At 38.7% G+C, this 136,729-nt stretch overlaps 2 protein-coding genes and 1 long non-coding RNA gene across 4 annotated transcripts; 1 reads left to right on the top strand and 2 right to left on the bottom strand.

Annotated features, from left to right (window-relative positions):
- Positions 1 to 15,254: 15,254 nt before the first annotated feature.
- Positions 15,255 to 28,664, bottom strand: inka2 (inka box actin regulator 2). 2 transcript variants are annotated; one of them, XM_058630530.1, is made up of 2 exons: positions 28,197 to 28,664; positions 15,255 to 18,601 (listed from the first exon to the last, which is right to left on the bottom strand). In XM_058630530.1, exons 1-2 carry the CDS (start codon positions 28,263 to 28,265, stop codon positions 17,354 to 17,356), a joined length of 1,317 nt encoding a protein of 438 aa, XP_058486513.1. In that variant the 5' UTR covers positions 28,266 to 28,664; the 3' UTR covers positions 15,255 to 17,353. The 2 variants fall into 2 exon arrangements, with proteins under 2 accessions (XP_058486513.1, XP_058486515.1); XM_058630532.1 differs by lacking the exon at positions 28,197 to 28,664 and adding an exon at positions 20,014 to 20,493.
- Positions 28,665 to 33,846: 5,182 nt separating this feature from the next.
- On the bottom strand, positions 33,847 to 119,940 carry LOC131461410 (potassium voltage-gated channel subfamily D member 3-like). Its single transcript, XM_058632654.1, has 7 exons — positions 119,700 to 119,940; positions 117,854 to 119,030; positions 52,759 to 52,921; positions 45,682 to 45,783; positions 38,184 to 38,276; positions 36,229 to 36,482; positions 33,847 to 36,082 (listed from the first exon to the last, which is right to left on the bottom strand). The coding sequence occupies exons 2-7, from the start codon at positions 118,954 to 118,956 to the stop codon at positions 35,839 to 35,841; spliced, it is 1,959 nt and encodes a 652-aa protein (XP_058488637.1). The 5' UTR covers positions 118,957 to 119,030; positions 119,700 to 119,940; the 3' UTR covers positions 33,847 to 35,838.
- On the top strand, positions 42,590 to 48,122 carry LOC131461411 (uncharacterized). The gene is made up of 3 exons (XR_009240474.1): positions 42,590 to 42,725; positions 42,988 to 43,043; positions 43,199 to 48,122. It is a non-coding gene; the product is annotated as an uncharacterized LOC131461411 (long non-coding RNA).
- Positions 119,941 to 136,729: the final 16,789 nt, after the last annotated feature.

Here is a 136,729-nt window from a genome sequence, read left to right as displayed (position 1 = left end):
ATTACACATGAAATGTGATTCTGTTTGCAAATATTAGCTCTACTCTTCACACCAGACTGAGTAATGATGTGTTTTTATGATTTCAGGTTTATATTTGGCGAGTGAGTTGTTCTCCACAACCTGGCAACCTCAACATGCATGAATTATAAGTGATTTATGAAGCTGTATTTAGCATTAGCAAAGGGAATAGTCTGCTCTAAATGTTGCCTCATGTGAGTATCTCCCTCTCCTTTGTGTTCAGTGAAAGAAGCTTCATCCACGATGGTTTCTCAATTCATGGCCTGTGCAGTTTGTGATGACAAGGGAACAGTGAAAAATCAATGGTAATGTGTTGAAGAAGCAAAGTGGCAGCCGCTCTTCAGAGACCTTCTTACGTCTGTTGGCTCGAGCTCCAGTCAATTACTCTTCACGGAGACTCTGTGTGTGTGTGTGTGTGTGTGTGTGTGTGTGTGTCTGACTGAAACAACTGATGCAGCACAGCCTCTGAGTGACTGAGTGAAAAATGGCTCATGCCGTTTGCCAGCATGGTCCTCCCTTAACAGGTGGAATTTATAGGATTGCCATTGAGAATGTGACGAGGTATGTTAGAATACAAACAGCAAAGTAAAGCCAAGTCAAAGCCTCTATCTATCTATCTATCTATCTATCTATCTATCTATCTATCTATCTATCTATCTATCTATCTATCTATCTATCTATCTATCTATCTATCTATCTATCTATCTATCTATCTATCTATCTATCTATCTATCTATCTATCTATCTATCTATCTATCTATTACTCCATGGCATTTAACACAGGTTGAGTTGGAGTCCCATTGATTTGCTTCTTATGTGTTTTAAGTATATGCTCTGTATCGTTTTTTAAATGTTTTATGTTTTTAGGCTCTCTATTTTTACTGATTTTATTTTGTTATTTGACGTAACTCTGTATAGCACTTCAGTCAGCTTTGGTTGTTTTTTTAAATGTGCTCTATAAATAAATTTCAGTTGAGGATCCATCCATCCATCCATCCATGCATACCTCCATCCATCCATCCATCCATGCATGCATGCATGCTCCAGAAGATTGTATGGCCATTGCATGATTTCATTTCATTCTTGATGAATCCATAATTGGATTTTTGTTACCTGATCCTCTGCCTTCGTCTTCCACTGGGATCTTTCTTTTTTTTTAAATCTCATCTTCATTGCTCATCTATAATGTCCTGCCTGCTACTATCAGGCAAACCCTTCATTATTTTCACGTCACAGTTTGAGCATTCTTTTTTTTTTTTTTTTTATCCATTTTTAATGCAAACATCTTTTTTCTTCCTTTCCCAGGCCAAAGAGAGACTGATGTTTTTCAATCAGGCAGCGCAGCCTTGTGACTTGTACTGGAAAATGTCAATAGCTTATTTAAGGAGGTTCTCTCTCTGTCTCTCTCTCTCTCTCTCTGTCATGGGCTCTTCATCAATACCTCATCTCCCTCCTGGTCTCCAACTCCCACATGTCTGCAGCTCAATAAATACGTGTGTGTGTGTGTGTGTGAGTGGTCATTAGATAGAAAGTGATGGTGTTAGTATAATGTTTCTATATCATTTCTCTCCTCGGCCGCCTCTCTTTGCTAATCTAAACCGACCCTGTGATGTAGTAGCAGGTCACTGGCCTTCACAGTTATTCCTGGAGGTGGAGCTCGTGGCTCTGTCGTCACCTTCAGCCAGCGATTTAATCAGACATGTTTTCATTTTTATTGTTTTTTCTTAAATTAGTCAGTGGGAGGATATTTCACACAGGCCTGTCTAAAAGAGGGTTATTTATTTACTTACTTACTTATATATCTCATATGTGCCTTTTTTTAACCCTATAACCCAGTGCTGTGAAAAAAAGAAGAAAAGAAATGCCGTATATATTTATACACTCAAGCTAAAGACGTGACAACTATCAACTTAAACTAAGATTTATTTTGATGAAATGCATTAGCACAGACAGAGAGTAAAAGGAAATAGAAATAAAGTAAAGCTGCAAGCAGCAATTTTTTAGTAGGAGGTCATTGTTATGTTAATAAAACAACAACACACAGATTGCTTGTCATAAAACATGGGAGCTATTGGAAAAAAGACTGGAAAAAAATGTACATTTTTTTTTTTAAATATTCTTGTAAAATAATATAAAACTTCATAACTAACACTTAAACCCCATTAAGTAAGTGTGTCCTGTTTGTCTAGAGCAGTACGTGTCTAGTTTTGTGAAAACCTTTGTAATCTTCTGAATAGAAATGTACAAACACACGTCTTATGCAGAAGATGCAACATCAATAAACATCTTGAGAGCAGCTGAAGTGACCCATGCTTTAATGACAGCCGAACAAAGGAGATCACAGTGACATGTGGCTGACAGACAGTGAGTCTCTGTCCAATCTCGGTGTCATTATCCACCTTGAACCAGAGTCAGGGCTGCAGAGCTCATCCCCATTGATTTTTAAACCCAAACCGTGGAGCAGAGGGGAGCTCAAATTATCTCACGACTTAATGTCGTTTTTTTCATTCTGAATGTGCACAAGAGCGAGCGCTTGTGTGGAGGTAAAAGCCGTTCCCCATCTTCTCTCCTCAGTTCAAGAGCTTCACCCTTCTGAGCGTGATGGCCACTTTCTGCCTGCAGTGCATTTTGTGGTTCAACGTCGAGGGTGAGGAGAGGCTGGGACAATGAGAAAACAAAGGGTGGGGGATGGGAGAAACAGGTTTTCTGAATTGTGTGGAGATGTGGCTCGCAGCATGAAACTGGAGCCACTGGTGATGGCTGCTCGCTCATTGAACGCTGCTCTCATGTTCTGCTGACTTGGGTGTTTGCGGCTGTAATGAATATGTTCCCTGGGATTGTGGAGGCTTTCCTGTGTTATTCTGTGTTCATCTGCAGGTCAACACAACACACACTCTATGACTCTGGATGGATGGTTAGATCTCTTTTTTTTTTTCTTTAATGAAATTCATTGCTTCCATAAAAAAGATTTCCATGTGCACTTGCTGGGGTTTCTTAATTTGCTCTCAGTGCACAGTGCAGATAAATCAGCCCCCAGAAAACCATTCTGAGGAACACATTCAATCCTCACCTGGGAATTGTTGTTCACTCACAAAGTGCCTTTGGAGAAATGAGAGGAAACACCGGAAAAAATTAGTAAGAGAGGTTTGCTTTTCACATTGGTGAGGTTTCTTTCAACATTGCACATTTTTGTTTTAGTGTTCTTCAATGAGGAGCGCTATTTGTTCTCAGTGTTAACAATTAACACTTCCACGTCATAATCACCTTTCAGCATCATGCAGGAAAAAGTGATCTGATATAGAACGACAGCTCTTCTTCTTGTGTTTACAGCCTCACAACTAAACTACCAACTCTGCATACAGTTTCCTTCTGATTCACCTATTCTGCAGAGAGACTCCCCCATAAAAAAGTACAAAAGACAATCCAATAAACTCAATAAAAGGAGAGTTTCAGAGACTAAGAGGTACCTCGGATCATCTGGTGATCTGGTGTCTTCTCATGCTCGTTTGATGAGAGGAGCTCAGGTCAGAGAAACACAATAATAAAGTGTCTATATTTGTCTATAGCATTAAGCAGGAAACATCACCGACAGCAGTCCTCAGCTGTAGAAATCAATGCCACCTTTGATGCATGAGAACCACACATGCTTGTACAGTGTCCAGTTGCTCCAAGAAAGCATGGACTGTTGCAACTTCATGTCGTGTGTACTTGACAATGTCAGAAGCTCTTGTGACAAAACAACCACGTTTGAAGGCAAACAAAACTTACAAAACACATATACGTATTCCGATTGTTACTTGTCAATATTTTGTTTAGCTTTTTCATTATTGTGTTCAATATTTTGCAAAGACTAAAGAAATTGAAATAGAATAATAATGGTTCCCGTGCATTTTCTACCAGTTAAAATTGCTATCATGAGACTGCTGTCATGAAGAAATGAAAAGCGCGTAAATACTGAATAAAATGAAACAGGTATCTTTGGAATGTAATATTTTCCTAGGCCTAAAAATCTTAATCATAGAACATTATCCAATCAAACTCTCTGACTTGCAAAAATACATTGTATACTACCCAGAAATGAGTTGTTGCAGGGCTGCTGCAGTGCATTGCATAACACTGGAGCTGTTGTTATTATGTCCCGCGTTAACTCTCATTTACTTAATGTGGGTTAAGCTTTCATATCAGACTCAGCAGGAGGTCTGAATTTTTGGAAATATGGCATGAAGGTGCAGCGAGTCTGCTTAAATGCAATCATCCTGTCAACACCAGGCTCACTCTGAGTGTGTAATAATGCTGGAAATCCCTGCTGTGTAGTGTGTGTGTGTGTGTGTGTGTGTGTGTCAGGACAGTGTCTGCATGTGAGAGACTCTGAGACACTAAGCAGCACTGCAAATTACAGCTTTACATATATGTGTGTAGCTCTATATAAAAGCACTCTGCTCTCATGCATACTGATAATGTGTGTGTGTGTGTGTGTGTGTTTACAATCTCAGCCAATGTGGAATAAATTGGAATATATATAGATCTATAGATGATAGGTGAGCTCACTGCTCGTCCTCAATGACCTTCTCTTCTCTGCTCCCATCACATCTTTGTCTTAATAATGATGATGATAGAGCCAATGAGCTGTGATGCTTCTGACTTCTGTCACTTGTTCAGGAATGACAGACACACACGAAAATACTCTTCTACGCCATTGTGCACTTGAGAAATATTATGACTTTATTCTCATAATATTAAAACGTAATTCTTGTAATATTATGGCTTTATTCTTGTAATATTATGGCTTTATTCTTGTAATATTATGGCTTTATTCTTGTAATATTATGACTTTATTCTTGTAATATTATGACTTTATTCTTGAAAGATTGATTTTTTTTATTTCTCTTCAGTTTGGCCCTAAAACTCCATCGTACTTATAATATCACCTTTCTCACTAATACTGAGGACACACTTATAATTTGAGATTCACCAAATCAGACTTACTATAAAGCAGATGAATGCACTTACATGTAAAGCATGTAAATGCAGAGGCTGAGTAAATATATCATCCAGTCGTTCTCAAACTTTTAATACCATGTCCCACCTATGATGGATAAATATGCTTTCCTGCAGAAAGCATGCGGTGAGAGCTGAGTCTGTAACCTAATGCATTAGTGTTCCACTGGTGTGCAGATGTGATGTAAAGGCTACACAACAGCCAGCAGTGTCATTGCACCCATGCAGGGATAAGAGTCTCCTTGCATAATTATGTGCTGACGGAAAAAGGATTTTGTTGTTCTGAGAAACTAGTGAGGTTCAGCTGTTAAATGTTTAATGACCGCCGCTTTGCTGAACTTTTCGGATGAAGGGTGACGGTAGAGGAAGAGACACAGTGGGGGATTCTTTACTGGAAAAGAGAGGAAATCTTCACTGTCCAGAGTGTCCGGGGTATTTTTTACTACATGTGCAATCTTTAAACCCTCTTAGTGTGGCCTTTCTTACATGATTTCTGCCCAAAAAAGTCTAGTGAGTCTGTGGTAAATTTCCAACTGATGTGATTTTTTAAATCAAAAGGTCTAAGGAGAAAGCAAAACATCAGGTAATTCAGATTCTGGCCTGTATAAACTCAAATCTAAAGCATGGGTGTGGCTTCTATAGAGTCCTGCTCTCTACACACCTGATTCAAAAGAATGGGTCGTTATCAGGCTTCTGCTGACGAGCTGACTGTTTGAATCAGGTGTGTGTGAGCAGGGACACATCTAAAACATGCAGGGTGGTGTTTTGGGATTGGGATTGGGATTGGGAAACACTGGTCCAAGGACTGATTATTTGCAAAGGAAAAGACTGACAGATGATCACCTTTGTGGAAGAAAATGTTCAACCAACTGCTCAGCCATTGTGAGTTTAAAAGAACTGTTAGCTTGCCTGTCTGCCCTAATATCACAGCCTTCATTGCTGCACATGTGTGTGTGTGTGTGCCTGTCAATTATTTAGTTTAAATGTATCTGTAAAGTGAACATTTTGCAAAATTTCCCCTTCTGTCACTTTGCATTAATATTTTGTTCCTGTGCGCTCACTTAAGTCCAACTGCTGTAATGTTAATTGATCCAACAGTGAGGATATATACACACTCGCTTATATAATGATCAAAAATATGACTTTCCGCAAGTAGTACTTCATAAAAAATAAAAAAATAAAAACCTTGATGTACTTTATATTTTCCACTGCAGTTAAAATAAAAACATGTCATCATCAGACAATTTGAAAAATAATAAAATATTACATTTTACTTAATGGCCAAATGTTAGTAATGCCCCAAACCTTATAGACCCTTATAAAGTCATGAAATACCCACATGCAGGGATTAAAATGAAAACCTTAAAGCTGATTTAAATTAAATGATTGACTGATTAGAAATTCTGTAGTTACATGTTGTTATGTGCCTATTTCACACCAGACACCAGTGGTTTGTAAATGGCCTTTTGACCCCAGCTCTGCTCAAAGCAGCACAAACAAGCATCAGTGTGAGAAGAGGCAGCTCCTCTCCGCGGGCAGAGCCACCAGTAATATTATAAAGCTCCTTTCCAGCTGTATCCATCTCTCAGTTTAGTCTCAGCTTCACCACACGGGGTTTGTTCTGAATGGAATGGGGAATGCCCTCTAATCACCGGGCCACAGCAGCTGCACGCCTCTGGGCAGGGCCGTACCATGCCGAGCTGCTCCACACGGGGTAAAGTGGAAGCTCACGTCTTTAATTTTGGGATAAATCTGGGGGAAGTTAATCACAGAGCGGAGAAAAACTGAGGTAAACTGAGGATCATTCATTACTACACATACACACAACATACAGCTCACTGTGTATATATACATGTACATGAGTGCAGGTAAAAAAAATGAGATTGATTTCACAAGCTTTATATGGACTTGTTAGTTTCATTAGTGTTTTGTAATATTTGCTCACAATCTGAGGAATTTTAATGAACTGTTGTGTCTCAAGTTGGAAAATAAAAAACATATTGCAAAGGATTTCACCTGCTCAACTGATGCAACATAGAGGCTGCTTTATGCAACAACACAGCTTTCCTCTGCAGCTGTCCCACTGCATGCACATTTTCATTTGAACTTAGAACAATGTTAGTGTGCGCTCTTTTCTCCTCCTGCAAGAAACTGATTTAGCATTTCAAGTCAACATTTGAACCATAACCATAACCATAGCATAGGATTTAATATGTTAAATATGTTTATTCTACACAATTTCTGTGCACTGCACACAGGAGATTATTATCATTTTTTTTATTTGAAGGCAGATGGAGACAACAGCAACATTGGCCCAGTGAAGCAAAAATACTTGCAAACAGGTTGGAGTTGGACGGAAAACACAAAGAAACGCCCATGAAAAGTTCCAGAAGTTAATCCAAAAAAAAGGTTATTCAGAAATTTGACATGACAAAGGGTTCTTGACCTAACCTGCCCCCCGTATGTACAGTATACACATACATACCTCTTCAGTCATGAAGTCATGATGACTAATACAAATAAATAATACACATTATTAGTGATCATAATGATAAAGAAAAATATATACATAACAATAATCTGTTTCAGCCTTAAACATGTGGAATTTAACCTTTCTTTGGGACTTTTTTTTCCCCACTAAACTGCTCTATTTTGGTGCTTCATCATTTGTATGAACATACTTGGATGTAATAGACACTTGACCCTGCAGTGCTTCCACTGTGTGCAGCAGAGTGTTAAAAGAGCTGAGCCCAGTTTTATTTATATATATATATATATATATATATATATATATATATATATATATATATACATATATATATATATATGTATGTTGTTTACTCACTCACTCTCAGAGTGAATGTGCTCAGAGTGAACAGCAGGCGACCGGTGACATTTCAGCTGTGACTCTCAGAGTTCATCAGACTGCAGCTAAGACAATATGTGCAGCGTTGTTACCGAGCACAATGGAGACGCAGAACAGAGGACACGGCGAGTATGGGAAGGGGAAACAGAAAGGACAAATGGAGACAGGTGGGAGGACATTGGAGGCTGGGGAGATAAAGGATAAGAGCAGAAATTAAAGGTGGGTGTTGATGAGAATGAGGTGAGGGAAGGTGAATAAATGAATAAAACAGAAGAACAGATGCGTTGGTTTTAAATCGAGTCAGATTCATATTCATTTTTCTACCTATACAAATTATTATATCCGTGTATTTGACTCAGTGAGAGACAGAGGAAACAGAAAGAAAGAGAATAAGGCAAAGGGTTGGGATCTGGGTTTGTGAGACACTGCTTCACACTGAGTTTGACCTTAAACGTTCGCTGTGTGACAATTGGTGACATCTAAGGGTGAGACAGCAAATTGTAACAAACAGAGGACTCCCCTGCTCATCTCTCCCCTTTTCCCAAGTACGTCAAGGCCCCGGTATACGTCCGCGCATAGCGACAGACCTTTCAGCCGATGGGCCGCTCGAACCAGACGTGTCCGGGGGAGCTGTAGCATTGTTCTCTTCTTCTTTGGAAGGAATGCTTCCTATTCCCTGCGTTCAGACTGTACCGCCACCCGATGGTAAAGTCAGATACAAGGACCCTGACGCACGATATGCGCTGTGCAATGCAACGGGCAGTTCAGTGTGCAGTTCAGTGTGCGTTGCATGTGCGCAGAAGTATACCAGGGCCTTTAGGGAACTACTGGGGTCGTGGTAACATCCCTGCTTCATAATGCAAAATACAAGCTGTGGATGGTTTGTCTGTTGGTGCTTCTGCAGAAACATGGGGCCAAAAATGAGCTCTCACTATAAAGCAAGGCCCTTACCTAAAGTACATGTAAAAAGATTGTTTTATTCTGAGCCACGAAAACCTTTTTTTGATTATTAACCTTGAAGTGATTATACACTTGGCCACATGGCGGAGTAGTGGCTAGCACTGTTGTCTTAAAGCAAAAAGGTCACTTAAAGAGAATAAATGTTGAGATAAAGATTAGGAAGCACAAGTCAGTCAGAGTCTGACCTCTACAGCAAAAAGAAGCTTTGCTGTGAGACTCAATCACAACGTTTCACACTGTTGACACCCACTGTAGGATAATAAAGAATCTCTCTGCTGTAAAATGGCCCCAGTGATAAACAATCTACAATGACATTTAAGCTAACGCACTTACCGTGCTTATCCCATTTACTCATATATTAATTTGAAGCACTTCACTGAAGAGCCGACATGCGTTATCAAATTTCCCTTTTTTCCCGGTGAAAAGTAACGTCCACCCTTACAACCTCATAAAGAATTAATCTAGCAGATGTTGTAATTATACACCTTAACACAGCTTCCTCCCCATCCCTGTGCTTCACTGGGCTTCGGGCTGGAAATGCATTAAGTGGAGCAGCAGTATCAGACTCACTCCTACACGATACAGTCTTTTTCTGAAAAATGTCATCTGGCATTACTGAGACAGACACAGAGGACAATTTGGTAAGACAGGAGAGACAGTCTGGTTTGTCACTTTTGGGCAGTTGTGAATGTTGGATAGCAGAGTGAGAACAGGCTTTAAAACATGTAAATATAAATGTGTATATATATATTTTTTTATTGAGTATCCACAAGGCTGTAGACGATGATTTGTGTTGGGATACAGTGTTAAATAACTCTGTGTAGTTGTGATTCAGAACTGGAGATTTATGTTTAATCTGGATTAATGATGGTAAAGAGCTCTGATTGGCTGTCCATTTATGATTTAATGAAAGCAGGGAAGAGGCAGACACCCTGGAGCGATGTGTGTGTGTGTGCAGGAATGACAGAATGATAGAAGAGGAGAAGTTAATAGAGCAAAGGTTGGAGGTTGTGGATCTGCACTGTGTGTGTGTGTGTGTGTGTGTGTGTGTGACTGTTCCCTAGGTGTTAAAGAGAGTGTGAGTGCAAACAGCCACTTAATGAGAGCAACACCCTGCAGAGAAAAGAGCGGCTAATACAAGGTTCAATTATTTACTGTCTGAAGGGCTTTCAGAAAAGTGAAGAGGATTAGTGCTTTTGTTGTTAAGCGGGTGGTGGAGGTTAAGCGGTGCACGCTGAGCCATTAGCACAGGCCACCTCTAATCTGAGTGTAGTCGTCGGCCATGGTGGCGCAGGTTCATGTTTAATGGCGATAGACAATCACACACACTCTTGAAGGAAACTGGTGCTGTGCAGACACAGAGTCTGGATCTGAAGCTGCTGAGAAGCAGAGTGGAGACGACATGTACTCATATGCTGTGAATTTGTCAGCGTGGGAGGCAAAAGGGCTTCATACTGTTTGTGATGACAGACGTAACAGTCGTCGTCTTTCCCCCACACTGTTACTGTGACTAATGTGAAATTAGATGGTAGCATGCAGCTGAACTTCATTTTCATTATTGGGCCTCCTGCTGTTTTATTTCACTGGCAATTCTTTGAGTTTCATTTTCTTTTGACTTTGATTTGAATTCGAATGACTTCTTTCACCCAAAGACATTAGAAATATTATCACAAACGTCAAAGAAAATCCACAAATCCTCATATTAGAGTCAAAATTTAAACGATTCAAATTATATGCAATTATTTCAGACTGATCTTATGTCATTCCAGTTGTATTCTTTTATTGCTCAAGAGCCGTGCAATCATTATTTATTGGAAAACTCTTATTGGCAGAAAAAAGTCAAGTCCATTTTATTTATATAGTCCAACATCACAAACACAATTTGCCTCAAAGGGCTTTATAGTCTGTACAGGAAGTGACACCCTCTATCCTTAGACCCTCAGAGAGAGTGAGGAAAAGCTAACATATTTATTTTTGTGATTTTATGGATTCCACACCAGAATAAATCTTAACTGCACGTTTATCACCAGCATAAAACCCTCGGTGCTTCAGACGTCACCCCCACAGTAAGATTATGTGCAGAGCACAGCAGGAGCCAGCGGCCCCTGAAACAACAGCACTGCTGACTCCATGTCTGTGGTGGAGTAAGACTGTGTCCAGCTACATCACACCACGTTTGTACAAATACATGCTGGATTCCTCGGATTCACAGATGACAGACAGACAGACAGACAGACAGACAGACAGGCAGAGAGGAGATCAAAGTGTGGAAACATTCCTGTGTATTAGGTTCAACTGTTAGAGCACGTAAAGACATCCATCATGGTTTCTGAGGAGGGTGGTCTACAGGGAGAGTCATGTTGCTGAGCAGCTAAAAGATGCTGTTTTGCTTTAACATGAGTTCCTTGTTAAAAACTGGAGGGTTGTTTGTCTCTATGTGTGTCCTACATTTCGCCCAATATCAGCTGGGATTGTCACCAAACCCCCGTGACCCTCATGTGGAGGACAAAGCGGTAAAAGATGGATGGATGGAAAACTAGAGAACAGTCCTGATGCTGTTCATCAGTGACAGGCACACTGTAGGTCTACTGTATCAACGCAGTCCACCAAAAAGGACAACCCTACACAGCTGAACTGTTTTGTCATTTGAATTCATAAGAAAAGTGTTTATTGCAAGTGACATATCTTTTTGCCACAGTGAGGACGGAACAAAGGTCAGGACGTAACAAAACAAGATCCGCCAAGCTGCAGACCTGAGATTTGAGACCGATTTGACACAAAACATCTGAAGAGTTGTTGTGTCATGACATTTTGGTATTTCCATTTATCACAACAATACAGTCTTTATATCACCAAATTGCTTTGCGTGCATCGCTAATGACATTAACTAATGGCAAACTGGTCGTGAACGAACAATTTGCTGCTTGCCAGGATTAATCAGAAACAAACATAATCTGGGCAAACATCCATTCATTATGAAACACAGTTTGAGAATTAAGCTTATTTGCGTGTGTGAAGATAATTAGAGGGCTTCAAGGGGATGTTTAATTTGACCCAGAGTAAAAACATAAGTATCTGATTTTAGTTTTCTAAAAAAAAAAGGAACAAAAGAAGAGAAATAAGAAAAATGAGCAGAAACACAGTGAGCACAGAACACTGTCAAGTGTTTTTGTGTGAATAATGTCAAAAGCAGCACAGTTTGGTGTTTGTGCATTTCTACTTTACATGCATTAGCAGAGGAAGACATACTGTATCTTGTGTGATAACCGTTGCAGCGCAAAGCGGCCAGATGTTAAATCCAACATAATTCGTCCTCGATTTAACTCTTGCATTTGCCAAATCTGGCTCTGCTTTGTGGCTTTGAGATGTAGTCTTTAATTTCCCAAAGTGGGGGTGTTTATGTGCTTTAGTACAAATGACCGATGCTATTGCAAGCTTTAGCATGTGTGCGAGTGTGTGTGTGTGTATGAAGACGTCTCGTGTTTCTTGTGGGAACTCCTCGCACAAAAGCCACACTGAGTGACAACTCTGGAATTTCATTCGCTGACGATTATAAAAAGTGAAACGTGAGCGCATTCCTGAGGGCCAAGGTGGTGCTGTGCCGCTCCACAGCTGAGGACTCGCTGAAAGACGAGCGCTTCACAGGAAATTAGCAGGAAAGTATTCAGAGAGGTCACAGAATCAGACATGCATCAACACATTCTTCATATACACCCGGTTTTCCCATGTGCACCTTCACTGAGTCTTACAATTGTCCCATTTTTAGCCTCATCACTGTGTCCCAGTCAATGAGTCAATGATTTGAAGTTGCTGAATCCTAACAGGCTCTGGTCCTTGTCCTCCGTCTCTAAATGTGATGTTTTTTTTGAGCCGTGAACACTCGACATGTTAAGTTGTACAACTCAGCTGCACTCGGTCATCGCGTGCCCCAGATTTGGGGCGGGAGTGGTGTTGTGAGGCTGTGGGAGAGCGACAGCTGACTAGCAGGGACTAGGAAGGAGGAGGAGGAGGAGGAGGAGGAGGAGGAGGAGGCGGGAGGGGGTAGAAGAGGACGTGGTGGTCAGACAGTCAGTGTCAACTGTTTGGATCCCGGGGGAAACTGAGCAAGAGGAGAAGGGGCTACAGTTGCAGCTGTTGTTGTTCTCTCCCTCTCTCTCTCCTTCTTTTGCACGTGCACTTTTAAGTTAAAGGACACTCATTGTAATTCCCTTAACTAAGTTAACTTAACAACATTATTGTTTGCACTGTTGTATAAAGTTATTATTGTTTAAAATTAGGGCTGTCAAAGTTAACACGTTAATCGGTGTTAACTTTAGATTAAGATTAACACGTTTAAAAAGAAATACACAACTGTGCACACTGTGTTATTAGTCTGATGAATTTAGTCATTAGAAGAAAAGCAAACTTTTAATCGTCATTAATGAATGAATTTCAAAATGTGAGATTAATTCGTTCATTTCTTTTTAATCCGTTTGAAGCCCTATTTAAAATACATTTTGCAGAACATCGTCATGTATTTCACTCTCTCACTCTTTCGTTATTGTGAGAAGTGATGATATTTTGACTGAATTAGTGTTGGATTTATTTTGACTGAATAAATATTATTTTAGTAAATAAAATAAAAGAAATATGAAAGTGCCATCATAATTTACCTGAGCTTTGTTTCCCTGCTCCAACACACCTGATTCAAATGAATGGCTCGTTATCAGGCTTCTGCAGAGCTTGATGACTATTTGAATCAGGTGTGTTGGAGCAGGGGTATTTTTAAATGACATACAACAGTGCTTTACATTAGGGAAGTTGGTTTTGTGTGAATATGGTTCATGTTCAAGTTTTGGTTTTATTCTTTTTTTTAATTTATTATGTTACACAAATGCTTCTTTTGTAAAACAAGCTTGAACTCATCGTCACATCTTTCTTATTTTATCTGACCGAGCAGAGTAAATCAACATTTACTGATCTATCACAAAATGGTTTCGACTTTCATCTTCAAGAATGTGCCAGAGTGTTAGTTCTGAGTGGCGTGAACCTCTGCAGTAGATATTTATTGCTAAGCTTAGAGGTACAGAGAGAAAGTGATGCACACGGCCTGCGATCTGGTAAAACATAATCTCAGTACGGGATTGAGTAAACAGAGATGAGTCCATGCTGCTTTTGTTTATATACTTCAGACACTGATGGAGTTACGGTGCAGATTTAGAATCAATCCAGTGCACAGTTTGTGCACAGGGAGGGAGCCACTCGCCGTTTTTTATCCTCAGTGAACCCGTTAGTCACGCAGCAGCACTTTACTGTCGGAAGGATGCAGAGCAGAAACAAATCACACTAAGAGCCACAAGCCGAATGCTGAGCCTTGATACTATATGCTCTGAATATTTAACTTTATATACTGCGTAACAAATCAACTGAGGTGTTGAAGAATCATTGTGGAGGTGGGCGGGGTTAGCAGTCAGCTGCATGAGGAATTGAGAGGTGTGGAGATGACTCATGAAAGCAGGAAACTGTCACAGGTGCTGCTGCTTTGTAATCATGCTCCTCTCTTTATATGCTGCAGTGTGTTGGAGCTCTCGAGAAGATGTGACTGTTGGGGCTTAGGAGCACTGGCTGTGTGCAGTGCATGGGATACATAGGTTTCGACAACATGCTGCTGTGATATCATCAAAAAGTGGATTTTATCATCATCAATTCTGTTCTTGAGAGGCAGAAAATATTTTTTACTCACTCTGACTGTGTGTGAGCATTGGTGAAGAGAGGCTTTTAACCATAAGAAAAAGAAATGTGTTGATCAACATGGTCAGTTGAAGCGGTCCTTAATAGGGATGGGAATCAGTATCGGTCAGTATCGGTACTGGTCAAAATCATTGGATCAGATATTGGACATATAAAGATATAAAATCTGATCCAATCCAAAAATCACATGCTTTACTGTCCACAGACTATAAAAATGTAAACAACAATCAGCAAAACCATTTTAGCCGAGTCATGTTTGGGACATTTATTTCTTCTTTTTTGGGAGAACATTATTTGTTTCACATTTTGAAAAATGATCTGTCTTTGAAATGACTCAGCACAAATGAATTAACAGCTTTATAGTGCATGAATGGTATAAAATTACTGTATCAGACTAATATCGGTATCAGTAGATCCTCGAGTTTGTGATATCGGTAAAAAAGTGGTATCGTCCCATCCCTAGTCCTTAATGCCAGGGGCAAATTGTGTTCACGCAAATAAAATGTTGTGGCCACATGCATCGCAAACCCCCCTATGAATGTGTATTTTTGTGATCAGACCTGAAGACGCATATCAGAACACATCGTTTGCATTTAGACGTGCACTTACTTACAGCTGTCCTCTGGTGATCAGATCACTCGAGGGTGCACAGAACAAGTGAGGACAGAGAGCGACATTTCTTTCTTGAAAACATTTAATTTACAAAGTGTCAGTCTGACAGTTTTTACAGTGCACATGAAACAGAATCAATTACTGGAGGTTCGCAGAACCCTGATGAAAAATACCAACGACAGTGTTAGAAATGACACTTATTACACAACCGTAAAAAGAAAGAAAATCAATGTTACATCTACATACACATACTATGTATTGTGACGTCTCACACTGTGCTTTTAAGCACAACCATCTCAGCAGAAACCATATGTGTGTGTGTGTGTGTGTGTGTTTTGGACCCTCTGAATGTGTCATATGTATTGACCTGAATACTGAGACACCATATGGATCAACTGGCCAAGACACTCAGAAGACCTGAGGTCTAATCCCTGCTGGATAATTGGTGTAGCATCATATTTAAAACTTGTGTTTTGTTTTTTTCCTACTATCAGATTGTCTTTGCATACAGTGACCCTAAATATAAACAGAAGAAGCATATTTTGGGAGAGAGTGGGACGTGTCATCTGTAATCCTGAGGAAATCCGTATATGTATATGAAATGACGTAAAAAAACAGCAAAAACGATTTATTACGATACAGCAGAATAAATATTATTGTAGCTTAATGCAGCGGTTTGTGGTTTAAGTGTGGTGGCTTGGTTTACACAAGAACTGACATGTTGCTCGTCATGTACACATTTATCTGTGCAGAATAATGAAAATCATGCAGTCAGATATTACAGAAGAACGCCTGTTAATGCTACAGGCTGCCTGATGGCAAATATGTACACTGATTTGTACATGCATTCTTTTAACTTGATCCTGTCTGATGGAGATAGTGGATTTTTTATGTCCACTTTCAACTATCCCGTCATTACTAAAGCCCTGAAATGTGTTCACCTTTGTAACACAATCATAGTTCAGAGTTTCAATGCTTCAAAATCAACTGAGCCGTTTGCATTTGTGTTGAGTTGAGCTTGTAGTGAACAAGCTTTACGTAACTGAGTATCAGATGGCTGTCAGTCAGTACTCTTATCTTTTTCCTTTTCCTCTCACTCTGTATAACAACAACCCAGTTTAGACTGACACTTGAGTTCAAATGTGCTCTGTCTACATGGCAGAGAGAAAAACCAGCATTTCTAAAAAGCACAACATTTCTGATCACAGCAGAGCAATCTCAAAATGTACTGTGCAATCTTTGGACTTGGCGTCAACTGTGTTGCAAGACTTCTCCAAACTGTATATAAATGTGGCAGTGTCACATTATTTTTCCTCCTGTGTTGCATTTAGTCCCTGAGCAAAAGTGAATAAGACCAGCTCAACCGCAGTTACCAAGGCATCAGAACCTAGAAACAAAAGGGAGCTTCTGTTCAGTGGCAGTGTGTTTGTTAACAGCTGTTTGTAGCATCCGTTATAAAAAACAGTAACCGTGCAATCCAACAGTTGGTGCTTCTATTCATAGAAGCAAAGATTTGAGATGACGACGTACAGTATGTCCTGTAGCATAGACTTTCTATGCAGGAGTAATGATGGTGACATTTTGAGAAAGACAGAGAACCCAGTCATACAAGCACACAGACATAACACTAATTAAATAATACAAAACCGGATATCTAAAAAAAAAAAAAACTCACTCTACAGCTCAAACAAACGCATACAAACTCGTTTTTATATCTTAGTGAGGACACGTCATAAGACATAATGCATTCCCTAGCCCCTTATCTAAACCTAACCATCAAAAATAAGAGCCTAAAGCTTACCATAACCTAAACTCAAATGAAATCCTAAACCTAAAACCAGGTCTTAACCCAGAAAAAGCCCTTTAAACTTGTGGGGGCCAGACAAAAGGGTAATCTTGTCCTCCTTGTACAATTTCTGGACCTCACAAAGATATAAATACAAGTACACAAACACACACACACACACATACAGGAAGCGAGGTTAAAGTTTTAGGATTGTCAGAGAAATTTGGTGACCTGATAATATCTCCATCCCAGGAGAATAATGTTTTCATTCATTCATTCATTCAGCTCAGCCATCATTCTTAAACACCTGCTGGGAAATAACACCCAGCAGTCACTCACTCTGTCTGGCATCACAGGGTGCTCAGTTGGCCTCAGACTCACAGTCAGACCCACACAGCTGTGTTGTAGTCAAACAAGGGCTGCATTTTCTCCACACCAGTCTCTGGCTGTCTCCCGTCTACATAAAGCTCTGCAAATGGGTGCTGGTAAAAGAGGGGGAAGTGATGTGGACGGTGCTGGTGGCTCTTTTCTGGTTCACCTAGACATGGACCTGGCCTGCCTTTGCTCTGCTGTCCGTTTGACCAGAATGGCAGGTAGAAACTGCCTTTTGAACTTTTAGGTACCATTTTTTTCGGCCTTTTGTAGAGGTCACCCTCTGGCAGGTCAGGAGCTATCCAGCCAGGCCTCTCCTTCAGCAGCTTGTCTCTGTCAGGCCGTACAGTGCGCAGGAACTTTTTGAAGATGTTTGTGGTTAGCGAGAACCTCTTACAGATCTCCTGCGAACGGCTGAGGCGGAGAGGGTGAGCAGGGGTGTCCGGCCTATCCCCTCCTCCGTCCACTGTCCTCTCCTCTCCCTTCCTTGCCTCTTCTTCCACCTCCTCCCGCTCCACCTCAGGCAGGTCCAACCAGTTACCCACCAGGTCTGCAAAGACATTGTCGCCCAACACTAAGGGCTGGCGGTTGCGGCTGCGGCTCATTAATGAAGAGGTCCAGTCGCTGGCATCGTCTGTGCTCTCCGGGGAGTAGTCGCTGTCTAGTGAAGGTCCCTCCCTGGAGAGACTGTACAGGATGCCAGGCAGGTCCACTGCTTGACCATGAGTATGAGGTTGTGGGTGAGGACAGAGCTCTGGTGGAGGGTTTCCCACCATTGGGCCATAGAAGTCCACTTGAGGGGCTGTGTACCCTGACCATCTTTTGGGCACTGACTCAAGGTCATTCTCATCTTCTGCCGTTCTGGAGGTTCCTTCAACCTCACTCTGCAGACTGGATGCGGAGAACGAAGACGTTCCCAGGCTGCTTCTGTTTCGAGATGAGCTGTTGCTTTCTAGCGTGAAGGTGTTTCTGCTCCCCAAAGATGACCTTGGACTTGGCATCAGACTTGGGCTGCTGTCCTCTGGCAGAGTTTGCCTAAAGTGTAGCCCATGATCCTTTTCTGACTCTAACGCTTCTTCAGTTGTAGTTGATGTAATAGCTGGCGGAGCAGGATGTGACATCCCTCGGTTAATGGGGCGACCTGAAATGTCCAGGTTTTCTAGAGCCGTCTGGACCTGGAGGACTTTGAGTTCCTGAAGGGCTCCCATCATTGAATTCATCTGAGCGTGGAGGCCATCCCCGGCTTCTTTCATAGACGTCTGCAGGGAGAAAATTGAAACAAATTAGAGAAGTTTAGAGACAGATTTCAACAAATGCCCAGTTTGACTAAAGGGCAAATTCCTTGTAGAGCTCATTATTTCAGTTTTTGGACTCAAGTTCATCATTTATCATGACACCAACACAAATGTAAATCAAACACAATCACAAGAGGGCCACACAACGGTGTAGTGATTAGTGCTGTTGCCTTGCAGCAAAAAGACCCGGGTTCATGACACGGTTGGAACAAGGGCCTTTTGCATGCATGTTCTCCCCATGTGTGCGTGGGTTTTTTCCTCCCACTGACCAAACTCATGCAGAGGTTAATTGGACGCTCTGAATTGCCTGTAGGTGTGAATGTGAGAGTGGACGGTTCTTCGTCTCCGTGTGTTGGCCCAGCGATGGACTGGCAACCTGTCCAGGACGTACCCTGCCTTTGGCCCTCGTCCAGCTACCCGCGACCCTCATGTGGAGGATAAGGCGGGAGACAATGGACAGATGGACCCTCAACTGACATGATCAGAAGGATTAAATGTTCAGTATACTGTATGTTGCTGAATGTAAATAACAAAAAATAGACCTGTTTTTATATTGGTTAGAGTCTGTGTTCTTCTCTAGTGTTCCAGGCCTCACACCTTTTTTATCTATAGGTCATGTGACCTAGTTTTGGATGACAGGCTGGGTCCGATATGGCTGGCGTATGAGAGAGGATCCAGACCATGACAGCTGTAAAACAGACTTGCTGGTTGGTTTTTTTCCCCTCACACTTTTTTTTATTACATTTTTATCCTTCCATCTGTATCCTCTTTTCTCCTCCAATCTTTTTGTCTTCACTCTTACTTAGTCTGTGCAGCAGTGATCATACAAGCTGCTTTTATCTTCCTCCTCTTCCTCCTCCACCTCCACTCTTTCCGCTCTCATCTGTGTAACAGCCTGTGTCATGTGACCTGACTAACTGTCTTCTCCCGAAGGCGGTCAGAAAGCCCACAGGCAACATACTGACCTATAACTCACAGGCCTGAATCATTGCACACCGTGACCCAGTCTTGGTCTCATCATTTAAAAACATGCACATTATTATTGAATGAACCTGTCAGGAATCCTACAACCGTTTTTAAAGATTTAAACATCTGAGGAAAGATGAGAGAAGACAAACGTGTCTGGGGAAAAAGCTCCCCTTCTAGCACATTACAAAGTATTTCCCTTATAAATCAAGTAGTATCATTCAGCAAATATCTGAACATTCAAAACCAAACATGAATGCAATCTAATGCAAATATAACTGGCTGCATCTTTGGAAATAAACCACTGATTGATTCTTCAAAAACAAACACCCTGTAAGGAAATGTCTTTGACCTGCTCTGATCACCAAGACGACTTGCAGCGATATTACATTACTAAAAATAAACCTTACCTTCTGTAAACTGTCAAAAAGCAGGAGGTAACATGTCCCTGTCAATCTCACTGTTGCACCACCGCCAGCCCTGGCACTGTCTCTCACCTTTCAAACAGTTCAGTCTAACTGCCCATATATGTATCTCTGTCCAATGAGGGGACACCGCTGGGTGTGACAGCCAATCAGCATGGCACGTCTAGACGATAATCCCCAAATGGCGGTGAGAGGATGGGGGCGAAGGGTGGGGGGGTATTTACTGAGGCGGAAAGCTACTGAACAATGAAAAGGAAGATAGTGAGAGGAGCGGTGAGAGTCAGCCGGATGAGCAGGGATGGAGGGAGGGGAGGAGGAGAGTTCACAAAGGGGGATCCCTCGCCATATGTTTAGATGTCGAAGAGAAAACTGTTGATGGTTTCAATTATGGATGACACCATAAGAACACATGAGGGAGAGAGAGAGAGAGGTAGGTGTAACCCCAGGCTGTGATACTTAATCTTGGGGGACCAGTGATTGTGTGACTGGGTGGGTGGGAAAAGTGGCCACGTAGGACAACTGGCAGCACAAGCACAGCATCATTTATTAACAAATGAGACCGTTTAAGCTCTGTGGGAGAAGTTTGTACAAAGAAATGTGTGTTTTCTGGGAAAAATACAACAGATAAACTGTCTAGGCTTCATTTTGATCTTAAAATCAAACTCTAACACAAGATTACATGACTTTTTAGTTAAAAAAAACAGGCGCACAGAGCAATTTGCAATGCTCAACCTTAGGTTTTGATGCTGTGATGCAAATAAAATAATATCTCTTTCAGTTTCAATAGGGTCATCTTGCACCATTTCTTTCTCCTAAACAGACAGTCTTAAACAGACCTCTAATCTCAAATTACAATGTTATGAAACATAAAACAGCTGGCTGGCTGGCCTTCACCTACTTTCTTGATCATTATCATGTTGATTCATTCTATTTTTATTTTATTCAGAGTTATATACTGCTACATACTGTTTATACAGTACCTTGACACTTTTCCAATACACTGCATTTAAAGTAAGCCTCTGGGTTGAAACACTTGGCTCATCACTAACATATAGCTGAGGTGCATGGTTTTTGATGAGTTCAGAGAATAGACCTGACTAAATCAATGCACATGCTCAGGACCAGAGCCTCGGAGCTTGTTAAATTAGGCAAAGAGGGTAGGTGTAATTAGCACTATCAGGGTATCACTTGTCTACGTGCCTTTCACATACGGTTGTCCTCACTTGCTGTAATTGCAGTTGCCCTGGGAAAGAGAGGATAATTATGGTTTACTTTCCTGCGCATCAACAGTCAACAAGTGAAGACGTGAGGGTTTGTGCATTGTTGCCGCTTCAGAGACAGACATGTGGCCTCAGTGAAGTTTTGCCGGGATCAACGGAGGGATTTACCACAGTCTGCTCAAATCTGCACCATTTATGTGCATTAGATTTGCTTTTGAAATGTCATCTCCTAAGCCCACCATGTTCATGCAGAAAGGCCGCACCTGTTTGCACATGCTTACAAAAAAACATCCTAATTTAGCGCTCACACGCAGCCTTTCATTTATCCCGAAAAATGTAAGCCCCCCCCACACACACACGATTATTTAAAGCACACGTAGTTGTTCACTGACTTTTCTATTCTAAGGCAACATTATTAATGCATACTGTGACCTGGAGAACAGAGGAACAGCAGTAAAACAAAACCCCATTATCACATATTATCAGGTCAACTAACTGCAGGTGTTGCCATTTTCAAGGCTGAACTTTGTGGCCCGAATGTGTCGGCCTTTACAACCTTCATTCTGCCTCCTGCTCAGACAGATGCTGACTTTAAATTAAAGTCCTGCAGCAGTTTCTCGTCCGGACGCAGATGTTGTGAATCCTGAGATGTCTCACATTTACAAGGTGTGAATGGTGAGGGCCTCATTAGGACAAAGACAGAGATCTGACAGGACACAGTCATCTAAAGGCCCTGATATATGTCCGCGCACAGTGCGCGTGGACCCTAATAAGAAAGGAGATTAATCGGGGGAATGCTGTACCACCCAGACACACGGGCATCATTACGCCAATCGTAAAGTTCAGCAAAATTCCTTTTTGAAGCGAAGCATCAACCTTTTAAATCCATCAACCAAGTCTTTCCATAAAAAACTAATCTTTAAAAAGCAAAGTAAATAGGAAATACTAACAGGGACTATCCAGATTCTCTCCATCACTTCTTTCTTTTCTTCTTCTGTCTCCAATGATGCCAGCCAACCATTATACAATTACCACTTGTTAAAAGGTTCTGGCTTTTTTGAATTTTATATCCTCGTGTCAAGATCCATCAGTTGTAGTGATGCACCCACAATCCATTCAATATGAATTATGTCTCTCTGCATAAACATCACCTCAGTCGTTCTGTATTTGATGGGAAAAATAAACTAATCCCACAGATCCTCACATGCCCTGACTTGACTCACTTCACTAAGTGTTTTTCCTTTTTTTTTTGAATGCAGCATTGTGAGCGCATGCATGTTGTGCGCCCTCCATTGTGTTGTACTCATTTACTGGATTATTAGGTGGAAAATTAAATGCAAACACAAACCTAAAACAAACCCTGCTCTATTCTGAGCAATAAAGTGCAGGTTATTCACCGATGTGTGTTATTTGCTGAAGGGGGGGTTGGAAACAGAGAGACCAAGGTTATCAGGACAAAAAGGTCTTCCTGTTTGGAGTGAACTGGCCGGCAGCAACAACTATGGTGTGCTCCACCCTCCCTCCACCTCTACCCCTAATTAAAAATGAATAGTGGGCTGTGTGGGTCAAGGATAGGAATGGCTTCTGTGTCTGGGGGATACAGAGAGAGTCACTGTGACTTAACTGCTGGACACGGCACAGACCACAGTGGACAACCCTGAGGTTATGATCAAGGGGGCAATAAAGCTGTACAGCCTTCACGGAAATAAATTAATTACTGTTCACAGAGCAATGAAAGCCATTCTTTTTATTTTTATGAACGGGCTCATATGGCGACCGTGTTGGGACTGAATGTCCTCAGGGTCATGTTCGAGAGTGAGTTATGATCAATGATAGAAAACAGGTCGTAAACACTTCTTTTATTTGGTCATGGCAAAGTGACCTTTTCTTATAGATGTCCACATTTATTTTTACAGATTGTTCGATATGTTGCTTGCACGGACTGTGGTGTGTTTATATGACTGTGCCCACACCTAATGGATAGATTTACTGTTGTTGTTGTTGTCGTCAATGAATAGTTATGGTTAGGTTACATCATGCTACAGTTAATTAAAATGATTAACAAAACAAAAGTACTGTTCATTCATTCATCTTCTACCATATTATTCTCCACATGAGTGTCACGGGGGGGGGGCGCTGGTGCCAACCCCAGCTGAAAGGGGAAAGGCGGGGTACCAGTCCATCACAGGGCCGACTGTATTTATGGTATTAATTAATTTTTGGACCAAAGGTTCACAGCTCTTCATGCCCAATGTTCCAGTTTGTTTCATAAAACAAGCTCACACTATGAGCGGCGACTGACATAAATCTTAAAATTCTATACTTTTTTAGAAATGTTGCAGAGGAAAAAATCTTTTTTTAATCTGTGACTCTACCTCGAGTAATGAACATGTCACCGTAAAGAGGTGATAAACGAGAGAAACTGTCCCTTTTCAAAACCAGCCCTATTTGAAACAAATCTATCACTGTTCTCAGACCCGCTGCCCAGTAAAAGACTCCCCGATGACCTTTTCCGAGAGATGGGAGGTGGTTTAATGGCTTGTTTCCTGCTGAATCTCATTTACGCCGCTGCGAAAACGTGGGAGACACAGGCTGATTAGAAACCATATCATCATCATCTTTGCTAGATGATATTTGGAGACAGGCTGGAGCCCAATCTGTTGCTTTCTCTGCCACAAATCTTCACCGGAAGCAATCACTGTGAGATAGCGTCTCGATTACGCAGCAAGTTGACGTCAGCGCCTTGTGTGAGTGGGCAGTGAAAGTGTTTGGCCGTTTCTCCCGGCTCTAACATCAAATGTGACGCTGACTTTGCACAAACCTCTCCCTGTAAAATCCCAGACACATTTTGCTGAACAAAATCTGCTTGATTTTTGTGCAGCTTCAAAGAACCATATTAGCATATGAGAAGAAGACGTTGTAATTAATTTATTAGGTTTATTTTTAAACTCCTGGGGGTCGAGTACAAAAGATTTTGGACTTCAATATTTGTCACTTATTCAAGCAATTGTGTATAAAAGTATAATTGACTCTAAATATATTTGTATTATCAGCGGATATCAAATGATAGTTATGCAACACAGGTTGTTTGTTGTAAAACAACTGTATATAACTGTTTATTGTGCTGTTTCATTATTTGGAATCTATGTTGTTTTACAGGCCGCTGTTTTCAGTGAACATCTGTCAACAAATAGACTTGTTAAGCTGTGTTCCTGGATCAGGTTTGCCTTTAGACTGAGAGCAATACCTTTCCTTGGTAGGAGGTGTGTGTGCGCTATGTGCTCGATGGCCGCATCAGCAAGATACAGTACGTAGCGCGACGTTGTACCGATGCACCGACATTGAACGACATGGAATGCCACACAAGAGACAACAACGGTGTTGCTTGTTTTTTTTCTGCTCGGTTTATGGCTCTTTGTACAAGAATAGACTGTGGGTGTTGAAGAAACACAAGGGAGAGATGCTTTTTTTGTCGCCCAATCAGCTGACTGTCATGGGTCTAGTTCCACCCGTACCATACCGTAACCCAAGGGAACAGTACCAAAAAATGGATGGAACACTTGTAGTCAGTTATTTTGGTACTATTCCTAATGGAAGCGCAAAAAAAAAACCAACAGTGCTAAAAGGAGGGTGAAAACAACTCCAAATGAAGGAAAATGTTTGGTTTATTGCTGGTTTTTAGCCTGCAAGTTGTCACTCAATTTGTGAACCTTTCTGAGGTGTAATGTCAAACATTACCAGAGACTTTTAGGGCATGGATCAAACAAATAAACTTAAAATAAAAGGCTGTAGAGAGAGGGACAATATTGCTCTAAACCTCAGTGTTTGCCCATGAGAAATAATTCATATATTCTTTCCTTGCAGTGAAGGCGAATAGAGACGAGCAGAAACAGGACTTTCCTCCATTGCTGTAACCACTCAGTTGTTTTACAAACAAAACAAATCTGCACTTTGTTCAAGGCAGTGATTTTCTCTAATTCTCCATTCTCTGAACCATGATGCATGCCATGATGAAAAGTAGCTTTGTGTAAAGGTCTGTGGTTCCATCTCAAACATGGTCATCAGCCACACTAAAGACCACAGCTGCCACTAAGAGTTAGGCCAATTTTAGCCGAGGGGAAGGAAGGGCAGGTTTGAGAACAGGAGCCGTGAGGGAGGCACAAAACTAATGAGCCTGAATGAAAACCACTGTGCTCCTTTGTTTAGTGAACACTTTTATGATCCAATGTCTTAAAGTGCAGCACTGGTGTTTTCTTAGGTACTGTAACCTCATGTTTGGCAGCCTTGGTGTTGAATTCCAAGGTGACAGACAAACTTGCCTCAGGTGTAAAAAGGGATGAAGGAGCGTGTGATGAATGTGAGATCAGCTTTCAGCTTCAGCGGTGATGATATATCAAAAGCTCTGATTTATGCTTCGGTGTCTGAAATGACGCTGTTAAGCAGGTGTGAAACCTCCATTTACAGAAGATGAGTCAAATGCATGTCGGTGTTTGGATCTGCGACAACAAGCAGGCAGGAAGACTTTGTCTGTTTGAATAATGAGTCATTGGTGAGTTTAAAAATATTTCACTGCGGTGGATTTCTGTTGTCGTGCTCTTTAAAGGAGCAGATAGAAGCAGACAGCAGGTTGACAAGCTGTGTTTTCAGCTGCAGGAACACACGTAGAAAGATGGAAAATGACGATACATTCCTGACTTGAAATCCAATCTGTCAGATCTACGTTTTAGTGACACTGGTGTCTCGGTTGTGGTCAGCAGACACAAGAAATAGCCCGCAGACCTGTCAGGTCACAGGTCAAATGTTCAAGCGTGACCTAACACAGTCCACCCACCCCCCGGCACAGTCAGCAGCACACCACACACACACTTCTGACACCTTTCACATTCTCATATTGCGTTCTTTCACATTAGCAGCTGACCTAAATGGCATCTACATGCTTGCATGTGTTTTGCGCCACATTGCACATTTTGCTTTTAAAGAGACTACAACACATTAAAGGATTTTTCTCAGTTTCTGTTCCTTCCTTTTGTACACGTGACAATTTTAATTCACATTTTCGTAATACTAAATGAGAATAGACATCTAGCCTGGATTCACTAAACTCTGCCCATTGATGCGATGGATGTGACTCAGAACAAGGGCCACTGTACATGGAGTTTGCATGTTCTCCCTGTGTGTGTGTGTGTGTGTGTGTGTGTGGGGGGGGTTTCTCTCCGGTTTCGTCCCACTGTCCAAAAACATGCAGAATTGGGAAAACTCTAAATTGACCGTGAGTGTGAGAGTGGATGGCTGTTTGTCGATATGTGGCCCTGTGATGGACTGGCAATCTGTCCTGGGTGTACCTCGCCTTTCGCCCTATGTCAGCTGGGATTGGCACCAGCGCGCCCCAGGAAACCTCATGTGGAGGATGAAGTGGTAAAGATGGATGGATGAATGGTTAGAAGAAACTAACTAACACTACGAACAGTATTAATACAAGCATGACGTCCAGCTGAATAATAAAGAGGTCAATTGAAATACTTGAACTTGAGCATGAAGTCTGAATACATGTTTGTCAAAGTTACCGCATGGTAAAAGTACAGTCTCATCCGTCTGAGACATTATATGGCGAGTCTTTTTAATTATTGATTTTTACACTGTTCAGAAATGAATGTGAAACAATGCATTAAAATGCAACTCCAAAATGTGAAACTGGACTGTTATGGTCCTTTTTAAAAGCCCCATCTCAGTCTTTGGAGCATAGTTAGTAGAGATATTGAAGAACCACTTGACTCAGCCTTGTAGCTGTAAGTCGCTTGTTAGATGTTTGTGATCTCTGTGGTGCAGATGGAGCCAGTTAACCACTCTCCAGTGAGCACTGGATGAGAGTCAGTCGCAGTAGAAAGAAAACTGACAACATTGGCATCGATGTCTGTAGTCTTCTGAATAACAGATTGTAGCCCACATGGTCCTGGACAGGAGGAGGCTGCCTGGCCCTTTTTAAACTGGCATCTGCTCACTGATCTCATCTATTAAATCCCTGGAGTGGCACAGCAATTTTTCTATTATGTTACCAAACTGCGATATGGCAGCTGTAGTTTTGCAACATGTCCTCCTGGCATTATTGTCTACTCTGCTGAAATCTCAAGTACCACTTCGCTGATGTGTAGCTAATGTGGAGCAGAGAATAAAGCAGATTATGTTGCAACACACACACACACACACACAGCCATGTGATGCTTCTCTGTGTCTGTGTTTGCTTTGAAGATGATTCCAAATGAAGACTGTGCCATTTGAAAAATGTGTCACTGCCAAATGTGTCTGTGAGGCTGCAGCTCAAACATTTAGTTTTTGTCAAAGTCAAAGGAATGACAGCGTAAGGAAGACACCATCAAATGAATGAGCTGATAGGGAGGATAAATGAACACGTTAAATTACGGAGTCTTAAAATTCCATTTGGAGCAAAATAATGAGACAAATCCCTTTTACTGTGTCACTTTCTCACATTACTCTCTACTGCAACATTACATTGTATGTGAATCTTTAAGAGGAAGTGTCATCAGACTAAAAAGACTTAGGTTTACTGTTTTGAGTTATGAGGCTGAAAACATCTTTCCCAGATGTGTGGACAGAGAGGAGGAGGAGGAGGATACTGTGAGCACACACATGGTCCGTTCAAAGCTTTAAAACGAAAAATCCACCTGAAACTAAAAGCTGAAATACAATGAGCAGGACTGAGTCTTCCAGGACACAGAAAATGCAAAAACAGCAACAAAAAAAAGTGATATTATTTATGAGAAAAGGCACATTTGAATACATCATTTAGAATTCCGTTTCTGTCTGCGCGCAAAATACGCGTGCCAGATATGCCGATTACAGATGGTGCCCGTTTAAAGCACAGACTGATAAAGTCTCCTTACAGTATTAGTCGCAGTAATATAATTGTGAATATAAGGGTGGGAAACGTACCAGTTCTTGCTTCAGTCGCCTCAGACACGCGTCCATGTTTTTGCATTCTGGTTTGGAGAACTGTTCCATATCTTCCTCTTCACAAACAACGATTTCAGACGAAACGCGTCGCCAGTCGCCGCTCGAGCATGACTGACCCGAGGAAGCTTCCTTCTGGGTAGACAATTTAAAAAAAAAAAATGTAGAGCAGAAAGAAGAAGCAGAAGAAGAAGAAGACGAAGAAGAAGAAGAAGAAGAAGAAGAACAAAAAAGCCTCAACAGAAGAAGCACAGATCTTGTTGAGGAATGCGCGCGCGGGTCCTAATGACGTGGATGCTGTACTTAAAATAAAAACAGCTCCTGATGACGAAAACGTGTTTACTCCAAAAAATGACTGAGAGATCCTCTCGTGTCTGCATCAACAGACTCACTCACTCACTGTGTATGTGTGTGTGTCACTCAATGACTGTCAGACTCTCTCTCTCTCTCCCTCCCTCTCTGTGTGTGTGTGTGTGTGTGTTCAGTATGTTTTTGCCCTTTGCTTTTTTCTCATTCAAGAGGAGCTTATTTTGCCTCTTGTCTATTTTCGTCCCATGATGGAGCCTCTCATGACAAATCTCATTCAAACCAGGATGCATCATAAATGTTGGAGCAGCAGATTTGGTCTCATAAGCTTCTGTGTCATCATCATAAAGTCTGTGACAAGATCTACAAGATTATTGAGCCAATAATAATAATAATAAAAAGCATACATGAGAAATGTGCTTCTACCATAAGCAGCAGCAGCAGCAGCAGCAGACTGCAGGCTTCAACAGCCACACTCAGACTGCAGGAGGATGTTTTAGGAGGATGTGTTGAAACGAGCCATATGTGTCATGAAAGGAGACCTATAGAGACAGTTTCCTGACCACCATCACAGAGGTCACAGAGGAAGCACCTGAGCCACAGGCTTTTGTTGTGTGACCTGGATATAAAATTTCATGAGCGAGGACAGGAAGCATTTGAAAATACAAGGCAGCCAATCTGGAGCGCGTTTACTGCTGCTTCCCTCTGAACATACACAGCTGACATATTTCTTGAAGGTTTTCTGAAGCAGCCAGAGAAACTTAGTGAGGTCTGCTTCATATCATGTTAGTTAAATATACTCTTATTAGTTGTTTGGTCCATAAAAATGTCAGAAAATCATGTTTCCAAAATGTCTAGTTTCACCCGAAACCAAAGACATTCCATATTTCTGGTTTCGTTTGGGTCAGTCAAGTAAATAGTTTCAGTAATAGTAATAGTTTAGTAATTGATTAACAAACTATTAAATGGTGCAGCTCTACTTGCTAAACCAACCATAATATCCATGGCCATATTAATAGCTGACATTAACTGTTAAATGATTGTCTGCCTACAGTTTTGTAGAAGAGTTAGCAACAGTGTGTTTAAAAATTGGGATATTAAGACGTGTTATTTGGTGAATAAACTGGATTGATATATCAAAGATTATACAGAATAAATTCAGCCTTAATGCAGAGAACATTATCAGTGATGCACTGCAGTTACAGTCAGACCAGAAAAAATCTCAAAGTTGAGACATTTGATTTCCTCTGACTTCTTCTGGCTACTTTCCTCTAGACGTTTATCACCAGGCTGATGTTGGTTGATTTTTCTCAGATGGATGAACTGATGCTCAGAGAGAGGAAGAGGCAAACGTGTCCATTTCCCGTTCCAAAAGCAATGAAACAGGACACATTAATAAATCATCTGAGCCCAAGTTAACTTCAGAGAAGTCAGCTCTAACTGACTTTTCTCTTTCTTTTATCCTCCCGTAACTATTCATCGTCTAGATGTGACAGTGGTTTTCTGTTGTGTTCAGCACATTTATTATATAACTGTGTCTGTTCAGTGTCATCTGGGCTGCACTTAATGAAAACTTTATGCCAGTAATAATAAAAAAAGAGCATAGTTTCCCAGACAGAGAGCTATTCTTTAAACATTTATGTCATTTGAGTAACAAAATAAAGGAAACTGTATCCATGTGATATATAGCAGCTGATTATTGGCAAAAGGCTTTGCTGTAAAACCCCTGAAATAATTTCCGTTATAATTTATCATCTTACAACAAGCGATGAGTTCTTTCACATGTTCGGAGTTTTCAAATGAACAGCAGCCTTGTGCCCCGCTTTGTCCCCACTCCTCTCCCTGGAATTCATTTGAATGCACTAATCAGATTTATAGCAACATTTGAACATCTGCTGCTTCTCATATGAGGCTGTCAGTCAAAGTTGGACGAAGCCACACCCACATGAGCAGATTTAACTGTCAGACTCTGAAGCAACACAATCTATCATCTGCACTTTAAAGTAACACGATGCAACTTTTAAACTTTTATTTGTAACCTTAAAGTTACTCCACGTAGCTTCAATCAGCTTCAGAATCATTTGGATTTCTGATAGTTTGAAAAAGGGAAACGCTGTTCTTGCGTATGTAGGTTATGTGCATTGAGCCTGAGAGCTGAGATTGGCGCAGCACCTCGTGCGACCCCCATGTGGAGGATAAAGCAGTCAAAGATGGATGGATGAACATCAGAAAGCAGAGAAATAGAGCTTTGTACCCATATACTTGTCATCACGGTAGCCCCTCAGGACCTCCGCCGAACGACCGTCCAATCACAGACAAGATTCACCAGCATGTCACGCGTTTGTGACGTCAGCTTCTCAGCACCGTAACTCCTAAACGGTTGAATAACTGCCAGATATCGAAAGTGAACGTTATCAGAGGCACTCACTCAATGAACAATTTTTGACATTTCTACAGCCATAAAATCAAAGTAAACGGAGGCGGCCTTATTATCATGATGGCCATAAGAGGGTTAATGAGTGAGTAGGACCTCTGTAAAGGCCCATTTACAAGACAGAGGCAAAGTATAGAGTCAATAGTCAGTCAGGAAAACGATGAAGAAGCAACTTACAGTTGCAATGAAAGAAGGGAAAAACAAGCAGCCAGAGCTCGCTGGTTTAAATCAGGGTGTCAAACGTATGGCCCACGGGCCAGAACTGGCCCACCTGAGGGTCAAGTCCGGCCCACAAGATAGATCATAATGTGAATGTGAAATACTATATTTTTCAGTTCCAGATACCTGTGACTAAACATGTTATGCATCTGCAGATCCAGTGTGATCTGTAAGTTGTAATGCACATGTGTGAATGGTAAACTTAGGCATAACTGTGTTGACATTGCACTTATTTTTCTCAAGAAATTTCAGGTTTTGTTCATAATATGTAAAAAGATACTTCATTAAATGGAAAACAAAGGGAGACAATTTGGAGTATGCGTTGTAAAGTGCATCAAAGATGAGTTGAGTTTGTGAGTGTGTGTGTCGGCCGGCTGCCTCATCAGTGTCATCTAATAACCCCGACCTGCAGCTGCTTGTTATGTGTGTGTGTGTGTGTGTGTGCGTGTGTGTCCACTTCCTCACAGCTGTCTGGATAAAGAAATGTCTCCTGACATCACTGCGCTGAAACTGAGGTGGCACATGCACCAACAGAAACCATCGAATCACCGCAGACAGAAAGAATTATAATCCCTTCACTGACTCACTCACTGTTTTCACTTGATTAGTTTTTATCCTGAAGTTTTTGATTTCAGGCCAGGAATGAATCGAAACGCCAAGCAACGACAAAACACAGTCGTCCCTGCAATGAATCCAGGAGCTGTGTTTTTCTATATACAGTATATTCATCACAGACGTCATAAAAGTCAGTGCTTTGGTTGAAACAGAAACTGAATTTTAAACGATTAAACCCAGAATCTGATGCTAAATTGTGTTGCAGATTGGATTTTGATGTTTCCGCTTTTATGAACCAGAGGTTTATGGAGCAGATAATATTATCTGCTATCCATTCAGATGCTTTGTCACCAGTGGATCTTTCCAAAGAAGAAATAAAGAATGAGAAAAGAGTTGTCAGTAAAAAAAGTCATTGTGATGATGTTGTATAATAACTGTAATAAAATAAAACCTCATCAGTGAACTGAACTTACATCATAAATCATGTGTCACTTCATAAAGGCAGGCTTGGGACAATGTGAGGAGTTAATTTATTGCTTGTTCAGTCAAACACATTAAATCCCCTTTAAAGTGGCAGTTTTGTATTATAGTCGTTATTAAAGACATGCAATAGATTAGTTGAATGGCAGAAAATCATTTCATGTCAAGTCATTTTTAAACCACTGATTTCACTTCTGCTCATAATAATTCCTGCTTTCCTTATTGTCATTTATATCTTATAAAGTTTGTCTGTTATCCCTGTTTAACTTCCAGGATAACGCTGTGTTGAATTTGCAGTTATTTGATTATTATAATATTGTGTATCATACTTGATATAAGGGACAGAAGGTGTGTGTGTGTCGATGACTGACCAACAGGCTTCACAGTTCTATCAGAAATGTCAGTGCACTGCCATCTACTGTCCAAAATACACCAATGCACTCTCATTTTAATCTGAACAAAACTACATGTATTTATTTATCAGTGTGACACATTATTAGGGCTACAGTATTTCCTGCAGTTTCACTGGCTGATGGATTCATTTTAAACAATGTTTATTTTGTCACCAATCATTCATTTTTCATTAAACTCTGAGGATAATTTCCATATGTAAACTATTTTATCCAAAAACATAAAACAATCAAGTATGTTTTTTCAAAAATCGTATACTTATTTAACTTATTAAACTATTTTTGAATGATATTTGTTCTAGGTTGATTTCAAACCTACTGGTCTTGATTTGTTTGTTGCGTTCTAGATTATGTGTTTTTGCTCAAAACACTCACATCATTTCATTATTTTAAGCTCTTCGGCCTGGACATTGTTCATCAGTAGATGTTTAGATAAGACAAGTAAAAGCTGCTCTCTTACAACCAACAGTAATCTGGTGAAGTGAGCCTGATGAAAACTGCATTCCCTGCATAATAAACTGCAATTGTGTGAGTTAGTAGCTGTAGAGTTCAGACATAAATCACATTAAGCATTTAAACATCGCGAGAGAGTAGAAAGTAAAAAACAGAAAACCATCAAACAGATTGACTGTGCTGCGTGTCGTCAACAATAATTCTCATTTTTAGTGGCTTTTGTCTGTCGGAAAATAAAGTGCTTCAGTGTGATTTATGTTCGCATGTCGTGAGTAAGCAACATTTTAAATCATTATCTCCCATCAACTGCAGTCACTGTGTGATTTATTTTATTTAGTGTAAAAAAAAAGCACATTTAATAAAATATGATAAGAATTATGTCAGCTATAATGACACATTGTATAACTATAACTATGTCAACATGTACAAATATGTTGTGCCTTATTCTATTCAGTCTTATAATAGGACCTACACTGCCATCTAGTGAGACAGGCACACATGTGCAGGTAAGATTGTACAATAAAAACTGTCATGGTGTGAAGAATGTCACACTGTAGTTATTATTTATTTATAATATTGGTCATTTTCATAATAACCAAGCATTTTTGAAATAATGTAATTTGTTCAGTTTTCCTCTGGACGAAAAGTTGAAAATGAAAGTATTTCAAGAAAATACTGTCAAGTTTTAAATCTCACAAGGGCAAGCAAATTAAAACCAAATATTTCACTGAGATATTTCTCAGGAGCGACAACAACCACACTTGTTTTTCTGCAGCAGGTTTTAATTTTCATCTCACGAGTCATAGTTGTAACAAACAAACTGACATTGTACTGTAAACACAGCAAACAAACAAAAAAACACAAACGCTTTTTTAAAAGGATAAAAATATGCCAACAACAACTCTTTTTTTTTCTCAAAGAAAGAGAGCCAAACAGCGCCATCTGAAGTCCATTTCATCACAAGAAGCCATCGTACAGTAAGTCATACAGACGTAAGAAAAGAGTTTTCTCTGAAAAAACAGCTGAAGCGTGACAATGATGAACAATCTGAGCATGAACATGAACACACGCCGTCATTCTCAGCACAAACAGTGAGAAGAAAAAATATCTTAAAGGCTTGTACTTTTTTTTGAAAAAAACAATAGCAGCAAAGAAAGTACGAGAACTTCTCACAGAGGATACTTTCACCTTGGTTTTCAAAACATAACAGAATACAGAAAGGTTCACCGATACAGCAACAAACAACTGTTTTTTTCTTCCTCTTTTTAAGCAAAGGAAACATAAACACACTCTTTATTTGACGATGAGCACATAGCACACGAGAAAAAAAATAACATCTTCACACAGGAGTAAGGCCATAAACCAGACCAGGGCTCTGTGCTGCCATCATGTGACCATCGCTGAGATCAATCGATGACAAAAAAATCATCCCATATCACGAGCCACTTATCAGCTGTTTTCATCACATCTGGCGATTGTGCAGTTTATGTAAATGAAGCTCAGTAACCTCAATATTAATGAATCTATCTATTACGCATTTACCCATTTGGGCGCCCTTTTTTAAAATTCATTACAAATATCACATAAATCTCATGTAGCTGTTTGAAACTGTACAAAAAGATTTTTATTTTTTTTTAAAGAAAAGTATACATTTGGTTTAAAATGCCACCTCATGCAGCCACTGTACACTCAGTTGTTTCTGTCACAATCATGGTGGAACAGAAAGCATCAAAGTGTAAGGATTTTATTTTAAAATAATAAAATAATTTTAAATAATAACAACTTTGATTTCTAAAGCGCCTTTCACAAAATACCAAGGTCACGGTACCAGGAACAATAGATAGAAAAAAAAGACAAAAACAAATGTCAACATTGAATTTAAACGACTCCAGAGTTGGTTCCTGGTGAAACAGGAACCGCTGAAAGCTCTGTTGCCGACGTTTTGCCTGCAGGTGTGGAGGATGGAGAGGAGGCAGAGGTCAGCAGACTTAAATCTTATCATGTGATTTGTTGACGGCAGGAACACAATGTCAAACCTTATCCTCTCCTGTGTTTGTTTCAGGATAAGAACAATTCTTCTTTTTTCATATCAGTTTGAAAACCTGTAAACCCTCCCTGTAATTAATCTCCAGTCAGAAATCAAGCATGATGAGAAACATGACGGGAATAAATATAACAGGATTGTTTTCTGTCTTTGTGATGTGTGATTTTCCAACAAAATAAACTGAACACTTTTCATTCTTGGAAAAATCCACTGATGTGGTTTCAAGTTCTTTTTTTTCCCTTGAAATGCTTAAGACGGAAAACACAGAACACAAACAGGACCCAGTCAAATTCAAGTAAACACCGTCTATTATTCTTCGTCTCATTAAAGCACAGTTAAAGTCAACAAAAACACCCCTTTTCACTATTTCATGATGAATTCACTTGACATTCCCGGTGATGTTGTGGTTTATCGACATGAATGGACATGCTGACCGAGCGATGTCTCCCAGTCTTTCTCACAGGACTCCCTGTGAATCATCTGTTTATTAGAAATGCAGCGGTTTCCGCCTGTATCTACAGTACACACACACACACACACGACAGGACGAGTGCGCGATGCTCGGTGCACGTATTTACAATCCTGTGCCGTCAGACCCCGTCTGTCATCTCTTAAACATCAACGAATGACTCACAGTGCCATTCCTGCTTGACCCGTGAGATCGGACATGATACGTCCAACGCTGTAGTGACACTTTCCTCCTCTTTTTTTCCTTCCTTACAGTCACAGAGCAGAGATTTTCACGATGTTGGCGCCAGCTGAGCTGGTTGCTGTCTGGATGGTGTGGATGCGCGGGGCCACATGGTGACCTGGTGGGGGCAGCCTCCTCTGTGGGGGCCCGTGGAGTCCGTCACCGTCAGGGGTCAGAGCTGGGGGTGTCGGGAGGCTAATGATCGCCGTGGTGATCCGGCCGCTTTTGCAGTTGATCCTGCCACTGTTGTCGGTTTTCAGGTTGAGGTTCGAACGACTGGAGGAGAAGAAAGAGACTGATCAACAATAAAAAAGGCCTCAGAGGGAATTGTGGACTGAGATATCACCACTTGAACCACATTAACATCAGTGAATTCACAACCCTCCTTTTGATATGTGTGTGTTCCTGCTGCTGACACTCACCTGGCAGTGTGCGACGACGGGTCACCACATTGTATGTGCATAGCACTGAGCTCCTGGAGGGGCCCCTGCTGTGTCGTTATAGGATGGCTGGTGCCGACGCTGGGCAGAGGAGTGTTTTTCTTGGCCCTGCAGCCGCAGCAGGAAGCCACTGAGCTGTCGTGGCTGGATGTGGACGGGCTGCGTGGTGAATACGTCTGCAGTGCTGACTCTAAAAAGTTCTGCTCGTACATGAGCTCATCGACAAACTCGTGAGCCTGGGAGGAAGAAACGGTTTGGTGGATTCATAGAAAGGAAGAGCGGAAGGGAGAAGACAAACAAATTAAATACAAATTGCCTGCTAATATATTAATGTAATTTCATACACTGCACTAAAGTAGTCAAGTGTTTTCTTCTATGACAGATGCATATGTGTAGTCACCTCACTTCACTGTTTGCAGGGTGACATGATATCTAAACCAAGGTTATAATAGTTTGGGATTTTCCATTAGTTTTAGTTTTTATTTAGTTTTGACTTTTTAAAATGACTGGGTTAAAATAGAGCGGGTTTGATTAATAGTATTTAGTATAGTATGCAAGATGCAAAAAGGTCATAATAAGTATTGTGTGTCATGAAAAACCCAACAAAAGATGCCATTTATCTCTGAATCAAATATAACAGTCTACAATAAATCAGCCTGAAGTGCAAAATGTGCATCATAGTGCTGAGGTCAGAGGCAGTTTGTGTGTCAGGTAAAAATCAAACAGCCAACAGACTAAAGACGAGATGAGAGGTTTGATTCTCTGAGATAAACCAACTCGACCCAATTGACTACATAACAAATGTTATGTTTATCTTGCAGAGCCTTATGTCCAACATTGTAAACAAAATTTATTATGAATGAAGATACAAACTTTCAAAATTGCCAACAGAGAAAAAATAAATACACTTCACATGAACCCAAAAGGATTTGAGTTGGTTTTATAAAAACACAATTCAGTCTTTTTTCAAACACTAGTTTTTAATTTTTATTTCAGTAAGTAATTTTTTTTTTTCAATCTTAGTTTATACCTTGTTAGTTTTCATTAACTTTAATAACCTTGAGCTAAACACGGTTATACTGAGAAACACAGAGTGAGTCTTGTGGACCGAATCGGTCTGAACGTAACATACATTTGTTAAAATTTAAAGTTACTAAAGTTTACCAATTGCCATTTTGAAATCAAATAATCATAAAGTAATGTAAAAAAAGTATTAGATACACGAAAACAGTAATTATTAAATGTGAATATATGAAGTACGTGATAGGGAAATAATCATTTAGTACATTTACATATTATGTTTTAAACAAACCCCAAATCTTTTGTATAACATCAACAATAATATCTCCAAGATGATGCACGAAACTGAAAACCCTAATCCTCTGTGTGAAATGGGATTCACTGCGACATGATCAACATCTTTGAGCGCAGTTAAACTTTCCACATAGTCCATTTAGATTTAGTTCTGTGGAGGATTTTTGAAAGTCACAGGGAAAATTAGTTTGGAGCGGTTTGACTTGTTTAGCGTCAGTGAGGAGATCTTTGAAATCATGACTGGCTTAAATTATTCATTTTTACATTTACATTTAGCACTCTTGCCTTTGCAGAAAGAACAAGAGCCTTTTCTGCATGGAGTTTGCATGTTCTCCTTGTGTGTGCGTGGGTTTTCTGCAGGTTCTCCAGTTTCATCCCGCAGTGCAAATACATGGGGATTAGGCAAATTGGTCACTCTAAATTGACCAATTGAGGTGTGAGATTGAATAGTTGTTTGTCTCTGTATGTGTCCCTGTGATGGATTGGCGATCTGTCCAGAGCGTACCCCGCCTTTCGCCCTATGTCAGCTGAGATTGGCACAGCCTTGACCCTCATGTGGAGGATAAAGTGGTAGAAAATGGATGGATGTCTCCGTGTATAAACTGTAAAAGAGGTTTACTCACAGTGGTCTTCTCCAGACAGTGCAGTAGGTGGTGGTGTTGACTCTCTAACAGAGACATGGACTTGATCAGCTTCTGCTCATCTTCCTCTGTACCCTGACACACACACACACACACACACACATTAGACATTGATGACTCTGTGCATAATAAACATGCTGCTGAAATGACTATGGTATTTACAGAAGAATCTGAATATGAACTTTGTCATCAGTAATGGAAAGTCAGCGATGCGATGCTTTCGTTTCACTCCATAAGCCTCATTTTTCTACTGAACTGTCTTTCTTCGTGGTTGTCGCTTTCACTCTCATTTCCATTACGAGCAGGTACCAGGGACTCCTGCTGTTGGCTCTCAAGTCATTTACCGGCCAATTAGTCACATTACAAAGCACATATCTGCTTTGTGTGAACTGATCTCTCTCAGCCTTGGATCTGCTTTTGGCAAAAAGGTGTGTTTGTAATTTCCCCCCGATGGTGCAACGCTTGTGTCATTAGCACTGTTATTGCTTTAGCTTGAGTAAGCATACCTCTAAATAACTTCCTCCTGGAGATTATGTTAACCAACATAAATTTCTAAAACTGCACTGTTGCTAGCTTTTACTTTATTCTCCATGTAGGTACCGTGGAGTCATATTGGATGCCCCAGGAGGCTGAACAGTTATTGATTTCTGACGCTTTCAGACGAGAGAAAAACAACATGGTTGAAAAACAACAAAATCAGAAAGTTTTTTTTGTTGTTTCTCCAAACAGGACTTTGTTTCAAAGCGGAGAGTCTATTGAAGCTTCGTCTCAAACTAATCACAATAACCAAATAACATGAAAACCGAAAAAAAACTAATTAATTATCTCCCCGCAGTGAGCATTGTCCCTCAAAGGATTTGGGTGGGAGGCAATCCAGCCCAAGGAGCCTTCATTCAGATTCCACACATGAACAGTACAGTGATGGAAAGAGGAGAACAATAAACCCTCTGATGTCTCTGTGTGGATTTACCCTTTGGCAGAAACACTATCAAAGACATTTTGTATAGTTTAGAGAGAGAGAGAGAGACGTACTGTCAAGGCAAGACAAGAGACAAGCTGATCTGTAACGTCACCACATTAACATATTTGAATACTTTCTCATTTCAGTAGTAAACCTTCTCAGCGGCCACTTATGATTCAGCTGATGTAAACACAGACCAAAGCATTTTATTCTAATGTTGGGATTAAATTAAGGTTGTAAATGCAGGCGGAACTTGAAACTGCTAACTTTAGATTACTAACTCATGTGTTACTTACTAACTCATGTGTTAATGCCTTGTTTTACTATACTATCCTAGATAAACTATGTATCATAATACTGCATTTTAGATCATATTAAACAATGAATATTTTACAGTTTGTATTAATGTTCCCATGTTTCTGTCCTCCTGACCTTGAGCACTTCAGTTACAAATCAACCACCTTTTAATGTCATTTCCCCCACTCTATCATCTCTCTGCAATGAATTCACTGAAGGACGCCTTTCTTTGTTGTAATAAATTATGTTTCTTTTAGACTTTATAGCTGCCTGACAGCTTTAACAAGATTCCCAAATGTGGCCATTTTTTTTTCATTTCAAAACAAATTTTCTGATTTAAATGAAACAATTGAAATTAGACTCCCAGGAGTAATTAACACTGTGATTCTTGGTATTCAGTAGTCCTGGATCAACACTGTTTTAAATGTCAGTCCTTTGATGTGCAGAATTAATTGCAACGACAAAGGTGCCTGGGGAAATCACAAATTTCTATTGTCTCCTAAAATCTAAAAAACAGTACCATCATCAGTAATGGACTGTGTCACATACAGTAATGGGATGGCACATTTTAGGAATGAGCTCTGAAAGGGACCACATTTAAAATTGAACGATTACATCAAGGTTACTTTTCCCACTAAACCCCCTTTTCCACTAGTGTGGTACGCCTTGCCTCGCCTCGGCACAGCACAGTTATTTTGTGTTTCCACTAGCGATGGTACCTGGTACTTTTTTTAGTACCTGCTCTGATGAGGTTCCAAGCGAGCTGAGGCGATACTATGCGTGACGTCGTCAGACTGCCGTCCACTGATTGGTCAGAGTGTCTTAAAAAGACAATTACCAAGGAAATGTCTAAAATCTCACCATTTAACAGAGGAGTCTGGTGTATTTAGCGATAGCGCTGCTGAAAGTCTGCGATAGTGAGATCCCGGCCTCTGTATTTCAGTTCAGCGACTGTGTCAGACGGAGTCTGTGATCCGGTCATGGACATTTTTAATTAACTGATTCTAATGATTCAGTTACACTGAAAACAACTGCTTTACAAGTCACGAGTCACTAGTTTGTCGTGTGTAAAACAAAGTCACGGCACTTTCATGCAGCCGTGCAGTACTGACTCCGCCCACGTTGAGGAGGAACTATATTGTAATGGAAAACTAACTAAACTGTGCAGAGTCGAGGCGAGCTAGGACCATATAGTTGAAACACGACATGACACTCCATTACTTTGAGATCTGTTCTTCTGTTTACTCACTCTTATCTGCAGTTTATTTTCACACTGGTCAAGTAATGTGCCACAGATTTGCACAGAGGCTGGACTTTCCTGTGAGGCTGATACTAGAGCTGCACACTTTACATATTTTACTTTATGTTTGAGCAGTAAAACACAGACATTCTGCAAAGTCGGCATGTACGAGAATCACTTTGCCAATATACAGTAGTTTTAGGTTACAACTGCAATGACCCTGGTACTGAAAAGGAGAAGAGGTGATTGATAGACAGTAAAAAAATATATAATAATAAATATAATAAATCATTATATACATTTATGGCATAGCAGAGACAATAAAAGTTTGTGTGGCAGGGTATAATAATGGTGACTACACATTATGAAGTACATCAGTAAAACATTTATATTCTCTTTTATACTGCAGGGTTGTACTGTGGTACTAAAGGTATCACAAAAACATCTCTGGCTCAGTTTTTTGTTTAGTTTTTGTATGATTTATGTGTCAATGCACTGAAGCTTTGTTTAGTCAATCATTTTATTGCCTGTATTGATTTAAAAATTATCAATACAGCAGTTTTTGACTGCATGGTTTTCCAGGAAATTAATTACACCATGATTAACTGTTTCATCTCTAGATTGCTCATTGTTCATTCTTACAGCTGTGCTCATCTAATCCCATCCACATTTGCTGCCATATTCCTGGAATGGCTTAGCAGTGTGATGAGATTGTTGCCAGCGAGCACCACAAATCTGTGATGCTGGCAGTGTTTCCTTCAGAGGTCTGAAACTAAACTTAAAGTGAAGAAATCCAGTCAAATTTAAGGGAACAGCTAAAATGAAGTGAACAGCACCCAAGAAAATGTTGACGTGATTATCAACAAATCAGCCGGTATGATAACAAGGCTCTGATCTGTGTAACACATGAGGAGCTGTCGGGGGAGGGAGGCTCTGCAGGGAAACTGAAAAAGATCAGCTGTAAACTTCTAATCTAACTATAGTTTATGAGCGAACCAGTCATTTTGTCAAACGTCCACACTCACTCCCACACCAGACCCACGCACCATGACTGACTGACAGCAGTGGCACCACCATAATTTGATGTGCCAGGACGCTGGCAGCCTCATCACAGAGACACAGAGGGATGGGGGTCTCTCAGCACTCACAGATGGCATTTATATGATAATTCTAACCACTTCCAGACACCCATGAGCTTTCACACTGGACTCGATTACATCCAAATGGATTTTAGTAACCATCTGCAAGGGGAGTGTATGACTGAAAGCAAGAATGATGGACTGAATGGGAAACATATAGGTAATTTGCTCATGCATTACCAGGCAAATTTGTCCATGGTTGTAATATGTAAAAAAAAAAACAGTAGGGAGGAGTCAATTTGAAAAAGAACAAAGGGAACACAGTGGCGGATCTTTGTTGTCTGTAAGTGGATGAACTGTAAAAAGATCAGCAAATCATTTAAAGTTAGACATCTTAGAAAAATAAGCTTTTTCTCTTGGAGAGTCGGACGTATGGAGCCATGGCACACAAAAGCTAAAGGACAAGCTAAGGACAACGTTGTCTCAATGTCAACACCACAAGAGAGCTAACCTTGAAATTTCACTCAGTTCGCTGATGTGTTATAAATTGTTTGTTTAACCCACTAACCTAACGTTTTATGGAGATGTAACCCTAGAGAGTTACTGAGGGTGTCTGTGTATTCAGAATGTTGTCGAAAAGTCTGTCTGTTTGTTATTAAGTTCTGTAGAAAAATATGTTTATTATTAAGAGTGAATGGGCGCAATGTATCTGCTGCTGATTGAAATAAGAGCAGGAAACTGGTATTTCCGATAGTCCGTGGAGTAAACAGAGTTTGGGCTCCGCCCCCTTGTGCTTACGGCAAGGCAGGTAGGAAGATCAGAGAGAGGGAGGAAGAACCTCCGGTCCTTCATGTTGGGAACCGTGGATGCATTACTTTAGGAAGGTCTTTGTCAAACGAACGTTGTTCTGTTCGAGTACTTTTCTGGATTTATTGGGACTCTTCCTGGTGAGTTAATTCGGTTTTGAATGAGAAAATATTAAGCTAAACTCACGATGATGACATGCTAATGGCTACCACAGTTAGCCGGGCGTTTGTTGCATGTGTATTTGTAAAAGTTGTATTTTGTACAGGCTAGCTGCCTGTAAAGTTGTATGTGAAGACAATAGTTTGTATGTATGATATAAAGTGTGTGTGTGTTAGTGCACCGAGCATAGTTGTGTTTACTGTGCAATGAATGCACTTTAAAAAAGGGTTTTATTTTCTGTAGTTTCTCCGACTCCTCGTTTTGACGCTTCAGAAGAGCCCTGTTTCTTATTGACTTTGGTAAGAAATGATCTTTAACAATGATTTTGAGTTGTTTTGTGATTTTTGGTCTATACTGTGAAATTGAATTAATAATTAATTTGTTAGTATGCATTAAGATAAAATAAGAAAGTTGAAAGTAGATCTTTGAATTTTACTCTGACTGTGTTATACAGGTCAGGTTTTTTTAATGATGAATGATTCAACACCAATCCGGTCCAAAGATGGCAAGCTACCCCACCAGGATCCACTGTGATGTCAACTGATATCAGAGGAAATTCTTTGGACCGACTGTGAACTTTACTGAATCTGCTTGAGTGGTAGGACAGATTTGCACTTAATTGCTCCTTTGCACATCCGGTAAGGAGAGAGACATTATCACTGGACCCACACAATTTAAAAGTGTGGGCTCACGCTAGGGGTGTGTTTTGTTTATTATTTTTCGTTTTGGGCCCATTGTATTTTGTATATAATGTCATCTATGTTCATTTATTAAATATATGTGATTTACCAGGTTGAAAGTGACAGGTTGTGCTGCACTTGTGGTAATCCAAATATATATATATATGTTCAACCAAACCTTTTGAGTATGTGTCATTAGTCATCCACCTTGCTCTAGTAGTCAGACCTTAGTGATTGGCTTAGCATTAAATTAAAGATTAAAACCTGTATTCCGATCGTTGAGATAGGTGTTACAGAGAACCACTTTTTTGGAGTTAACGTATCAATCATAGATGGACGTAGTCGTCCATTTCGAAAAAATAATTTTAGAGCTGTGACGGCTTGCTGCAAAAAGAACACGGTATGAGTGGAAGTCTATGGAAAGATGTGCACACTTCTTGGTAAGTTTCACATCTTCCTCAAATGCACATGATGTCAATTTTGAAAAATAAATTCCCATTTAGAGGAAAATAGACAATAAAGCATAACACATATTAGTGGATACCAGCGTGACTGCTGCTATTGTCTAATCGATGCCTGGTTGACATCTGTGATTTGTGTCATGCGTCAGTCCAACTGTGAATCTCGATGTTTCAGAACAGGTCTGTTTTGCAAAAGGTCATGGTATGATTTAAATAAATTAGTCTTTATTTGTAATTGTAGAGGTTCTGGTACACGAGTATGTTGTGACTTTTTGTTTGGACAAACCTTTGTTAACTGTTTCTCCATTTTTACAGTCGTCAAATGAAATGCTGCCCATTCACATTGAATGTGGTGCCATCAAGTGCTGCCAAATTGCATTGTTGCTTTGCAAGTGCTGCATGTGGCAGAAGTTGAGAAGACAGGCACTAGACAATCAAATCACATTCATGCATTTAAGCTCACAGTACATCATCAACAGAGCTCTCAGACTATACCCTGTTCCCCTGTGCTGATGGTTTTTCAAAGTCTGCCATGTCAGGCACTGATTTGCGCCACTGTCAAACATTAGAGTGATGTGTAGGTGAGAATGCAGCTTTATAGTTTTTTTGTGCTAAGATAAAATGGTCTGTATTTATGTCGCACTTTTCTAGTCTTGATGACCATCATACAGTATATACAGAATGTGCAATTTAGAGTTTCTTATATCCTTTTAGACAATGTGATGAGAAGAAAATCACCAACTATATAAACACACCTGAGCAAAAAGTACTCAAAATGTTTAAAATCAGATTGAATTTGGAAAATTACCTACAGTAATACCTACAGTATCAACACACCCCCATTACCGGCAAATTACCATGGGTGCACCTGCGGAACAGATCCGTGCTGCGTGAGCACTGAGGGTTAAGTGTCTTGCCCAAGGACACATCAGCATGTAGACTTGCTTTACTTTAAACGCATTATTCCATAAATAGAAATGAACACTTTCTATAAGCCATATCACCGTTCTATTGATGAGTTTGTGTTATGTATACAAAACTGTCCATGAAAAGCCCCGTTGGGATGAGTCAGGTTCTGCCAAACAGTTTGAAATGATATTTCCGTTTAAGTCAGGTATGGTCAAGTTGGCTGACCTTGTTAATTTTCTTATCTGTGCACATGTTTAAACTCAGATTAAATGCATCAGGCTTGTGTCAGGTTGAGATAGAATTCCTCATGTTCTGGTTGGGCTCGGTCTTATTTCTACAGAAATTATCTATCAGCTATGCAGAGAGGGGAACATCACAGTTTATTATCTTAAAGAAGATGTAAAAGACTTTTATTTTTTGTCCCGTGTGAAGAGTGTGTGAGGACAGATAACGTTTGTGTCCAGCCTCTTTGAACAAACGTGAGAATAAGTAAAAAAAAAAAATAACCTCTGATATCAATGATTTCTGCTTTCATTGACGCTTTCATTGCTCCTCTGCATCCCTGTGTGGTAAATCAACACAGATGTTATGACGTCAAACGTCAGCTGCACTCATAAGTGATTTTTAAATGACCCTCTGCTTAATTACGGCTGAGATTGTTTGAGCAGATGCGTGCGTTTGTCGACTACTGTATATGAATTTGCTGCCTCCGAGTTCTTGAGCTGCAGTGAACTGAAATAATTAGTAGATTGCTTTTTGACAAGGAGCAGCATAACGATCTCTCATACGAATTACATTTGTTGTCATTTCTAATGAACGCATTTAAAATGACTTCCTAGTAATCATGTCGCCTACTGGTGTCTCAGAGGGTCAGAGGTCTTTCTCACCGTCAGCTCCAGCAGTTCGTTGAGCATTCCGTTGCGTTTCCTCTGGATGAAGGCGTTGGCACTGCTGGACTTGGCTATTCTTATCCTGGTCAGTCTGGTTTTCTGAGTATGGGAAGAAGAAGAAGAAGGAGAACATGGTCACAGCGTCAGACTGCGTGCGCAGAAGCTCATAGAGGATGACAAATGTCTTATTTAATAGTGAAAATCTGCAAAGTCATCATTCAAACTCTGTACAAATCTTCACAGCTACTGCTATACTGCCGTCATGACATTGCAGTTTTGCTGCGTTGGTCTTTGTTACTCCATTCCCCTGTTTTATTTGTTTTATATTATACTCCGGCACAATGCCATTGTTTTTTTGTTTTTTTTTAACGAGGGCCAGATTTGATAATGTGAAGATTTCCAGGGGCCAATGTTATTATAATTTTCGTTGTCACAACTATCATTTTTAAATGGCAATGTAACCAAACCTAAGCCACACAGGAGTGAAAAAAAGACTAACAGACCAAATTAACCCCTGCCCAGAATAAACCTGGGTATAGATCGGCCCAGGCTAGAATAATCAATATTTTAGTCGAAGATAAAACATGTTCTCGAAATTAGCTTTTGTCATCAGTAACCTAACACAATGTAGGATATAGAAGTCACCAGCTATTTTAGTAAGTTTCATACATTTTTCCAAAACAAGTCTCAAACATTTGACATTTCACATTTTCTCAGGGTGATATTGATGTGGTAGATTGTCGCCTTGTATTTTGAAATGAAGTTTTGTCTCGTTCAGGGTTGTGGTCTTAGTTCGAGATTTAACTAACATGGCACAGCTGAAACCGCAATAAAATGTTGAACAATTAAGTCATTCTTGTGTAAATACATTCAAAACCTCTTTACACAAAACGGGTATAGTCTGGCCTAGGCCAATTTATACTCCAGGGTTAAAGCGGCCTAGGCCATAATATACCCGGGGTATAATCTAGTATAGGCCGCTTTAATCCTGGGTTTATTCTGGACTGGGGGCCTTCTACACTATGGCCTGTTACATGCCAATGTCCCAGTCACTCCCGGACAAAAATAATGCATTGTAAAAGTGAAGCTGCGGGCCATACAAAATCTGATCGAGGGCCATGATTGGCCCACGGCCCGGACTTTGGACATGATTAGTATAGAGCCATGGTTCTCAAACTGTGGAATGTGAGCTTCCTCTAATTGTACTTGGAGGAAAATCGGAAATATTTCTCTAATGTATAATCGGAGTGGAGCTGAGTGCAGAGAAAATGAAACAAAATAACAAAAAAAAAAAGTGCCTTGACCTCCAAGCACCAAGCAACATTCACTACTCAATAATAGCAATGTTCTATGTTGCTACCCAAAGAGTCCATCTGCAGTGTATTTGTGTGGAACATTCAATTCTGAAACCAGGCCCATTAATGTGCTGCTATTACTGCATTTATGCTCTTTGGGGAAATCTTTCCACAAAGTTCTGTAACCTGGCTTCAGGCCGCATTTGCTCCTCGTCAGCCATTAGAGTGGCGCTGATGTTGTGTGAGAGGAGCAGTTTCTCCCAGAGGTGTCAGTTGTCATGGGTTCATACAGGCCAGGCGTGTTCTTACACAGCTTTGTTAATAATTTCTGTCTGTCTTGCTCTGTGCACACAGACACATAAAAGGGCCTTTTTCCGAAACTGTTGCCACAAACTGGTCTAACAAATCATACCCATCACAAGATTTTGCTCAACTGGAACCAATCCACAGAAACTGTATTTTGTTTCAGAGATGAAATGTCAAACATGATGTGGCTCTGTTTTGGTACAGTTTTAGAGTTTTTGGCTGTTTTACCAAAGATTTCGCTGAGAAAAACAACTCATTAACAAATGAAGCATATGAAGACTGAAAGACCTGAGTTCACAAGTTTCAAACTTTCCTCATTAATTTCTGTATTTCCTTCTCTTCAATTGTACCTTCTTTGTTATTTATTTCCTAAGCTTTGCCTTATCTTGTTCCATTGACACAGCGTGGTTTGATTTTGCTGCTGGTTTATATTTTAATTTTATGTGAAGCTTAGAAAGTAGGCTCAAGGTAATGACGATCCAAATAAATAACGGAGAATCTGCTTGAAACTGCAGCATTTATCAGAATTAGATACAAAACCTTCAAACTTCACCTTGAGATAAAACCACCAGTCATCAGGGGAAAAAAATAATTTAACTGAAAACATGAGGTCTGTCAGCCAATGAGATAATTACAGTTAATACAGTAGATGATTTATTCATGTGTGCTCATTCTCCCCTTTAGAGGCTGAGCAGTTTATTACAATCTTTTGAATGACCATGAATCCTTGAAGTTTACTTTTCCAACATTTATGAGTGGAAAATTAAGAAAATAAAAAAAATAAAACTTGCACATTATCCTTCCTATATGTAGTTAAATCCTTAAAGAAATGAACAGAGGAAGAAATCAATTAATTACATTTACTTGCGTTACTGTAATTGAATAGGTTTTTTGTGTACTAATTTCACTTTTACTTAAGTATGATTTTCTGGTACTGTATGTAAGTATGTAGTGAAGTACTGTACTTCACTACATTTTAAATCACATCAACAATTTGACACACTGGAAACTTTGGCAGTGAATGATGAGGAAAGGTGAATTGGCACTAATTTTGTGACCTTTGACCCACGTTGACTGATACATTATTTGTTTACACATTTTATTCTGTCAGCACTTTAATTTGTAAAGGTTAGCCTTTAATTAATGTGAGATTTGTGTCCCCTTGTCGTTTTTGCACAACACAAGAAAAAACCCAGACCTTGTTAAAAAAAGTAACTAAAATTTAAAGTAAATCTTAAATAAGCTATAAGTATATTTTTAGACCTGTACTTGTACTTAAGTGAAATGTTATCAACATAGTGGTACTTTTACTTGAGAACAATATTTCAGTAATCTTTCTACCTCTGGAAATGTGAGAGAAAATAGTGTTATTTCTCAAAAAAAAAAAAGACAAATATATGATACAGTGCTGCTTCAGAAGCTCCTGGACATGTAAGATGAGAGATTTATATAACCTTGTCCTCCTGCTTTTTTCTATCCCATAAAGTTATTTTAGAAGTGAACAGAACTGCCGGAGTCTGAGCTGTAATGATATGTAAATGTGTGCAGCGTGTAAAGTGAAAGAGAAACGAAATAAAGGAGAAGCCGCATCTCTCAGTGTAGCTCGGTTTAAAAAGAGCATGCATTTAAAAGTGATGGGGCCGTTACAAGCTGCCTGATTATTTATCAAAGGCTCCGCTTGACACAAAACTATGAAGAACTTATTCACTCTGTAAATGCAAGAGCACTGCAACGATCGAGGCTATAGAGTACAGTTCTCGTGTAAGAAATCTCCTCACTGATGAAATATTGGCTTTTTTTTTTCTCGGTGTGATCAAGTTTGACTGAAGTCAAAAAAACAATCTAAAGAATCGAGGCAGGTTCTAAGTCGCATAAAGACGCCACAGAAGGATCAATACTGTCGTAGACCTCCTGTTTACAAACATTTATTTCCAACTGAATATTGTTGTTCTGATCAGAAGGAACTGAAATAGCTAAAAACAGATTGCATGAAATTAGTGTTGAACGTGAAGCTCAATGATTCACATGATTCACTTTTAGAATTTAAAAGTGCAGACAGGTTGAAAACCTGAAAAGCAAATTATTAATCATAAATCTTCTTGTGTAATCAAATACAATTGTGGGCAGGAGTATGTTTTTCATGGCTTCAGAGGAAGCCTAACTTCCTAACTCCTTAACACTGTGTCCAAAGCTCCACAATAATGTGTTCTCATTATTTTACTTCCTCATCTCTGGTCTCGGTTGACCAAGCAAATCAAGTCTATATTCTGTAAAATGACCACCCACAGTCCGACAGGAAGACAGTCTGTGGAAAGAAGGCACACAATGTTCGACCCCAAAGACAAGTGAGCCTTGAAACTACTCCACACAAAGACACTTTCCTGTTCCCCCACTCGGCCTCTCTTTCTCTTTTCTTGGACTGTCTCTTCATGTCCTCCCTCCCAGTTAACTCCTTCCTTGCTTTCTCATCTAATCTATCTATCAATTTGTGTTGCCCTCACATCGTCTGCACCCCCTCCCCCCCCCTCCCCCTTTTCCTCTACTTGACAACCTGCCATTTTTCAGTGTGGTTCCACTTGACTTTGCTCTCCCATTACCAGTGTGACCTCAGTCCATTTACTTCTTCAACAGTCACTGGCGCACTGATGGCACACCGCTCATTGTGCACAAGAACAATCAAGCTTGAGCCTGTCAACTTCTGGGGAGGTTTTTGGTCTTATCGGGAAAATAAGTAGATTCAAATGAGAGTTTGTACCTTCATACCTGTGAGCGACTAAACACTTGTCTCTATCCTGAGGCGCACACACACACACACACACACAGGCTCTTAAGGAATTCAATTGGGATTGTCTGTTTTATATTTCCCTGAGTTTGAAGTTACCATGGGTACATGATTAGACCGTTTTGCGAAGTCAAATTCCCAGATGACAACATATGTGCAGTGGGAGCTCTGAGCAGCCTGTCGTTAGATAAGAATGAAGATGAACAAGACGTGGAGAGGAATGGGAAAACCAGCAGAAATAGAAGGAGGGGAAACTGATGAACAGAGTTAATGTAATACAGATCGACTTTATTCCCTCTGTTACTGCTGCTGCCACTTCTCTATGAGAAGCCAGTTTTGCACAGGGCAAACTCAGCTCGCAGGTGCACGGTGAGTGAAGTGGTGACATAATAACGTTTTTTCATTACACTTTAAGAACAGAAAACGACACAGGCCAGGGCAGGGAAGCTGCTGCTGCTGCACGCTGAGCACCAGTTTTTCTGTGCACGTGAAATATAATGGATTTTCTGAAGGGGCAAAGCTTTCTCTCTGTGCAAGGGGGATTATGTAGTAGATGGAGCTTAAAACAAACAACAGACTGTAACACTTTCACAACTCTACATTTTAATTTTCCCTACTTTATTCATACCCACACAGACATTTTGGTGTAAAAATAAAAACCTCTGGGTTCCATCAGCTGCCCATAAATCCATTATGTAGCAAAAATAAGGCTGTGTCATGAAAAGACTTCAGAATAGTCTTGGTTCTAAAAATAGAAGTCTGATGCTCGGAAACATCTGTGTCTGTGTTTGATCAAGAACAACAGAGTATGTCAACAGCGAGTCACTGTTACATCGCAAAGCAGCATCATGTACAAATGATTCACTCAGGCACAGCAGCTCTGTCTGTGTTTTATCTGTTTGCTTGGTGTTGAAACTGATGGATTTTCCTCGTCGTGGATTGACCCTAAAGTATTTTTTGAGTTAGTACATGTTTTGATTTTGTGCAATAGCAATAAACGTGAATTGATGTTTTTAGAGTCAATGTACATATGGGGTTTTATAGTGATTGGAAATCAGTTACTGGTACTGATAATTATTTTAATGTTAAATGGTTCCATATTGTTAATTCATTTAATTAATATTTTCAGTCAATGTAATTGGCATTATTTTGTTTTATCTTTGTGAGTCTTTTACATTATACACATTATTTAGTTTTATTTAAATAAAAAACACTGTGCAAATGAACACCAGATTTTGTATGCTACATTTGAAATCTGAACAGTATAAAACATATTTATAATAACATTTGTTGAGTTTTTGTCTCAATATCCAATAAATGGAAACCTCTGGTGACAGACGCAGATTCTCCAGCTTCCTGCAACAGCATGAGTTACCGTAATAATCATGTTGGCGTGTTCCAATAGCACAATCCGTTGCGTAATTACGGTAAGGCAAAGTGCGCTTGTGCAAATGTATCGCCTGCGATACACTCAGTGTTAAAGGGTTAATAATTCCATCATGACCTTTCAGCACCAAGTAAATCAAGTGATCTGAGAGAGAACAACACTCATTCACCTACTCTTACAACTAAAGCTGTCACAGGAGGCTTTGACCAATCACAGGTCACTAGAGCATGGCATCACATGACTCGTGTTTGTTTACATTGACTCGTGTTGGCAGGAACAGACTCTGCAGAAGTCAGTGGCACCAGTGCCATCATCCGTGTTCACTGAGATCAAGCAAGATTTAGCAGACCGTGACAGAAATATCCAGCGCGGACTTTATTCCAGAGCTGCAATAACTCTACTTCTTCAACTTTCAGATAAACTTTTCCCTCATATCATTCCAGAATACACTCACACATTATTTTCTATGCTCCTCTCTCTTTACTGTGTTGACATCCTGGGGCACGACAGCTATCTGCCATCTTGTATGAACACAGCTGGTGAAGAGATGAGTCGCCTGGCATGTTGCCTTGTATACACTGTCAGATACATACATATATATATATATATATGGAATTTTGCTCAGAAATAAACCTGCTGAGAGACAAACTGGACTGGACTGGTGAAGAAATATAAGATCTTGATCCAGTGATTTTTTAATTAGATGAAGGGAAAAACTTGTTTAAATCTAATGAGGAAAAACAGTCACATACAGGACTTTTTATGACGATGGATCGAAACCAGACATTCTCCCTCTTCAATTAGCCATCAGCAGCTGCTCACTGACTAAATAACACCGTTACGTAGCCCTGCAGAAAGGTCAAGCCCACTGGGTGAGCGTAATGAGTGGATAGGTAACATTTGGTACTTGAAATGTGTGTGTGTGTGTGCATAAGCAGATTGACAGTGATATTCATTGCAAATGTTGCAAATGCATTTTGTATATAAAAAAAGAAGAAGAAACGTCTACCCTAATCACTGCTATTATTTTAATTATCTATTAAGACCCTTGAAGTGTTTTTCAGGTCATGGTCATTATTATCCACCCACCTGTAATTTTACAATAAACACATCAAACTCCCATTCACTCTAATTATTTTAATAATCTCTAATAATCCTGTGCCACTTTGGTCTTTTGAAACCCAAGAGCATGTGCTCGTACGATCAGGTACGAGGAACGTTTACGTCCTCTGACACAGGCACACTTAGTGTGACCTACACATCCTGTTCCTATAGGAGCAGCTGTGAAGGCTAATGATGTTAACCTTCTGAGCGCGGCGTTTGTCCGCTCTCTGGTTCTGGTGGTAGATGCGGCTGAAGTTGGAGACGATGACGGGGACGGGCAGGGCGATTACAAGTACGCCGCTCAGGGAGCAGATGGAGCCGAAGATCTTCCCAGCGATTGTTTTTGGCACCATGTCTCCGTACCTGTACAAGAGAGAAAAGACGTTGCTCAAAATAGCGACACAAGTACGGGAGACCTGGGATAGTTGTAACATCTTTGACATTTCTGGATCTTAGATGGAGCACTATAAAGCCAGTGCATTCAAAATCTGATAGGAACTAGTTACACATGTCTGCTATTAAATTGTGTAGTTTTTATATCTACAACACAAACAGAAAATGCATGGTTTCGTCTTCAACACAAGAAGAGAAATGTTACAATTTACCCCATAGGTTAGCTGTAACAATCTCAGGGATGAAATGTAATTTAACATGAATTAAGGATTTTGTTGTTACAACTGACCCAGACTCTTAGCCATGAACTAGCATACAGCTTACAGCTAACACTTTCGCTTAAGCAACCTGCAGGAAAAAATATCTAAATAGACAAACAATGAGCATGAATTAAGTGTGATAAGTTAAAATACAACACAGGTACTGCCTTTACAAATATAAATGAAGTATTTTTCTTTTTTCTTCTTTTTCCTATATTTTCTTTGAAGTTTGCTACATGGTGCTATTTCTTCACATGTCCAATAAGTACTGAAAAGAGCATGTCAAAGGTGAATCAGGTGATTCCTAACCTGCTCCAGATTGGAGAAATTAAATGTGTTACAACTGACCCATGTTACACTGATACAACTTTAGGATAGTGGTTCCCAAACTTCCTGAGTAATTGACCAACCCGAATCTGGCTGGTGGCTGATATCTCCATTTTGTTTCAAGCTCAGGTTGGGTTGAAAATAAAAAAATGACTTGGGTCAGGCTTAGATGGTATTCTCAAACATCCTAGCAAGTTTAGTTCAGATCGGACCAGGATTCGCAAAGTTGTAGCAGCTTGTTTTTTTGTCGCAAAAATCTGACTTTGCATTGTTGCCATGGCAACACCGTTAAACGATTTGTCGTCATATTCATCAGGCATCATCTACCATGTGTTTTGACTGTTTTCACCAATTTTGAGTGCGGTACGGTGATCTGTGTAAAAGTTATTCCCAAAAATATAAAAAACCACAAGGAGGCGCTGTTTTCAAACTTGACCGTTTTTGCATAGACTTCTTCAGCCATGGCCCATCATCAATCATAGCAAGGTTGGTTCGGATGAAAGAGGACATGAAGTTAGTTGGTGTGAGAGAGATGGATACAGAGAACAGGGTGAGATGGAGGAGGTTTATTCGCTGTGGCGACACACAGACATTGTCTCTCATGAAAAAAAAACACCCTCATATGGAAAATTTAATATAAAATACCAAATATATAATTCAATTTTGAATATTTTTTCCACTGATCCTGTGACCCATGTGGGGCTCAAATGTCTACATGAGCACAAACACAAACTAAAACTAAAACAATAACATTTTTCTCTTACTTTGCAAGATGTTTGTGTCTGTGACCATCTGATATTGGTCAATATAGTGTATTTGTATTTAGTGTTTAGTTATTTAGTTTACTGTCTGCAGCTTTTTTTTACAGTAAATATAAAGAGCTGGAGCCATATACCACTTAGGGACTTCATTCCCTGCTCAGAATGCTATGACTACACAGAGTAAATAGAAAAAAGGTCATCATAATCTTTAAAATATAACCTTTAAGCTTATCAAAATGTCACTGTTCTGTTGCTTCCAAAAACTACGACTTAGGGGAAAAAAATAATAATCATGGTTAGGGTGAAAATAAGTAAAGGTTAATATTCTTTTTTTTGTCAAGTTTCAGTCATAGAAGAGTTATTTCAAATAAACAACAATGGCTATTGTGTTCAAAGATGAAATAATTATTTGCTTCACACCACCTCCTAATCTGGATTTAGATGCTCATAAAGGAGACACATCTTGTCACGTAGTGCCAAAACAGGTGTTGCACCATCTAATAAAATGCTACTAAGCTTAACACATCTCACAGTGCAAGGCCTAGGTGTCAGTGGAGAGAAACAACCTTAAGTCCCTTTTAATAATAAGATAATCTCTCAGAACCAGACATCTTTGTTGTGAAAGGAAAATAGGGGACAGAGGAGAGGTGGGGGAGAGAAAGAGTGAGAGAGAAAAGAGAGGAAATAAGGAATAACAAGGCACGCCCTTGTAATTTCTACTGCCAAGAGAGGAAAACTTACAAATCACACAATTAATGGTCATTATAAGCTATAACATGTACCCTCATTCTTTACATGAGAACAGTCTCATTTAAATGTCTATTAGTGTGATTCCTCTGGGCTTCTGTTAATTTGATTACACAGGTGTGTGGCTGCTGCTGGACAACAGTTGGACAGAGGCAGCCAGATAAGGACTACTGACATTTACTCGGCTTATTCAGGAAAAAAACAAAGTCATGCCAGCCATGGAATGAAGGGTCTGGAAGAACTCACTGACCAAAGCTGTGAGCCATGTTGGCGTATAGTGGAGCAAATTGAATTAAATAACATATAGCCTTGTGGGGGAAAAATAAAAGAGTTCCTTTCCGCAAAGAGAGAAGAGTACATGTCCTGCATATTATCAATTTCCTCAAGGGCCACTTAAAAAAAAACATTGAAAAGAGTGGGTTGTTCACGTTTCACTAAAGCATTTGTCAAAAGATCCTTCTTTTCAATGAGACTCCTGAGAGGTCAGCACTATGCACTGTTGACCATTGTGCCTCTAAAGGGTTGCTCTCTGCACAGACATGCTGCATTTTCACTTTTATTTCATTTTCTTAGGGTTGGGGTTGGTGTGGGGCTGGAGGGGGAGGGGTTTCTTTCACTCTGGATGAAAATATTCCATCCATCCACCCATCCATCCATCGTCTACTGCTTTATCCTCCACATGAGGGTCACAGGGGGAGCTGGGCCAATCTCAGCTGACAGAGCGAAAGGCGGGGTACACACTGGACAGATCGCCAGTCCATCACAGGGACACATAGAGACAAACAACCACCCACTCTAACAATCGCACCTATGGTCAATTTAGAGTGTAGCATGTTTTTGGACTGTGGGAGGAAAACCCACCCTCATGCAGAAAGACCTGAAAATATTCCAGTCTAGATAAAAGTCTTCCACTTTAGATTAAAAAAAAAATCTGTGATCACTGACTTAACTACCTCCTGTTCACTACCCACACACACACTGAGGGGCTGAGTTATTGCCTCAAACCAGGTCTTCTGCTCAAGTACATTTGAAAGGGAACATAACACTTTTTTTAAATCCTCTTAGAGGAGAGAAGGGGGAAGATGATGTGCACAGATGATGGTTAAAACAACAAAGTGGCCGTCTTTCACTGTGCTCCTGGTGTGAGGCTGACAGAGATACAACAGGGGGATTGGGTCCATCGATTCACTGATCATGTTCGAACTTGTAATAGAGAATATACATGAAGTGACAGCCCACTGTGATGTCACGCACTGGGTTGTTAACGATGAAGCCTTGAGTTGTGCAGATTGGCCAAGTGTCAGTGTCATTGAGGGTTTTTTTTAAACCAGGAGCGACAGTCTGTTCTCGTTTCCTTGACGTCGCCTTTCAGATGCACAGGATCTGCTCTGCTCTGAGTGTCTAAATGTGGGTTTACATGTCTCTTTCTGACACGGAAAGATACCTCGTGACAGAGCGGCGGTATATAGCGCTCATTGGATGACAGCGGGTTGGAAGACACCATATTTGCATAAGAGGGTGGAGCTGGGGAAGAAGTCTGCTGTCAATCACACGAGAGACACACATTCTAAATCACTCTGTTTTAGTAGCTGTTTTACCTTGAATAATTCAGAAAATTAACATCATGCTAAGTTACAAAAAGACCAGAAATTAGAGGCAGAGACCATAAACTCCTCAGGAAAATGTTTACTGTACTTTACAGTCAGTGTACGTTGAGTGACAAGTAGGCTTATTTAGCCTAGGACCTTCAGGCTTTTCTGCATTGGCTTCACTCTCCAGACGCCAAAGACTACGTCAGTCTTTTAACCCTTAGTGTTAACGTGGCACAGATCAGTGCCACAGGTGCACCCTTGGTTTATTGTAGTGGGAATAATACATAACTCCTTAAGTGGACATCCTGTGGGTGTGAGTTTATAGGTCACAAAGCAATCATTGTGCACAAATAAAAAAAAAAAATAGACTTTGACTTTCATTTTTGTTCATAAAAATCAGCCAAGTGATTTTTGGAACTGTGAACTTTTTTTTGTACTTTTTGTTCAGGTGTGTTTATATAGTTATAGAAAAAAAAATCTTTTTCATCAGATTGCCGAATAAAAGGATATAAGACACTCCATACTGCACATTCTTATAGCCTCTATATATTTTAACATAGTAATGGAAACTGCTCTGTGTTCTAAGGGTTAAATACAGCCAATACTTATTTCTCATAATACATACTCAGATTAAGTGTTTTTTTTCCCTCTGAATAAAACTTTACTTCTGTTGTTTGACAAGTCATGGCAGACAGGAGGAACGCAGGGAGACAAAAATAGGAAGGATTATTTTGAAGCAGTGGATATCTGACCACAGGGCTTGTTATTGTTGCAGAGTCCTGCTGTTGGCTGCTGGACAATCACACAAGTGATTTCACAGTTTGCTCCACTCCCTGTCTGTCAGCAGATGAGCGATACCATTCTCCTGCCTGTGACTGCTTTGTTGTCATATTGTGAGACACTTAGTACCCACTAGGATTTCTCAAACATCACTACATCTGTGCTGCCGTCGCGTTTGAAAGTTCCCTCGTCACAGTATGTAGGTTAACAACAGGGTGTGAGACTGAAACCAAAGCACTTCAGTGATAAATAGCCGTGATTAACTTTATGTGGGGACCAAATAAGCTCACTCTGGGGCCGTCCTTTCATTGGCAGTGGCAAAAACCTACTGTGCCTTTCTCTCATTATAACATTCACATTCACCCTGTAATCAAGAGGGTCTAATTTTTGTCGTTCCAAATAGTCCATGATTGGAACAGTTGATGATTGGATTCAGTCACTCTCACAGTAAACAATGACCGCTGCAGCATGCGGTAATACTGTGTGTTGATGGCTGATCTTTTTCGCTATGATATTTCTGTATCTTCCTTTCGTCGGAGCAGTGAAACAAGTGGAGCAGTGTCGTAAATCAAAGGAAAGTCATGATTCTAAATGCACTGCTTTATAATGATTAGCATATTTGCTTGGAGAGATAACTTGTTTTCTATCTTCTATCTTTGTACATCAATCACCCTGAATGTCCCAGCAAACTTCATCCGGAATGTTCATTGTAGACGGACTGAAAGGCCACGAAAAAGCTGAACAGCCACATTTCATTCAATTCATAAAGTTCTTACTCAGACACAGCCCTGATATGCTACCGTACTTGTTGCCTGCCTCTGTGTAATATACCAGACCACAAGTTTTTCTACATTTCTCATAATAACATAAACCCCCTGTGTTTTGTGCTTTTAAAGAGCTACGTGCAATACTTTGATCCACTCAAACTCCACAGCTGCATGCCACAGATACAATCAAATTGTGATGGTACAAAAACAGCAGGACTATTCTATTATTTTTCCTTACATTTTGTCTTTCCCACCTGCTAAATGCAACATAGAATCCTAAGCAGATGGAACAAAAAAAAAATCCTCTGAGATAGAATTTACAGTGTTACAGATGTTTGTCACACTTAAATGTTTCAGATTATCCAAACACATTTAAATATGAGACAAAGATCACCCAAGTAAACACAAAATGCAGTTTTTAAGTGATGATTTTATTGATTCATGTGAAAAAATAATTTCCCCCTAAACCCAATAACAGGTTGTGCCACTGTTAGCAGCAACAACTGCAATTGCAGAATTGTTTTCATTCAGCCATATTGGAGGGTTTCTGACCGTGAACCGCCTTTTTACGGTCATGCCAAGTCTGGACTTTGACTAGACCACAAAACCTTCATTTTGTTTTTTTACGCCATTCAGAGGTTGTTTTTTTCCCTTAATAAATAAAATCATCAACATTTTTGAAAATTTTGAAAATTAAAATTAAAATCACTGCATTTTGTGTTTACTTGGGTTATCATTGTCTTTGTGTTCGGGGCAAATACTTTTTCACAGAACTGTATTTGTTTGACCTTTCCTTGCTTATTTTTTTATTGTGTGTCAAAGGAACAGCATGATCCTAATAGATCTATGATGGCAATAGGATATGTTACATCAAAAAAGGCACTGGGACACAAAGGGCCTTATTTAAATACACAGACTAAGCCCAGTGTCAGAGGGTCCACCTGCCTATAAGTGAGGAAGAAGACGAGGAGGAGGAGCAGCACTGAAGTGTGTCCCTGTGTGTGTAACAAGCAGAGTTCATGTGCTTTGTGAACGTGCATTATGTATAAACATGAACAAGCTATACCTAAGACTTAGACCAGGTTTTTGTTGGTCACACATTGGCTTTCTGCTGCACCTGACCACACCTCGTGTTAACCAGCACAAAATGCATTCGCTACCTCTGCCACGAGAGCACTGGACACGAAAATGACATCTGTGTCAGATGGAAACCGGCGAGGACGTACACATGAGTCATATCTTTTGTTTTTAAAATGACACGCTCTAAAATGCACATCTTTTAAGGATAAATTGTAACATATTCACATAAAATCTTCTCAATATTTGCTACGCTGTTGAATCTTAATTGCTTTTTGTCAAAGACACACAGTGCAGATTAATAAGGCGATCTCTTTTATGCGTGATGTTTGCATAATCGTCCTTGAATCTGAACGGCTCTGACGGCAGCTGCCAGACTCAGCACTGGGAAATCTTATTGTATGTTTCAGTACACAGTTGAAGGACTGATCAGGGTGAGCTGATCAGTCGACTGACATTCTATCAATAAGTACCCTAACATATCTGAAATACTGTGATTCCACAATGATATTGTCATTGTATTAATATTATATCTTATTAAGTAAAGGTTCTTCTTAGCTCTACTTTTCTCTTTCTCATGTTAATAGATTTGAGGGAGAATTGGCATTTTCTCCTTCAGCTCCTGAAGTCTAATCCACATATTGTATTGAATTAATTCAGAATATTTTTTTTCATTTCCAGTTATGGTCAACAGCTCCCTGTGAGGTGCTTACTGGAAACAGATTGACTTTACACTCTCATGATTCACAGGAAAAAAAAAGGCATCTGTGTGATTCCTGCATTTCTTCTTGTAATTTTGCCACACTCATATTCAGGCTCACTCTTTAGACTGTAGAGCACATTGTGTTACTGAAACTGCAACTAATAAAATTACACTTTTTAAAAATTGCAGCATGAAAATTGGATCACAGTTGGTATGATGAATTGATTTCTGTAAGAAAGGCACGTAAGTTGCTTCCCTGTTGTGTTTCTTATAAAGCAGCCACTTAAGGAATGTTAAATTAATTCTGAGAGCGGATCTGTGCTGCAGGTATTCAGATTAAAAAAGATGTTTCTTTTGCGACTAAGGCTGAAACGATTAATCATTTTTTAAGCAATTACTAAATTAATCTTCAACTATTTTAACAATCATGTACACGTTTGAGTGTTTATTTTACTACTTAAATAAGCTCCCTGATTTTTGTTTGTGGACAAAAATGTAATTTGACAACACCATCATTTTGTTGGACCAAAACAATGGACCTGTTAACTGAGAAAATAATCCTCTAAACTGAAGCATCATCTACAAAAGTTATATCATGTGCTATTGAAGAAGAGCTGAAACTAGCGGTTGAGAGCGAACATCATTCACAAATCAAAAAAGCAAAAAAACTATTTAAAATTGTCCAAGTCTTGAATGAAAAGGAGCAGCAAGAAGAACAATCTTATTTACTCTGCCCCTTTGTCCCAATTAACCCAATGATAAATAAAATAGTCATAGTCCAACACAGCCACTCAAACACACAAATTACAGAACTTCAAACGGAAAAAAAACAAAAACACAACAAACAAACTTGACTTTTCAAACCAGAAGACCAGGTCAATTTGTATGTCCAGTCTGTGTGTTTGTCAATTACAGATTAATCAGTACTTCATACTCTTCCCGCACAGTATAGCAGTGACCACAGGTGAGCCACTCCACCACAGCCTCCATCTGCACATTTACCACAGCCTCATCAGTGCAACACAAAGACACACACACAACCACACAAACAAAACAAAACAATGGGCTCTGCTGGCGCTGAAGCAAGTGTAAGTGATTAAAAGCTGACCTGACCATCTATCCATGGAGACTGCATGAGTAAACAAACCTCTGTATTGACATTCTCACACAATCTTCTGTTTTTCTGCTGAATGAAGCAGGAGTGAGGCTGATAACAATGGAAACAAGCCAGAGCAAAAGAAAAGATGTGGGTGAGGATGGGATTCAAGATGAGGAAAAACAGAAGCCTGATGTCTGTTATTACACGCACAGGCATGTGAGGGATGTGAGATATTGGTTGCTTGACCTGCTGCCTCTGGGGGGGGGGGGAAAGCACCATCCATCATGACCCATCATGTGAGCTCCAGTTTGAATTAGGGGCTGCTCTAGCTCAGCAGCTGGCATCAAGGGCAGAGAAAATGACCCAAACAATGGTGGGTTTATGTTAAAACATGAATAAGAAAGAAAAAGTTCATTGTTGGGCAAAGGATGATGGATGAGAGACCAGCACCTTCATAACAGCAGAAAAAAAAAGCCTGCACATAAATTGGGACTTATTTTCTCTCTATGCCTTATCATTTCCACAGAATATAATATAATATAATATTCCTCTTCTGGGATTTTTATTTGTTTTGCTTGTTTACTTTTTGTTGCTGGTTTTCTTTGTGAATTTGAAATGAATTGTCTTTTTTTTTTTTGGAAAAATGAATTTTCCAATGTTTACTTGTATTTTATTACATTCAGTGCCAGCTATCCAATACTTTGTGAAGACAAAGAGGACATTGGGATTGGTTTGAGCAATTGTGCAGAAGTCACAAAGAGCGTTTTTCTTTTCTTTTTCTTCATAAATACGAACCAAGTGAACTTTGAACTGTGACATATTTCACAATTTCACATTTAATTTAATTACAAACATTTTGAGTACTTTTTGCTCAGGTATGTTTATGTATTTGTTGAAAATGAAAGAAAATGTTTCATCAGCTTGCCTAGGTTGTGCTGAATAAATAGGATATCAGACACTCTATACTGCACAGTCTTATAGCATATAGGTTTAAACATATTGAAAAAAGCAGCCAAAATGCTTTCTAAGGTTTAATGGAATATATAGCTCATCTGATGAGTGATACAAACTGTAAGTGTGATAATAACTTTAAATTTAGCAGTGACTTGCTGTGAAGCTCTAATGAAGCCCATTTCAAATACCACAGCACTTTCTTTTGCTGGATCAATTCTCCGCTTATTTTCAGTGACACAATTCCAGTCAGACTCAGATAAAAGTTATTATAACTTGAATTAAAAAACATTTTTGTGAGATAAATGACATACAGACATCCATATTGTGTCAGTTATCTTTTGGAAGCGCTGGCGATCTGTCCAGGTTGCCTTTTTGCTGTATGTCAGCTGGGACTGGCACCAGTGCCCCCTCGACCCTCATGTGGAGGATACAGTGGTAGAAGATGGATGGATGGATGGATGGATGGATCTCTTGGAAGCACTTGCAGCACAAAACATTTACTTTAAGTAAAACATTATAGAACTTGAAGTATAAAAAAAAAAAAATCACTCTGGGTCAAAGAAATGGATTAGACAATACCGATTAAAGTTGCTCCTCTCTGCCCTCCATAGACAGTGTGTTGGATGTTCCAATTTCACTCTTCATAAACTAGGTTTTTTTTTGTCAATTTTGGGCCACATCACTCAGCCCTCATGCGAGATAAGTAATCGAAAAGCAGCCCACCGTGACGTCATCCAGAGGCTCAAGTTTTGCAGTTTGGTCAGCGCCATGTTGGGTTTTACTGAGAGGGCGGTGACTGACATCCACACACCATAATGCACACTCTGTCACTGTCACCATCGCCTTTACGCACGAGCTGCTTTATCATGTTCTTTACTCTGAATGGAACAAAAACAATCATGCCGTTTTCAAAAAGACAATAAAATAGCAGACAATAAACTCTTCAGGATGCTTTTCCTCATAGACTTAATCAGAGAATACAACATGAGAAAACTACATCTGTCAATGATGGTGTCGGGCTGACTTTCACAAACAGAGGGGGATTTGAGATAATAAAACACGTATTTACCTGAATACAACTTTACATCAGTATAATCTGTTTTGGGTTGATCGTTGATAACTGTGAATAATTTCTGTCATGTTCTATCACGGCTGCCCGTGGCTCCTTACTGGAGTTTCTCTGTACTCTAAAACAGGCCTCATTGACAATTTCAGCAACACAATCATCAGAAGTAATGAAGCGCAGTGTCCTGGGAATGTGAGAGGAAATTCATATTTGTCTCCTGTGTTTGTCTCCGCTGCAGAGAGGTAGCAGCGTGCGCAGCTCGGAGAAGTGCTGGAATAGCAGGACATTCGGGAACAATTATGTATCAGTGCTGAGCAAGGCATCGGCGTCGGTATTGACTCTTTTTTTTTAATTTATTTACGAAAGCACTACAAGGAACAACATTCAGCTCGCTAAACCTGGGATTTCAATGGACACAGACAATGACAGAGTCAATTATAAACCCGACATAATTGAATGGTAGGCGTTGTTCAGTTCTTCCTCATACTGAACAGAGGATTTAAAGTGTCGTCCTGTTTGGTCGACAGGGTGAATAATTAACTTCCATATGTGTTTTGGAAATATTAAAAAAAAACAAAAAACGTTGCATTTACTGGGTAAAATCTGACCAAATGTTTGCATAATCAAGAGCAGTTTTTTTAATCAAGAACTGATTGTGTTTGAGTATGAATACTTCAAGTCCCATGGTTTGATGAATAAACAGCCATTGTTTGTCGTCTCCTTTGTGCCATTCAAGGACAAACTGCAGCATCCGCCTCACAAGAATTAGCCACTTTATTTGGTTCAAAAGCTGCAGACTAGTCCGTCATTTGAATTCAGTGTGAATATCTTTGTGTTCGCATGAAACACTTCCCTATGGTCAAACTAAAACATTTATTTAATAAATACAACATAAAATAATCTGATTCCCAATTACCACACGGTGCTTTTACACACTTTGACATTTGTATATGAGGTCAGGAAATAGTCCTGGTGCTGGAGTTATTGTGTTACTTGCAGTCAAAATTGAATTATCTGGTCACTGTAATGTTAGAGAAAAACAGTCATAACTGCAGCCTACGATTTAATCCACACCATACAATTCATGTCTCATCTCTGCTTGAGTTTTTCTTCATTTCCACCTGTTAATCTCTGTCACTGAGGGAAGCAGGGGATCAGTGGGGAGCTCAGGTTGCTCCGTCCTACATGAAATGGAACACACTTAACTGTGGATTTTGAGGAACTTGCCCTCCATGTCGCAAGAATGTGGCAATTATTGTACTTTCATTTATGTGCTAATGTGATGTTTGTGTGGCTGAGCCCCATCACTGAAGCACAGGCTCTGTGATTGACCAGCGGCTGATTCGTCTGGACAAGGAATCAGTACGGAGCAGCGATGGGCGTCACAGAGGAAAAGTGCAGGGGCAACGAGTAGGTAATCACTATTCATTGCGATCCACTCAATAAAGACATTTAAATGTAGACAAAACATGTATGGTCTCTGTGGATGCTCCCAAATGTTACACTTGTGCGTGTTGTGTCTTCCCGTCCTGTTTATTTTAGAGGTTTGGACACATTTACAACTAAAACTGAATGTGTGTTATTATAGAAAGGAAAGTGTACCTTTGGGCACTGGTACCAAATGTGATGATACCCAAACCTCGTATCAAAATAACAGATGCGTCTTTGCTATAGTGAACAAGAGAGAGAGAGTGTGTTTTGGTTAATCTGTTTTATTTATTTGTGTTTAGAGAATATTTGGAAAAGAAAAGGTGCCTCTGCACTCTAGGCCAAGATTAACTGCAGGGGGAGATCAGTGTGAGTGTCGGGATTAGGAGTTGGAGGTGGGTGATGACGAAACTGTTATCCGCATGTAGATGCCTGATGTGGAGGCACTACACAGAAAGTGTTGTGCTTTTTAACACTCGATTAGATTTTACATTTTGGGGAATTAAAAAAAAGAATTATGACACTATTGGAAAAACAAAGGAGGCAAAGCGGTTTCATGGTGCAAGTGCACAGGGCTTAGAAGCTGCACAATAATTGCCATATGTTTCTCACTGCCGTCATATGCCTGTAGGCCAGGAATGTACCGACCTGAAATGAAGGAGGACATAAAGCACATGCACCACATTCAACTTCTTTGGATTTGTTTTTGCTCATCAATCAATAATTAAGTTTCAGCATGATCTGAGTGACTTCTGCATAATGTCAGAGAGCTGTTATCCAAAAACATTAGTATTTTGACAGCATTTGGATGAAACTCAACAAACCAATGAGCTATTTTCTTTGTAGGAATCCATACTGCAGCTTTAATTAAACATACATCTCTGTTCCAATATTTTCAGCCATTTGGTAAAATGTATACACCCTTCACTTCTTAACAGAAATATTTAGACTGTAGGTTATTTTTAACATAAAACCATATAAATAATAGTCTTAGTCCAGTGCAATCCATCAGATATGAACAAACAATGACATAGTCACAGAGCTCTAGATATAATCAAAGATCCGTCTCATCCTTATCATCCTCATTCTCCCTCATACCATTCGATGTAGAGAGTAATACCAAACAGCTTTGGAATAATGTGTCAGCGATCAATTTGGCTTTAGAGCACTTACCTAATTTCTAATTACAACGGTGTCCCAGCTTCTGTCAGCCCCATACTCTATCTGCATTTCAACAAGATCAACACAACAGACTCGGCCTCGAAAGGCAGGACACGTATTGGCAGGAAAGACAGAAAAAAACTGAAAAGATGTGAGTCAGAGAGACGGAACCTATATCAACCACAGATGGGCAGCCAGACGCAGCTGATGACTAAGAAGTGTGCAAAGTGGTTCACTGGATTACAACGTCCCTCCTGGACACAACTCGAAACATCTGCTCAAGAGCATTTCATCTTAAAAAATACAGGAGTCAGAACGTAATGAAGGAGGTTTATGGGCTGCTTTGACAAACCTTGCAAGAATATTTCTCATTCAGTTGCCTGAAGAAATGCAATTTTAAGATAGCAGTCATTAAAAGAGCCAAAGACACCATGGATTTGTAAGATTTGGCTATTATAGTCCACAGCGCTGCTTAAATTACAACATTTAGCCGTACAAGTGTTTTTTACAGAAGATGAGACATCTGGTTTAGTTAGTGTTGAGGGTGAGAACAATAGTACTGATTCACTAAAAGAAGCGAAAACTAGCAGCAAATTTGCACTCAGGCAATTCATTCAAGCAATTCATTTTCTGCAAATGAACGGTGGGACTTTGGTGTTTTTCATTAGAAAACCAATTGAATATTCATAGTTCGAAATCATTCGTTTTTGTAGGTGATTGCACTGGTGGTCTTACAACCCATGCTACTTTGTGTGTTTTATGTGATGGAGGTGGAGTTGGCTGGGCTCAACATGCTCACAGTTAAAGAACCAAGGTGACATGAATTGGACACTTTTGAAGTACTTTCAATAACCTTACATTCCTACATACATCGACATTATAATATGGACTCTATTAACGCCTTGGTTCTCCACTCAGCAGTAGGGAATCATTAAAACACAATAAAAGTGCAACTACAAAATGGAAGCTTAATGCTAACATTAGTCTACAGTTATAAACTGGATTTTTGTAATCAAGTCAATCAGTGCAAAACCATGACGGAAAAATTACAGATTAGTCCATTAATGAAGATTGCAACTTGTATGAGGGAAAAATAAAACCCTCTCCATCTTAATGTGATTCATTGCAATGCAACATATAATGGACACTTAATTGGTCGACGGGATGAAACTGCTCAGGCAAAAAAAAATTGCATCTTTTACTCAACCGTGAAAGTGAAAGTGTGTACATGTAGTGTGTGTGTGGATGTAGTGCAGCATATCAGGTACATGTTAGCACCGTCCTCTACTGGGAAAACCAGGCATGGGCACGGCACCATATTAACACTATCCTCCTCCCTGTTGGTTAGATATTTTATCCAAATTGTTCAGGCCTCGTGATCAGACACTGTTTTTTTTTTTGTATTTCCATTTCTGCTGTCCAATCATATTCTTCCATGAATCGATCCCACGTGTCTTCACTTGCACTTCCTCCTCTCACATCCTCTCACAAATCAGTTATCTCTCCATAAGGCTCAATTAAAGAATTCAAGATGAGAAAAGAAATGAAAAGGCCTTCTCTGGGATCTTTTTAAAAAAGACTCCTAAATAGGTTAGAGGAGAAAGTAGGCTACCGTAAAAGCTCTGGAGACAAAAGGAGCTGCTGTGGTATCACTCGAGAGGAGTGGCATCCCATTTCAGGAGTCCACAAAAAGGGACGAAGGATGGGAGCGAGAGAGAGAGAGAGAGAGAGAGAGAGAGAGAGAGAGATGTGGTAATTGTGAAGCAGCAGGTGGCGTGCTAGTGGCCTTAAATGTATCCAGGAGTGTTTATGTCACAGATCCTACCCAATAATTATATTTAGACCCAACAACAGACGCCTACAGATATGCAAAACATAAATAAATGCTGAAACATAGTTAGAATAGACAATAACAATCGGAATATTGTGCTTTGCAATTAATGCATTTATATAAATTACAGATTCACAAGTATAATGCATTTATTTAAAATACCTCTGAAGTTAAATGCACACAAACAGCATTTCAACAGCAAACAGCAATTACAGAACCAGTAATTAACATCCAGGTTCGGTTGTCAGAATTAACTGATTTGGAAGAGAAGGACAAAAACACGTCCTAAAGTAAGTTATTTAGTCATTTATAGGGCGACAAAAGTTTTTTTAGATTCAGTTATATGTCTAATACAAATATGTACAGTATATACATACAAATACACTTTATCTGTCACTGCCACTTGGCATTTTCCACTAGTACCGTCTCGTCACCGCACAACTCACAGTTTGGTTGGATTTCCATTAAAAATAGGACCTCCTAAATGTGGGCGGGGTCATCACAGCACAGCTGCATGAAACCGCTGTGACTTTGCTTTATACGTGACACACACAAACGAGTGACTAGTGACTTGTAAAGCAGTATTTTTGACATACTGCATCATTAGAATCAGTTCAAAAGTACCAGGTACTATCACTAATGGAAAAGCAAAACAAACACACCATTTGTGTGCTCGGACCCTAATAAAAGATCCTACATAATAAATGAGTTGTTTCATCCAAAAAGATTAAAATACGGTGAAAAAATATTAATCTATTACTCTTACATGTTTTGTTTCAGCTGACTTTCATAGAAGCAAAGGAAATATAAAATATAAACTAAAAGTTAAGAACCCGAAATCAGAGACATCAATGGACTGATTATCAACTTTGTGATTAATTTCAGGATTAATTGTTGCAGCCTTACATGAAATGAAAGAGATGAGACGAGAATTTTAATTAGATAGATACAATTGAAGAGAGGAACTTATAGAAACAAGAACATATGGACACTTTAATCTGAGGAGTAATAAAACGCCTCTGCGTTAAGATTGTTCTCTCTCTTTCACTCCAAAAGGCACCACAGCAAAGTCGGCAAAACTAAGATTAACTCCCTTAATAAGGTGCTGTAATTAAAACAGGGAAACACAGATACAATCCAAATAAATGATTACCTCATAGATTGTTTAGTTGTATTATTTCATGAGGGACAGGCAAATTAGAATAACAAACTACATGGATGAGCTTAAACAGCTTGAACCATATATTTAAAAAATCCCGTCCTCTGGAAATGAGTTTATAACAACTACTCCACAGGAATTTAATAAAACTGGAGGGCAAAACACTGAAAATATGTGTTACAAAAACATCTGGCCTTTGGGTCCAATAATAACGAGAAAGACAGAAAACAGACGCATCACTTAATCATGCATGAATGCGGTGTATATATCTCAGAGTTTCTTCCACAGGGTCAAAATGTACAAATGAATGTTGCAGGGCGTTTTATCATGAAGTCAACCTCAAAAACACTCTGTTCTTTCCAAGGTATTTAGCATTTCCATGCTTTTAATGTTAGAAAAATGTCAGGTCACTTTATTTTGATAGTCCAATGTTTTGTTATACATGCTGTTTCTCACTTCCTAACACACATTTACAGGTACATGTAGTATCCTTACTTTATCTGTTGACTGTCAACAGATAATCAACTAATTGTCAAACTAATGTTTACTTGACGATACACACAGATACTCAACTCAGAATTGATCGTATATATGATCTTCATCATGTTGACACAATCCTGTTAACTTTCAAGAGACAGACTAATCAGTAAGTAGACGTAGACGCCAACTAATAAGACTGTGATACAATCAACAGATACGTGGTTAAATGATGGTTAACAACACTGCAAAAATAGTATTTATAGTCAACAGACACTTTTGTATAGGGCAGCGATTCCCAAAGTGTGGGCCGTGATGGTACTACAGGTTCGCTGTGAAAGGTCATTGGAAATCAATCAATAAATAAATAAATATAAATAGTTTTTAAGTTTTAAAATTGCTGTAAAATATGTGCAATAGCTTTTAAGACATACTTGGTGTTTAAATGATGTGTTATTTTTGTTTGTCTGACCTAGTATAGCAGGTAATGTGTAAGAATCCAGTGATCACACTCAGTGTTGATTTGTTCATTTTAATTTTAATTTGTCTTGACGGATAATTTTGATATAAGATAAGATATGCTCAAGTTCAAACTGATGATTATGACTGATGAGTATTTGTGTCCCCCATGTTTACATGAAAACAATAACATATGTGGGAATTATTGATCCTAGTCTCCTGTGAAGATCAGAGTTGAGATTTAAGGTTTGGATTTCAGTTTTTTAGAAAACTTAAAGATGGTTAGTTAATTGTATGTATGTATTATCTGTATCTATTGTATCGCAGACATGATACTGAATACTTGTTGATTACTCATAGAGTTCAACATTAGACTATCAAAATAAAATGTTACCCTAATTCAATGTAAACAACAGGTCAGAAAGGCTCTGTATCATGTTTTTGCCAAATACAAACAAACAAACAAAAAAGAAACCTTAACATGAAATGTCACCTCTTTATTGATAATGAGATGTTTTGGCAGGGTGCATGTAATTAGAAGAAAAAATATTAACAGAATCTTAACTGACTATGGAATAAATTAGTGTTTTTCTTTACTGTGACTTAATACAGATGTAAATCACACCCATGGGCATTCGTACAGCTTAATCACCACAGTAATGATTTGTCTCTCCTCAGATGTTCCTAATGAATAAATCTGAGCAGGTTGACGAGATTAACGAGATTAAAAAACAACAACAGGGATTTTCCCTCCTTGCATCATTTTCGAACTTGAAAGGAAAAATTAACTTTTTTTCCTTTCGGACATCCACAATGCAACAATGGTTTTATTATTTTCTTAGAAATCTCTCCAGTACTATGGGAACCAAACAGCATTCATATAGACACAGATACAGAAATTAAAGCCCACATAGACCGGAAGCTCCAATTAACGCCGCGTTTGTGTGTGTGTATCTGCGTCATTACCTCGTTTATGAAACCCTAAAGTTTCACAACAAACAGTTCAGCCACTGCTGAGAACATAGGGTTTTATTGTTTTCCTGGGCTCTGTGAAGCAGATCGGCACTTCCTTAATCTGATGTCGTCATCAGAAATCCTCACCATTCCTCTCACCACCGTAGCGCCTACTGGTGCAGGCACTAGTCCGGGCGCATCCGGTTGCGTACATTCAACCGCAGAAGAAGAAGAACTACTCTCGTTGTAGCTGCTGAGATGCAGTGTCTCTCTGCGCTATCGATTAAAGCCCAAAAATATACTTAAAAGAAAGAAAAAAAAACAATTGGGACGACATAGTAAACTATGACCTTTTTGTAAAATTTTGGACGACATACTAAAGTATAACTTTTTGTCAAATTTTGGACGACTAACTATACTATGACTTTTTTGTCAAATTTTGGTGGAAATACTAAACTATGACATTTTTGTCAAATTTTGGACGACATACTAAACTATGACGTTTTGTCAAATTTTGGATGACATTCTAAACTATGACTTTTTTGTCAAATTTTGGACGACATACTATACTATGACATTTTTGTCAAATTTTGGACAACATACTTAACTATGACGTTTTTGTAAAATTTTGGACGACGTACTAAAGTATGAGTTTTTGTCACATTTTGGAAGACATACTAAAGTATAACTTTTTTGTCAAATTTTGGAAGACATACTATAAACTTTGACTTTTTTGTCAAATTTTGGACGACATACTAAACTATGACATTTTGGTCAAATTTTGAACGACATACTAAACTATGACATTTTGGTCAAATTTTGGACGACGTACTAAAGTATGAGTTTTTGTCACATTTTGGACGACATACTAAACTATGACATTTGGTGACTTTTGGATGAAATACTAAACTATGACGTTTTGGTCAAATTTTGGACGACATACTAAACTATGACATTTTGGTCAAATTTTGGACGACATACTATACTATGACATTTTTGTCAGATTTAGGACGATATTCTAAAGTATGACTTTTTTGTCATATTCTTGACGACACACTATACTATGACATTTTGGTCAAATTTTGGACGACATACTAAACTATGACATTTTTGTCATATTTTGGTACGACATACTATACTATGATTTTTTTGTCAAATTTTGGACGACATACTATACTATGACTTTTTCGTCAAATTTTGAACAACATATGACTATGACTTTTTTGTCAAATTTTGGACGACATACTATACTATGACTTTTTCGTCAAATTTTAAACGACATATGACTATGACATTTTGGTCAAATTTTGGATGACATACTAAACTATGACATTTTTGTCAAATTTTGGACGACATGCTAAAGTATGACATTTTGGTCATATTTTGGACGACATACTATACTATGACTTTTTTGTCACAATTTGGACGTCAGACTAAACTATGACATTTTTGTCACATTTTGGACGACATACTAAACTATGACATTTGGTGACTTTTGGATGAAATACTAAACTATGACGTTTTGGTCAAATTTTGGACGACATACTAAACTATGACATTTTGGTCAAATTTTGGACGACATACTATACTATGACATTTTTGTCAGATTTAGGACGATATTCTAAAGTATGACTTTTTTGTCATATTCTTGACGACACACTATACTATGACATTTTGGTCAAATTTTGGACGACATACTAAACTATGACATTTTTGTCATATTTTGGTACGACATACTATACTATGACTTTTTCGTCAAATTTTGAACGACATATGACTATGACTTTTTTGTCAAATTTTGGACGACATACTATACTATGACTTTTTCGTCAAATTTTGAACGACATATGACTATGACATTTTGGTCAAATTTTGGATGACATACTAAACTATGACATTTTTGTCAAATTTTGGACGACATGCTAAAGTATGACATTTTGGTCATATTTTGGACGACATACTATACTATGACTTTTTTGTCACAATTTGGACGTCAGACTAAACTATGACATTTTTGTCAAATTTTGGACGACATACTATACTATAACTTTTTCGTCAAATTTTGAACGACATATGACTATGACATTTTGGTCAAATTTTGGATGACATACTAAACTATGACATTTTTGTCAAATTTTGGACGACATGCTAAAGTATGACATTTTGGTCATATTTTGGACGACATACTATACAATGACTTTTTTGTCACAATTTGGACGTCAGACTAAACTATGACATTTTTGTCAAATTTTGGACGACATACTAAACTGACATTTTGGTCAAATTTTGGACGACATACTAAACTATGACATTTGGTGACTTTTGGATGAAATACTAAACTATGACGTTTTGGTAAAATTTTGGACGACATACTATACTATGACATTTTGTCAAATTTTGGACGTCAGACTAAACTATGACATTTTTGTCAAATTTTGGACGTCAGACTAAACTATGACATTTTTGTCAAATTTTGGACGACATACTATACTATGACATTTTTGTCAAATTTTGGACAACATACTAAACTATGACATTTTGTCACATTTTGGACGACATACTATACTATGACTTTTTTGTCAAATTTTGGACGACATACTAAACTATGACATTTTTGTCACATTTTGGACGACATACTATACTATGACTTTTTTGTCAAATTTTGGACGACATACTAAAGTATGACCTTTTTTTCACATTTTGGACGACATACTAAACTATGACATTTGGTGACTTTTGGATGAAATACTAAACTATGACATTTTGGTCAAATTTGGATGACATACTATACTATGACTTTTTTGTCAAATTTTGGACGACATACTATACTACGACATTTTTGTCACATTTTGGACGACATACTAAACTATGACATTTTTGTCACATTTTAGACGACATACTAAACTATGACATTTTTAAAAAATTTTGGATGACATACTAAACTATGACATTTTTGTCAAATTTTGGACGACATACTAAAGTATGACATTTTGGTCAAATTTTGGACGACATACTAAACTATGACATTTGGTGACTTTTGGATGAAATACTAAACTATGACGTTTTGGTCAAAATTTCCTGTCTTTCTGCTCTATGCTATCGATTAAAGCCCAAAAATATACGTAAAACAAACAATTAGGACGACATACTAAACTATGACATTTGGTGACTTTTGGATGACATACTAAACTATGACATTTTTGTCAAATTTTGGACGACATACTAAACTATGACATTTTTAAAAAATTTTGGATGACATACTAAACTGACATTTTTGTCACATTTCGGAGGACATACTATACTATGACTTTTTTGTCAAATTTTGGACGACATACTATACTATGACTTTTTGGTCAAATTTTGGACGACATACTAAACTATGACCTTTTTGTAAAATTTTGGACGACGTGCTAAAGTATGACATTTTTGTCACATTTTGGACGACATACTAAACTATGAGATTTTTGTCAAATTTTGGACGACATACTATACTATGACATTTTGGTCAAATTTTGGACGACATGACATTTTGGTGACTTTTGGATGACATACTAAACTATGACGTTTTGGTCAAATTTTGGACGACATACTATACTATGACATTTTTGTCACATTTTGGACGACATACATACTATGACTTTTTTGTCAAATTTTGGACGACATACTAAACTATGACATTTTTGTCACATTTTGGACGACATACTAAAGTATGACCTTTTTTGTCACATTTTGGACGACATACTATACTATGACTTTTTTGTAAAATTTTGGACGACATACTAAACTATGACAGTTTTGTAAAATTTTGGACATCATACTAAACTATGAGATTTCGGGGACTTTTTGACAACTTTGGGGTGGCGTTAGCTCACTTGATAGAATTGCTGTTATATGTTGAAGTTACAGTTCTCTCTTCAGGGGACCCTGGTTCGAATCCCACGTCTGACAGTATTTTACTCAATATCGTTCCAAATTTCCTGTCTCTCTGCTCTATGCTATCGATTAAAGCCCAATAATATACGTAAAAGAAAAACAAACAATTAGGATGACATACTAAACTGTCACATTTTGTACGACATACTATACTATGACTTTTTGGTCAAATTTTGGACGACATACTAAAGTATGAGTTTTTGTCACATTTTGGACGACATACTAAACTATGACATTTTGTTCAAATTTTGGACGACACACTAAACTATGACATTTTTGTCAAATTTTGGACGACAAACTATACTATGACATTTTGGTCAAATTTTGGACGACATACTACACTATGACATTTTGGTGACTTTTGGATGACATACTAAACTATGACGTTTTGGTCAAATTTTGGAAGACATACTAAACTATGACATTTTGGTGACTTTTGGATGAAATACTAAACTATGACGTTTTGGTCAAATTTTGGACGACATACTATACTATGACATTTTGGTCAAATTTTGGACGACATACTAAAGTGTGACCTTTTTTGTCACATTTTGGATGACATACTAAACTATGACTTTTTTGTCAAATTTTGGACGGCATACTAAACTATGACATTTTTGTCAAATTTTGGACGACATACTATACTATGACATTTTTGTCACATTTTGGACGACATACTATACTATGACTTTTTTGTCAAATTTTGGACGACATACTAAAGTATGACCTTTTTTGTCACATTTTGGATGACATACTAAACTATGCCATTTTTGTCAAATTTTGGACGGCAAACTAAACTATGACATTTTTGTCAAATTTTGGACGACATACTAAACTATGACATTTGGTGACTTTTGGATGAAATACTAAACTATGACGTTTTGGTCAAATTTGGACGACATACTAAGGTATGACATTTTTGTCAAATTTCGGACGACATACTAAACTATGACATTTGGTGACTTTTGGATGAAATACTAAACTATGACGTTTTGGTCAAATTTGGATGACATACTATACTATGACTTTTTTGTCAAATTTTGGACGACATACTATACTACGACATTTTTGTCACATTTTGGACGAGATACTAAACTATGACCTTTTTTTAAATTTTGGACGACATACTATACTATGACATTTTTGTGAAATTTTGGACGTCAGACTAAACTATGACATTTTGGTGACTTTTGGACGACATACTAAACTATGACTTTTTTGTCAAATTTTGGACGACATACTATACTATGACTTTTTTGTCAAATTTTGGACGACATACTAATCTATGACATTTTTGTAAAATTTTGAACGACATACTAAACTATGACATTTTTGTCACATTTTGGACGACATACTATACTATGACATTTTTGTGAAATTTTGGACGACATACTAAACTATGACATTTTGGTGACTTTTGGACGACATACTAAACTATGAGATTTCGGGGACTTTTTGACAACGTTGGGGTGGCATTAGCTCTCTTGATAGAATTGCTGTCCTATGTTGAAGTTACAGTCCTCACTTCAGGGGACCCTGGTTCGAATCCCACGTCTGACAGTACTTTACTCAATATCGTTCCAAATTTCCTGTCTCTGCTCTATGCTATCGATTAAAGCCCAATAATATACGTAAAACAAACAATTAGGATGACATACTAAACTGTCACACTTTGGACGACATACTATACTATGACATTTTTGTCACATTTTGGACGACATACTATACTATGACTTTTTTGTCAAATTTTGGACGACATACTAAACTATGACATTTTTGTCACATTTTGGACGACATACTATACTATGACTTTTTTGTCAAATTTTGGACGACATACTAAACTATGACATTTTGGTCAAATTTTGGACGACATACTATACTATGACATTTTTGTGAAATTTTGGACGACATACTAAACTATGACATTTTGGTGACTTTTGGATGACATACTAAACTATGACGTTTTGGTCAAATTTTGGACGACATACTATACTATGACTTTTTTGTCAAATTTTGGACGACATACTAATCTATGACATTTTTGTAAAATTTTGAACGACATACTAAACTATGACATTTTTGTCACATTTTGGACGACATACTATACTATGACATTTTTGTGAAATTTTGGACGACATACTAAACTATGACATTTTGGTGACTTTTGGATGACATACTAAACTATGACGTTTTGGTCAAATTTGGATGACATACTAAACTATGACATTTTTGTCACATTTTGGACGACATACTATACTATGACTTTTTTGTCAAATTTTGGACGACATACTAAAGTATGACCTTTTTTGTCACATTTTGGATGACATACTAAACTATGCCATTTTTGTCAAATTTTGGACGGCATACTAAACTATGACATTTTTGTCAAATTTTGGACGACATACTAAACTATGACATTTGGTGACTTTTGGATGAAATACTAAACTATGACGTTTTGGTCAAATTTGGATGACATACTATACTATGACTTTTTTGTCAAATTTTGGACGACATACTATACTACGACATTTTTGTCACATTTTGGACGACATACTAAACTATGACATTTTTGTCACATTTTAGACGAGATACTAAACTATGACATTTTTGTCAAATTTTGGACGACATACTAAACTATGACATTTTTAAAAAATTTTGGATGACTTACTAAACTATGACATTTTTGTCAAATTTTGGACGACATACTAAAGTATGACCTTTTTGTGAAATTTTGGACGACATACTATACTATGACATTTTTGTGAAATTTTGGACGTCAGACTAAACTATGACATTTTGGTGACTTTTGGACGACATACTAAACTATGACTTTTTTGTCAAATTTTGGACGACATACTATACTATGACTTTTTTGTCAAATTTTGGACGACATACTAATCTATGACATTTTTGTAAAATTTTGAACGACATACTAAACTATGACATTTTTGTCACATTTTGGACGACATACTATACTATGACATTTTTGTGAAATTTTGGACGACATACTAAACTATGACATTTTGGTGACTTTTGGACGACATACTAAACTATGAGATTTCGGGGACTTTTTGACAACGTTGGGGTGGCATTAGCTCACTTGATAGAATTGCTGTCCTATGTTGAAGTTACAGTCCTCACTTCAGGGGACCCTGGTTCGAATCCCACGTCTTACAGTACTTTACTCAATATTGTTCCAAATTTCCTGTCTCTGCTCTATGCTATCGATTAAAGCCCAATAATATACGTAAAACAAACAATTAGGATGACATACTAAACTGTCACACTTTGGACGACATACTATACTATGACATTTTTGTCACATTTTGGACGACATACTATACTATGACTTTTTTGTCAAATTTTGGACGACATACTAAACTATGACATTTTTGTCACATTTTGGACGACATACTATACTATGACTTTTTTGTCAAATTTTGGACGACATACTAAACTATGACATTTTGGTCAAATTTTGGACGACATACTATACTATGACATTTTTGTGAAATTTTGGACGACATACTAAACTATGACATTTTGGTGACTTTTGGACGACATACTAATCTATGACATTTTTGTAAAATTTTGAACGACATACTAAACTATGACATTTTGGTGACTTTTGGATGACATACTAAACTATGACGTTTTGGTCAAATTTGGATGACATACTAAACTATGACATTTTTGTCACATTTTGGACGACATACTATACTATGACTTTTTTGTCAAATTTTGGACGACATACTAAACTATGACATTTTTGTCACATTTTGGACGACATACTATACTATGACTTTTTTGTCAAATTTTGGACGACATACTAAACTATGACATTTTTGTCAAAATTTGGACATCATACTAAACTATGACATTTCGGGGACTTTTTGACAACGTTGGGGTGGCGTTAGCTCACTTGATAGAATTGCTGTCCTATGTTGAAGTTATAGTCCTCACTTCAGGGGACCCTGGTTCGAATCCCACGTCTGACAGTACTTTACTCAATATCGTTCCAAATTTCCTGTCTCTCTGCTCTATGCTATCAATTAAAGCCCAATAATATACGTAAAAGAAAAACAAACAATTAGGATGACATACTAAACTGTCACATTTTGGACGTCATACTATACTATGACCTTTTAGTAAGATTTTGGACGACATACTATACTATGACATTTTGGTCAAATTTTGGACGACATACTAAACTATGACATTTTGGTGACTTTTGAATGACATACTAAACTATGACATTTTGCTCAAATTTTGGACGACATACTATACTATGACATTTTTGTCACAATTTGGACGACATACTATACTATGACTATTTTGTCAAATTTTGGATGACATACTAAAGTATGACATTTTGGTCAAATTTTGGACGACATACTAAACTATGACATTTTGGTCAAATTTTGGACAACATACTAAACTATGACATTTTGGTCAAATTTTGGACGACATACTATACTATGACATTTTTGTGAAATTTTGGACGACATACTAAACTATGACATTTTTGTCACATTTTGGACGACATACTATACTATGACTTTTTTGTCAAATTTTGGACGACATACTAAAGTATGACCTTTTTTGTCACATTTTGGACGACATACTAAACTATGACATTTTTGTCAAATTTTGGACGACATACTAAACTATGACATTTGGTGACTTTTGGATGAAATACCAAACTATGACGTTTTGGTCAAATTTGGACGACATACTATACTATGACATTTTTGTCACATTTTGGACGACATACTATACTATGACTTTTTTGTCAAATTTTGGACGAGATACTAAACTATGACATTTTGGTGACTTTTGGATGACATACCAAACTATGACGTTTTGGTCACTTTTGGATGACATACCAAACTATGACGTTTTGGTCAAATTTTGGACGACATACTATACTATGACATTTTGGTCAAATTTTGGACGACATACTAAACTATGACATTTTGGTGACTTTTGAATGACATACTAAACTATGACATTTTGCTCAAATTTTGGACGACATACTATACTATGACATTTTTGTCACAATTTGGACGACATACTATACTATGACTATTTTGTCAAATTTTGGATGACATACTAAAGTATGACATTTTGGTCAAATTTTGGACGACATACTAAACTATGACATTTTGGTCAAATTTTGGACAACATACTAAACTATGACATTTTGGTCAAATTTTGGACGACATACTATACTATGACATTTTTGTGAAATTTTGGACGACATACTAAACTATGACATTTTTGTCACATTTTGGACGACATACTATACTATGACTTTTTTGTCAAATTTTGGACGACATACTAAAGTATGACCTTTTTTGTCACATTTTGGACGACATACTAAACTATGACATTTTTGTCAAATTTTGGACGACATACTAAACTATGACATTTGGTGACTTTTGGATGAAATACCAAACTATGACGTTTTGGTCAAATTTGGACGACATACTATACTATGACATTTTTGTCACATTTTGGACGACATACTATACTATGACTTTTTTGTCAAATTTTGGACGAGATACTAAACTATGACATTTTGGTGACTTTTGGATGACATACCAAACTATGACGTTTTGGTCACTTTTGGATGACATACCAAACTATGACGTTTTGGTCAAATTTTGGACGACATACTATACTATGACATTTTTGTCACATTTTGGACGACATACTATACTATGACTTTTTTGTCAAATTTTGGACGACATACTAAACTATGACATTTTTGTCAAATTTTGGACATCATACTAAACTATGAGATTTCGGGGACTTTTTGACGACGTTGCGGTGGCGTTAGCTCACTTGATAGAATTGCTGTCCTATGTTGAAGTTACAGGCCTCACTTCAGGGGACCCTGGTTCGAATCCCACGTCTGACAGTACTTTACTCAATATCGTTCCAAATGTCCTGTCTCTCTGCTCTATGCTATCGATTAAAGCCCTATAATATACGTAAAAGAAAAACAAACAATTAGCATGACATACTAAATTGTCAGATTTTTGTCAAATTTTGGACGACATACTAAACTATGACATTTTGGTGACTTTTGGATGAAATACTAAACTATGACGTTTTGGTAAACTTTTGGACGACATACTAAACTAGGACATTTTGGTAAAATTTTGGACGACATACTTTACGATGACATTTTTGTCAAATTTTGGACGACATACTAATCTATGAAATTTTTGTAAAATTTTGAACGACATACTAAACTATGACATTTTTGTCACATTTTGGACAACATACTAAACTATGACATTTTAGTCAAAATTTGGACATCATACTAAACTATGACATTTCGGGGACTTTTTGACACTGTGGGGTGGCGTTAGCTCACTTGATAGAATTGCTGTCCTATGTTGAAGTTATAGTCCTCACTTCAGGGGACCCTGGTTCGAATCCCACGTCTGACAGTACTTTACTCAATATCGTTCCAAATTTCCTGTCTCTCTGCTCTATGCTATCAATTAAAGCCCAATAATATACGTAAAAGAAAAACAAACAATTAGGATGACATACTAAACTGTCACATTTTGGACGTCATACTATACTATGACCTTTTAGTAAAATTTTGGACGACATACTATACTATGACATTTTGGTCAAATTTTGGACGACATACTAAACTATGACATTTTGGTGACTTTTGAATGACTTACTAAACTATGACATTTTGCTCAAATTTTGGACGACATACTATACTATGACATTTTTGTCACAATTTGGACGACATACTATACTATGACCTTTTAGTAAAATTTTGGACGACATACTATACTATGACATTTTGGTCAAATTTTGGACGACATACTATACTATGACATTTTTGTGAAATTTTGGACGACATACTAAACTATGACCTTTTTTGTCACATTTTGGACGACATACTAAACTATGACATTTTTGTCAAATTTTGGACGACATACTAAACTATGACATTTGGTGACTTTTGGATGAAATACTAAACTATGACGTTTTGGTCAAATTTGGACGACATACTATACTATGACATTTTTGTCACATTTTGGACGACATACTATACTATGACATTTTTGTCACATTTTGGACGACATACTATACTATGACATTTTTGTCACAGTTTGGACGACATACTAAACTATGACATTTTTGTCAAATTTTGGACGAGATACTAAACTATGACATTTTGGTGACTTTTGGATGACATACCAAACTATGACGTTTTGGTCAAATTTTGGACGACATACTATACTATGACATTTTTGTCACATTTTGGACGACATACTATACTATGACTTTTTTGTCAAATTTTGGACGACATACTAAACTATGACATTTTTGTCAAATTTTGGACATCATACTAAACTATGAGATTTCGGGGACTTTTTGACAACGTTGCGGTGGCGTTAGCTCACTTGATAGAATTGCTGTCCTATGTTGAAGTTACAGGCCTCACTTCAGGGGACCCTGGTTCGAATCCCACGTCTGACAGTACTTTACTCAATATCGTTCCAAATGTCCTGTCTCTCTGCTCTATGCTATCGATTAAAGCCCTATAATATACGTAAAAGAAAAACAAACAATTAGCATGACATACTAAACTGTCAGATTTTTGTCAAATTTTGGACGACATACTAAACTATGACATTTTGGTGACTTTTGGATGAAATACTAAACTATGACGTTTTGGTAAACTTTTGGACGACATACTAAACTAGGACATTTTGCTAAAATTTTGGACGACATACTTTACGATGACATTTTTGTCAAATTTTGGACGACATACTAATCTATGAAATTTTTGTAAAATTTTGAACGACATACTAAACTATGACATTTTTGTCACATTTTGGACAACATACTAAACTATGACATTTCGGTGACTTTTGGCAAACTTTCAGGGTGGTGTTAGATCACTTGGTAGAACTGCTGTCCTATGTTGAAGTTACAGTTCTCACTCCAGGGGACCCTGGTTCGAGTCCCACATCGGACAGTCCTTTCCTAAATATCCTGTCTCTATGCTATTGATTAAAGTTATTCAAAAGAAGAAAAAAAAAAATTAGGATGACATACTAAACTATGACATTTTTTTTAAATTTTGGATGACATAGTAAAGTATCACTTTTTTGTCACATTTGGACGACATACTAAACTATGCCATTTTGGTCAAATTTTGAACAACATACTAAACTATGACATTTTGGTCAAATTTTGGACGACATACTATACTATGACTTTTTTGTCAAATTTTGGACGACATACTAAACTATGACATTTTTGTCACATTTTGGACGACATACTATATACTAAGACTTTTTTGTCAAATTTTGGACGACATACTAAAGTATGACCTTTTTTGTCACATTTTGGACGACATACTAAACTATGACATTTTTGTTAAATTTTGGACGACATACTAAACTATGACATTTTTGTTAAATTTTGGACGACATACTATACTAAGACTTTTTTGTCAAATTTTGGACGACATACTAAAGTATGACCTTTTTTGTCACATTTTGGACGACATACTAAACTATGACATTTTTGTTAAATTTTGGACGACATACTAAACTATGACATTTTTGTCAAACTTTGGACGACATACTAAACTATGACATTTGTGTCAAATTTTGGACAACATACTAAACTATGACATTTTTGTCACATTTTGGACGACATACTAAACTATGACATTTTTGTCACATTTTGGACGACATACTATACTAACACTTTTTTGTCAAATTTTGGACGACATACTAAAGTATGACCTTTTTTGTCACATTTTGGATGACATACTAAACTATAACGTTTTGGTCAAATTTTGGACGACATACTAAACTATGACATTTTTGTCACATTTTGGACGACATACTATACTAAGACATTTTTGTCAAATTTTGGACAACATACTAAACTATGACATTTTTGTCACATTTTGGACGACATACTATACTATGACTTTTTTGTCAAATTTTGGACGACATACTAAACTATGACATTTTTGTCAAATTTTGGACGAGATACTAAACTATGACATTTTGGTGACTTTTGGATGACATACCAAACTATGACGTTTTGGTCAAATTTTGGACGACATACTATACTATGACATTTTTGTCACATTTTGGACGACATACTATACTATGACTTTTTTGTCAAATTTTGGACGACATACTAAACTATGACATTTTTGTCAAATTTTGGACATCATACTAAACTATGAGATTTCGGGGACTTTTTGACAACGTTGCGGTGGCGTTAGCTCACTTGATAGAATTGCTGTCCTATGTTGAAGTTACAGGCCTCACTTCAGGGGACCCTGGTTCGAATCCCACGTCTGACAGTACTTTACTCAATATCGTTCCAAATGTCCTGTCTCTCTGCTCTATGCTATCGATTAAAGCCCTATAATATACGTAAAAGAAAAACAAACAATTAGCATGACATACTAAACTGTCAGATTTTTGTCAAATTTTGGACGACATACTAAACTATGACATTTTGGTGACTTTTGGATGAAATACTAAACTATGACGTTTTGGTAAACTTTTGGACGACATACTAAACTAGGACATTTTGCTAAAATTTTGGACGACATACTTTACGATGACATTTTTGTCAAATTTTGGACGACATACTAATCTATGAAATTTTTGTAAAATTTTGAACGACATACTAAACTATGACATTTTTGTCACATTTTGGACAACATACTAAACTATGACATTTCGGTGACTTTTGGCAAACTTTCAGGGTGGTGTTAGATCACTTGGTAGAACTGCTGTCCTATGTTGAAGTTACAGTTCTCACTCCAGGGGACCCTGGTTCGAGTCCCACATCGGACAGTCCTTTCCTAAATATCCTGTCTCTATGCTATTGATTAAAGTTATTCAAAAGAAGAAAAAAAAAAATTAGGATGACATACTAAACTATGACATTTTTTTTAAATTTTGGATGACATAGTAAAGTATCACTTTTTTGTCACATTTGGACGACATACTAAACTATGCCATTTTGGTCAAATTTTGAACAACATACTAAACTATGACATTTTGGTCAAATTTTGGACGACATACTATACTATGACTTTTTTGTCAAATTTTGGACGACATACTAAACTATGACATTTTTGTCACATTTTGGACGACATACTATATACTAAGACTTTTTTGTCAAATTTTGGACGACATACTAAAGTATGACCTTTTTTGTCACATTTTGGACGACATACTAAACTATGACATTTTTGTTAAATTTTGGACGACATACTAAACTATGACATTTTTGTTAAATTTTGGACGACATACTATACTAAGACTTTTTTGTCAAATTTTGGACGACATACTAAAGTATGACCTTTTTTGTCACATTTTGGACGACATACTAAACTATGACATTTTTGTTAAATTTTGGACGACATACTAAACTATGACATTTTTGTCAAACTTTGGACGACATACTAAACTATGACATTTGTGTCAAATTTTGGACAACATACTAAACTATGACATTTTTGTCACATTTTGGACGACATACTAAACTATGACATTTTTGTCACATTTTGGACGACATACTATACTAACACTTTTTTGTCAAATTTTGGACGACATACTAAAGTATGACCTTTTTTGTCACATTTTGGATGACATACTAAACTATAACGTTTTGGTCAAATTTTGGACGACATACTAAACTATGACATTTTTGTCACATTTTGGACGACATACTATACTAAGACATTTTTGTCAAATTTTGGACAACATACTAAACTATGACATTTTTGTCACATTTTGGACGACATACTATACTATGACTTTTTTGTCAAATTTTGGACGACATACTAAACTATGACATTTTTGTCACATTTTGGACGACATACTATACTAAGACTTTTTTGTCAAATTTTGGACGACATACTAAAGTATGACCTTTTTTGTCACATTTTGGACGACATACTAAACTATGACATTTTTGTCAAATTTTGGACGACATACTAAACTATGACATTTGTGTCAAATTTTGGACAACATACTAAACTATGACATTTTGGTGACTTTTGGATGAAATACTAAACTATGACGTTTTGGTAAAATTTTGGACGACATACTAAACTATGACATTTTTGTCAAATTTTAGACAACATACTAAACTATGACATTTTTGACGACATACTATACTATGACTTTTTTGTCAAATTTTGGACGACATACTAAACTATGACATTTGGTGACTTTTGGATGAAATACTAAACTATGACGTTTTGGTCAAATTTGGATGACATACTAAACTATGACATTTTTGTCACATTTTGGACGACATACAATACTATGACTTTTTTGTCAAATTTTGGACGACATACTAAACTATGAGGTTTCGTGACTTTTGGATGAAATACTAAACTATGACGTTTTGGTCGAAATTTCCTGTCTTTCTGCTCTATGCTATCGATTAAAGGCCAAAAATTTACGTAAAACAAACAATTAGGATGACATACTAAACTATGACATTTTTTCCAAATTTTGGACGACGTACTAAACTATGACCTTTTTGTCACATTTGGACGACATACTAAACTATGACATTTTGGTGACTTTTGGATGAAATACTAAACTATGACGTTTTGGTAAAATTTTGGACGACATACTAAACTATGAAATTTTTGTCACATTTTGAACAACATACTAAACTATGACTTTTTTTGACTGGCGAACTGTCCAGGGTGTACCCCGCCTTTCGCCTGATGTAGCTGAGATTGGCACAGCACCCCCCGCGACCCTCTGGCAGAGGATAAAGCGGTAGATGATGACTGACTGACATGAATGGGAAATGGTCCAAGAAAGAGATCACAACCAAACCCAGTTTGGAGCCTCACAGTGTCGTCATACTTTAATGTAGAGATGTGGTTCAAACTTTAAACAGATCCCAAAATACCACTTTGTCTAAATACTTTAAAAGGTTTAAAAGGTTTAATTTACCCCCAATGTTACTCCTTTACCAGCACAAGTCCTGCAACCGACGACATCAGCAGCAAGAACAGCAGGCATGCTCGAAATTTCTAGTGTAAATTACTGTTTATACGTACAGAGCAGTTTAGGATACTTTGACAATTGTCATCTGGCTTGGAGCTGTTGTTTTATTGACGTTGGGAAACTAATAACCAATGTAGCATTTGCAAAATAATGAGTGCAAATAGTGGATTTAAGTATCCTTGAAATGCCCGACCTCATAACTTAGATTTAAGACATTACTCAGATTTAGACTTAGAGGGCTTTAACTATAATGAAATGTTTAAAACAATATTGACTGTTCTTAATTGAAATGAAAAAACTTTAACATCCTTAAATAAACACAACCACAAGGAATTCTCATTATGTTGCCAGCATGAGCAGGGTAATATTTCACTGAGAGATTAAACTCAATTTTTTTTTTTTTTTTTCTCTCCAGATATTTGACAACAACCAGACAGAGTGTGGATTTGTCAAGGCCACAACTACATTTATGAAACAAAAAGGTTTCATCAGCACAAGAAGGATTGAGGGTCTCAAAGGTCTGGATTACATGGTGCACGTTATGCTTGAATAGCACAGGTGAAAAAATGCAGCTCAGCCTCTATTGTCAGGGTGATACACAGACATTTCAAATCGGTAACAAATGTGAGGGTTAGCTCAAATATTTACTCTCCCATTTCCCCTGGGAAAACATCTGTTTAGCTGTGATACGCCTTAAATATTTGGATTCTCGAGCTACTTGCAGTCACAGAATAAATTATATTTGACATTTTCTATCAGGGAGATAATGAATCAGCTTTTTTTTCTCCCATCCGAAAATGTTTATATTTCACATTATTTACACACCACTAAATTGCATTTACTCAGCCATACACAATGTGTGTCTTATTACTTAATTATGAATGAACAAACACAGAATAAAGGTGTCTTTTGATTTTTTTCTCTCTTGACTTTTACCTTTCTTTTCTCCTAATCATTTCTGTCAAAGGTTGAGGTCAGTAATTATGTGATTCAGGTTGTTCATCCTATGATACATTTGAAATTGCTATGTAACCTGAACACATTAGCTCATGAGCACTCAGGTGTTCTAAGTCATGATCACATAATGAAGTGTTATCTTGATTTACAACAAATAAGAAGACAAAAAACATATGTGACCTATAAACACACACCCCCAGGATGTCCATATAAGGAGTTGTGTATTATTCCCACGGCAAATGACCATGGGTGCACCTGCGGCACAGATCCGTGCTGCATGAGCACTAATGATTAATGTTTTATCCAATTTATATACAGTTTACAGCATTAGTTCTGTGAAAATCACCTCCATGACAAAGCAATATTGCTATGGAAATTGAAACATCTCTAAATGAATCAATATTGAATGAAACTGAAGAGAAAATCAAACCATTTCGGAACTTAGTGAATCAAATCTATTCAGGAATTCAGCACAGACAAATACCTACTGTATCTGCTCATTTGTATTTTCAAATGTTGTGTGCGTTACTGTTATATGGATGGGGTGAACATCTTGAATGCCTGGAGGCTTCTATTATAGTATTATAAGCACAAGGTCAGAAGTGTAAGTCAGGTGAACCTGAAAGGCTGGAAAAGAAAGTCAGTCTAAATCGGCATTTGAAAAGAAAAAATCAGCGCTGTTATAATTGTACGCATAGATACAGCTGCCATGAATAAGATGGAATCCACACATCTCAAGGAAGGCTGGGAAAGGAGAAAAGGTTGCATGTGTGTTATGCATGGCCTTACCCGACTGGGGAAAAAAATATAGTAAAGGCAAACACTCTGAAATATACTGTTATTGATTCTTCTGAAGCTCCCTCACCCCCTCTTCCATCATCCCTCTGCTTTCATCTCATAAAGGCTGGTGAGAGAGGGCAGAGCATGTTTGTGCTCTCCACCTTCTATGGTCCTTGGCAGACAGGGGGGCTAGAGTCCAACCTACCCCGCCTGTCCACCCAGCCTCACCTCATGCCCTTTCAAAGCAACCTCAACCTTTAGCAGTCTGCAAAAAAAAAACATTTCTACTGGATTCCTTCTCTAAAGCAAATATCAGTGCAGTCAGTGGAAGCAAGGGGGTACTTTGGCAGGTCACATTGTTTAAAGAACTATTTTATCTTAGTTTAGGTTTGGATGATTAGCACCGCATGAAGAGTGAATTGTGTAATTGTGTAATTATTGTGCTTACTTTCTTTTCTTCATATTTAAAATTCATTTGTATTCTCTTGGTAGCAGGAAATGACATTTCACTGCACATTGTACCGTGTATTGCATATGTGACCAAATCTTAATCTTAATAAGTCAATGAACAATGTATCCCATAGTCAACATGGTTATCCATTTATCCAACTGTTCCAATATTTGTGCTCACAAAAACCAGCAACATTGATCATTTGATGACACTGAATATCTTTCATGCAAACGTTAGGTAAGGTTGAATTTTCCCAAATTAATTAGGTAAATCTGACTCTAAATTGACCGTAGGTGTGAGTGTGAGAGTGGGTGGTTGTTTGTCACTGTATGTACTGGCGATCTGTCCAGGGTGTATCCATGTCAGCTGAGATTGGCTGAGATTGAAAGGGCATGAGGTCGGTATAAGATGGATGGATGGATGGATTAGTAGAAAAAAAACATCTTACTCTGTACTGTTGTGGTAATGCAACAAAAACGCTTGTGACATCCAATAAAAGCACTTAAACTTTAAGTTGGTTCTGTTGTGCTCCACTGAAAGTCACAGTCAACCTTTGCCACCACTCATAGCTACTGGGTGCAATTCACCTGGAACAGGTCTGTGTAATTTACAGAATCACATTTGTTTTGCTGTCTGGGCCATCTTTGGTGTCCAGCTGTCAGTGGCTGAAAGAGAACTTTGTATACAACAATCAAGCGGCGCGAGCAGCAGATTCCACAAATTACATCTGGCCACTTAGCTCTTTCTCCATCTCTCTCCATTGGGCAGTTTAAAAACACTGCAAAGTGTAACTCTATATTCAAGGCTCTGGAAGCAAAGAGTGAAAAATAAATACTTTATGTATGTGATATATCAGCAAAATTAATCTCAGGACAGACTGTACAAAGGTGCAAAATGACACAGGGGAAATAATCGTTGATTGTCTTTCTTTACTCAGAATTCAATTTGACGCTTTCTTTCAATACAAGACATGTCCCTGTGGAGTCTGGTGGTCAAAATTATTAACTTTGCAATAGAAAGTGCTTTCGCACCAATATTTCAAATATTCCTATTTTCCAGGTTTACAGTGTGTATACTGAGGTCCCTTTATTCAACTGATTACAAATGAAAAACAAGATAAAACTCAACCATTGCATCTAAATTCTGAATGAAATATCTCACATATGTAAAGGTTTAAACGCTGAATAAAATGTACATATACAAGAATGTAATAGCATTGCAAAATACTTAAATTACAGTAGTATGGTAATATGTATTGAAAGTTAAGTGGGATGGCAACAAACAATCCCAGTGTTGTTCTGCATTGGCCATGTTTTCTATTCTTCTTCTTTTTTCATACTTAAACTATTACCAAAGACAAATTCTCCTTCAGATGAAGTGGAACACATTATACAGAGTGATAGAGCGAGTAACCATCACTGTTAAGCTAACCGCTAGACTACTTTAACAACAGTATGTGAATATGAAACACAGTGAGTTAGCGAGTGAGTGTCGCCGGAAGACAGTGAGGCGATATGTGAGGTCCCCCCCTCCCACCACCTCAGTGTAGCCAGTGCTTGACCATTATTGATACAAATGAAACACTATAAATTATATTAATTATAGGCGTTATTTACACTAAATCAGTGTCACTTGTTTTTTTAAGCGTATAGAGCAGTAAAATCCCAAAAGTGGACCAGTATTAATTTGCCCTTGTGATGATGCTGAATTTGGGGCCTCTGTGCAGCCTCGCCAGCCCCAGTGGGTGTATTCAGATTTTGGATATATTTCCTACCTTTAATCCCTCATTTTACACTCATTTTAAACTTCTTTCTAAAAATTCAGACATTCAATTAGAAACTTGAATTCATCGGTTCAACTTCTCCTTCTTACCAGTTCAGTGCAACATGCCAGATTGGCTTCAGTTCGGACGGATGGCAACAATCCCACTGCACTCTCCTCAGAAACTGCCTTCTCTAAACTGCCCCTTGACTGATGTTATATACAGTATATTACATTAGTGAATTATTAATCCTGATGCAGTATAATTAAAGGAACTGTGTGTAAGCATTAGTGGCGTCATTGGTGAAGTTACAAACTGCTGCAAACTGAATGGCTTTTGCTCAAACATTATCATTTAGTGTTTTTACAGTTTCATGTCACCCCAGAACAAAATAAACTGGTGTCATCTGCAAATGTAAACAATTACATCTTATTGTAATTGTTTACATTAAGATGTGACCTAAAGTTTAAAGATCTTAGGTCCCACTTGCAATGCAATTCAAAATGTTTTGTCTAGTGAATTAGGGCACTTCCACAGGGGTCAATATCAGTATTTTAGAGCCAAATCTCATTTTATATGTTTTTTATGTTTTACTGTCTTCACAAATATTAGAGTTATTCCAGAACTCTTGCTGTTTACTGCCCCTGTGTCAGTACAGGTATTAGGTTAAGGTTAAGAAATGTCTTGCCATAGAACACGGGGGCCAGCTAACACAGCTCCTGAGTCACATGCAGCTTCACGAGGAAACAGTGTTCACCAGAGATAGAGTAGAGAGAGGCATGCTCTCTCACTTCCTCTCCCTGAGTGAGTTTAAAGAAGGACACAATCACACTACTTGTGACGTGTGCTCATCAGAATGCAGAGTGCATTTGGGAAAAGATGTAATAAGTTGCAGGAAGAGTAAAACACACTTTTCTTTCCTGTCACCCCCCTGGACACAGATGCATCCACGAGTAAGTCAACTCTACCTTGGAAGTGAAATGGCCGACGCACGGAGCGATGAGTTTCCGAGTTCAAAAGCCTGACAGCTTAACTCGAACATGAACTACATACTATAAAATCCAAATATCACACCTGCCTGGAGCTCAGTGTAAAGATCAAAGTTACATCTCACTGGCCTGATATTGAGAGGATCAGCAGTAACGCGCAGACACAGATATCATATTAAACAGGTGAGAACGTGATCCTTTCATAAATTATTTTTGTCAAAACGTATCGAGGCAAATTGGATTTTTGCAGTGAGCTGAATGACCTGATGTAGCTCCAAAAAGGAAAAAAAAAAAAGGCTGGTCTACTATTTGTCAAACTAGTTGCTTTCAGTATTATTTTTTTTATCTATCATCAATTTCTTTCCTCCTTTTCCGCAGTTGCATGTCACAGTGCAATAAAGACAAAAATGGCAAACTGCCTTTGGATAGTTATCAACACTAAAAAAACACACACAGTAGAACACAAATTGCTTTGTCTCATGAGCCTTCAAACTCTTCCTACTTCCTTATATTGCATTCCATTTCTTAATGGCACATAAAGCCACACAACAAAATGTCTTTTCAGCAATCTTCACATTGGAAATAGCCTTTGTTCACTCAATGCTTCTCCAGAGAAGTCAAAGCAGTGTATGGGTACACTAATCCTGTCTTATTGTCTATAATTGCACTTGTATCTAACAAACTGAATGCTTCGTTGTTTGTGTATAAGGATGAAATGAACGTTATTGTCCTTGAATAACGATGAATATGGCGTTTAACCTTCGGTATAAGCATGAATTTGATGTCTTATTGTCTTTAAATGGTATTTATGATGATGGTGGGTATGTTTCTGTGTGTGTGTATATATATACAGTATATAGCACTTCATTTCTGAATGTAGGTGGGAATAATGCATGTACGTCATGGAAGCTGCTACTGAATGGGTGTTTGGTAGGGGCATCTTTGCTCGGCTGAGACTCATGTTTTTGTACACTGTCCCTGATAAGAAATAAAAATAATATAAAATAAACATCTGCTCACTCTTTTATGTCAGCCACTGAATTTCCACTGTCTCACCACTTCACGTGGGACCATTAAGGACTTTCGACCACACTGTGACTCCTCGGTTGAGCATCAGCTGATTGTATCACACTTATATTCTCTTCTGTGTTTCTCTCATTATTTCTTAAATTGCTGTTCAAATGATGATTCGTACTCAACAGTTGGCATCAACGACGGCTTATACACTTGCTTGCAAGAGTGTTGAGTCAGTCAGTGCTTGAATAGCGTCACATGTTTCCGTTAAATACCTTACAGAGTGTTTCTCAAGTACTAACTGACACTTCAAATCAGATCTTCATCTACTAAGAAATTGACATTCAAACAATCGAGAGATTTGAATGATAGACACGCACTTACTGGTCATTGTCATATTCAATCTAATCCAATCATGTACAACTGTGGCGTGATGGAATACAAAGAACTGTGAACCATAATGTGGCTGACCATGTCGGCTGCCATGAAGTGAGTCATAACCCACCTCTAAACCTTTCAACTGAGCTCTTTTCCACTGAATTGAGCCTGTGGACCATCAACACTGTAGGCTGCTGTTTGCAGAAACACTTGTTTCAAGTTTTGTAGTTTCAGTCTGACGCATTTATTATTCCAAAGCTCAGCATAATTTACACTACCATGCAGCATACAATATATTCTGTAATATATTATGCAGTAGATTTGAACCTAGTAGCCTCAGAAGCTGAGTCCAGTGTGTGCACATACTTCACAGAATTTGTTTGTCTCAAGTATGAGAAACCTGATTTCATATCCGGTGTACGGCTGGGTATTGATATTTCTGATTTTCTGATTATCAGTATCTTATTTACTGTATAGTAAAGTCAAGCATAGTGACCGTCCTGGTCATTATGATATCCTCTCATTCATTTAACACAAGCACCAGTCTGTCAAAACACAACACAGACACACTCACGCGCACACATCGTCCTCTTCTCCTTTGGGGAATGAGCTCTGACAGTGTTTGTGACGTCTTGCAAGCCTTGAGACAATCATTCACAAGCACTTGTTAGTTTTCCACGTGCTGCATGCTTACTGCCCCCCTGATGTTGAAAAGACTAAAAAAACTGGGAAAAAAACTCTTTCGGGAACTGAAATTTGATATTCAATGACAACACATTTTCAATATGAGGTGACACAGAGGGAGTTTTATTCCCAGTTGATACCACAACAATATTGAAGTTCAATACGCCGCAGCTCTAATCTGGTGAAACCACATGGCACCTGTGAGGCACTGGGGCACTCTGCATCACACTGTCATTGAAGGTCCATGGATGTTCATTCTGATCCCTCCCTCCATCCAAAAGTGGGTTCACACCCTGGACAGATCACCAGTCCATCACAGGGACACATAGAGACAAACCATCGACTCTCACACTCACACCTACAGTCAATTTAGAGTGTCCAATTTACCTAATCCCCAAAATTGCATGTTTTTGGACTATGGGAGGAAACCGGAGAACCCATAAAAAAGCCCATGCACACACTGGGAGAACATGCAAACTCCATGCAGAAAAGACCGAGTCATGAACCTGGGTTTTCTGATCCACCTCCATCAACTACGTATTTGTGTCTGTATTTGTCAAAGTCGGTTTTGCACTTATAACACGTCCCCCTCTCTCTCTTTCTCTCTCGCTCGCTCTAATCTGATAGAAGTCACAGTGAGCGCTGATTGGCTGCAACTGCACAGCCATGTTATTATAACATTAAGGCAGCATATGGTCGGTGACACAGCTGTATACCCGAAGGTGAAGCATATCCCCGCAGCATTTGCATCGTCTTCTGCTCTCCCCTTTTCACGGCAAACATTTTGACATTTTAAAGCCAGAGAAGCACAGATGTGCATAACAAAATGAGCAATGGCTGATTAGTATTCAGCTGCTTGAGGTTCGGAAAGAAAATGTCTGCTGTGAAAAAAAAATAACAAAAAAAAAACACGATACACATTAACATCCTTTAAGTCTTGAGGAAATGTATTTGAATGAAACAACTCTCTAAAATTGCAGGCAAAAACAAATTGTGCAATTCCCCACCCCTTTCACAGTGCTGTCAGGGGAGACACCAGTAGCTGATGCATATTACCAATATATCAGTCATAATGGAGTATAGTACTGGGTATCGTCCTTGTATAATGTAAAAAATACAAACATCAAGCGTCACTTAAAACAGGGCCAAGAAACATTTTTCTTAACTATCAAGGGCTAGTGCATTTTAGTGAACACATACTGTAATATTCTGGATCATTAGCTCCCAACCTTTTTCTTGAGTGGCCCATATTTTATGATCGCATACATTGAGGATCAATCCACCCATGTACACATACACAATAAGGAAAGAACACTGAACTATATGCGCTAAGTAAAGCCTAACAAAAAGAACAGTAACAACATGGATCACGGTGAGCTTACACTGCATATCTGAAAGAAAGTCTGACCAAAATGAACCATTTTCAGAGCCAATTATTTTCTGCGGATTTATATAGTTTAGTAACACATTTCTCAAAAAACAAACAGCCTTTCATTTAGTTAAAACTCTGAGACTGTATTTCCTGAGCCGTCGTTTTTGAGAAATGCAGTCCATCAGCATCTTTGTGACACATGAGTCCCAGTAATTCAGCCTGAAACTCTAAAACACAAAAATGAATTAAATGCTGAGTTATCAATACTGACATATAAAAATGATAACCCCGTTAAAATCAACATGCAATCCCCTCTGAAGTTTGTAGGTCAAGCCCCCACAGGGGGGAAACCTGTGTTCTAAATCCCACCCTAATGCACTTGCTGGAAAGACGACCCCTTCCACTTCTTAATCTACTTTGAGACATTTGATGTCAGAAGGTAGAGATAATGATGATTATGATGATGATGATACTCTAAAAATATAAAGGAATCTGTCTTCTTTGTAAAACTTTAATGTTAGGTTAGCTCTTCACCCAAAATACATGGGTCTACTGGTGACTTACGCATTTTCTTCATCCATATGAAACCCCACAAAACGACTCTAAATGATGTAGTATCTGCACTGCAGAGAAGAAGACGTGCTGTGTGTCTTTCTTTATACAAATACGTAGACATTACATTTTACAGTCCACACAGACAGAATGAACCGAGCCAGGGCGACTGAGGAAATACAATAAAAGTAATCACAAAGTGAACAGACCAAACAATCTCCAAACGCAAGAAGTGAGAGACGACCTATACATACCAACATCCTTAATATTGCAAGGAATTGAGTTGTGCTGTTTTGAAAATAAAACATTTTAGAAACCTGAACGAGGCTGAATGAATACAAATTGATGTCACTGAATGAAATCTGTCCTTGTTTTATTTCATTTGGTTCCAAGTCCTAGATGATGTTTTTTTTTTATTGTGTGGTGGAGAAATGCTAGCCTGAGGCTATAAACACTGCTCTACACTCACAAAACTAATTCATTTCTCACCCAAACCTGAATAAAAGTATATTCACCCTGAAATCAAACAAAACCCTAACACACTGGGTCTTTAAATGCGAGACGGCACGACTGCCAAAGGTCACACAATGTACCAGTGCTCATATTAATATGTGTGTGCTGATGCTGATTTATGATGAGGTTTGTGTGTGAATACATCCATCAACTCACCCATCTATCTCACTTTACAGGACACCCCTGTCAGCAAAACATTGCCCTGATAACGCCCCCGAAATGCAGGCAGAGTATTAGTGAGCACAACGTGATTTTGATGAAGTCGTGATTGTCTGCAGGATGCCACCTGTTTGGACGAGGGCGGACGTCCGTCACTAATGTTGACAAACGCGCTCATTATCATTAGTCCTCCTCGTCTTGTTTTCTGGCATTAGGCTTAGAAATGTGTATCCGTTTCTTAAAGCACAATCACATTTGCATTTCATACGTGGCTTTGGCTCAAGGGAGAGTGTGCTCTCTGCACCACACACTAAATGGCCTGGCAGAAAAACAAATACTGAAGCAATGGGTTTTGTGTTCAGCTGTGACTATTAGAGTCTGGGGATTCGGTTCGGATCGCTGTTGTTTACTTATCTGAAACTGGTCCTCTGTATAGTTTATAGGCTACAGGGCTTTATGTCATAGTTGATGTGTTTTTAACACACCTGCTTCATCTCTCCAACTGCTTAATGTGTCTAAAGTGGACGTGTTGCACAACTGACTATTCGCGTCTAAAAGTGGCACATTATCGTACTGAGAAAATTGGGTCTGATTGTAGAATTAGTGGAAAGAGTGGGATTTAGAGAGCCAGACCCGAAGACAAAGAGATGTGGAGAGTTGGAGTTAGTGAGCTCAACGAGTTCATTTGAAAGTCTGGAACATTCATCTTGTGGCTCACATAAAAAAAAGGCTGAACTGAATCATCAGTTGTCATTATCACCAACCACTCAGCCATTAACATAATGCAGTGCCCCATGATTGAAATCAGTATTTCAATGTGTGAATTATGGAGAAAAAAATGACCTGATCAAGGTTCGCTTTGTCCTTTCAAGCAGAAGCTACTGCAGTTAAGATTTACAGCAGTGTAAAAGAACACGCAATGAGAGTTTCTGGCAAGTTCAACGGCTTACTCAGCTAACAAGCATCATTTGGCTGAAGTGAAGTCGCCTGGATGCTGCAAACTCCAACTACCTAAGAAGTCTGACGGAAAACCAAGTGTATTTACACAGCTGTTGAGCACATTTACTCAGCAACTATAACATGTCTGTCCTGTTGAGAGGCACAAGACGAAGGTGATGGTTGCAGCACCTGTCTGATGATGGGAGGTATGTTTCTGTGTAGCACTTCATGACTGTCTGACTTCTCAAAGCATCAAGCATTGAATGTATATATTTTCCACACGAGTCACCGTGGATATTTAGCATCATGCATTATAAAGTTACCCTAAGGCCATATTCTCATGGAAAAATAACTTTTTCATTTTAATAAAGTTTTTCCACAAACACGACGTTGCATCGAGAACATAAAACATCCAAAAACAACACTAAACACTGTAGTACATATGCCAGGCCTGTACGTGACGCTGTAATGCCGCAAAAAAGTGGCGGAGATTTTGAGCATGTAGCATTTTTTTTATAATTAAGCTTTAAATGGATAAGTGAACATTACATTGCATACCAAACCGGTTGGACTAAGCAAATAACTTATTGTCATGAAGCAAACAAACCAAATACAAGAAGAAGACAACAATGAAAATAGGGACGGTGAATGCAAGAGCAAGAGATAGGTAGGCCACAGGAGACAATTTACACTGAGATGGTTCATCTCCATGGTGACTCCTTGGAGGCTTGCTCACACTGGATGCATGTGCAGCGCTAATTTTAAGCGCTAAATCTTGTGCAACTATGCTGTGCAGCTTCTGCTCCATTTGCGTTTGAACTGACTTAAGGCCCTGGTATACTTCATCAAAGTGTGCGTCACATTGCGTGTCGCATATTGCGGACCCTGGTATACTTGTGTGTCAGGGTCCAGTAGTATCCCAATTCACCAATCGGGTGGTGGTACAAGTCTGGATGCAGGGAATAGGACGCATTCCTATCAAAGAATAGGAGAACGATGCTACAGCTTCCTCGGACATGTCTGGTTATAGCGGCTCACAGCTAAAAGCCGCTGTCCATGCGCAAAAAAAACACTCTTTGCACACGGTTCTAAAATCTGGGCCGCACATGCGTTGATGACGCAATTTGCGTCAAATAAGCAACCGTTCACTGTCACATTCACACCTACGGTCAATATTGAAAGTCCATTTAACCTTTTCGATTGTCAAAAAAGCTACAAATATGTTCCGAAAGGGTACACAAATGCACCATTTCTTCAAATAAGGTACAATATCAGGAGACAAGTTGAGAAGAGACATGTTCCCTCCATCCATGCCTCGCACTGGACGGTCAACTGAGGACAAAGAAAATAGCTGTAAATGGGCGAAAGTGACCAGAGTCAGAGAGCAAAGATTCATTGCTCCACGTTCACCTCATGCACCTTTAGGTTAGCAAAGGCATTCCCAGGTACTTAGTTCACCTTAGATGGCATCAGCTTGTAAATGTAATTTAATTTAATTTAGCTAAAAAAATGAATTGACTTTTATGGCATAGAAAGCAGCAGACAGCCTGAAGTCTGATGCTGAATAGCAAGGCTTTAACTCAACAGTAATAAAGATGCTTCAACTCAACTGGCTAAAGGAAATCGCAGGAGGCTCTCACTGACCATCTACATGTACTGATCAATGACAAATTGATACGTACAGTATATACTTTATTTTGGTACCAAAATTGTACCTTACTTTCTGAGAGTGTAGAAAAAGCAATAGATGTTGTCTTTGTTTTCACTTGTTTTTTCTCCCCCAAGTAGTATACGACGAGTCACAGGACAGGAGTGTGCACTTGAAGATGCAGCGTGATTCAGACTTTGACTTCGCTGTAAAAACAACCTCCACATGAGTGGATGGGGAAAAAATGCAGCTGTTGCATTCTTTAAAAGTTAAAACTATTACTTTTCCTCGATTATGGCAGTTCTGGCAAACACAGTTTGTCATTGCAAATGAAGAGGACAAAGAAAAAAAAAAAGTGCATAACCTCCATTTTGCACTTTGTGATGATTCAGCAGCTGGGGCACAATGAGACGTGCCAGGATTTATACTAGATATGACACGTGGGAATAGGAGGAATACATTATGAAAGTGTAAGCGATGAGTATTTGTGCTCTTCAACTTCTTCCAAGGCGAACCTAATGCCCTTATGCAGCTAATCCCTTTGTTGCACGGACCACACCTTGAATGAAATATCCTTGGTTACATTGTCCCCGTGTCCTCGGAGAAACATTGTCCCCCAAAATAAACGGTCCAGTAATATTATGGGAAAGCCTGACTGTGAGAAAGAGGCCATCACCCATTTATATCCTCATTGTGGTGCTATACCCTCACTATTATTGCCTTTTGTGACAACACATACATCAACAGCGCTGTGGCCTTGAGTGTTTATGGAGTGTCTCCATTTTATTCTGTGCAAGTTTTACCTGGGATAAATTGTGTCTAGGTTTAAACTGTATACTTTTATGGTGTCCAGAGAATGAAGCCTAACGATGCTGTGACTTTTCCTAAAATATTAAAATGAATTCTCGATGACTCCTGGATGACCTTCAGCTGCACTCAGTGTTTGGTGCAATTGTTACCATGTTTAAGACCAATTGTGCAAAGTAGGCAACTTGCAATTGCACAACCTATGATTGGTCCACTTTGTGGCATCATAGTTCCTCTTGATGCTACATTTGAATTAAGTTGAGCAAACACGGTTCAAATGAAGGGGAGAATGAGGAGGAGGTGTCTCATTTTCTGCATTGCAGTAACTTTAGTAAAAGCTCAAACTACGTCTTCTGACACATACATGTACTAAAAAACAAAATCACCACTTAGAAATTGTCAGGAACCAACCAGGCCTGCAGTCTAACAAAACAACATTTATATTTGCACGACTATGCTGCAGAAAACAGACAAAATAGAAAGTCCTGTGGTGTGTCTGTAACCTGCAAAGCTGCAGAAGACAACAGGATGAAAACAGGTAAAAGTTGTAATGATGGATTTCAGACAGATTTTCTACTTTGAAACAAGAACAAACGAGCCAGTGACTACAAGCCATACTTTAAGTATCGGCATTTCCCCTTAAAATAACAGATGAGTCAGCATTTAGTGACTGAGCTGTTTTTGTATTCTTCCTGTCAGACTAAAAGCGCAGCTGATCAGGCAATGATTTTATAGCACATTCCACTTGCTCCACTAGCAATCATGAAAAACATGGCAATATTGGTTTCAACACTGACGGGAATTCTATCTATTCTATTTAACAAACATAACACACCAGACGCACAGATGGCCTGACAACTGAGGCACACTTTGTGCGCTACCAGATCTTCTTTATCCATATACATAAATTATAACTTGTGTTCATTATTGGCACAACTTCCACTAAACTGAAAATAAATTTAGGCGGTAATCTGGGTACAAATCAGGATTAAAAATAATAATAATGATAAGCTTGTCACTGATATCCAATGGTACAGTTCCAGGTCCCTCATTCTTGTAGCATGTGTCATTTGCAACTTTCTTCACTAATTTGGAAATACAATATCACTGTTTTAGTAAAATGTTGGCTTATGTAACGTAGAGATTAATGAGGCCATTATAAGAATACCTTGTGTTAAGAGAAAGTCTGCACTTGCACACAATATAAGGTGTTGTCATTTTCGACACAACTCTCAAATAAAAGGATTCACTTCAAGTCAATATTTTACACTCAAAACTAGGGCTGTAAAGTTTTTCTTAACCCTTAAAATCATTCAGGCTGCTTTTTTCCATCACTATGTTAAAACGTATAAACGGAGGCTATGAGAATGTACAGTATAGAGTGTCTTACAGTATGTCCTTTCTTTTCAGCACAACCTATAGGCAATCTGATGAAAAAGATATCTTTTATTTCCTTTTAATCAACTATATAAACACACCCGAGCAAAGAGTACAAAAGCAATTTAAAATCAGGTCGAATTTGGAAATATAATTCACAGTTCCAAATTTGCTTGGATCTGTGTTAAATATTTTATTCATTTGCAATTCACAACAGCTTTTAAGTCCACATAACAGCATGTACAGTAACTTTTAGCAGTGTATTTTAAATGGGAATCAAGTGAATGGAAAGAAAGTTACTTGATAACCTTGGATATTTATTAATTATTTAAAATCAGAAGAAGCACAGTGAGCCTGAGGTAACAAGAGTTCAAGTTTAGTTGCCTTGGCTGTTTCATGCAGACTGTGAATTAGGGCTGGGCAGATGAATAAAGCAGGCTGCAGCATTAACACATGAAAAGAGTCTAAAACGATCCAGGCAGTGAACGTCTGTGACGCAGGGAAGTCGCAGGATTATTCCTCACTGTCGCTCAGCAGAGCTCAGCATCTTCATTAAACAATCAAACAAACTAATGGATAGTTTTCAGACTGTATGAGTGAGTGACATCTGTCAGAGACCAACGTTATTACTTGTCAGTTAACTTCAGCCCCGTCTTTTCCCTCCAGTCGTAAATTATTAAAACAGACGATGCAAAAAGAGATGAGCTTTCCCGAGGCTGCGACCGCAAGAAATCAATATTGGCAATCGGTGTTAGATGTGAGGTGACAGCTGTACAGAAGAATAATCTACGCTCTCTCCCCAAAGCATTTTATATAAAACTGATGACTGTTTTTTCCATTGCGCAGAATAGGTTTACGGCATTATATGAGTTTGTTGGGTCACGTGCAGCAGTGGAGTGACGTGTGCGAGCTTATCCTTTCTCACTTAAGTGCCATTAAATTAAACCAAAGGTGCCACTGACATGGATGTGAGTTACAGTGGTGTAAAACAAGCAAATCGAGAGTATTACATGTAATGACGCCAATAATGGCATCCTAAGATAAGATAGGATGAGACCAGACCAGACCAGACCAGACCAGACAAGATAAGATAAGATAAGATAAGATAAGATAAGATATGACAAGATATGACAAGATATGACAAGATAATCCTTTATTAGTCCCACAATGGGGACATTTATGGTGTCACAGCAGCAAAGATAGTAAAGGTAATAAATAATAAACATGTATTTCTACATCTGTGAATCTACAATATAGAAAATATTGACGATTAAGATTAGGGAAAATAGAACAGACTATACATTAAGTAACCTATACATAATTGGCTTAATATTTACAGTGTAAAACATTGGTATAGTCTAACATATGTGTATATGTGTATATATATATACATATATACATTAATATATATATATATATATATATATATATATATATATATATATATGTACATATATATCAGCAGCAGGGACGCATGACCTGTGATATTGCCCATGCCTTCCCTAAACTCTAGTTCTTTGCTGAAGATCTCATTTTCAGGCACAGCTGTGCAGGTTTGACAAAAGTAAACTGATGCTCACATGATGCAAGTTCTATTTAAGAGAGAAGTGGCAAGTAGGTTAACTCAAAAATCTCACTTTTGACTTCCTTTATGACCCGGTGTCACATCTATTTTCACTGCTTGAGTTTGGAGGTGAGTGCACAGAAAAGAAAAAGTGATGTATTTCAAGTGTTATGTGACTGCGCGGGGCGGAAAAAAAGACAGAGACGGAGATAAAGCCTGAAGTTCCTCCAAACGTGATGGGAAGACAGAGAAGTGCTCAAGACAACAGAGACATAATCTCTTTGAAGGATACGATAAAAGCTTTATAATTCTGTGGAAAAGCCATCGGCAGTGTCAAAAACACTTCGGCTGAGAACAACATTCTAAAATGCACTGTTTACTTTATGAGAACAACCTCGCTCCCTGATGTCATTATATGAAATAAAAATGTCATTAAAGATAATTATCTGTCATCAATTTGTCTCAATAAAATACATTTTCTTTAAAAAAAATAATATTCTGTGATAAGTTTCAACTTCATTTGAACTTCCAGCTGTCCTCATGTCAGTTTGTATTAGTGGCACAAATAGGTTTTTCATACTTCCTTCTGATTGAGATGGATTATTGGTATTTTCAGAAGACATCTTGGGGCCTGTTTTTACAGTTTTACAGACAGAGTATATAATAGATGCCCAGTCGTAACATTTTACATGGATGACAAAGGAAACACACACATTACATTCTTGCGTGCGTGTTTGTTCGTATCACTGTAGAGATGGTGTGTGGGTGAGCAAAAAAGTGCTAGTGGTTAATAGGTTTGTAATAGTCCGTTATCATTTCATAAACTTAGCAAATATGTAACTCATCTGTAAATGAGTGAATAATCAGGTTTCGGAGGTGTTCAGCCCCCTCGTGCTTCCTCTGTGGGTTTCTAGTTCAGCTAAATGTGACGTGAGTATAGCGTCATGTTCCCGTTCTTTAATGTAAGATTTTAAAACAGTGGTTCCCAAAGTGTGCGCCTCATGAAGTGATACGTCATTAAACGATACATTGAACACTTGTCATTTTAATTTTGTAAACAAGCTCGTAATTAAACAATTGTTAACAATTTCTATGATCAGTTTGTTGTTGTTTTTTTAAAGTAAATCAAAAATAATAGAACAAAGACATTTTCAATTGAAATAACACAACATTTTCTTCATTGTCTGTGGACCAAGTAAAACTAGTGTCACTATTAATTCCTCACGTCTGTGTGGAGTTGTACTTTCAGGTAGAATTGTAGAATTGCTATTGAAGATTCAGGGTGGGCCACAGAAGATTTAAAACGTCTGAAATGGGCCACAGTATCCTTAAATTTGTGAATGGCTGCCTTGAAGTAGATATTCTCTCTCTAATGATGAAACAATAAATAAATAGAAAACTGGTTTGAAACTATGTAAAGTTCCAATAATGGCAGGTAAAATTTGGTGCAGATCCATGAAATTATGGAGGTTATTTGTGTAGTTAGAGTTACTTTATTTTGTCAAAAGTGAGAAACATCTCTCAAGAGGGGAAGCGGTCTGCAACACCACTTACATACAATGCTGTTCTTTCATCTCTTTCCAGGAGACAAAACAACGTTTAACTTCTCGTGACTGCAGGCATACCATGTAACTTTAACCCTCTAATGACCATCGTTAACGTCCGTGTAGATCATCCTTCACCCAGAACACACTGGACTTGAAATTAAAATGTCCTGGCTTTCACCACAAACCCTCAGAACGACAGACGCCTCAAAGCCCAGATGCTACCAACTCTAAGTGTTCTGAATTCCTCTTCATCATGATGCACATTTTTTTTGCAGCCAATTACAAATGAATCAGTGTCATAAGACGTTGTATTTTATTGTCAGCTTCTCATATTTAAATGAATGTGCTGGACAGTCATGATCACACGGCTGCTCACAGAGGAACCAATCTGCCAGCCAAAGCTGCTGCTTTTTTAATGGAGGGAGTCTTTTTGAAAAGTTGATATGACACTGACTTGGTCAATTTATTCACTCAGCTGACTTGTCATTATCTCCGGCTGACCGCTCACTTATTTTTAATGGCTTTGAAAATAGGTTCTCTTAATTTCGTTTCTTCCCAAATGCATTTCTACATACCAAGCAGCAGCCAACGGAGACACGCAGTCATTGACAAAGAAATGACAACAAAAAAAAACAGTGGCTGTGGTTGTATGGCATCAGAAGAGACAGTGGGACAGCTCAAACCATGAGAACAGCTGCCACTGAATAGTATTTTTAGAAAAGCACTGAGGCTGAATCTTATTGACAGGCTTGACAGTTGAATGGAACTGTGTAACAATGCTGTTCAGATGCACAGATACTGCCTAAAAGGCCCACTTTTGTTCTCCATTTCCTTTCTTCTGAATTTCTGTGACATCTTCTCTTCGGCTTGGATTTGGCATTAATAAACAAGTTCAACCCAAATGAGAAATGAAGGTGGTTCACTGTGCCGGGTGGAAAATGCTGCACTTGGTTCCTCTGTGACGATGTGCTATTTGGGCTGATTGGTGTTCTGTGCTGGGACAGAACACCAATCAGGTGTGCTGACTGCACATGGGAGATTCAATTCCACACATTTTAGCATTTCTGCTTGGCTGATATTACACTACCTCCATCAGGCATGTGCAAAGTCCGGCACACGGGCCGATCACAATGTTGTACGGCCTGCAGCCCGGTTTTATAATGTATGATTTATGGTCCACCTGTGACAGACAGGTGTGGTCTATGTTGGAGATATTTATCAGATTCAGAGGCTGCATCAAGTTCACAAAAAGTCTCCAATTCACTGATCACCTGGTACATTTACAGCACAAGTAATTGGCCGTGTGCTGGACCTCTAGTGCGTGTCATAGCGGCTGAAAAAGCTGTGCCAGTTCAATACAAACGCTCCGTCAAAACATGGCAGTTATCAATGATTCATGTCAATGCAGCAGGAGTGTGAACACGTTGGTTGTGTTGCTCACTAATACTGATGCTGGTCAAAAGTGAAACAACTCTAAATTATAACAAATGTCGATCATAAACCAGAATATCTAGAATCAACATGAAGCAAAGAGCAGGATACATACAGGATTGTAGAGAATGCAGTAAATAAAAATGTGGTCACCTGTTGTAGTCGTCTCATTGATGTCAGACATGTCGATCCTTTCTTTAAACAACTCCCGGCTACAAAACCTCCTTCCATGGAGATAATTAGTGCATCACACAAAGGCACAAGAGCGGGAAGTCAAGAAATCTTTATGGTGAAGGATGCAGTGATGAAAACAAACTCACAGTCTTACGGAGTCAAATGAAGTTCATGTGGAGAGGCAGCGACTTGTTTTCTATTCAATTTACGACACCACCACCACCAGAATCCCAAACATGATCGCAGCAGTGAGGGAACTAACTGTGCTCATATGAGAATAACAGGCTTCCAGGACTTTTCTTATCCTGTGCGGACACAGCGAGGTCAGTGTAGCCTTGAGATGTCACGAGTAATTGGCATCCAAAGCTGTTGATTCACTTCAAGAGACACGTGTCAAGTTGACGTGGTCAAGAATGGAGCTGCAATCTCTTTCACCGTAGGATATTGATTCTGAAAGGAGCCTGTCATGAAGGTCTTGTGTCTGTGGTGTTTTGTTTTGTTTGCTATTGTCACAATGTTTTCTGCATTGAAATCAAAGTATGATCATGGAGTGATTTGCTTACTGAAATTCATTTCGAACTCAGAATGTGTGCACGTCCCCTGGCCTGTGTTTACTTGGGGACATCTGTCAAATCGATCTTTCAAATCGAGTATGAACTCAAGTACTTACATTTTGGTACTTGCTGATACTGAGTACAGATACATAATGGTGCCACTACAGTACCAATTAACACATATTTAAGATGCATGAGAGAAATTAGCACTCTCAAAGTAAGTAAGAGTCTGTTATAAAATACTTACACGCTTCAGCGGTGGCGCCTCAGGGCGCGCTGGAGAGGATTTCGCAGGTATGAATACCATCATTCCAACACTTTAGTTTTGGACCGACATACAATATTGGTATCGGTGTTGGTGCATCCCTTGATGGGATCAACCACTCACAGGGCAGTTCAGAGACAGATGGCAGGCAAATAAAAAAAATAAAAAAAATAAAAAAAGAATAGAATAATGGGAAAAAAAACGTGTAAATATCAGCTGAGCCTTTCGGGGATGAGGAGATTATCTTGTGACATCTGTTGTTTATGAAGAAAGTACGTCTCAAGACAGAGACGCTCCTTCCCAAAACACTAGTATTTTGTAACGTGGGGATGAAAATCAAAGACTAATTATGTTTCTTGTGATTCTGCCCACGACAACATGAGGCTACTGGTAGTAATGTTCTGATACAGACACAAGTGGACTGCTGGTAAACTGCACGATCAGGAATTGACAAGTGCACAAATCAACGCACTAGTCAAAAACACCGTGTATTCGTTTCATTCTGATAAAACTGCAGTTTTCTTCTCCGACACAGCAGTTGTGTGTTGTACTGCCACTGGCTACTGCTGTTTGTAGAGCAGTGAAAAGGTGATTTGAAAGTGTAGCTGGATTACTTGGAACGACTGTTAGAATTGCAACAAAAACATATATATATTAAATAAAACCGGCCCAGTATAATTTCCGATGGACCGAGGTGAAATAAACCAGAGTTATGTGTTAACCTTACCCTGTTATATACTGACATGAGCAAAATGCTCTATAGAAGCTGCAGTTCAATCAAGTCAGCGGTTTACAGTCATATTAATCTCCCCTGTCACGTTGAGCAGAAAATCTGAGAGACACATCTGTTTCATTTCCACTCTCCGCTACCTTTTTTTCACTTTTCACTGCCTCTTGTGTTGTAAATCAGTGGCACTGCTCACTCCACGCCCGAGGCTCACAGACACTTATATAAAATAAATAATAAACAGCACAGATGAGGGCATCAAACAGCAACACTCAGATGCTGCAGTCTCTGGCTGTCACACACATTGTTTACGCCATTTGTAAGCGAGCACAGCTTCTGTGGTTGTAGATGGTGATTGTTAGGTATTTTCTGTTGCTGTTGCATGTACTGCACTAACAACTGCTGACTTCCTACCGGCCACTTTTGACTCCTTATAATGATTTGCTGATTGCATTTGGGCCAAACAAGATGGGCATACAGCAGGAATCCCATGCTGCTCGGTTTTCCTTCCATCAAACCGCAAACACAAAAACATTAATAGGATCATAACATCTGATCATGATCATTTCAAAAGCACTGTTTTACGTCTGCAGGGCGATGCATAATTAATACTAATAATTATCATCAGTACAGAGTCAGTTACATAAAGAACCACAGTGCACTTTGTACCGCATGTGTGCCGCCCCGCTGTGACTGTGAATATGCGTCTCTATTAGGGCAGAGTCACAAATATCGAGTGCTTCCACTGTCCGGTGTGAAAGAGCTCAGTGCGGTTAATGGATCTCATAACTCACTCCACCAATGAAAGGCAGCAACATCATCCCTTTCAATTCCTAATCCCAGGGGACAAAAAACCCCAACATACTTGATTCAAAAAACCTACATTTGACATCATCTGCTGAACTCTAGCTGCATATAAATTGATATTTAAAAGGGAGACACGATATCCTGGAGCTGCATTTGAAAACATAAATAAATATTGCGGTGTTATTTACTATGTCAGATATGTCAGGCATACGCAGTATAGTACACCTGCTTGTTATTTGACACCAGCGTGGCCTTTTCTCTGTTTAATGAAGTTTATTTGTGATGATGATGATGATGTAGTGCCACTACAGTATCCTTCTTCACCTCGTGATGAAGGTTATTAGTACATTTTCTTTACCTTTTCTCTGAGCCAAACACTTGAAAGCTGTGCAGTGAGATAAGGGCCAAGTACCTAAAAATAACCATCTCATTGGAGGTAAAGCACGTCGTGTCATTCAAGATTCTCATTTGTGTCCTGATACAAACATCTACAGATAGCATGTTGGAAAGTGAACTAGATAGTGTCACATCCTGGCTGCCTTTGATATACACTAACTTTTTGATTTCCTTTGATCCTTCTTCCTATCCTTTATCCTTATACTTGGGTGTCTTCCTTTCTTTTCTACCTTGTATTATCTGTCTCTTCTCGTTTCCTTCCCGTGTCACATTGCTGCGATGGTTTTATGCAGTCGAATTAAAACTCTCCGCTCATCTTCGACACGTTTGTCCTTCTTGACTTACTCCTCACCTCCGTTTCACATCATCTCCACACATTTCCCCTCACTGTGTTGACTGCAGCTTGCCAAATTTAATCACATACACATTTAATCACATGCCAGCACTTATATCTTCTCTGTGCACCCCGAGTGCAGAACTACGCTACTGCTTTCGCTCAGGTCGCGCGCCAATTTAAATGAACCGTAAAGCAGGAAACCAAACCTTGGAAATGCTACTCTAAAGGGAGTTTATGAGGTAGTTCTTGTTTCTCTAACTTTCTCTTATTTTAGTTTTCAGGTAAAATAGGAAAACACACTTTAAAAGTTGTAAATAGGGTCTTTTCTACAGCTAAGTGCACATTCCACTGTCTGAAGGCTGCTGTGTGTGCTGTTAGGTTCATACTATGTGAACTGATGAAGGAAACTGAAAAACAGTAATTATAGTACATCACTGACAAAAGGAGAGTCCTCGACGATTAATACTCAAAGACAGAGAGAGAGAGAGATGAAAGAGAGAGAGAGAGATGAAAGAGAGAGAGAGAGAGAGCTGAAAGAGAGAGAGTCATGTGACAGCAGAAACCAAGAGTGAACAACTTGACCTTTTCAAACTGAACAACTCTAAGTTATTATTATACTCATGGTGTGAAACATCAGCTAATTATCTCAGGAAATTTGAAAATAAATACACAATTTCACCTTTTTTTTTTTTACCGCGCACAGGTATGAGTATTTAAATTTGAGTACTTACCAAAACTGAGTGTACCATTACAGCACCAAAAGGCATTTATTTGCCTCACTTTGACTGTGAACAAAGGTTTTGCAGGTTTTTGCATCAACAACTTAGAAGATAACCTCGTCTGTAATATCATGGAACTCTTAGGTGAGCAACAGTATAAGAGCAGATAGACTTGAATCAGATTTAAATGAAATTAACAGCACTGTTTTAGTTTACATGACAATCTGACAATGGATCATACAATATCCCAATGCAGTATACTGATACTTCCCTGATCAAGTTAAAAGTCTGAATAATAATGTGTGTGTGTGTGTGTGTGCACGCGTGTTTTATTTTAAATCAGAATCATATTAGGATGAACAATAATCAAATTAAGACGTGGGGTTTTCTAATCTTTGCTGCACTGTGTAGATCTATGTATATATCTAAATTAGATTATAACCTCATATTGGAGTTTGATGTGTTGGTTGGTGGGAGTGTTCAATAACTGTTGGCATCCATAATGTTTCATTACTGCCTTCTTCGGGGTTCTTTTTCCTTCTGGATTCTACTTGTTCGCCTTTTACAGAGCAGGACACATGAATAAAATATTATATTAGCAACACATATCCACCGCCTTAATGCCATGTAACAGATGCCGTTAAATACCACTGCTAACTATAATTAAAAGTGAAGTAGTGTCTTAATCAGAATAATGTCAATAGAGTCCTTGTAAATGTGGTCAATGTCACTGTTTTGGATGTATACTGTAGCGCTTCCTTCATCAAGCACAGTTTGCTGCCAAAACAGGCAGATGTTTTAGACAGAGGTCTGCAGCACCAGCCAGCAGTGTCTTCCAGTTGTCATGTAGCTGGTGAACAAACTTTGAGAAGAGGCTCATTTGGCAGCCAAAGAGCCAGATTTTCTATTCAGGCTAGATCAAGATCGAAAAGAATACATGGCATCTCGAAACACAACAGCTGTGGCGTGATAGTTTACTTTATGCTACTGCTTGGAAACATATTTGTCTTGTGTGTGTATGTATTCTGTCCCAATGTTAAACTTTCAATTAGCACCTTCATGCACTGTCCTGAAACAAACTAGAAAACAATCATTGCTGATTTACATCACCTCACCTGTCAATAGTGAGCATCATTTGCTCTCTGGTGGTAAAAAAAACGGCTTGTCAAACCATGTCAGAGACAAAAAGACTTACACTCGATCCAAATTACCACACGAGGCGAGGCATGGTGAGAACTGACAGGTCATAACAGAGCGGCGAGTGACATGATAAATGTTTATAAATGGGGGCAATGGTGCACATTTTGAGACATTCTCTTCTGAAGGACGTCTATTGTGGTGCATTCATGGAAATACAAGTTTAAAACCCCGGGGCTTGTCAATGTGACGGCAAATTTAACAGTCAGATCTGTGATTTTTCTACCTTTTGTAGTGCTGCTGCTCTACCACAAAAGATGGACTGAAGGTTCTGATGCTGTTGAAATGCAGGAGGATTTTTAAAAAGAAACAGCAAGTGCAGCACTGGCCATTTAGGGCTTTAGAACTAGATGTCAGCAAATGAATGTACGTGTGTGTACAAGTACACTTAGTGTGTGTCAGCATGTCCGCACACTGAGGGTACCTCACAAATGTGAGTGAGTTGAGCACATGGTTCACTGGAATAAGAAGGCACTATTAAAAAAGTGAAATAGCAACAAAAACAAAAGTCTTAAAACATTCCAGACACCATTATTCTTTACAAGCTCTTTTTAAACTAGGTTAAGTGTTAAATAAGCCTATTTTTCTAAATTCAATGCCGCAGTTATCATGAGAAAGGCTTATATCAAAGATCCTTGTGTTGGGAAATTGGCTTCGAGAGCACTTCTGCCCCATAAAAGCAGGAGTATTTCTAATTTCATATAAGCAGCATTTTCATTTTGACCTCACAGGTTCAGCAAGACAGCTCAAAAAAGCCCATTAAGTCTATCTAAGAGCAAACTGCTATAGAAAACCACCACAGGGCGTAACCTCCAATGATTTGTGAGAAAAAAAACCTTCCCACTTACAAACTATGCAGAATTCTGGTTCTCTTTCAGCTCGACACAGAGATCCTAAATTATATATTATATATATCCTTCATTTAACCAGGTAAGAAAAGTCTCTTTGAGATTAAAATCTCTTTTTCAAGAGAGATCCGGCCAAGACGGCAGCATCAGTACACTTACACTTAAAAGTTGCATCATAAATGTAGACAATACAGAAAACAACCACCACAACACAAGCAGACAGGTCACAATTAACTCAATTACAGCAGCTACATCCATCAATAGAATGCTTTTCTCTGTCCTTAACAATTGATTTAAATATAATTTAGAGATAAATAGCAGTTGTAAAAAACAAAATCCATTGTAGATGAATACATTGCCAAACTGCATTGTGGGTCCATTACATGCTATTCAAATCTCATCTCATCAAATCACATTTCTCTGTTTAGCTCAAACAATCCCCCCATCCAATAATCCAAGCTGAAGCAACAGTTGGACAACGAAAGTTTCATTTCTAACTCCTTTCTTTCTTATTTTAATCAAAACAGCACCGCATAGTTTCTGTGAACCTGTGGCACGATTCGTCTGACCCCACACTTCCTGCCTTTGGCCCCTAGGCCCAGTCCACTTTGTCTAATAGAAATGTTGAGCAGCCACAGAGGGGAGTGAGCTAAAAGTCTCTCCGATGAAAGACGCTGATTATATATAGCCACTGATTAAGGCAGGGACGGGAACATGACCTACATACATAACAACATTTTCTCTCACTTTCTGATACAGAACAAGCCACCGTCCAGGACCGGGGACTCTACAACTGGGAGAACCACTCTAATTATAAAACCAGAGTCAGATTTTGATGCACACCTCATTAATATTTCCCTCATTATTGGGTTAATGTTTTACAGACATGGGAGACCTGGGAGAGACGTGGCGTGTCACTGAACCTTGGCTTCCAGCGCACCTGTCACACAGGTAAAAATGGTTGCTTTCATCCATCGTATCAGCTTATATTTGAAACAGATAATTCCCTTTCACATACAGAGCCATGTCTTCTCAAAATAGCTGTTCCCCTAGGAGACTCATGGGGGATGAGGGGAAGAGAAGGCGACAGAAAGATGGTTAGGGCGAGAAAGCGAGAGGGGTTTCTCCTTCTCATCAATCTTTGAATCTTGTCCCACTGAAGCCAATGACCGTGTATCCGGCACAGTACCAGCGCCGGCAGGCAGCCACGGGGAGCAAACCTCGCTGAGATTCAATCCAGATCCTTTTATCAGCCATCTGAGGTTGATTTAACACCTATGTTCCTGGACAGTGAAAGCAGCTGATTATTCCGCCAGCCAGTCTCTTTCCCCCCTCATCTCCCTCAGCTCCAGCCCATTACCCAGGACTGCTGCGCTGTCTGGGCTCACACAGACACGGAGCGGATGCAGAGAGGCAGATCATAATGGTAAGACAAGATCAAAGAAAATTGTGTGTGCGTGTGTGTGTGCGTGCGCAAGCGTGTGTGTGCTTGTATTTATATCTTTGTTAGGTCCAGAAAACAACTCTGTGAGGACATTTTGACCTTGTGGGGACATTTTGGTTAGGCCCCATAACTTTAAAGGGCTTTTTCAGCCTTAAGATCTGGTTTTAGTGTCAGGGTTACAGTTGGGTTTAAGGGTCAGGGTTAGGCACTTAGGTTTAGGTAAGGGGCTAGGAAATGCATTATGTCTATGATGTGTCCTCGCTAAGATATAAAAACAAGTTTGTGTGTCTGTGTGTGTGTGCATATGAAAACGACACAAAGACATGAAAATCTCACTGAACCATAATATCCCAGTAAAAATAAAATATCACAATAATGCTATTTATATATTACCTGCTATACTTGGTCAGATGAAACAAAAAATAACACATCATTTTGGCACATAAGTTTTTCTTAAAATCTATCGTACATATTTCACAGCAATTTAAAAATGAATTTAAAAAAATTAAATACATGCAGTACTGTCATGGCCCACATTTTGGGAAACTCTGGTCTCTAGTAAAGCCAACACTTATATGAAAAACAAAGTTTAAATTTTAAACTTTGTTTTCCACTGAGGTAATCTAGTTTCTGACTGCACATTTAACACACTACCTCTATTTAAAGTATGATTTAGGTTAGGTTTGGTCCTGTATTTGCTATGACTGGGATTAAACTTTCAATACACAACATAACGTGTTCTAGTGTTTTGTACTATGCAAATATATTTGTAGAAAGAGATTTGATTTGCATAGAAAATGAATATGAAACATTGTTGTGTGGTGAGCCAGAGTGTATTTCAGTTTCTTGTTTACCATCTGATGATGAAGGCTCGCAGCTTTTTGTGAAATGGAAATAAAAACTGAAATTGAGTTGAAACTGGAGAGTGCCAGTTGTTTTATGTCAGTTAAATTGGAATAGTCATTACACAAAACCACCCACACACACAAACTCGCACACGCACAGTCCAGCCTGCGCATAGTGGAGTGAAGTGTGACTCGAAAATCTCAGTTTCAGTCCAGACATTGTACCTGAGTGCATTTCTATATGTGTTTTTTTCTTCTTTTTTTTTTTACATATTAATTGCTGGCTCATCAGTAAAAAAAAAATCACGTTTTAGTAATAAAAGACATTACAGCTGAGAACGATGCTGATTTATGTTGCATTCTACAGATATAAAGATACACCTACCATGTAATACCACGTTATACATGTTATAGAGAAATTCCCCATGAATTTAATACAAATTTAGTTACATCATATATCTGTTGATGAACAAAAACCCAATTGTATCCCCTGAAAATTAGTTTTGAAATGTTTTATTATCTTTTGAAAAAATACTGGGAAAAAAAACACACACACAAAAATGATGGCTGGAGCCTTGAACATGCATCAATTGATAGTTCTTTTGATTGCAAATGACTGTCCTGATCACTATTGTTGGTGCTGTGCTCACTATTGTGCGATGGATATACTAACTGCACACAAACTCATTGCTAAAGGCTCACAATTTAAATAAGGCTTTCACCTTGACATTTCCATCCTTTTGTATGTGCGATACAAAAGGCTCTCGAATAAAAACACACAAACACTGCAGCGCAGGTAAGGTCCATCAGCTTTTTCAACGCTGGCTCAGTAGAAAGAATAACAGATCTACTCTGGCGCTAACATCCACGTCTGAATTTTAATGGGATTTCAGCCTCTTGATTTATGAAAAAAGACAAACGTCTGACCTGAACCTATAACAGTTTATGGTTTGGAAAATAAGATAATATGGTGGTTGGCACAGAGAAAGTCCTTGATTCAAAAGCCTCTTCACTTAGAATACACAGATGTGAGTTAGGTTTGGTATGAATTTTGGATGTTAAAGGTTCTCTGTCTCTGTCGCTCATATCGGCTGGTGATTTATCTACATGACCTTCAGCCCAGTGTCAGCTATGACTGGCTCCAGCTCCACCTGTGACCATCTAAGGATAAGTGCTATCGTTAAAGGATGGATGGTTGTGAAATAACCTTATATATAAAATAAGAAGAAGAGTTGGTCAGTTTGTCAAGTGTCTTGCTCAAGGACACATATAGACTTGCAGAGCCAGGAATTGAACCCACAACCTTTCAGTTGAAAGACCACTGAGCTACCATCACTCAATCCTTACTCCACCTACTCCTTTTTAATACTTTTACTTCTAAAAAAAGTACATTTTATGACAGATAATATCATCAAATTACGTTTGATACTTAAATACAATAAATATCATATACTTAAAGACTTTTACTTAAGTAATATTATAAAACAAAGTGACTTCAACTTCTACCAAAGTCATTTTCTGGTAAGATACTTTTACTCAAGTATCCCTTTTAGGTACTTTATACAAGACTGTCAACAAGTAAACTAGACACATGTTGGTAGAAATCTAGGGTCAAGTTCACACATAATAAAGTATGAGTAAATAAGGGTAAAACGAGGTGCAGTCCACATTCTCCATTAAAGAAAAGTGTTTCAAATTACATTTTATTCAACATTGTTTTGACATTTAGATTCACATTTGAAGCTAAAGGCCAGGTTTACATGTCTCATTCTATCCCAAAGTTCATTATATAATTATGGATTTTAGCTCTGGTTGGTAATTTCAATCCAAAACAACACTGGGAGACTCAGTGATAAAGATACAGTCAATATACTGAAAAAGACGGGGGTTTAAGAAACCAATAACAGAGTGAGTTATCGGTTGCTGTAATTGCTCCTTCTGTCGATAATGCCTGTAACAAGATCACTTCCTAAAGCAACTTCAGGGCAAGTGATGCAGCAACAAAATAGACTTTCTGCTCTTTTACATTCAGCCGGATAAATATGAAGGCTCATCAGTGAATTGTGAATCTACCAACATGGATTCCCTATGTGGTGGGAAAACAGCAAGGGAAATCTATCAACTGAAAACATCTAACTCACACTGCAAAACCTTCATATGACATCCAGATAAACTCATATTCAGATTGCAATAATGAATGGTTTATCATCCAGTCCTAAGCAAAGTGTTCTGGGAGTCTTTAGAAATACTTGTACACCGCTCATTTGCCATTTAAGCAACTCACCACATGTTGTGATCGATTGTCATTACATCATAGATAAGGGGCTTTGTTTGGCCCAACATGAGTGACCCGGTGCTGTATGCAGATTGATATGAAACTTTGAAAAAGTAAATAGCTCTTTTAATGTGATATATGGAAAGCATATCATGCGTAACAACCAATTACATTGCTGGATTCTAGCTGTCTGGTTACCACACAGCATTACCTCCTTGGGGACCCTGAATGAAAAGTAAGTTTTAGGAACTATTCTTCCACGGTACCTTCATACAGTACCTCACTAAGTCAAACTCGGGGAAGAGTTTCACGATCCTCCACGCCTCATGGCCCTGAAGCTCAGTGAGCTCGTGTGAAACATTAAAAGAAGAGGAGAATCACAATAAAGGCAACAGATGATCTCTCATGGGACATTTGCCTTGAGGCACACAGCAGCGAGATCTAGCTATATAATGCAGTTAAATTAATTCCTCAGAAGGTATTTTTACAGGCAATACCAGGAACCCTGGCTATGGTGCGTCAATTAGAGGAAAACACATCTGTCAGAAATACAGTGCAAAAGGTATTTTTCCCCCGGTAAACTCATCAAACAGAACCACTCTTCTTCTAAAGGTTATAAGGAGTTGTGTCACTAAAATGCACAAGGGTAGAAAGGTGAAAAATATGTATTGTGCATTGGCTGACCAATCGTGACAGGTTTTTTTTTCTTCCCAATAATGGTGATTTAAATTTGGAGACTGATTAAAGTTAAATTGTTCACAATTTAATCAATGAGCTAAAACCAAACACTGTCGGGAAAAATATAAGGGTAGTTGAGATGACAGCATCTGTTGGTAAATCGTGTCATATTGGTTTACAGAATGTGACTCACAAAGCCTGTGCCATCACTGGCATCCCTCTTTTCTTTTTACTCTACATGTGTTGGTAGTAACATGCCAGTTACAGCCTTGTTTTGTTCTCCATTATCAAGAACAAAGTGCTGCCAAACCTGTCCCTCGGGTCCACAGTTGCAATAAGCCATTTTACACTGTTGCATTATCCTGATGACCATATTTTTAGTACTGTATTTTATTGTACACTATTTTTTAATGTAGCAAACAAAATCAATCACTCAACCATGCTGGTTCATGCTCCTAATTTTCACATGGCTGCTTTCTGAGAATTAACATGGCAGGAAGGTTGCTGTCACCTCCCAAGGTCACAGCGTGGCTCAGTGGCTCTGTGATATCCTTGATGCAGCAACAAACCTCTATTTATAACATATTAACACCAATTTTAACAAGCAGGTAATCCAGCTGCTGAACAGCAAGGGTGGCAACAATTAATTAACTAATCACACATGTCCCTGGTTCAGTACTTCTGAAAATAAAATGTAAAATTCAATAGCAAAATAATGAAATTACTGAAATACACACAAGCCTGTGCGGCATCAATACCTCTCTTTGATACTTATTGTAATTTGCAGATGCATGTTGATGTATTATATCCATTAAACCATTGTCTCTGAATATGGCAAGCTCCTAAGTAAGCCAGTAAAAAGCCACAAGTGTTTGTGCTAGACAAATGCTCCACTGCACACCATTACTCACTGGCAGCAGTGTACTTAGTTATGTGGGCAGGCTGTCATAATGCACATTTAAAATTCATAGTGTTTTTTACAAATCATTATTTCTGTATGAAAATATGTCTTGTCTATGTATAAACATTGCAAATGATTTGTTTTTGTTCTGTATTAATACAGGGAGGGCACGTGCGTGTGTGTGCACGCATCAGGTGTGTGTACATCCATTACTCACCCCAGTGTTGTCATGGTGACAATGGTGTACCAGAAAGAAGCTGGGATGCTGGTGAACTTGCTGGAGCTGGAGCCTTTCTCTGCATAGAACATAACTGTGGCAAAGATGATGATGGCCATTGTGAGAGAGAAGAGGAGGAAGCCCAGCTCCGACGCGCAGCTCTTCAGTGTATAGCCCAGGATTCGAAGGCCCTGCGAGTGGCGCGAGAACTTGAAGATACGAAACACTCGAAACACGCGCAGTGTCACAAAGGCGCCGCTCACGTCCTCGTTGTTGGTCATCACCAGGCCGATGTAATATGGCAAGATGGCCATCACATCAATGATGCTCATCACAGAGCGCATGAAGCGGCAGCGGTTAGGTGCAGCAAACAAGCGCATCAGGTACTCCACTGTGAATATCATGACACAGGCAGTGTCCATGCAAAAGAAGGCCACAGTGTAGCGTTCACCACATGGCATATCCTTCTGGTTGAACGTGGAACCACATGGAACCGTCTCCACCACATTAGTAATGACTGAAACGGCAATGAAGAAGCCAGTGACATAGTAGAAGACGAGGGCCATGGTGGAGGTGTGGGGGTTCTCAAACGCTCGCCACATGGTCTCTCTGAAGGTCATGTTGGGCAGCTTCATGTCCTTGTTCTCCTCCTGATCATCCTGTAGCCGCTCTAGGTTCTCCCTCTTTCTGTCCTTGTACTCTTCATAGCAGCAGTCGCCAATGATCTCAGGGATGATGCCGAAGAAGGTGAGCTCCTCATCGTAGGCTGAGATGCACTCATGGCGGGGATAGTGGAGCTTCCCTGTCCGGTAGAAGTTGAGGATGCTTCTGAAGGCCTCAGGGTCCCGGTCAAAAAAGTACTCCTTGGTTTCTTCATTGTAAAAGAAGTCTTTTTCAGTGCTGCCCAGCAGAGTGTCCGGGTAGCGGTCCAGAGTGGTTCTCCAGGTCTGAAAACGACGACCGCTGACATTGAGGACAATCAGCTCGTCCTGTCTCTTACTGTTGTCTCTCGGGGCAACAGGCATGGGGCAGTTGGCAACAGGCATCCAGCCAATGGCTGCTGCCCTGGCAAAAGGAAGCCACGCTGCTACGCCTGTTGCCATTGTGAAACAGAGTCTTCAAAGGACAAGTCTTCCTTACCTTACCGGGCTCGGTTCTCCTGAAAATGAACTGGCATCTGAAAAAGTAAATAGCAATGAGCTGAAAACAGGGGCACACCAGACAAGTGTGTTCAATGTTTGCCAATCATAGTTAATGAGGGGAGCAGCAAGCAACATGTTACATTTTGAGTTGTGAATGAGTTTGCCCCTCAATCAGATTTTCACTCTTCAGCCGCCTCCAGCTTAAATCTACCAGAACCATCTGGAAATGTCATCAGGTTTTGAGGTTGTAGTTGAAATGGTTACAAATATAATAAGTGCAACTGGACGGGGAGCACTAAGATACTCAGCATTTTACTGGTTTATACAACAGTTTAGTTTACAAATGCAACTCAACAGTCACAGAGTAAAAAAAAACAAACCCATTTGTTTTTGCTGAACACGTAAATAGCTACAGGTCATTGTACAGTGAATACATGATGTATCTTTAATAACATCAGCTACAACCACAAACCATAACTTATCATCAGGAGACCTGTTGAATCTTAAGAAAGGGATTAGAGATTAAGAGGGTGATGCTCCATTTTGTATCTATATGGAACATGATGAGCACGTATTAGAGAAAACTGTGGGTGAGTGAAAATCTAACTTCTACAACAAATGCCCTTGTTTTTGTAAAAAAAAAAAAAAAAAAAAGACAAGACAATAAAATCAATGAATTGAAATGGGGGAAAAAAATCGCTCACCGATAAAAGTAGAGGAGTGAAACAAAATCCAAGCTTTCTTCCAAAAAAGAAACAGGAGTTTCTATAAAGACCCGAGTCTTGAGGGAGAGGTGAGAGAAGTCGAGCTCGGGTGGATCCATCCAGCGCGAGGAGGCAGCAGCGTGCAGCTCCTCTCCTCCTCTCCTCCTCTCCTGCCTCCTGGGTCGGTGGACTCCTCCTGCACCGCGCACAGCAGCAGCGCCAAAGCGCAGGCGATGGAGCAGATTTCAATCAGTCTCTGAGGAAACGGTCAGCATTGCATCTACATCGTGGCTTCTTTGTTTGCAAAGTGCGGTTGGGAAGGAGAGGAGCCGCGCGCGTCCTTCACCACAGAATAAAACTACTGCGCGTCTCTCTCACTGTGCCATGCAGCCGTGTGTCATCAGCCCTCCTTCCCTCTGCCGCACTTTGCATCCTCAGTGACAGACTCAGACTGGCACTTCAGCTACATCCACTACTATTACTGCTGCATTCTTAGAAAATAGCATGGGGACGGTGGGACTCAGCAATACAGAAGATTGCAGTGACTGAATCCACATCCACAAGAAACCTTTACTGTAAAAGGCATTTTGTTTCCACTTATATTTTTTGAGAAATACAATACTTTACTTTAATTTCCCCCCCCCCCATAACAGGACTGATGTGAGGCTGAAGGGCTCACAAGAAATCTAATTTTCTTCAGTCTGCAAGGTTCAGCTACATACAGCTACAGGTCACTGTGTTCTATTTTGCAACACTTCTTTTTTGGAAAATGGCTTTTTAGTCTAATCCTGTGGGGAAAGTTTCTCGGTAATACTTCTGGAAATACGACTAGCCCTTAAAACTTTATTAAAACTTTATATAACACATATTCATTAGATGTGTTGACTCTGTTTCAGTCATCAGGGATTTATTTCCACTCATAGCATGAGCAACCAGCAAATTGACTTTCTTAACACCGTCATGGTTGGAGTAACTCCAGTGGCATACACTGCGAACCAGTGTTTCCCAAACTTTTTAAATGGGGACACACTTTTTAAAGAGGGCAAACCGTTGGGAACAAATTGTTGCCGTCTTTCATTCCTCTTTGAACATGCTATTTAACCCAGACCCCTCTGTTCCCCCTCTGTGCTCAGCTGTTCTAAACCAGTTAAAACTCATATCAATCTCCTGTGTGTCAGAGGGGACAGCATCCCCTCTCGTCTCCTTAAGGAAGTCTTTGATACTGTCGGGTTATGAGTTCTTACACTGATAAACATCTGCCTGGTATCTCAGGTTGTGTTCCAGCCTCAAAAACTGTGTCCTTTGTAATTACTAAACTGTCATTTCTGTCCAAAGTCCTGGAAAAAGTAGTTCTCTCTCAGTTACAGACATATTTAATCAATCATTGCTCTCTTAAGAATTTTTAATGATCTGATTGTGACTGGTTCATCACTGGGGATTAGGTCAATTGGACACTCACACTGTTGACCAGACAATCCTTCTGTCCTGTCTGGAAAAGTGTGTGGGTAATAAAAGGTGTTGCACTTAAGTGGTTCCAGTCCTACCTGATAGATAGGAGCTTCTATGTGCATATAGAGGATTATCCCTTGGAGACTGCCCCCCTTACTTGTAGTGTACCCCAAGGTTCTGTTTTAGGCCCAATCCTCTTTTCAACATTTAGTATCTTTCCATTCCATTGCTGATGATGTGAAAACATGTCCTACACCTACATCCACAAGTTCCCCAAAGTTTTAGAAAGACTGATCCATGTTTTTATAAGATCACAGCTGGATTGTTCTTATTCTTTGTATGTGGACTTAGACTAGTCATCTATACAATGTCTCCTGCTGCTTTCCTTCTGACTGGAAAAAGAAGAGAGCTCCCTCCACTGGCTTCCTGTTCATTTTAGGATAAAATCTTCACACGCCATCCTGAGCTCTGAGGTCAAATAACTGGTTGGCTTTAGATGAGCCTAAAACCTGGCCAAAAACCTGGGGCAATCAAGCCTTTTCAGTAGCTGCCCCCAAACCATAAAATTATTTTTCCATTGATATTAAATCTGCCCCATTAATGAACATTTTATATTACTTTTGAATACCCACCTCTTCTCTAATGCCTTCAATTCAGAATGAAAATGTCATTTAAATGGATTTTTACCATTTTACGGTTTTGCTTTTATGATATTTTATGTGTTATGCCTTGTTGTTGCACCTTTTACTTTGGTCAACTCTGTTTTTTTTTGTTTTTTTTAAATGTCCTTGAGAAAAAAAAGTTGATAATGTTTCTGTTTTTACTGCTATTCCTGAAAATCCAAAACATTTTGAATGAATAATCCAATCATTTCCAAGAGATGTACTGTATGTTTAATTAATGAATCACAACATCTTTTTATTCATGTGTTATTTAATAAATCTCAAGTAAAAGGCCGGACAAACTTTAGTAGATGTATTTTGCAACTTAAAAGAATCTTACACAGCTGAGATTTGGTAAACCAGACACTTCCAAGAGATATGTTTGATAAATTAATCACAACTTCATGCAATTTAAAGCAAATTTAAGTGAAAGTCTGGAGAAAAACTCTGCAAATTACTCGACTTGCTGATTTCAACAACCTTATTTTCCACAACACATAAAAGGCTTCATCTCACACTAGCTCTTAACATTGACATAGGATGTAAATCTTGAAACGTAGAATTGTGCAGCAGGGACATAACATACAAGAGAGGTGAAGAAACATTATGGCAAAACAAATAACTCATACTGAAATTACTCCAGTGTGTAGTAAAAAACATGAACACAGGAAGAATGAAATACAAGCACTGGAATGAAATCATAAAAGGTGGTCAAGTGATTGTAAGACACAGTGAGGGATTGTCAGCCTTAGGTAATACAATATTTATTATTGATGAAATATATAATGTACATTTTTTATGCTTTAGTGAATTTTAGTCCTCAAAAGGTTCAATGTAATTAATACAAACAATGTATATACCAGGCTACCCCAACTGTAGCAGTAGTCCAGTGCAGTTCCCTGATTATGGTTGGAAATCCATGACCATTATAGTATGTGTATTTAGAAATGTGTTATTTTATGTTGGATTGTGTTTGAAAGCTGTAATTATATAAAAAAACAATGGGTTTCACTTTTATTGAGCTGTGTTTTCAAGCAAAATAACAATAAATGACTTAAAGCTGCTACTGGCAGGAAAATCTGTTGTTTTTTGAGGTTCATCTACAGGTTGGTACACAGTACACACTTCATTACACAGTCTGTGCCCTGTGTCATGCACAGACTGTGCGTAAAAGCGCCACAGCCCCAGCAGCAGCAACCCCCTCCCCACACTATTAGGTATGTGGTCCCTGGCGGACGCTCTGCCTCCGCCCTCTAACAATCCTCAGTCCCATCAACAACTCCTCTAGACTCCACAGGGTAAAGAATTGCACAGATATTAAACCTACATAATTAAGGAGAAAGGGGAGGAGAGTGTACGTGTGCAGACGTAGGTGCATCTACTGCAATGCGCTGTTTAAATAAGCATGACAAATTATCGTGCCATGTGAGTGTGTCAATAATGCGGCTGACCACATGACCACACCACATTTTAAGACCAACACTCCCACGGGTGCACCGATGAGTGGACGCAACATGGGCACGGGGAGTGAAAATGTCAACTGCGTTGGTTGAAAACTAGCAGCGGCAATTGCACTGCCTATATACTTAAAATAATGAATAATGAAAAATCCACGGCTCGTCATCTTGCTGTAAAAAAAAAAAAAAACTGTCATCATCTGGAGTGGGTGTCACACGAAGCCATATGGAGCCTTGTAATCAGAGCAGATGAAGCAACAAGCCCAACGAGCTTTCCCTCAGTCACTTCAATCCCAGGAAGCACAGCCTGTATATAAGCACCTCAGGGGGAAGCTAAGCTGGAAGAGAGAGGTCTTTGAATGGATGGCCTTGTGCCTTGAGAGGGAAGAGGGAGGGATAGAGAGGGGGAGAGCGGGAGAGAGGGAGATGCTGTGTGGCCTGGGTTTTGAGACAGACAGGCTATTGATGGACTCCAGTACATTCAGATGCTCAGATGAAGCTCTGGCACGTCATGTAAAATATTCATGATTTAAGTCCTTGGACATTTTTTAAGTTGCAGGGTTTCTCTGACAAAGGGACTGAAGTTTGTTGCATCTGGGGTCACACCAAAGTTGTGGAGTCTCCTGGATGAAAACATGTCTTTTCTTCTTATTCCTTTGAAAGTGCATCCTGTATTGTTACCACATATCTTTCCGAGAACATTCCGTATACAGCACTTGATGCACGGACCCACATCAAAATCAGAAGATGTCAGGTTGCACAAATTCATCCTTTATGCAGAAGAGTGCTTGAACCTTGAGAAAAAGAGGATGAAAGTGGTTGAAGATCTGAAGATGCTTTTATTGTCTTCAGCAGATTTATGATTTTATTTATCAATGTTTTTTTTTTTTTTTTTTTTAAACATATCACCTCATTCTGACAATTGCCACTAGAGCTCCATCTGTGCTATTGATTATCATACTCCTTTCTCTGACATGTTCAAATCCCCGGGGTGGCAACAGTTTGCATGTTACTGGGTCTGCAGTGCATTTGCATTTAGGAATGCAGCTATAATCAGTTTACCTTAAATCTTTCACTGTAATGGTTATCATTCAATTTGACCAGAAGATAAGCAGCAGCTGAGCTGCAGGGAGTGTTTCTTCATCCTGGACCTGGGGCTGCTGCTTTATGATTGGATGAAAGTCAGACTTTGTGAATAATATTCCCATCACACATACAAATTCCACACAGGCACAGGGCCTGATACAGTCTTCATCTGCTGCCATTTATCGGCACCATTTCTCATTTTGATTTAGGCATTTGAATTGGATTAGTTCTCTACAATAAGAACTTATATTCAGAGGTTTGATCATCATTATGTCAGACACAGTTATCCAAGATTATTTCTCTCTTCATTCTTCTACGGTTTTCGTGACCCTATGAACAAACGGGGGAAGTACAATATCAACAAAGTCTTATAAGCATATATATAAGGGTGGCCTCATTATTTTAAGTCTAAAGCTGCACTAATGGCAACAATGACTTCATGTACCATGAAAAGCATCACTTAAACCAGGGGTGGCCAACCACTCAGAGACTAAATGCCAATTTTTTTACAGTGTTACTGCAAAGACCCACATCATACACATACACATGCACATCCCCCCCATCCCTTCCTCACTCTCTCTCTCCCTCACACACACACAGACACAGACCTCTGCTCAGCCAGATTCACTGTAAATGTCACACTACAACGACATGACAGAAGCTTGCCATTTCGTTCAACAAAAAAATATAAACACTCCCACTCGTCCTGTGTTCATCTCCATATTTTCGTTTTGCTGTGCCTTTTTCCTTGTCATTTTCAGAGTGAACTTGACACAAATTGTTTACTCAACAATGAGGTTTTTCCTTGTGCATGTGCGCGTTTGATATTGAACTAAGGCGAACACGCGTACACATATACAGTACATGAAAAAAAAAACATAAACACATAATTTGATATGAACGAACGCAAGAGCCACATGAAACTAGGCAAAGCGCCGCATGCGGCTCGGGAGCCACGGGTTGGCCAGACCTGACTTAAACGGATTAACCCACAGAGAATCCACAAGTAAACCTACAGTTTTTCCCTCAGGGTACATTTTTGCATCTTTCTGTTTTGTGGTGTTGGTCTTGTTTTCGTGGCCAGTAACATTGTGTTCAGCAGCAGCAGTGGGAGGCTTGTCAGAAAAGCTACAACAGAAGGTTTCTAAAAAGGACACAGCGAGGAATTTAAAAGTTAAAACAAATGTTGATTGAGCTACACTCAACAGACGTAGGTGGAAAACAACCAAGTGGGAACTAAACTGCTTAAAGCAGTCACGTAGCAAATGACAGCATATCTGCTTAAATATTTGCCATCAGATTTATGCGGTGATGATATGTCAGTGTTGCATTGACAGATCCATATAATGTGGCCAGTAAATAAATAAACAATCCAGGGTTCTAAATATGAATAGAAATAGCATAAATTCTTATTTTGCAGGTAACTGACTCTTTCTGAAAGCGTACTACGGGGTGACAGTAGCTCAGTGGTTGAGTGAGTCATCTTTCAACTTGAAGGTTGTAGGTTTGATTCCCAGCTCCACTGGTCTATATGCCGACGTATCCTTCACCCAACGTTGCTCCTGATGATGACAGCGTGTGAATGGGAAATGGTGTTATTAGTTTTATTTGTTCATTTTGTTGTTTCTCAGTTGCCTTTTCTTTCCCTGCCCACCTATAAAATGGCCGCTGGAGCAGGAAGCTCCCCCCTTTTTGTTCTCAGCTTCACCTCACGAGCACGTGGTGGGCTCTGTCTGTGCCTTTCTGAAACATTTTCATTTAATAAATACTTATTTTTGTGTATTTATTTAGTGTAAAGCACTAAAGTGGTCATCAAGACTAGAGAAGCGCTATACAAATACAGACCGGAGTTCCATGCAATGTAACTGCCAAGGCCCAGTCGACTGTATATTTATCATGAGTGAATGTGTAATTGTGGAGCGTCTGATGTCATTCTTTATCTCGTAAGTATCAGTCTACAAATATTATCTTTCAACCAGTTACACAAGCTACACACTGACATCTTCTTTTTGAAATGCAGGCAGGCATAAGTCACTTTCGTCTGCATTAAGAGCCCATAATGACTCTCATTTCACATAGACAGAAGGCGAGATAAAGACAGAGAGAGAATGGCTTCATGGAGAGGAAGAGATGTGACCGTCAAGAGAAGAAAGTAAAAGTAATGAGGTAGACATGGGCCACAGGTGTCCTCTGAACAATTACAGAGCATGAATGGCTAGAAAAACATGGGCCTGAGAGGCTGCAAAAATAACAAAGGACAGAGCTAATAGAAGGACGGTGGAGCCTGAAAAAAAATCACAAAGTGTTCATCTTAAAAGAGAGTAGGAAAGGCAGACCATCAGACTGACAGACTACAGAGCCAAATATACAGTGTGGGTGTGGATAAAGGAGATGAAAGCCCGTTGCATTAATTAGAAATTCCACTTATACTTCCAAAATACAAACCATAGTACAGAGCAACACGCGTGTGAGTCACGCTGCAGAGAAAATGTTCAAAAACACAGACAAATGATGGATCGAGTGCAGAGTTGAGTGGCATCATCGGGCTGCTTGTTGTGTAAAATAAAGCCCAGACACTTAGAAAGAAATGGCTCCAACATGGTGAACCTCATCATCTGGACAGCAAAGCAAAGCAAAGCAAAGCAACAACAACAACAACAACAACACACACACACACACACACACAAAAAAGAAATCAAAAATCATTGCAAATTCAACAGCACACAAAATTGAATCAACCCAGGCGGGGAGGACATGTAAGTGTCTCACTGAAAGGGGGAACAGAAAGCTGCACAACATTTTCTTGTCTAACATGCTCAGCATGTGCGTTAAATTAAGTCTCAAAATTATACATGATAACGTTTAAAAATCGTTTAAAAAAAAATCTTTTACCTATTGGTGCATTTTAAGTTTGTTTTTACTTCCGAGTGAGAAGTGCATGCAATCAAAATGTTCACCACAATGTCTGAAAATGAATTTAATTGAGCTGCAATATAATAGAGGGCTCTAAAGGTCAGAGTCAAATCTATAAAGGTTGAATCTGTGAGGATGCACACACACCATAATTGGCCGACAGTGAAGTGGCTCTTTGTTGTCACATGTGGTGATGTCTTTGACTGCATGACACAAAACCTTTTTCTGACTCTTCCATGATGTTTCCTTGCCCTTTAGGAAGCAGCAACGATGTCATCGTTGAGTGTGTTAATTAAAACTCTAAGGAGCTAAGAAAACAGTAGAAGGATTCCAAGGCTGGTGTATGAAGAAAGAAAGTAATTCAGTAAATTACATATATATTTTCATTTACTGTATGCCATGCGAACATAAAGGCCCAGCTGGAACTCTCCTGGTGTGACATTGTTACTGTAGAAGAGTTTGCTTCATTATGTGTTCAACACATCAAAGAATGAAGCAGATATATACGAGTGTTCGGTGGCCGGCAGGCTGGACAACACGTTTGCAGAAATTCACAATATTATTCCAATAAATTCCAATAAAATCTGATCAGCCAATAAGTTACTCAATCAACATATATTTTTTTTTGGAAATCCCAGCAGCAACGCTGGCTGCTTTGTGAATATGAATGAGCTACATGCTAACCTGTTAGCATCCTAACTTAAAGCTGTAACATTCTGCTGCCAAACACTGCTAACTTTGCAGCAAAAGCCCAGAACTTTCTGCAAGAACAATTCCTGGGGTTTTATTCCAAATATTGTCTCAGGTAGGGTGGGAGATTATTTTTCGGGAGCATTTTTATTGTATTGCTTAAAATCCTCTTCACAACCCGGTTGTAACCAATTAATGAATGCATTGTCTCAAAAATGAAAAATGTCAGTCAGCTGTGGAACGGACAGGCCTGTAAAAACAACCTCCAATCATATTGAACGGCCCGAATTAAATTAATTGGATCGTGATGCATCAATCAAACTGCCCTCTGCCACCTCTTTGTGCACTGATGGCATGAATAAGACAACTCCAGAGCTTATGCTAGCTTGCTAAATCCAGTGAGTGAGTCGCAGCAGCATTATGGCAGAAAAGGTGCAAACAACAGGTGTTTGTTGCAAACGAAAGACAATTTTTGGGAAAGCTACTGCCAAGAAAAAGGCTGACGCAGAGCAGTCCAAGACCAGAGTGAACATCGGTGCTGCGCTTGAATGCTGGCGACAACTGGAAGCCCAGAAAGGGCTGCAAAGTGATGACAAGGTGGCTCTGTTTCTAGTGGTAAAATGTAAACACAGTATATTGTGATAGTACTGATGCTCCCTCATGGCCATGTAAGAGAAAACAGGTTTCAGGCACTTTCACATTGGCTTTGCCTTCCAAACTCAGAAACTACGTGCACATACAAACTACATATTGAGTTTTGAGTCAAAATCAAGGTTTGAGGCACTGAGAGTTCAACATATTATGTCATATGTTATAGGAAAGGTTGTTTTAAAAGAGAATGAATAAATAGAAGAGGAAAGAAAAGCTGATAAATAAATAAACAAATTGGCGCAGTAGATATTAATGTGTGAATAGCACTGACAACCAGCTGTGGGCTGTTCAGACACAAAGAGAAAGAAAGAATGGGAGTTAATTTTATCTTGAAACCTATATAAATCCTTTGAACCCTCATGGTCTTTAAAATAAATCAAATCAAATCTGTTTTTGTGTGGATCATAATCATCAACATGAAGATTGATTTGTTGCACACCACATATTAAAGTAAACACGTACAGTGGACGTGGCGTGTGAGATCACGCTTCTTCTGTATGTGCTGCCTCTCTGTTAATTGTTGTGGTCGCCCGTGTGACTGCATGTTACAAACAAAGACAGAGACAAAAATAGGGACCACTTATACATCACTGTCGAAAACAAGATGGCAGAGTGCAGTATGAAGAGACCTTTCAGAATTGTCTCCATTCAAGAATTCACCTCCTCCTTCAACACACAAAAAAAGCCTTAAACAAAGAAAGAGATAAGATCTGAGTCCTTGTTGGTCTGGGTTTTCCAACACGGAGCCTTATGAGCTATAAAAGTGCTCTGAATTGACGCTTTTCTTCTCCTCAGTGTGCAAGTAAGACACAATAAGGTCAACAGACTTACTACTAGTCATTTTGCTTGTCAAATGCTGCTATTGTGAACGCGCGTATTATCAGCATTGCCGTGGAGGACTGCACAATCGTGAGTAGTGTGGGCTGAAGCCAGTTTTAAACTTATAGATTGTTTCTATGTGTTGATCTCTATGTAGCTACGTAACTTACCCTACACTGATTATATGCCCATGGCAGATGAACCTCCCCAGAAATATAATTATGCACTGCAGTGAGGCAGATCTTTACAAATGTGATTGGTCCTACTGGTGGCATTGTATTCCTGTAACCCACATTCGGCTGTCTGACCGAATCGAGTTCACCAAAAGAGAGATTAAAGGAGAGACTGACTGAGGGAATATGTGCTGTACATTTGCTCACCTTGTTGTCACTCTGTCACAGAGACACACAATTCAGTTGCCATAATTTGACACAATAAGTGGGAGCTTGAGCCTGAGGCAAAATAGCAAACACAGCGGAAATCGAAAACTAGTGGACAACTATAAAAATACAATGGTGTAGAGCAGTGATTCATAAACGTAAGTGCAATGTTGGAGCTATGTACTGTATAAGTGTTTGTTCTTAGTGATAATATCAGCAGTTAATATAAAAGTTTGTTTATTATAGTCACCAGACACCATTATAGCCAATGCTGAAATACAGTGGTATTACAGGAGGCAGATATATTCCCAATAAAATAATCATCATCCTCCTCATCCTCACATATACTTCAATCCCTGGTATTGTGAAATTAGATTAAGATGGAGCGAGAGATACAGTGAATTATTATTATTCAACTATTCAACTTTTTGTGTTATTTGAATTTTCTATGCACAAGGTCAAAATTCCTTTAGCTCCACTCCAATCACATACGCTGATATATACAGTAGAACAGCATTTATGATTTTCTTCCAAGTACCATAAGAGGACGCTCGAATTATACTCACAATATTGACCATGGGGCGTGTACCACACGCCCCATGGTCAATATTGTGAGTATAATTTGTATCACATGTAGCTTTTCAAGATTCACAGCTGGCTTTGCTATGATCTTTTATTTCTCACACAAAAAAAAACACACATAGTCTTCTGTCTAGAAGTATACTACCTTGCACATGACTCGGTAATAAAACTGACTGGATGAAATCATTACAGCCAATTTTCTCGGCTATTATTATACCTCATTTATAAAAGCTCTGTCACTAACCTTATTCTGGGCCTTTAATTTTCAACTCAATTGGATTAGAGAGAAGTATGACTGCTGACTTCAAATTTCTGGGGAGAGGAATTCAGATATTTCTGGCTGTGCTCAGTTCCTCCCTGGTAATGGTGTGTGAGATATGGAGGATATATCTCATCTACTTTGTGTTGATCTTGGTTTCTAGACGGAGACTTTTGAAGGTCTCTGTGTTGTCTTGGATGCAGTTTTACTTGCTTTTTTTCTCATTCTTAGTCATAGACAGACCAATCAATCATTATTGTCACTGAATAGAAATTTTTTCAAATGCCACAAATAACACACACAATCTATAACACATTTTAGACTATATTAGAGTCTTTCATGGCCTGAAACTATTTTGGGGGGTTTTGAATTACATAAACAAGATGTTTGTTGCTCATTTTCCAGTTGCGTTTGCAATTTAGGTTCACTGCTATTGTTTTGGTAAATAAAATGAAAAGATTTTGTATCATTTTTACAAAACATATTATCAACCTGAAATTTCTTGAGGAAAAACAAGTGCAATTTCAACAAATTAATGCCAAAATTGACTATTTAGCCACAAATATCTGCAACTAAAAAATACAGTATTTCTGATTAATTTTCACAAAGCCAGCGGGCCGGATTGGACCCTCTGGAGGGCCAGTTCTGGCCCACGGGCCGTATGTTTGACACCCCTGGTCTGACATATGGAAATGTATGGTCCTGGTCCTTAACTATTATTATCACTGTCAAATATTTTCTTGATTAATCAATTAGTTGTTTAATCAGAAAATGCTGATGTTATCAAATGTCTTGTTGTGTCCACAAATAGTTTGTTATAAAGATCAAAGAGGCCTAAAGATAAAGTTGAGATGCTGCGACGTGCCTGTCATCTCTTCTTTTTCATTGACAAAAGTGCTTGATTGATAAATTGGAGGTTGCTCTAAGACTATTCACCATATTGCGAGAGTGGCCTATTTTACAGACTGGAAGACGACTCTGACAGACAAAGCAAGAGAAACATATAAACAACATAGTTCACCTGAGTGGGCTTTTAAATCAATCTGTCTGTCTTGAGCGCAATAAGAGCAGTGTAAGAGCAATCACAGCCTTTGACTCACGTCAGACAGAGAATTGCTTTAATCACACGGAGTCCAATTGTGTTAAGTCTAGATACTTGAATCTTGATTCTGTTTATCACACAGACGTTGATGAATTCCAAACATCACCTGACATATCAACATGGTTCTGTCTCATTAAACCACTGAGTCCTATTCAGAAAGGCTGTGAGCTGCCGCTGCCGCGGCTCATCTCCTGGTAAACAGTTACTGTAAAAACAAAAAAACTCTGCTCACATCATTCATTTATGCTCTCAGGAGTATTCAAAGAGAGTTTGGTTTCCTAACAGGATTATACCCACAAATGCCCTCAAAGAGATCTCTGACACAGAGAGCGGTAAGGACGTGCTTTGAAAGCACCTCACTGTTCACCGTTCGTGTCTCTGAATCGATGGTGCCACCAATTCAACATAAAAGTATCTGGCTTTCAGAGCCACGCCATCTGAATAACACTCTGCCATGCTTTGTTCTGTGGGGTACTTCCATCTGCTTTAAAAGCAGTTCATCCTTTGACTATTGATTAGTCACAGGCCAAATTGGTGAGAGGGATAGAAAAATTAATGTATTTTATGCAAAGCAGGACAGAGAGAACATCATAATATTCATAATAAAAAGGTGAATGAGTAAAAGCCTTATAAAACCCACACTGATTCAGATTTTAGTCATATGTTTCTAGTGTTTCCTTAACCTTGTATATGGGGACCCACTTTTTACAGATGTCAAGCCATTGTGGCCTAATTATTTATTTTAAAAGGTTTAAGAAGACAAGAAATAAAAAAAACCCAGATCCATAAGTGTCCTCTTTATACTTCATCATTGCAGGTACTTAGTATTTAAGCGTACAATTGAAAGTGCTTGAAGAAATAACCTTGCTACAGTTCACACGTCTTTAATATTTCTTATGAAGGAGATACTCTAACTCGATTTTATTATATTGAATCCTTCGAGGATCATCTTCCATCACTCACCAACGCAATCAAATGACTAAAACTATTGTTTTTAATATTCATCTTTAAAAGTCACACTGCATCAAAGGAGCAGACACAATGAATTTGACGTTGGGAGAGTGTGGGCAACGTAATGTGGTTAAATTACAGTTCCTCATATTTCTATGTGGTGCTGAGTGGTTGCCAGGATTATAAGACACTGCCTCTCCCAAAAAAGATGTGTATTCTTACAGAAAAACAACAACAATAACAACAACAACAACAACTTTTTAGATACTACCTGTATTTGGCCTTTTACGTTTTAGGGTTACAGATGATTGAGAGAAAATATCATAATATAAGATAAATATATTATATTCTTTTAATGCAACCAAGTTTGAGAGTGAAATATAAACATAGCTGTAACAGGACTAAACAACTCACTTTTCAAGGTTTTGAACTGCTTACCTAAACTACTTGGATTGAAGAGCACTTGACTTCAAGATGGCAATCATTTCTCTTCGCAATTACACATTAAATTAAACTTCGTTGGCACACCAGTGCCTCCAAGCTGTCAGACTCACTCGAGGTATTTCTCCCCGCATTGGTTTAAAAAAATGAGCTGTGGTGCAATCAGTGCAGACAGCACAATAAAACTCTCAGAACTCTCCAAGCTCACTCAAGGATAAGACTGTGGACATGCAGATTGATGGGGGTTGGTTTGTTTGGTGTGAAAAGATCTCTGTAAAAAGGTGGCTCAGATGCCATTGGTGCTGATATTTCACATTAAAACACACCAAACCTCCACCTCTGTTCTCATGCAAACCTGGGATTTCTGTCACTTTATGCCCAAGTGGGATATAGTTTGTCTAATCTCATACTTGTTGTATTAAAGTATTTTCTTTGTTTTAGTTAATTACTCAAGAGATCTAAAGTGACTGATTATATACATACTATCTGGGTCAAGAAAATAAAACAAATTGCCATCAGGGTGTGACTCAGTGTGACATCAGTCAACATGTTCCAAAGAGGTCTATGGTTTCAGTCGCTATAGTTTCAGGTCTTCAATACAGCCATCATTTACATAATGGACATCACATTATGTAAATTATGGCCCAATTTACTGTAATATAATAGATAATAAAAGAGGCTTTTAAGCATGGTATTGGTGTGGCCTGCCAGTCCTCACGCTCTCAGGAAATCCACCCGTTGCTTTTTACCAGCTTCATTCTCGCAGACAAATATGTAAATGGCACTTTGTGTTTGGTGTCCAGATGTCTGGAAAAAAAATGTGACACTGGTAAACCTCGACGTATAGAAGCTTCAAAATGGGCGTCATAGTGGGTTGCAACTTGCCTTTTTTAGGGTTCAATTCCATCAATTTATCAGTCATCATCCATAACAAAGCAGTAATTGGTCACAAAGGTCTATGTACATCTGCTCCAACATTAATGTAAAAACACATACTGTACATCACTGTACAGTATGTACAGCAGTGACATGGTCTACTGCTTGGAGGTCTATTAAATATGATATGTAGATATGTAAATGATTGATCGGGCTAATCATTTTCAAAGTCAGGCAGTCAGGCACTTTACATAAATATAACCTGTGTCAAAACAGACCACTTTTCCCGAGCCTTAATGTCTGTTTTTCACGGCTCCATGTGCCGTGTGAGTCAAGCAAAACATTTAATATATGCAGACATTACTGACAGTATACAGACATTACTGTCCTCGCATATAGGGAATCAGATGATAAAATATCAGATGTGGGGCAATAGATGGAGAACTAAAAAAAAAACCCACAGAACTGGGTGCCAGGAAACAGATGCTGATAAATGCCTTAGATTAAGTCCAAGGTTGTCATCAGCTAGACTCTGAATCTAGTGCTCGCTCCATCCATCCTATCATCATGCCTCTGCCGCCATGGTGTGTCATCTTCATATTATGTCTGTCATGTCGGATGCAGCAGCGAGGTGTCAGAGTGCAGGGATGAAATATTCATTTTGAATAACCGGAGCTTCCCTTAAGCTGGGAATGATACTGCTAAAGTAAGAGAGATTTGCGGTATATTGATTCAAGCTTGATTGGGGCCCCACATGTTCAAGTTTACACTTTGAATGGAACAGTTCCCACTGATAAAATAAAAGCCGAGACTGAAGAGTGCCCATCTGAGTTCACTTAATCCTTTAGTGGAAATATTCCTTATTATTCAAGCTGCTATGTTTTTTAGGAGGTTCTCTCTTTGGGGAGCTAAAAAATAATAATAATTATAAGAGTCTGAAAAGCGAGACCCCTTTTGGCATAATTTGCCATTGTGTCAGACAAAAAGAGTCAAAGAGTATTTCACATAAGCCAAATCTGCCTAATATAAGTTACATAAATCAAGTCACAAAAAGAAACTACTTCGACTTCTACAGCTCCTAAATCAAATCAAATCCTTTTTTTTTGTATAGTGCCAAATCATAGTGAGGCAGAAACCTTATCACATTATAGAGAGGAGATGAAAAACACTTGAGCAAACACTTGGCATCAGAGGAGAGAAAAAAAAAAACTTTTCACAGGAAGAAATCTCTGGCAGAACCAGAATCAAAGATGTGCTGCGATCTGCCTCAGATTGTTGTGGTAAACTTTTATAGACTACTATAAACTACTATAGTAGAATACAAGGAATTAATATTAAAGAGCTCAAAGAGCTCATCATATTAAACACATTTGTCCCATAATTTGTTGAGCTCATCTTAAGTGCTTATAGATATGAACTGATGCTGTTTACTTCACAATAAAAAAGAAAATAAATCTGTTAACATCAAACCCATACAGAAATAAATCTAAAATTAAGTAAACAATAACGTAATTAAATGCCAAACAAGCTGTAATGTAATGTTGAGTGTAATACATGTAATAATTACAACCACATGTCTAGTTTGACACCTCTGATCTAGATGGTACACTCACTGTATTCTGCTCACTTTTTTAGAACAGAGAACAAAGATGCAGAGGAGGACAGAGACTCACCACAGCAGCCAGTGTGTGCACGCTGAACACAGAGACTTTTAATTGAAGAGCCTGAAATAGTGACTCTCTATTAAGGCTGAAGATGCTCCCTGCATCAGCAGCCAATCAGGAGCGACAATTTTCTGAGTTTGCTCTCAGTACACTCTCAAGATAGCAGAGCAAGTGGAAAAAAAAAAGAAAAGAAAAGAGAGCCGCAATTATCAAATAGCTCAAAGATGCTGTATATGTGTGTGTGTGTGTGTTGTGCCAGTTTAGCGCTGACACAGGTTGTGTAACTTCAAACCAAATTAGTGGTCAAAGAAGTATTGCTGTCCTCCAACAGCATTATTACAGTGTTGTAATGTTTTAAAGTAATTAGCCAAGAGTTGAACCTGATGACACTTCTCATTAGTGCCCGAGTGGATTGACCTTTATTTCCGACAGCAGGCGCAGCCACAGTAAATGTGCTTGTTTGTCCATTACAGTCCTTTGTATTATGCATCTTTAAAGTGACATAATGTGAAATGTTCAACATTCAAATAATGTCTCTGAGATTATGTTGATGGTTCATCAACTCGTAACCGGGTGAATGTCACCTCTGTCAAAGCCTGTGCGGGTCTGCATCACCTGTGTTAGCACGATGTTACTTCATCTTCTACTGTCCGTGTGCATACAGTGGGCAAAAGGTTAGATAAGGTTAATTTTTATTTCTAAAATATTGAGAAATAAAACAATGTAATCATAGGTGACTGTACCTGGTCTGAAGACTGGTATCGTTGGCTTTTCAACAAACACACACACGTTATTACCTCAACGTGTATTTTACGACAGTAGCGTTTACCAGCAGTTAACTTTGACTTGAGTTGTGTGAGCATTGCACTCTGCTGACAGATATTGTGTATTACAGGAGGGAGCTCCAGTCTCAGGCAGTTAACTTACATGTTCTGGTCTACAGCTCAGGGAAAACCACATCCATCTGATCTCATGGCACATGGCATCTGGCAGCTCTTTGCTTCCCAGCTGTTGACAACAACAACAACAATTACCAAAACAACAATAA

This window comes from Solea solea, chromosome 6 (assembly GCF_958295425.1).
Source record: "Solea solea chromosome 6, fSolSol10.1, whole genome shotgun sequence".
Lineage (NCBI taxonomy): Eukaryota > Metazoa > Chordata > Actinopteri > Pleuronectiformes > Soleidae > Solea > Solea solea.
This window is presented reverse-complemented; position numbering and strand designations above follow the sequence as displayed.

What these genes read in the sequence shown, in the direction of transcription:
- inka2 (XM_058630530.1), bottom strand. Translation starts at nt 28,265, where the DNA reads ATGGAACAGTTCTCCAAACCAGAATGCAAAAACATGGACGCGTGTCTG. An exon ending in GGCGACTGAAGCAAGAACTG is followed by an intron (nt 18,602 to 28,196) that starts GTACGTTTCCCA and finishes TTCTCCCTGCAG; the next exon opens with ACGTCTATGAAAGAAGCCGG.
- LOC131461410 (XM_058632654.1), bottom strand. Translation starts at nt 118,956, where the DNA reads ATGGCAACAGGCGTAGCAGCGTGGCTTCCTTTTGCCAGGGCAGCAGCC. An exon ending in GTCACCATGACAACACTGGG is followed by an intron (nt 52,922 to 117,853) that starts GTGAGTAATGGA and finishes TCTCTTGTACAG; the next exon opens with GTACGGAGACATGGTGCCAA. An exon ending in ACTGTCTGGAGAAGACCACT is followed by an intron (nt 36,483 to 38,183) that starts GTGAGTAAACCT and finishes TCTTCCTCCCAG; the next exon opens with GCTCACGAGTTTGTCGATGA.